Source organism: Capra hircus, chromosome 7, assembly GCF_001704415.2.
Source record: "Capra hircus breed San Clemente chromosome 7, ASM170441v1, whole genome shotgun sequence".
NCBI lineage: Eukaryota > Metazoa > Chordata > Mammalia > Artiodactyla > Bovidae > Capra > Capra hircus.
In genome coordinates this window covers 38858559-39002737 of record NC_030814.1, presented here as the reverse complement: position 1 = coordinate 39002737, position 144179 = coordinate 38858559, and the positions used below count along the sequence as shown (strand labels likewise).

The 144179-nt window shown below is 41.2% G+C and overlaps 2 protein-coding genes across 5 annotated transcripts; one reads left to right on the top strand and one right to left on the bottom strand.

The window, feature by feature from the left end:
• TTC1 (tetratricopeptide repeat domain 1) lies at positions 27167-76672 on the top strand. 2 transcript variants are annotated; one of them, XM_005683240.3, is made up of 8 exons: positions 27167-27247; positions 28294-28656; positions 56622-56682; positions 57719-57831; positions 60788-60824; positions 65234-65382; positions 67660-67714; positions 74945-76672. In XM_005683240.3, exons 2-8 carry the CDS (start codon positions 28324-28326, stop codon positions 75076-75078), a joined length of 882 nt encoding a protein of 293 aa, XP_005683297.1. In that variant the 5' UTR covers positions 27167-27247; positions 28294-28323; the 3' UTR covers positions 75079-76672. The 2 variants fall into 2 exon arrangements, with proteins under 2 accessions (XP_005683297.1, XP_017905583.1); XM_018050094.1 differs by having other exon boundaries at positions 27173-27247; positions 28291-28656.
• On the bottom strand, positions 73681-113719 carry PWWP2A (PWWP domain containing 2A). 3 transcript variants are annotated; one of them, XM_018050092.1, is made up of 5 exons: positions 113050-113719; positions 95581-96545; positions 86172-86291; positions 81032-83763; positions 73681-74107 (listed from the first exon to the last, which is right to left on the bottom strand). In XM_018050092.1, exons 1-4 carry the CDS (start codon positions 113643-113645, stop codon positions 83750-83752), a joined length of 1695 nt encoding a protein of 564 aa, XP_017905581.1. In that variant the 5' UTR covers positions 113646-113719; the 3' UTR covers positions 73681-74107; positions 81032-83749. The 3 variants fall into 3 exon arrangements, with proteins under 3 accessions (XP_017905581.1, XP_017905582.1, XP_017905580.1); XM_018050093.1 differs by lacking the exon at positions 86172-86291; XM_018050091.1 differs by lacking the exons at positions 73681-74107; positions 81032-83763; positions 86172-86291 and having other exon boundaries at positions 93856-96545.

Sequence of the window (144179 nt, the reverse complement as noted above, 5' to 3'; positions counted from 1 at the left end):
CTGCCAACTATGATTCCGCTTTTGTTCTCTCCTCAAAGCACAATCCTCAGAGACAAGCTATTTGTGGAGACAACTTCATTGGGATTAGTAAGATAAAGAGCATTGGCCCTTGCTGATGGCCTCATTCAGAAAAGCAGCAGCTTCCAGAACAGCTCAGGAGCAGATGAAAGTGTAAAAACCTGGTGACTGTTCTCACGTGTAGTGCCAGCTGCTACTGCTGGAAGCACATTTGAGTCTCTGCCAAACACCACCTGAAAGCCGGCAACCACTCACACCTGTACTTCACTCCCCCACTTGTTCTTTCATTTATCCTACAAGCGATTGTTGAGCACCTACACAAAGCCAGGAGCCAGCGAAACAAAAGCAAATAAAACACAAGGTTTGTCTTGTGAACATTTCAGTCTGGAAGAGGAGATTGGACATTCCCTGAAGACACAGGAATTTTGGAAGGACCCAGTGTTGTTGCCATTGGAGGCCAGTAGATAAAGGGCTCTGGGAGTTCCAGGGAGAAAGGATTCGATTTAAAGCTTTAACCTTCGATGTGATGGTGTTAGGAGGTGGAGCCTTCGGGAGGTAATTAGGTTTAGTTGAGGTCAGGAGGGTAGGGCCTCCATGATGGGCTGGGTGCTCTTATAAGAGGAACCAACACCAGAGCATCCTGTCTCCGTCATGAGAGGATGCGGTGAGAGGGAAGTCACTTGCAAGTCAGGAACAGGGTCCTCACCAAGGACTAGGTCTGCTCGTGCCTTATCTCAGACTTCTAGTCTCCAGAACTGTGAGAAAGAAATGTCTGTTGTTTAAGCCACCCCGTCGGTAGAGTTTGTTTGGCAGCCCAAGCTGATGGATACAGGAGGCTGTAAGACACAACAAATGAGAACCTGGATGAAGAGGCATGTCAAAGAGGTGAGAGGTGACAGGGTGGGTGTCTTTAAAGGACTGGCCAGGGTGGGTGTCTTTAAAGGACTGGCCCAAGCAGTTCCATGTCCATAGTGTTCCCAGAGCAGTTTTCCTAAGACAGGTTTAGCAAGTACAGGAATCCCCGCCTGACAGACTGGGAAGCTGAACCTCTAAAAGTTGTTTCCCGGGGTCACATGGCTGATAAAGGGGAGAGTCAGAACAAGACTAAACACTGCCTGGCCCCAGCCTAGAATTCGTCCTCTCCTACCAGGTCTGTCTGTGTGATAGATGTGTTTCAAGCCTAGGTTCCAATCAGAACATAGCTTGGAAAGTGGCAGTATAGCCTGGTCATTAGGCTGAGTTCAAACCCTAGCTCTGCAACTGACAAGCTGTGCGGTCCTAGTGAAGTGATTTAACCTCTCTGAGCTTTAGTTCCCACACTAGTAAAACCTCCATGACAGAATCGTCTTCACACAGTTGCTATGAGGAAGAAATATTTCCAGTGCATGGAACTGAGAAGTGTTGGGCTTACAGAAAGTGTTCAACTAGTGTTAGTGATTAGCTCAGTGTGGGGACACAAGGAAAACCAAGGGTCTCAGAACTGGCCAACAGGAAAGTGAAAACCTTCTGTCTGAACCAGGGTTAATGGGTGCTAGAGGGTTCTCTTCTTGCTGCTCCACTCCAGCATGTGGAATCAGTCTCCCGACCAGGGATCAGACCCAAGACCCCTGCATTGGAAGTGCACAGTCTTAACCCCTGAACCACCAGGGAAGTCCCAGAAGGTTCTCTTCTGAAGCTACTTATGTCCACACTCCAACTCTCCTGGGAGAAATCCTATTTGGGGAGATCTGACAATCAAGGTAAACCAGGAGAAAACAAATAGTGCATTCAGATCCTCTGAGCAGGGACAGATGCTACTAGGGCCTGGCGAGCAAAGCTCAGTGGCAGAACTAGGTTCAGGAGCTGGATTTCCAAGGAGTCTTCTAGGCTACGGGCTCTCAAGCTTTTTGACTACAACCCACAGAATGGAACACTGCACACTGCAACCCAGTACACGTAGATAATCGATATATAGATATACACATACCAGGGTTTCTTGAGGGGTTGAGTTGGATAATTTATTCCTAAGGGAGTGGGGAGAGGGCTCTCTTGTGAATTGTAGGATACTTAGCAGCATCCCTGGCCTCTACCTGCTCAATGTTGGAAGCATTTCCTGTCTCGCCATAGTTGTGACAATCAAAACTGTCTCCAGACATTTCCAAAGGTCTCCTTAGGAGACAAAATCGTCCACGGCTGAAAACCATTGAGGCATACAGATATAAGGAACAAGAGTTTCATAAAGTTTATACTTGCTTACAGAATGTACTCTATTTCTCATTTTGTATTATTAATTAGATGGTCACTTAAAATAGTGCTAACTGTGGCCCACTAACTCAATTTCACAGTGCAAGAACCGTAGTTTAAGGAATGCTGTTCCAGGTGAGGGTTTCTACTTATCTCAGACCAGAAACTCAGCTGTAACTGTTTTCCAATGTCGCCTGTCCTTCCTGGCGAAGAACCTTTGCTAAGAATTGGGAAGATGTTTGGGTTGGGAAAGTTTTATATCATCTTAGGACCCCTGTAAAATGGGGGTCAAATGCCTACCTCAAAGGGTTGGGTGGATGGTAGTGAGATAATCCCTAGAATAATCGCTGCTGCTGCTAGGTCGCTTCAGTTGTGTCCGACTCTGTGTGACCCCATAGATGGCAGCCCACCAGGCTCCCCCATCCTTGGGATTCTCCAGGCAGGAACACTGGAGTGGGTTGCCATTTCCTTCTCCAATGCATGAAAGTGAAAAGGGAAAGTGAAGTCGTTCAGTCGAGTCCGACTCTTCAAGACCCCATGGACTGCAGCCTACCAGGCCCCTCCCATGGGATTTTCCAGGCAAGAGTAGTGGAGTGGGTTGCCATTGCCTTCTCCGAAGAGAACTAGTCCCACAGATGTAATACAGACCCACCTCTGGCCTCTTCAGGCTGATTTGTTATATGGAAGTAAAGCCCGATAATCTGCATTTTTTCACAAGTGATTCCACTGGTGGGTAGACCACATCTGGAGAAGCACATCACCCTGTCAGGAAAAGGATCAGGTTTTACTCCCCTTCCACATACACCAGAGTCTGCTGTTTTCCAGGACTGAGTTGGCCATCTGCCTTAAGCCTAGGTGGCTTCAGAGAAACGAATTTTCTCCTCTGATCCTTCTGTCCCAAGTTGTTGACCTCCCACCTCTGCTTCCAGCGAGTAAGAAGCCAAGCCGGGGCGTGGGGGTGCGGGGTGGGGGGGGGAGGGGAGAAGAGGAGAGGGGGTGAAAGGAGGCGGGGAAAGGACGGTGTTGTAACAAGCTTGGGGAGCCAGTTCCCAGAAATCACACAGCAGTTGTTACCATGTCTTTCAAGTCACACCAAGAGGTTTCAATTTCCTTCTCTAGCAGGCTCATAAATAAGTGGCGTAAGATTTCTGTTTTCTGCTGCCTCCAGGAGTTGGGATCGCTGTCCAGGGGCGGGGGGCTCAGTGCGCCGAGGTGAGCTGGGCTCTCCTGCGGGGCTGGCGCCGCCGCGTCTCCAGCTGCGCACAGCAGAGATGAAGCCTCCCGGGACCGCTCCTCGCCTCCCAGAGTCGAGCTTCCTTCCTGTGTACGTGCAGAGACTGGGAAACAGTACTTTAGACACTGCAGTGACCGACACCGCTCCAGGGCTCCTTCTCCGGAGCAGGTGCTGGGAGCGGGACAAGCTCCGCGGTGAGGCGGACCCGGGCGCCACCTGTCGTCCAGCGCGCCTAAGCGAGAGGAGTGTGAAGGCATGAAATTGCTTTGCAATTCCGTGACCTCCCCAACTGACAAGTCAAAGAGAGGGAAAGGGCACCAAACACTGAGTGAATTTACTGAACTTCCTCCCTGTACCAGACAGGTAAGTCTACATCTGAGTCTGTCTCTTTTGGAGAACTCTGGGAGTAGTGAGGAAAATCAAACTAAGATTGCATTTTTCTACCTGGGTATACAGATGTGCCAGGGGCTTCACAGAAATGTGGGATCGAAGTGGGGCCTCTCCTGAAGCACCAATTTTGTGGGGTGAGATATGTATTAAAACATTTTAAATATAAAACTAAAATCTGAAACCGAGGGATTTGAAAGAAACTTTCCTCTCCCTATCCTCAGTCGTGCCCAGCTCTTTGAGACCCCATGGACTGCAGTCTGCCAGGCCCCTCTGTCCATGGGATTCTCCAAACAAAAACACTGGAGTGGGTTGTCACTTCCTCCTCCAGGAGATCTTCCCCACCCAGGGATGGAACCCATGTCACTTGCATCTCCTGCATTGGCAGACAGATTCTTTACCACTGAGATACCGGGGAAGCCTTACAATTGTGCTCCCCAGACATTCCAGGTTCTGCTTTCACTCTCTCCTGCGGGTAGAGAGATTTTGGTGGTTAAGAAACAGGTGCTGTTGAAGAAGCAGTGGAAGGTGCAGTTAGATAGGCCTGGACTCCATGGAGGCCTCCAGGCAGGAGGTGAGGCCCAGGTGTCCAGGAAAATGCTGAGGTGGGGGAGCTGCAGCCCACCTGAAGGATTTGGAAAGGGACTAGAGAGAGAGATAGCAAGAACAAGACCTAGCTGGTGGCCACTGTGTCAGTGGGAAAAGTGGGCTATTTGGCTGGGGTTCTGGGGGTTTCTGAAAGCCCAGCAGGAAACATTTTTTAAATTGATAATCTAGTGAGAGTGTGAATACAAGGCAACCTCATGTAGTACTAAGGGGGTGGTCTTAGCTAAGATGTTTTGGAAGGCAGTTTGGCAATATCGGTAACATTTTAAGGGAACGTTCCTTCAACAGAGCACTTGTAGGCTTGTGACCCGCAGAGAGACTCTTACAAGGCCACAGGGATGTACAAGGATCTTTACTGCAGCTTTGTCAGGGGAAGGGAAAAAATGGAAACTATGTAACTATCCATCCAGAGAAAAATGCTTAAATAGATTATGCACAGCCCAGCTACTAAATGCAGTGTGATGGTTAGAAGGAATGTAGTCACTGGCTGTATACTGACACAGAAAATCACTAAAATGAGGTGGACACTATGGAAAGGGCAGGTTACCTAACCATACATATAGTTTCACTCCATTTATGTATGTTTTAAAGCTATATATTTGTGTGTGTGACTCTCAACAGGAAATGGGGATGACAGTATGTACTAGAGAGAAAAAAGAACAGAGAAAGGTTTTTCTTTTTATTTCATATATTCCCTGTTTGGCTTTTTTGTATACAGGACATATATATACACACACATTCCTAAAGTGCTCTAAGGTGTTTTGTGTGTGTTTTTTTTTAAATTGCAGTCAAATAACACATCACATAGGGCTTCCATGGTGGCTTAACTGGTAAAGAATCCATCTGCAATGCAGGAGACCAGGATTCGATCCCTGGGTTGGGAAGATTCCCTGGAGAATGGCATGGTTACCTACTCCACCTCTCCAGCATTCTTGCCTGGAGAATTCCATGGACTGTATAGTCCACAGGGTTGCAAAGAGTCAGACACAACTGAGTGACTTTCACTTCACTCACACATAAGATTTACTGTCATACCCATTTTTAAATGTGTAATTCAATGGAGTTAAATATATTCATATTATTGTATACCAATCTCCAGAATCATCTTGCAAAACTGAAGCTCTTATCCACCCTCCACCTCCCTGCCCTGCCCCTGTCAACCACCATTCTGTTTTCTGAGTTTGACCAGTCTAGACACCTCACATACAGTATTTGTCTTTTTGCAACTGGCTTATCTAACCCAACATAATGTTCACCTATGTTGTAACATATGTCAGTTCTTTTCTTTTTAGGGATAAATAATATTCCATTGTATGTATATACCACAGTTTGTTTATCCATTTATTCTCTAATGGACATGTAGGTTGCTTCCATCTTTTGGCTTTTGTGAATAATGCTGCTATGAACATGGGTGTATGTATACCTCTTCAAGACTCAGATTTCAATTCTTTTAGATATTTATCCAAAAATGGAATTGCTGAATTATCTGACAATTCTAATTTTTTGAGGAACTAACATATTGTTTTCCATAGCAACTGCACCATTTGACATCCATACTAACAGTGCCCAAGTATTCCAGTTTCTCCAAATCTTCATCAATAGTTGTTACTTTGTTTTTTTTTTAATAGTAACCATCTAAATTTGTATGAGATGGTATCTCATTGTGGTTTTTTAAGATTTTTTTTTAATGGACCATTTTTAAAGTCTTTATTGAGTTTGTTACAATATTGCTTCTGTATTTTGTGTTCTGGTTTTTTTGGCTGGGAGGCTTGTAGGATCTTAGCTCCCCCAACAGGGATTGAACCTGCACCCTCTGCGTTGGAAGGCAAAGTCTTAATCACTGGACCTCCAGGGAAGACCCTCTCGCTGTGGTTTTGGTTTGCATTTTCCTAATGGTTAGTGATGTTGAGCATCTTTTACATGCTTGTTGGAAGTCCTTTGCCCATTTTTAAATTAAATTATTTCTTTTTTATGGTTGAATTTCAAGTATTTAAGTCAGTTTTATTGGGTATAATTTATATAAAATAAAACTCTTAGAGATAAACTAGGAGTTTGTGATTAACATGCACACCACTATGCATAAAATAGATAACAGGAACCTACTGTATACCACAGGGAACTATATTCAGTGTCTTCTAATAACCTGTAATGCCACGGAATCTGGAAAATATATAGTTTACTCACTTTGCTGTACACCTGAATCTAATACAACATGTAAATTAATTATACTTCAGTTTTTCTTAGTTTAAAAATCTTTTTAGACTTACTCTTTCTTGAAGTGTATGGTTTGATAAATTTTGACAACTGTATGCATTTGTGTGACCAATACTGAAATCAAGATCTAGGTTTCAACACCCCCAAATTTCACTCATGCCTGTATGTAGCCGCTCTCCTCCCACTTTCAGTCCTAGAAACCACTGATCTTCCCTACAGTTCTCCCCAATGTCATAGATAAGAAATCCTCCCTATAGGAACTAAATATGGGAAAAGTGAAAGTCACTCAGTCATGTCTGACTCTTTGCAACCTCATGGACTATACAGTCCATGGAATTCTCCAGGTCAGAATCTGGAGTGGGTAGCCTTTCCCTTCTCCAGGGGAGCTTCCCAACTCAGGGATCTAACCCAGGTCTCCTTCATTGCAGGTGGATTCTTTACCAGCTGAGCCACAGGGAAGCCTGACTCTTATTCCCCTCATCAGACTCTGTGTTTCTCACAGTGGAATCTTATGAGCTACTTGGAGTTTTTTCTAGTGTCTGAAAACGAAGCCTATATAGCATTTTTATCTGGCATTTTTTAACTTCATCCCCTGGAAAACTCTGTAAAAGCAAAGGCAAGACTGATAACTTCTTATATGTCTCCTTTGTGATGGCTGAAAATACCCTGTCAACACACAGCAGACTGACCTCTGCTGGGGAGACCTCTTCAGCACAGCCAGCAGCTGAGGATCTTTGTGTGTGAACATATGGATGTTTGTCTTTCTTTGGGGTAAATAGCTAAGAGTGGAATTGCTGTGTTGTATGGTAACTTTATTAAAACTGCCGTACTGTTTTCCAAAATTACTGTACCATTTGCATTCCTGTCAACAATGTGTGAGATCTCTAGACGCTCCATATCCTCACTAACACCTGGTAATGCTAGTCTTCTCAAATTTAGTCATTCTAGCAGAGAAGGCAATGGAGACCACTCTAGTACTCTTGCCTGGAAAATCCCATGGCCGGAGGAGCCTAGTAGGTTGCAGTCCATGAGGTCACTAAGAGTCAGACAGGACTGAGCAACTCTACTTTCACTTTTCACTTTCACGCACTGGAGAAGGAAATGGCAACCCACTCCAGTGTTCTTGCCTGGAGAATCCCAGGGACAGAGGAGCCTGGTGGGCTGCCGTCTATGGGGTCGCACAGAGTCGGACACGACTGAAGCGACTTAGCAGCAGCAGTAGCAGCAGTAGGTATATAGCTTCTATTGTGGCTTTAATTTGCATCTCCCTAATGACTAATGATATTGAACATCTTTTTACGTGCTTATTCTTATATGTGTTTCCCTAATGACTAATGATACTGAACATCTTTTTATGTGCTTACATCTTTGATCATTTGTGTAAATTGTCTGCTCATTTTTGTTTTTTTAAATCTTATTGACTTTTAAGAGTTCTTTATATATCTTAAGCACAATTCTTTGAATGTATATATGCTTTGCAAATATTTTCTCCCAGTTTGTCTCATCTTTTCATTTCCTGAACAGTGTTCGTGCTTTTATTGTCCTATAAGTGTTTTTTGAATTTAAGAATCAAGCAAACCTAGCAGACAGCCCTGCATGCTTGAAGAGGTTTTGAGGAAGGGAAAACTTGCTCTTAGAGCAAAGGAATGCAGAGAAAGGAAAATTCATCCTCCTTCGTTGGGAGGACTGAATGGAAAAGGGGAAAGACAGTTGGCCCAAGTTCAAGGAGTGTCCAAGGCCTCATTGCTAACTGTTCTGTAGAGTGAAGGTGGAGCTCTCCAACAGGACCAAATAATGGCAGGAATAAATATGTAACTGCAAACAGGCAAAAGTGTTAAAAAGGCGAAATGCACAGTGCTCTAAGAGCTGAGGACAAGCCCCCTGGCCTGGTGGGGGGTGGCTTTCCTGAGAGAATGAAGCCTGAGCTAAGCTTTGAGGGTGTGGGAAGGGAGCATTCCAGGCAGAGGGAGCTCTCCATGCTCTGGCAAGAGGATGCTTTCTGAAAAGGCCTGGGTGGAACGGTGCCGGTTGAAAAGCAGACAAGGACCAGGCCAAAGTCTGGAGGACTTGGGATGTTTTTTGTCTTCATCCTAAGAGATTGGGATCAAAAATCAGATGATGTGATCAGATGTGCATTTTGGAAAGATTAATTTGGCTGCTGAGTGGAGAATTAATCAGAAAAGAAATGGAGAGTTAGTGTTCAATCAAAGTTAGTTAGTCCATCTCTCTAAAATGGCTACAATTTAACAAACAAACAAAAACCTCAGAAAATAACCTGATGACAATGATACAGAGAAATTGGAACCTTTGTACATTGCTGATTGAAATGCAAAATGGTATAACCTATGTGGAAAATAGATAGGCAGTTCCTCAGTGACTTAAACATAGAATGACCATTTAACCTGACAATTCCACTCTTAGGTATATACCCCAAAGAACTGAAGACAAGGACTCAAACACAACTTTGTATATGAATGTTCATAGCAGCATAGAGCAAAAGGAGGAAGTAACCCAAATGTACATCAGCTGATGAATAGATAAACAAAATGTGGTAAAACTATAAATGGAAAATTGAAAGTAAAGTGAAAGTAAAGTCGCTCAGTCTCGTCCAACTCTTTGTGACCCCGCGGACTGTAGCCTACCAACGTTCCTCCATCTATGGGATTTTCCAGGCAAGAATACTGGAGTGGGTTGCCATTTCCTTCTCCAGGAGATCTTCCCAACCCAGGGATTGAAGGCAGGTCTCCTGCATTGTAGGCAGATGCTTTACTGTCTGAGCCAACAGGGAAGTCCCTGGTGGAATATAAATGGAATATTACTTAGCCATAAAAAATAATGAAAAGTACTAATACGTGCTACAACATGAATGAACCTTAAAAACATCATTCTAGCTGTAAGAAACCAGATACAAAAGGCCAGATATTGCGTGATTCCATTTATATAAAATTGTAGTGTGAGCAAATCCATAGGAACAGAGATCACATTAGTGGTTGGTAGGGCTAGGAGAAGGGGAGAGGAGGAATGACTGATAATGGGTCCAGGGAGGCCTTTGGGGATGATGCAGGTGTTGTGGAACTAGATAGCAGTGATAGTTGCACAACACTGTGAATATACCACATGTTGCTAAAGGGAATTTCATGTGTATTTGACTACAATAAAAAATTTAGTTTGTCCTCATCTCCCTTTATCTATGCAAGAAGGAAATTTATTTCATTATGACCTTCTGATCCGTTTTTAAGAAATATTTATGGAGAAGGCGATGGCACCCCACTCCAGTACTCTTGCCTGGAAAATCCCATGGGAGGGGCCTTGTAGGCTGCAGTCCATGGGGTCGCTAAGAGTCAGACACGACTGAGGGACTTCACTTTCACTTTTCACTTTCATGCACTGGAGAAGGAAATGGCAACCCACTCCAGTGTTCTTGCCTGGAGAATCCCAGGGACGGGGGAGCCTGGTGGGCTGCCATCTATGGGGTCTCACAGAGTCGGACACGACTGAAGCAACTTAGTAGCAGCAGCAGCTGGGTCTTAGTTGTTGCACTCTGGATCTTTGGTCTTTGTTGTGGCATATGGGGTCTTTAGTTGCAGCATGTGGGATCTAGTTCCCTGATCAGGGATCAAACCTGGTCCCTGCTTGCACCACCAGGGAAGTCCCTGATCTTAACTTTTTAAGATCCCGTTACTGCTCAGCTAGTGTACTTTGCACACTGCCTACCTATAGGATGACTTAAGTAGAACACTGAATAGGCAATAATATTAGACCGTAAAATGAGAAAGTACTCTCTTTTCAGTTTCTTTTAGTCCTTCTGAGTATATCATATTGAAAGTCTGACTTTGATGCTAGTAAAGCCCAAATACCCCTCTCTGTTTCTCTCTCCCTCCCTCCCTCTCTTGTTTAAGTAAAGTAGTAGCACACCTCAGGCCCAGGGCTTTAGGCAGGCAGCCTCAGAGCTCAACTTTAATCATATTGTTTCGTTTTCATTGTATTTACTTCTGCTGAAAGCTTCTCTTTAGAGCAAGCAGCACTAGTATTTCAACTATGCAGATGACATAAAATTTTTCCTTTTAAAATAGATTTTTTAAGTGGTGAAGTTATTTTTTGTTCAGTCAGACATTATTTTTACATATACATATTTTATTATTTTTATTATCTTAAATATACAGAAATAATAGAGGACCCCAGAAGTAGCAAAAATTATGTGGTGACCGTACTAATGACTGAAGTTTGGGAAATAAGACACTGTTCAAATACTGTTACTTTTCAGGAACTGGAGCCCATCAAACCTGTGGAAATTACAGGCTGCGGACCAAGTTCTGGCTAAGGCTCAACTTGTAGCAGCCCACCCCCACCCTGTCACTGTGTCACTCTAAGGGAGTAAGTGGAGTGAGCCAGGGAGGCCTGCGGCTTGGAAATTAAAAGTTGAGGAGGCATAATCTGGCTTTTCACCCAAGGCCCTTGGAGCTGACCTCGAGGGTAACTGGGGACTCAGCCATGACTCTGTCATAGAAGTCCTCAACAGGGGAAGGGATGGATGAGTGGTGACAAGAATCAACCAACTTGATGTATTTCAAAACTATTTTAATTTTTTTTTTCTTTTTGCTGTGCTACAGCATGAGAGATCCTAGTTCCCCAACTAGGAATGGAACCATGCCCCTGTAGTGGAGGCTCCGAGTCCTAAGAAGTCCCCAAGAATCAGTCAGTCTTGTCAGTCTCACTACTTCCCAAACCCCAACTCATCCTCCTGCAGTGAGAGGATCTTCTAGAAACGGGTCTTCATGAGCTATGTTCACAGTGCTGGTTATAGCTATCCTCCCACGAGCATGCTACTAGCAGAGTGCACTGCTCCCTAAGTAGCCTCGACAAGCACTCAGACTTCTTTTCATCATTCATCCATTCAAGGAGCCGCTCAGAGCAATGATTACTAAGAAGCCCCCAAATGAGCACTATTTCTAAATCTAAGATCCAAAAGCCTATTCATTTTAAGGTATAATAAAAGCAGCTCTCTGCATTTTAGTTCTTAGAAAAATCTTTCTAGATAAGAAAAAACTTTCTGAGGTGTTTCCAGTGTCCTTCAAACTGATGCCTTGGGAGCCCCAGGACTTTAGTGTAGACAACTGGATTAAATAGCATACCAGTTCTGTAGCTTCCGGCAGGGATGGGGAGTGGGGCGGGATCTATAAAAAATGCTAAAACTTCACTGGTGTAAATAAGTAGAAAAGTTAATTGGTCTCATTCCTGCTCTAAAAGACAGTTCTTGATGTGGACTTTTGTTGTTTTTTTTAACCCACTCTTGCCTTACACAGGCCTAACTTTGTGCAATACACGTGTTTGGTCAGAGTCAACAAAACATTAGTAATCACAGCAAAGAGAGTATTTTTAAAGTTCTACTTCTGCCTGTGCCTGGGAACATTCTCATACAAATGTTTCTTCTCCCTTTAAAAACAATTAAGGAAAAAAGAAAAGATGTTCAAATAGTGACTGTATTTTGGCACAAAATGTGTCACAAATCAACATATAACTTTGTATAACTCCCCAGCAGACCCTAGCCAAAAGAAAGCCCTCCCCAGCTGAACTCAGCTCCTAGGGTAGAATAGTCCTGTTTACAAACATGGAAGAGATGGGCAGTAGGAACGTGGTTCTAGTTTAGGGGCAAGATTGGAAGGTCAGGCATGGAAGGGATCCTTGTTGGAGCCCGGAACTTCTCATATGTATCATCGGCACATGGCCTCATGAGCAGCTCTGTCCTTGGGCTTTCCTAGACACAGGAGGGAGAGACCCGAGTTCTACACTCTGATCCAGAAGAGAACAGTTACTTTGGGTAAGAGATTTCCACCTAGAAAATAGGTCCCAATCTCAGGGTGTCCCTTGTCCCGAAGTCAGGAGCAAGAGGAGTGGAAGGTAGACAGTTGATGTTGCTTCTTGCTTTTCCTTTATGCCTACATGACAGAATAAGCAGTTTTCTTCCTAAGTGCCTGGTGGTAAAAAGTGATAAATTTCTTTGAACCATGTAGATGGGATAGAACTAAAGCATGCCAAAAATATTTGAAGTTAGCCTCACCATAGCTGAAACTTTGATACTAAATAATGCATAGTGTGGACCTGTTTATGAGGACTGGGTAATTTGTTAAATAGTCTTCATTTTGCTGCCCGTTACACATATAGAGCCCCAACCAGCCCTGAGTGCAGAGAAGTGCTCCATGGCTAAGGAAGCCTACTTGGAAGGCATTAGCATCCCAAGTGGTCCCCAGTCCATCACTGCTGGGGCAAGTGATGTCTAAGGAAAGAAAGGACCGAATGGGGAAATAGCACCATCCTGTTGTCAAGACCCATAGGCAAGAGTGCCATCCATAGGACCCCAGCTTGGGTGGTAAAGGTCCAGCAGAGTGGAGCAGGGTGGAAGGGGCATTTGGGGTCTGAAGGTTCTTCACAACACCCTCCAACCTCTCCACTCACTTCTCATCCCACAGTCTTCCTGTGAAGTCAGCATTGTTGGTTGGAAATAACATCTCCAGGGCTTATGCAAGAAATCTGAGGAATAAATGAGAAGTTGCTTTCATTCCCTGAGTTTGGATAAACCTCCTAATTGCTTCCATGTCTGTGGTTGTTAGCCACTAATTATTAGGTGTTTTGCCTCTGTCAGCATTTTCACAAACTATTCCTTTCTGTGAGACATGATAAGCACTTAATCAAGGTTGAGTTAGAGGCATGTGTACCAGAGGGAGGGGGAGAGGGGTTTGAGGGGGTGGGAGGGTGGATAGGAATGGTGAGGCTGTCTATGTGGTTGTGAGGCTGTGTATGTGGTTTTGCAGCTGTGAGCCAATATGGAAGAAAGAGCACTGAACCGCAAGACACTAAAATGAACCGTAAGGCACTGAAACAATAATAGTAACAGCAGCTGCCTTTTTCCAAAAAAAAAGTTGAAATGTAGTTGATTTATAATGATCTACAATGTTGTGTTAATTTCTGCTGTACAACAGAGTGATTTAGTTATATATATGTACATATTCTTTTTTATATTCATCTCTATTATGGTTTATCATAGGATATTGAACATAGTTCTCTGTGGTATACAGTGGGACCTCGTCTTTTATCCCTTCTATATAATAGTTTGCCTCTGCTAACACCAGCCTCCTACTCCATCCCTCCCCCAGCCTCCTCCCCGCTTGGCAAGCGTTAAGTCTGTTCTCGATGTCTGTGAGTCTGTTTCTCTATAAGCTCATTTATGTCATATTTTAGATTCCACATATGTGATAGCATATGGTATTGGTCTTTCTGTTTCTGACTGACTTAGTATGATGACTCTGGGTCCGTCTGTGTTGCTGCAAGTGGCACTGTTTGGTTCTTTTTTATTTTTTGTTGTTCTTTTTTATGGTTGAGTAGTAGTCCATTGTATATATGAACCACCTCTTCATCCATCCATCTGTTGTTTCCATGTCTTGGTTAGTGTGAATAGTGCTGCTAGGAATATAGGGGTGCATGTATCTTTTTGGATTAGAGTTTTGTCTGGATATATGCCCAGGAGTGGGATTGCTGGATTATATGGTAATTTTGTTTTTAGTTTTCTGAGGAACCTCCATACAGTTTTCCATAGTGGCTGCACCCACTTACATTCTCACCAACAGTGTAGGAGGGTTCTCTTTTCTCTACATCTTCTTCAGCATTTGTTATTTGTAGACTTTTTAATGATGGCCATCTGACCAGTGTAAGGTGGTACCTTACCATAGTTTTGATTTGCATTTCTCTGATAATTAGCAACGTTGAGTATCTTTTCATGTGCTCATTGGCCATTTGCAGTTTTTTCTCGAAGAAATGACTAGATCTTCTGCCCATTTTTTTGATTGGGTTGTTCGGTTTATTTTGTTGAGTTGTATGAGCAACAACAACTGCGTTTAACTGTGCACTTCAAATTGAACCAGGCATTGTGTTGAGTCCTCTGTACCCTCTGATCCTCACCAGAAAACCTTGATGTTGATCTTACAGATGCAAAGCTCAGAGAGAGTCAGCCACCAACCAGCAAGAGGTGTGTGTCAGTGAGTGAACTGGCTACACATAACAGAACACAAGTAGCAGTGGCTTGAACAACTCAGATGTTTTTCCTCATGTGAGAAGTTGGGGAATAGTTAACCCAGGGCTTGTGTGGTTGCTCCTTACCATTGAGGATGGAGGCCCCGTGTCCCTTCTAGCATTTGCCTGTTTTGTCCTTCTAATGTGGACACCAAGTCTCTCTTCTGGACAGGAAAAGGAAAGGGACAAGAACAAAAGGCACATACTGCTGACTCTGTCCTCCTTTTATTTAAGGAAATTTCTGGAAAGTTTTATCTCTATGTGCTTCTACTGTATCACCTGGCCTTTTTTTTTTTTGCAAGATGGCTATTGTGTGCCTGATACTGTGCCAGACATTCACATGTATTGTATTTATTCTTCATAACAGCCCTGTATGAGAGCTCTTTACAACCCCTGGGCTCTGGTTTTATCCTTGCTATTATATAGCTGAGCAATCCAAAGTAATCACTTTCTGTCTCTGACCCCCAGTTTTCTCATCTGTTTTATGAAGGACCAGACTAGAGAAGGAGTTTTTAAAGTCTCCAGACCCTTACAGGGACCATGGATAAAACCCAGGAAGAAGGGTTGTGAATTTGGATGGGGAAAACCATTTCATTCTTATTTTCTCTAACCTCTAGTTGAAATTTAGCATTTCCTTCTATTATGACTGTAGGCAACAGACTACAATAATAGTAGCAGATTCTGTGACTTTTTTTTACCGAAGGAAATCACAGATATTTTACAGCCTATTATAGTTGTTTCAGATATATTAAGATGTCGTTTATGTTCATCACTACCTAAAATTGTGGGCATTATTAGAGCTGCCATATTTAATATGTTAATTGAGAGGCATACATCTATATAGATCTACTTTACAAATTTTGTTTTTAATATTTTAGTAACTTAAAAAATTGGGGCTTCCCTGGTGGCTCAGTGATAAAGATTCTCCTGCCTATAATGCAGAAGACACAGGATATTCACATTTGATCCCTCGATTGGGAAGATCCCCTGGAGGAGGGCATGGCAACCCACCCTAGTATTCTTGCCTGGGAAATCCCATGGACAGACAAGCCTTGCGGGCTAAGGTCCATAGGGTTGCAGAGAGTCAGACATCACTGAAGTGACTGAGCATGCATATTTCAAAGTAATTTATTTTCTTCATAATCATGTGTATTTTGCTTTATGCCTTTAAAAACTTTTTCTGAGAAGGGGATCCATAGGCTTCACTGGACTGCCAAAGAGCCCATGGAACAAATAAGACAAAGCTCCTGAAATATGAGAACTCTGCCTCTCTGGCTGTAAATGAGACTGTGCCACTAACTATCATGGTCATCGTGAACAACTTCCTTCAGTGCTCTATTTCCTCAGTTTTCTCTTCTGTAAAATGGGAATAATACTAGCCTTATTTAGTTAAGAGCTAAGAGAACCAGAGAAATCTGCATGTGAGTACACACAGATGCAGGGCTTATGCCTGTTCAGCTGTGCAGAGTCAGCTTCTGAAGTGGTAATAAATGAGGGTGATTAAGTTGTTCAACTTTAGACCTATTTCCCAGAGATGCTGATTTTTTCAATCACTTCTAGATGAGTGTCCTGAGATAGTCATATAGATTGGGACTAGGAAAAAACTCAGTAATAAAGGGGAAATTGCACCTTAAATGCACTTGGATAGAACTACTTAAGAACACAGGAGATAAAATGAGATTTTTCCCAATGGATCATATAACTCCAATTATCCTAGGCTCTGAGAAACTAGGAGCCTAGGAGCCATGGAATTTTCCAGGCAAGAGTACTGGAGTAGGTTGCCATTTCCTTCTCCAGGGGATCTTCCCGACCCAGGGACTGAACCCAGTTCTCCCACATTGCAAGCAGACGCTTTTACTGTCTGAGCCCCCAGGGAAGCTGGGCTTCACTGATAGCTCAGTTGGTAAAGAATCCGCCTGGGTTGGGATGATCCCCTGGAGAAGGGAAAGGCAACCCACTCCAGTATTTTGGACTTCCCTGGTGGCTCAGATAGTAAAGCATCTGCCTACAATGCGGGAGACCCGGGTTTGATTCCTGGGTTGGGAAGATACTCTGGAGAAGGAAATGGCAATCTGCTCCAGTACTCTTGCCTGGAAAATCCTACCTGCCAGGCACCTCTGTCCATGAACTCACAAAGAGTCAGACACACTGAGTGACTTCACTTCACTTCTGAAAAACTTCAGTCAATAAACCATGGTTAAAAGAAAAAAATCACAGATCAATCAGTTATTTCCTCTGTAATCTTTAAATACAGGGATAATTAGACAAATGACTAGAAAGTTGAGAAAGTTGGTTTGTTTCTTTCATAGTCTGTGCCTTTAAAATATCTGTGAGTATTTACCAAATATTTATTCATCCAAGAAATCTGCTGAGGTGACTATAATTAATGTTTCAAGTAGCAAAGTAAATATCTACAAATATCTTATTTGTTCAACAATATTTTAGAAATGAGCTCAAATTATGTTTGGGGTGTTAACTTCATGCTTTCATAGTCTTAAACTCAAAGACACGGTGTACTGGGAGGTAGTCAGCTTGGCCAAGAAAGATGGTTCCTAAACAAGGTGATATTTTGATCGGTTTCCCCAAGGACTTTTGGAAATACCCTGGGATGATTTTGTTGAAGAGGATGTCTGGTTTGCACAATGGAAGCTGCCCTTTTTTTTCTGGCTTTGAGAGAATGGAAGTCTGATTCTGCTGTCTTAGCCAGATAGAGAAGAACTCGGCTAAAAGATAGAATTGAGGAAAATTTTTATTCTACTAAAATAGAAAAAGAAAAGCCTACTTCTATATTCAAAAAAAAAAAAAACAGAAAAAACTCTGGTTTTCTTATCTTGATATTAATAAGAGGTCATTCATTCATTCATTTACTTACAAGTGTTCCTTGATTGCCCACCTTTAGCAAGGCACTATGCCAAGCACAACAGATGTGGCCCCTGCCCTCCTAACACTTAAGACTAATGTTGATAACATTAAAAATTTTGAGAGACAGGTTCTGTGCTAAGTATTTTACTTATGTGAATTCATTAACGCTTCCCAGTCACCCTAGAAGGAAAATACTGTTACCCCACGTTACATTACAGGTAAGGAATCACAAGTTTAAGGAGCTTGTTCAGGTTTACAGGGCTAGGCAGGGACTGAGCTGAGATTCAGTCTTGGCCAATCTGATGCCACAATCTGTGCTCTGAAACAGGGGTTGGCAAACTACAGCCCACTGGCCAAGTCCAGCCCAATGTCTGCTTTTGTAAACAAAGTTTAATTGAAACAGACAAGTTCCCATTCATTTACATGATGCCTTTGGCAGCTTCCATGTAACAGTATTAGTCCAGTAGTTGCAGCAGAGACCACATGGCCCATACAGCCTAAAATATTTACCTGTCCCTTTACAGGAAAGAGACGGCTCTAAAACTCCAACTCCTGCTGCTTCCTCTCCCACAGAAATGACAAGAGGTACGTAAAATATTTGAAAATAATTTTTTAACGTACCATGATTCATGAAATGGAACCCTGTGAAGGAGAATCACTGGAGTGGTGGGGCATGAGCTCTTTAAAATGTGAGTCCCCAGAGAGGGGACCTTCAAGCTGAGATCTGAAACCTGGGACAGAGCTTCTCGCTGAAGAAATTGTAGTTTATTTAGCTCCCCCTATATCCACTACATCTGCAAAGGATGACAAAGAAGCCAGTCTCCTTTCTGGAGTTAAAAGATTGCCTCTCCCTTTAAATGGGAGCCTGGGAGGATTCAGTGAGGGGAATGACAGATGAAAATGTTCAGCATGGTACTTGACACCCAGCTGGCACTTCCCAAACAGCCCGTCTTCCTTCTGTCTCCCATCCTTGCCACCAGCTGAACCAAAATTGGTCTGCTGCCTAAACTTGCAAAGGTTTATACATCATGAACACAATGCTTTATGCTTTAAAATGGGCATTGACATTTAATATAGTAAAGTGAGGGTTGGAAGTATGTGTCCTATACTCAGAACAAATTGTTTGGTCCAGTGGATGAGTCCCAAGGGGGAAAAATGTGCTAGCTAAGTCATTCCATTTGTGGTTGGGGCACAGATTCCCTTTCTCGATCCACATGGCCAAGGCTGAGGGCAGAGGTGGGGTTGGGCAAGTGGGTGCAGGATGCTTGCCTTGTCAGTCTTCTGCATGAGTCCCTCCAAGACTGTCAGTCTCCATTTTATATGGTACCTTCATCCATCCATTACCAACATTAAAGGCCTCATCTTTAACTGGGCTCTGGGCCATTTGCTTGACAGTGAAAAACTGCTGAGTTTCCCTGCCAAGTATATATCCATGTATTTTTTATAGATATAAATTGCCTTCAAAGCCACTTCTCCTCTTAACAGTTAAGGTTACTATATCTGCCCACCCGTTTGGTTCTTTAGAAAAACACAGACTTTGTGGTTAGACCTGGCTTTATGTCCTTGTTCTGTTCAACTAGCTGTGTGACCTTGGGGAAAACTTTTAACTTCTCTGATCCTCAGTCTTGTCATTTGTAATAATAATATCTATTACTGTCATCCATTTATACAATATTTGAGTGTTTCATATGTGCCAGGCACTGTGCTGGGCTCTTTGGATTTCACAGCAAACAAGGATCTCAATCCTTGTGGCTCTTATAGTCTAGTAGAGGGAGTTATTATAATCAAGTAAATAAATACTTAAGATTGTTACAGATGTGATCAGTGATATGGAGGAGACAGGGTGATGTAATAGAATGAACTACTTAAGTGATACTGAGGCAAGACCTGTAGAATAAGAATGAGCAAACCATGGGAAGAGCTGTAAATGACATCAGGCAGAGGCAGAGAGGTCTGGAGGCCGGGAAAATGTGTTTTAGGAAGACAGAGTAGTCAGTATCCAAGAGGGGCAGTGGTACAAGACAAGGTCAGAGAGGTGGCTAGGGACCAGCTCACATGGGCCTTATGGGTCATGACAAGGAGTTTTAGGTTTTATTCTAATTAGCCTGAGAAGCCAATGAAAGTGATTGAGATACATATAGGGTTCGCATGTTTAAAAGATCAGTCTGGTTACTGCATATTGAAGGGATTATAGGGGAAAAGAGTAAAAACAGGGAGGCCAAGGTTGTAAGGATTACCTAAAATTACAAAGGTAAAAAAATGAGCATACCTCCTGACACATAGAATTTCTCTATGAATGCTAGTTAGCTGTTTTTCTGAAAAATCGAAGCCTGTCTTATCTAATACAGTAGACAGTGGCTTCATGTGGCTGTTGAGCATTTGAAATGTGACTAGTGCAATCATGCAAATGTATTTTATTTCATATTAATTAAATTTAAAAACTAGTATTTGACTAGTCACTTTGGAAGTACTTTTGAAAAACTTGGATATATGAATCTATTTTTTAGCTATAAATTTTATGAAATCTGAGTACAGATTCAACTATTTTTGATGAAAATTTAATGTCCAAATTGAGATGTTCTATAACAGTAAAATGCACACATGATTTCAAAGATTTAGTATGAAAAAGAAAATGTAAAATTGTTAATAATTTTCATATTGATTACCTGTTCAAATTTAGGACATACGAGGTTAAATTAAATATTATTTAAATAAATTAATTTCACTTATTTTACTGTTTTTAAAGCTTTAAAAAAAATTTAAATTAACATATGTTACTAAGTCCAAGATTACTACTTCTTGCCATATAACAAGCTAATAAATTAAGAGATGAGATGTTGGGACAAGGAATAGAGACTTTATTCAGCAATCCAGCCAACTGAGAAGATGACAGACTAGTGTCCCAAAGAATTATCTTCCCTAAATTAGAATTCAGGCTTCTTTTATGCTAAAAGGAAAGGGGGTGTGGCTCGATGTTGCAAACCTTGGTGCCAGAATCCTTTGTTCCTGCCTTCCCTGTAGGTCTGTTTGGTAACAATGTTCCTGTAAGCCTCCAACAAGACAAATGTCATTCTTTGTTCTATGGTCTTTAGAGGAAAAGTGTTATATCTTTAAAGGTCAGAACCTTGAGAATGGGTTCTCCTGTATATTGCAGTATATACGCAACATTCTTTTACAAAGGTGCAAAGCCAGCATGACTAAGCATGGGCCACAGAGCACATGGGTTAGAGCTAAAGAAATAGATCCAATATGGAGTCAGGTTTGTTCTTGTGTGTTACACATAAGTGTCTCACGTGTATTACTATTGGACATGCTGGTCAAACAGAGACAGAAATCTAGAAATTTAAATGCACAGGATGTTAACTCTTGATTATGTCTCCTATCTAGAAATCTCAACTTGAAGATTAGAACTGGCAAAAAATAAAAAAGCAATAGCATCTTTTGGAAACACTAAGAATACAGGATCTGCATGTTTCAATTATATATTTGATGTGTATCTTAACCTCAGGGAATTCTTTTGGCATCCCTGACTATTCCTGGATATTGGACCTTACTTTAGCAAATTCAAGCACTCCAACTCTGGGAGAAGGAGCCAGGACTTAGAGAACCTGCAGGTGTAAAGCTGAATCCCCAAAGCCAGGCTTAGTAACCTTGTGGTATTATTATATCCACTTTGAGCAAGAGAAGGATCGAGTAAGTCTAGCATAGATTGAAATCTCCAGCTCCAGGGAGCATAGATGCACAGAGCCTCCTAAAGGTTTAGGACAGTGTATTCATAGTAAATCACTGGGAGAAGTAGGAGTGATTTCCATCTCTGCCTGCAGATTCTCCACAAAGCAATTAAATAAATTGCTTTAACTTAAAGTATAGTTAAAGTTTGTACTGGGGTCTGTATGTAGTGCTTTAGGTTTGTCACCCCATTTAAACTTCATGAAACTTTCTGAGGTAGGTGTTAAGGTTTAGTGACTTGTCCAAGATCAGTCATACCACACAGCTGCTAAGAAGCAGAGCAAGGATTCAAACCCAGGCAGCCTGACACCAGAACCTACACTCTTAGTCCCCATACAGGCAGCAATCCTGTTGACATGCTAGTGACCCAAGGGACCACCCTTGAATATAAGACTTCTTGTCTACTTCCATCTCTTCCAGCCATTGCTGAGACTTGCTTACCCCTTGCTAGTCCCTCCTCTGCTCCCAGCCCTGAGCTAGCAGGCCACGACTAAGTGAGCAACTCCTTATGATTGAGAGATGGGTGTGTGCCACTGAGAAATCACCCAGTTGCTCCCTCCAGAAAGAAAAATAAAGAGTAAATGATTATTTTGCTATTCTCCAGATGTATCACTGTACCCACCACAGGGTCTAGTATGCTGCCTAGCATTCATTCACTATTTATTCATTCATGTTCAGCTTTCATTCTTTCAACAAACTTAGGTGATCAGTTCCCTGTCTTGTGAGATGTGAATGAAAACTTCACAAATACTATCACTATTAGTAATATTACTGGTCATCATTAGTAACACTAATAATCAAGTTATATTACTATTAGTAATTGGTCTTAATAGTGGTAATACTGTAACATCTTCATTAATAATATTTGTGGAGCACTTGCCATGCTAAGTACTATTAATATTAATATCACTTAATTAGTTAGCACTTAGTAATTTTTTTTTCTATCTTGAGCACTTAATTTTCTGTGTTTAATTCTCACAACAATGGTGTAAGGAAATTCCAGAAGCCTCAAAATACTACACAACCCATGAGAGCACTGGGTTATTCAGTGTTTCGGCTATAAATTCCTGAAAGAGGGTCATTCACCCACGTGATAGCAGGATGTTCACTGACCCCTTACAACTGTAAACAAAGCAGACATGGTCTCTGCACTGGGAAAATCACAACAGAACCACCCCCTGGATGGAAAACACTTCTTTTCCTTTTACAGAGCAGGGTTGCAGGAACAAAGAGACAAAATCTCTAGTTTCCAGAACTGATTGGTGGGCTTGCATCTCTAAAAATGTTTTGTCTCATGCTCTATACCTCTGCAACACCCAACTCCTCCCTCATTCCCCAAAATGCTCCGAAGGTTTTCCTGACATCCTCCAACCTCTCTTTTTGTCCTTTTTATCCTCTTAATGAATTATTCCTCCTCCAACCAACTAACTCAGATATCTTCTTAGCGAAGATCTACCAAACAGGTCGAACTGCTTGTTTGTTCTTGATATAAAAAGAAAAGAATGGAGTGCTTCTTCCTTTCGGCTCAGTAGTGCCTTCCTTCATCCCCAGTCTCCCAGCCTTCGCCTCTAGCCTGTGAGCTCATGAGGATGGAGGAAGGCAGGGACTGTTTCTTATTAGGTGTCCTGTACCCAGCTATTGTCATAAGGCCTGTCACATATTATTATTGTCTCTAATGTGCATTAAATATTATGTGCCAAGCCTGTGGGTCCTTGTCTTCTAGTTTATATCATTTTCTGCCAAAAAACTGAAGAGGGAGTAACCACTGTTTTGTTGTTGTTCAGTTGCTACGTTGTGTCTGACTCTTTGCGATCCTATGGACTACAACATGCCACGTTTCTCTGTCCTTTACTATCTCCCGGAGATTGTTCAAATTCGTGTCCATTGAGGCAGTGATGTTATCCAACCACCTCATTCTCTGTCACCCCCTTCTCCTTTTCCTTCAATCTTTCCCAGCATCAAGGTCTTTTCCCATGAATTCACTCTTCACATCAGGTGACCAAAGTATTGGAGCTTTAGTTTCAGCATCAGTCCTTCCAATGAATATTCAGGGTTGATTTCCTTTAGGACTGATTGGTTTGATCTCCTTGCAGTCCAAGGGACTCTAAAGAGTCTTCTCCAACACCACAGTTCAAAAGCATCAATTCTTCAGCACTTAGCTTTCTTTATAGACCAACTCTCGCATCCATCATGACTACTGGAAAAACCATAGCTTTGACTAAATGGACCTTTGTTGGCAAAGTAATGTCTCTGCTTTTTAATACTCTGTCTAGGTTTGTCATAGCTTTCCTCCCAAGGAGCAAGTGTTTTTTAATTTTGTGGCTGCAGTCACCAGCCACAGTGATTTGGGAGCCCAAAAAAATAAAATCGGTCTTTACTTCCACTTTTTCCCCATCTATTTGCCATGAAGTGATGAGACTGGATGTCATGATCATAATTTTTTTAATGTTGAGTTTCAAGCCAGCTTTCTTCACTCTCCTCTTTCGCTTCATCAAGAGGCTCTTTAGTTCTTCATTTTCTGCTATTACAGTGGTATCATCTGCATATCTGAGGTTGTTGATATTTCTTCCAGCAATCTTGATTCCACCTTGTGATTCATCCAGTTCAGTTCAGTTGCTCAGTCATGTCTGACTGTGACCCCATGGACTACAGCATGCTGGGCTTCCCTGTCCATCACCAACTCCCGGAGCTTACTCAAACTCATGTCCATCGAGTCAGTAATGCCATCCAACCACCTCATTCTCTATTGTCCCCTTCTCCTCTCACCTTCAATCTTTCCCAGCATCAGGGTCTTTTCTAGTGAGTCCATTCTTTGCATCAGGTGGCCAAAGTACTGGAGTTTCAGCTTCAGTATCAGTCCTTCCAATGAATATTCAGGACTGATTTCCTTTAGAGTAGACTGGTTGAATCTCCTTGCAGTCCAAGGGAGTCTCAAGTCTTCTCCAACACCACAGTTCAAAAGCATCAATTCTTCGGCACTCAGCTTTCTTTATAGTCCAACTCTCACATCCACACATGACTACTGAAAAAACCATAGTTTTGACTAGACAGACCTTTGTTGACAAAGTAGTGCTTTTTAATATGCTGTCTAGGTTGGTCATAGCTTTTCTTTGAAGGAGTAAGCGTCTTTTAATTTAATGACTGCAGTCACCATCTGCAGTGATTTTGGAGCCCCCAAAATAAAATCTGTCACTGTTTCCATTGTTTCCCCATCTATTTGCCATGAAGTGATGGGACCAGATGCTATGATCTTAGTTTTCTGAATGTTGAGTTTTAAGCCAATTTTTCACTCTCCTCTTTCACTTTCATCAAGAGGCTCTTTAGGTCTTTTTCACTTTCTGCCATAAAGGTAGTGTCATGTGCATATCTGAGGTTATTGATATTTCTCCCGGCATTCTTGATTCCAGCTTGTGTTTCATCCAGCCTGGCATTTCTCATGATGTACTCTGCAGAGAAGTTAAATAAGCAGGGTGACAATATACAGCCTTGACGTACTCCATTCCCGATTTGGAACCAGACTGTTGTTCCATGTCCAGTTCTAACTGTTGCTTCTTGACCAGCATACAGATGTCTCAGGAGACAGGTCAGGTGGTCTGTTATTCCCACCTCTTTAAGAATTTTCCATAGTTTGTTATGATCCACACAGTCAGAGGCTTTGGCGTTGTCAATAAAGCAGAAGTAGATGTTTTTCTGGAAGTCTCTTGCTTTTTCTATGACCCAACGGATGCTGGCAATTTGATCTCTGGTTCCTCTACCTTTTCTAAATCCAGCCTTGAACATCTCTAAGTTCATGGTTCACATACTATTGAAGCCTGGCTTGTAGAATTTTGAGCATTATTTTGCTAGTGTGTGAGATGAATGCAATTGTGCAGGAGTTTGAGCATTCTTTGGCGTTGCCTTTCTTTGGGATTGGAATGAAAACTGATCTTTTCCAGTCCTGTGGCCACTACTGAGTTTTCCAAATTTGCTGGCATATTGAGTGCAGCACTTTCACAGCATCATCTTTTAGGATTTGAAATAGCTCAACTGGAATTCCATCACCTCCATTAGCTTTGTTTGTAGTGATGCTTTCTAAGGCCCACTTCACATTCCAGGATGTCTGGCGCTAGGTGAGTGATCACACCATTGTGATTATCTGGGTCATGAAGATCTTTCTTGTATAGTTCTCTTCTGTGTATTCTTGCCACCTCTTCTTAATATCTTCTGCTTCTGTTAGGTCCATACCATTTCTGTCCTTTATTGTTCCCATTTTTGAATGAAATGTTCCCTTGGCTCCATCCCAATTTTTACATATGAGGTACATTTATATATTAAGCTTAGAAGCATTAAGTAATTTGTCCCAATGTCACACAGCTAGTCAAATGGCAGAGCTAGAATTAGGATTCAAATAATCAAATCATCCACCTAGAGCATTTCTCACAGCATATAGCACCTAATAAGCATGTAATCAATAAAGGCTAGCTACTAGAACTATCATCTAAAGTTGGACAGCTAGTAAAAAAACTTGACATTGTAATGTGTCTGTTGAATTTATTTACTTTCTTAGTTTTGCTCTGAAATTTACAGCGTATCACAGCAGAATTTAACAGGACTTCTTAAAGATCATAAGACCTAACCACTTAGCTTTTTGAAGGTCTTACTGTATTTTAAAAAATAAAAGATATAAAAAGGTTTCTAAAATTCTGATGTATTTTTAATATTTACTTTTGGCATATTAAAACTTTTGATTTACACAAAAATATAACTGTATGTATAACCTCATTCAGACACAAATTCAAAAAGCAAATGTTATACCCTTCGTGAAAAAGTCACTTCCAGCTTTCTCTGCAGTAGGGTCTGTGAATTATAGAAAACTAATATTCTGCTGTTATCCTTGGTTATGTATCTGGCTACCTTAAAGGGATTCTGTATTCCTAGTGGGCAATGCTTGGGGTCTAATTAATATTCAGTAAACATCTCTTGAATGAATGTATAGGCCAACAGTTCGCTTTTGGTTCCAGGACTGCTTAACACTCTCAAATATTATTGAGGACCACAAAAAGCTTTTGTTTATGTGGGTTCTACCTATAACTGAAAATACTGTAATATCAGTTTATTAATTCACTTAAAATAACAATATGCCCATTATATGCTAACATAAACAATCTTTCAATAGATAAGTTTTCCAAAACAAAAAAATGTACATATAGTGAAGAGTGGCATTGTCTTACATTTTTGCAAATCTCTAGCTTAATAAAAGACACCTGGATTCTCGTTGCTCCTGCGCTCAATCCATTGCGCTATCACAGGACACATCCTCTGGAAAAATCCATTGTACATTCATGAGAGGAGTATAAAATGAAAAGTGAAAGTGAAGTCGCTCAGTCGTGTCCGACTGTTTGCGACCCCATGGACTGTAGCCCACCAGGTTTCTCCGTCCATGGAATTTTCCAGGCATGAGTACTGGAGTGGGTTGCCATTTAACAACTTATCAACACTGTTTTGATCTAGCTGTAGACCCCTTTCGACAAAAAAAAAAAAAAACACTTTGAGAAACATTAGAGGGAAAACTATTTCTGAACAAGATTCATGCTTTAGGACTCTTCTGTACACAGCACAGCTGGCATCTGAGAGGTCAGAGCTGAGAAGTAAAAGGAACACTATAGAAACAGCCTTTCTCTTTTCCTTTTTTTCTCCAGAGCCCGCGGAGTCTCGCCGTAACCCAAGATGGCAACCATCGCACATTTTCAGTCCGTACAGTGACGTGATAGAGCGACAGTGCCGCACCCTCTCCGTGAGGTTTTACTACATTTCCCAGGATGCTTTGCCAAAGACGACGCTATTGGCCGGCGCCGACGGAAGAGCACCTGACTGAGCGGAAGTAGAGATCTCAGAGGCGAGGAAGGTGAGGACGAGAGGAACCGTGAAACCGTGAGTAGCCACATGGGTCTCTAGTCTTGGCGCTGAGGGACACAGCTAGGGGAGGAACGTTTGGGAAGTGTGAGGGTGGCCCTCCTTAACTCAGGAGCCTCAGACTCCTGTGTTCTTATACTAGGCCTGGGACCGGGGAAAAACAAAACGTTGCTGTGGAGGCAAAGTCTCCGTATTAAAATCGTACTGTTTTAAGTTTTCTTGGTACGAGATAGGGGCGAGTTCGGGTTCTGTCGCAACCCAAGGGTCGGCGTGATTTTACTGCGACCGGAAGAGTGAAGCTGCTGACGGTCTGACTCAGCTTCTACAGTACTAGTTCTCAATTGGCTGCACCTGAAAGTCACCTGGGATGCCGTTTTAAAACTACAGATGCCCTGGCTTCACGCCAGACCAGTAAATCAGAATCTGCGGAGTATACAATCTGGTCAGCAAGACTTGCTAAAGCGTTTTGAGTGTTAACGTTGTGCATCCAGGGTTAAGAACCACGCTTTTCATGGCTAATTCTGACCCCTTAGGGAATCCTGATTAGGGCTACCTGAGCCAAGGCCTCCCTTCCACTGTAACCTGCGTGGGCAGTATCACATGCAAGTGGGTGAAGTTGATGATTGCTCTGTTGACACGGATTATATTTTGAACTCTACCAGAAACTTGTTTTTGAGCTTCCTGCGGTGGTGCTGGAAGTTATTTACGACCTAGTTATTCAATCTGAAGAAAAATAAGAAACGCATCGTTTTTCTTGCCATTGTTTTCGCTTCTGCCAATTTTTTGCAACCCTGAAAAACTAGGAGCAGTAGAAGATGAAAGAATCACGTTAAAAGCGGTGTGTCCTATTGGCTTGTAAGAAATTCTGAAAAGGGTAGCAGTTAGAATTACATTTGGCATTATTTGTGGGCTTATGAAAGCCTTTATATATGAATATATAATTGAATCAATGAAAAGAAGTTCGGATGTGATTTGAATTTTGATGCAGAAGTTTGTTGAAATGTGATAGTTAGGATTGGATAGGCAGGTAGATAGCATTACCTAACCTATTTTCTCTTTAGCAGTTTCAGCTTCACCTCCCTCACTGATTCAGCATGGGGGAAAAGTCGGAGGACTGTAGGGTTCCAGAGGATCTGTTGACTGGTTTGAAAGTTACAGATCCCCAGGAAGCAGAGTGTGTTAACCCTCCAGTATCCAGTGGCAAAGAGCATCATTCCCAGAGCGAACTGCTCAAGGATGTCGACGCCCAGCCCCAGGAAGACCAGGGGGAGGAGGAGTGCTTTCATGACGCCAGTGCCTCATTTGAGTCGGAGGAGCCGCGAGCGGAGAAGATTGAGAACAAACCTGAGGATGATATGAATTCCTCTGAACTAGATGAAGAATATCTAATGGAACTGGAGAAGAACATGCCAGATGAAGAGAAAAAGGTAAATATTCTATTTGGTGTGCATGATTTGCCACGTAAACTTTTTTAAAGTGCTAAATTTGATTGATACTACTGTCATAGATTGCATCATTTGTGGTAAAGAGTGACTGGCCCGTCTGTGTCCTTATTGCTTTAGTAATGATGGATCTGAGATAAATCAGTGACGTGGTGGGGCTGCATTGAGTGTGTCTGCTTAGCAAAGAAGTTTCCACTTTTTTCTGTGAACTTTGGGTTCTTATGTTCATCTTGTGTAATTATTTCTTATATATATGCCTTTTAGCTTTTTTAAATGGCCTTATTGATGGTTGGCTGCTGAAATTCCTGTCGTGCATATTTGTTGGTCAGACTTTAGAATTTGGTATGCTGCCTGTTTGTTAATCCTTCGTTAGCAGAAAATGACTGCCTGAATATCTTGGTGTTGATTCGCTTACAGAGGGCAGTGACTGGGACCTGTGTCATTTACATTTTATTTTGTTCTTGAGGAACAGAATTGTGTGTGATAGTAGCTCATTTGTTACGCACCAGTAATATGCCAGCCACTAAGCTTAAAATGTTGCTTGTGTTTTCATTTAATCTTTACAACATGCCTACAACTACCTCCAGCAGAAACTGTTAGTATCTCCATAAGATAGCAGCTTAGGATAGTACAGTAACTTGCCTGAAATCACATATTAAGCAGTAGAACTGTTTCTCAAACCCAGATCTTTTTGATTCCAAAAGTAAAATATAATGCAGAATTTAATAACAAAAACAACTGTCTTTTGCAAAGCAGATGCACTAATAAAATGTATACTGTCCTGCTACTCTGCCCCTGGGCTAGTGACTGAGCAAGCATTTATTTTGGGAGACAGAGGCTTGGTGTCTTCTATATATTCTTTCTTCTGATCTCATAAGCAAGGTGGCTTAAAGAGTTACTGTAACATCTGAGTTTGTCTGCAGAGAATATAAGTGAGATTTGTAGCTTATGCCTCTGAAGCACTCACTCACTGAACAGGTTATGATGCATTGGTGACGGGCTGAGATGGTAAACATGCAGTGTAATAATGGAAGGGGGGATGTAGCAGGAAGTGAGAAGCATCTTAGGCACTTTTCATTATCAGATCTTCTGGTTTTAACATGCATGTTTTAGCTTTTGTGCTAATGTGTGCCACTAGAGGAGAACGATAAAGGGCAAAAATGAGCCAAGGTCATAAACTGCCTTCAGCAGAAACGGCTCAGAAAATTATATCAAGTACTATTCAATAACATTAGAGAAATGATTTTCCAGAAAGTGTTTGGCTCAATTTTCGTAACACTGGTGTAGATATGAAATGACTATGTTAAAATATCAGCAATGCTGTTCTGATACCTTAACGTAGTTTGCCCTGCTATAGTGAATTTTCTCCAGTGCCATTGGTTTGGCAGTTGCGTGATTTGTTACATACTATACTTCCCATTCTCATTAAAGCAAAACATTTTTTGTCTCCTGGCCAGAAAATTTTAAGTTCTATAAATATTAGAAATAATTATTTTTATTGCTTATAAATCAAATATTCTAAATAGCAGAATACTTTTTAAACTTTTTTCCTTTTAAAAATTAAGATATAATTTACATGTTGTAAAACTTTAAGTTATAATGTATACTACTCACACTGAGTTTTGACAACTGTGTATACCTGTGTAACTCACATCAGTTGTAGTATTAGCTTTCTTTTATGCTGCTTTGATAAATATCTTTGTGAAATTAGTATTAGGAAATCAGCTAAACAGATGAAGAAATGTCTCTTTGTTGCACATAAGGTTTAGTTTTATAGGTCATTGGGAAAAGGATATGTTTAAGCTTGATTCTTTTAAAGTAGACACAGTTCAGATAATTCAACAACAAAAATAAACACAAAGGGCCACATGGGAAGACTTTCAGTCTCAGTAATAATTTTTAAATGCAAATTAAAACATACGTCATTTCTCAGATCCAAGCATTGTTTGGATGTTGACAAGAAAAGGAAGTAGGAACTGATGTACTAACAGTGAGAGTTTGAATTGCTACATCATTTCTATGGTGTACAGATAGCAAATTTTTATATGAGCATTTCTTTAGATCAGGGCTACCATGGAACCTTCTGCAGTGATGGGAATGTTCTATATCTCCATTGTCCAATATGGTAGCCACTGGCTACTACATTTTAACAGTCATCTGGCCATAAAGCAGTTAAAATGTGGCTAGTGCAGCTGACAAAATGAATTTGAAAACTATTTTTAAAATTTTAGTTAATTTAAATGGTCGCACATGGCTGGTGAGTCCCATAAAGACACGTTGCAGGATCATTCATAATTTCAGAAAACTAGGACTAATGTTGAACAGAGGGTATTACTTTAAACAGTTTTGGCATATTTATGTGTGGTGTACAACGTAGTCATTAAAAAGAGATAAATCTTATATTGACATGGATTAATGCCTGAATGTTAAATGAATTAAGCAGGTGTTATAATATGATTTATAATAAATATGTATTTGGTGTTTATCCCGTTCCTGACACAGAGTTCCTAAGACCTCTGACATTTCCTAAGTGAAAAGAGATGAAGGTTTGTTATTCATAGCAAGGCTCTTTCAACCACATCTGAGTTAATGAGATTACTTTGGGAAAACCCCTAAGGATGAGGTCTGGTTGTCAGTTTGGGGCTCTCAGCTCCACCCCACCTCTGGGGAGGGAAGAGATGCTGAAGGTTGAATTAATCACTAATGATCAGTGATTAATCAATCATGCTTACTTAATGAAAGCTCCATAAAACCCCTACAGGTTGGGGTTCAGAGAGCTTCAGAGTTGGTGAGCACCTATAGATGCTGAGAGGATTCACATCCATAGAGCCTGGAAGCTCAGTGCCCCTTCACACAAACCTTGCCTTACGCATCTCTTCCAGAGTTATATCCTGTAAAATAAAGTGATAATCTAATAAGTGAACTCTTTTTCTGAGTTCTCTGAGCCCCTCTAGCAAATTAGTTGAACCTGAGGAGGTTGTCGTGGAAGCTGTCCCTTTATAGCCAGTGGGTCAAAAGCAGAGCTGGCAGCAACAGCGTGGATGGACCTGAGTGAAAAAAGCAGAGAAAGACAAATACTGTATAATACCACTTGTGTGCGGAGTCTAAAAGATAAAGCAACTGGTGACTATAGCAAAAAAGAAACAGACTTGCAGATAAAGGAAACAAACCAGTGGTTACCAGTAGGGAGAGGGAAGAACGGAGGGGCAGTATAGGGGTAGAGAAGTAAGAGGCACAAACTCCTGTGTATAAAATAAACTATGGGGATATGGCTAATATTTTGTAATAATTAGAAGTGGAATATAACCTTTACGATCATGGATCACTGTGGTGTACACCTTTATGTATAACATATAATATTGTGCATCAACTATAGTTTAAAATATATATATATACATACAAACAGGACCCCCCCAAAAAAAAAAAACAAAAACAGCCCTGACAACCTGGACTTGCAGTTGGCATCTGAAATGTGGATGGAGCCAGTCTTGTGGAACTCAGCCTGTAAGCTTTGGGGTCTGGCACTGTCTCCAAGTAGATAGTGACATAATTGAGTTAAAGTGTAGGACCCTGGCTGGTATCCACTGTAGAGCTGGAGTTGCTTGGTGAGGGAGAAACTTCTACACATGTTCTACATGAGCATTGAGAGTAGAAGAGACATGCAGATGTTTTCTTTATCAGAGGTTAGAGAACAGTCCGGAGAAGGCAATGGCACCCCACTCCAGTACTCTTGCCTGGAAAATCCCATGGACAGAGGAGCCTGGTGGACTGCAGTCCATGGGGTCCCGACTGAGCGACTTCACTTTCACCTTTCACTTTCACGCATTGGAGAAGGAAATGGCAACCCACTCCAGTGTTCTCGCCTGGAGAATCCCAGGGATGGCAGAACCTGGTGGGCTGCCGTCTATGGGGTCGCAGAGTCGGACACGACTGAAGCGACTTAGCAGCAGCAGCATAGAACAGTCAGTGATTCCATTTAAGTTAAAAACCTGTGTGAAATTAGTTTATACATAAAAATATGTTTATACAGGAATGCTTGGAAGGGTATACACCAAATTATAAAAAGTGAGTAGCTCTGAAGGATGTCATTATTGGAAAATTTTCATTTATCTTTAATACAAATTTATAATGTTTGCAGGATTTTTTTTATGGTAAGCATATGTTACATTTATGACCAACATCAAAAAAAAGTAACTCCAATTTGAATATATAAATAAATAAATTTTCTATTCTTTATAACCAGGGCAGACTTTTTACTAAAATAAGTACATAAAGCTCACCTTTGGGGATTTGGGAAAGATTTACTATCATAGGATCTGTGTGTTGCCAAACGTATCAGGTATCAATAGCTGAAGTCTGTTATTCAAGCTGACTTGACTTGCCCTATGGCTGAGGAGAAGATCCCGGCTCAAGTGAGTGCGAGTTCCCAGCAGAACTCGTAGATTAGGAGTAATGGAGAAGGGAGGCAGTTGAGGTTTGGTTAAAACCGGCAGAATCTCTACAAGAAAGCTGTGTCTGTCTGTCTGTCTGTCTGTCTGTCTGTCTGTCTGTCTGTCTGTCTGTCTGTTTCAGCAGCTATCTTGAGTATTTGTGAAAACTTAAATGTAGACATGACTACCCAGAGGGATGGGATTTTTAACTCACATTTGAGATGTACTAGATTTGCAAAGCAAATGAATGATTTTTAAAGGCTTGATTGAGGTGGGCTTACCTGGTAGCAGATGAAAATTATTACTATAATAATATTATGATACAAAGATGCTTATAGTTTGGGAAACTATGGAATATATTTCTTTGTGGTAGTATTGATGTAAGAGAATCATTTTTGTGGGCTGCTTATCAAAGTGGAGTTCTCTGGGTGTTCTTATGCACACACTAAAATTCAAAGACCACGGTCTTGGAACCTTGCACACTGTCTTCCTTCATTAAGTAGCTGAGTAAGTAAGGTTTTCTCTCTCCCGTGAGGGCCAGTAATTGGTCTTACAGATATCAGAGATTTTATCATTCATTTATTCAAGAAATATTTGCATTTCTTCCACATGCCACGCATTGTTTGAGACATTCAGGAATACAGTGGTGAATAAAACACTCATCTCTCATATTCTAGTTGGGAGGTATGGGTGGAGGTGAGGGGAGTGATGAAAAATGCATGGGGCCTGGAGGGGTGGGCGGGACTACTTTATTTTTTTTAATTGGAATATAATTGTTTTACAATATCGTATTCGTTTCTGCAATACAACAACATGAATCAGCCATGTGTATATATGCATCCCCTTTCTCTAGACCCTCCCTCCCACCCCCACCCCACCTCTCTAGTCGTCACAGAGCACCAAGCTGAGCTCCCTGTGCCATGCAGCAGCTTCCCGCTAGCCGTCTGTCTGATACATGGTGATGCACGCATGTCCGTGCTGCTCTCCCCGTTCGGCCCACCCTCTCCTTTCCCCTCTGTGTCCGTAAGTCCGTTCTGTATGTCTGCATCTCTGTTCCTGCCCTGCAGGTAGGTTCATCTGCACCATTTTTATAGATTGCATATATGTGTGTTAATATATGGTGTTTCTCTCTCTCTAATGTACTTCACTCTCTGTTACAGATGCTAGGTCCATCCACATCACTACAGCTGACTCATTTTCACTCCTTTTTATAGCTGAGTAATATTCCATTTTGTACCTGTACCACGTCTTTTTTATACATTCATCTGTCGGTGAACATCTATCTAGGTTGCTTCATGTAGGCAGGACTACTTTAAATTGGTTGGTCAGGGAAGACCTCTCTGGGGACGTGCCATTTTAGGAAAGACTGCGGGGGAAAAGGAGTCAAGTGTGTGATGATCTGATGGGAAAATATTCCATATAAAGGGAGCACTTAGTGTGAAGGTTGTACGGTAGCTGTAACTTGATATATTTTTGGCATGGGCTTCCCTGGTGCCTCAGATGATAAGGAATCTGCCTGCAATGCGGGAGACCTGGGTTCTGTCCCTGGGTCAGGAAAATCCCCTGGAGAAAGGAATGGCCACCCCCTCTAGTATTCTTGCTTGGGGAATCTCATGAACAGAGGAGCCTGGCGGGCTACAGTTTATGAGCGTGCAAGGAGTGCAAGGCCCGGGAGCTGGAGCAAAGTGATTAAGCAAGAGAATGGGGTGATGAAGTAAGAGAGAGTCTGATGATGGAACACCTTGAGAGCCGTGAGTAGGGAATTTGAATTTTTTTTCCGAGTACACAGATGGAAAACGGGAAATTTTAAGCCAGAGAAAAGATGAAAGTTATTAACCTTTTATTGAGAGTATTCTGTTGGTCATGGGGACAGGGATGAGGCAGAACACTTAGACCAGTTAGGGCCTAATCTGTAGCCTGTGAAAGATGATGGTAGCTTGAACTGTGAACTGAGTGCAGATAAGTGAGTACTTCAGGATACATTTTGGAGGAGGAGTTGATGAGACATACTGGCTTCCTTTGGGAGGGCTGGACAGAGGAATAAGCACGATTCCTTGGCTTTGGCTACTGGGTAGCTGGTGATGCCCATTAGAAATAGGCAGATGGTGGAGGGCTTTTTGAGTTTGTCAGGTCTCTGGTGGCTTCATTTTTGTGTGCAAATGAAAAAGGTTTTTAATTTTAAGCCGGAGTGCAGATTGCATCCTTTTAATGGATTTGCTCCCTGTTGCCAGTTGTTTGCGCATCGAATTCATTTACAAAAAGTCTGTTGCTTGGTGAGCATGGACTCAGAGCATGTTGTTTCTGCGATTTTAAAACATTTTCCTTAGGTTCTGTAACTATAAAGGATTGTCTTTTCCTTTAGGGCTGTTTAATCTTTAACCAGGAATAGTTACTGGTTTAGTGCTGAAGTTCTTTATCAGTCTTTCCCCCGTCACTCCCATATTTCTTAAATCACACATTACTTTATCCTTTTGATTTCCATGTATCTGCTGCCTCGTTGCATAATTTTTTTAAAAATATGATTTGTTTTATTTGTTTGTCTGTGGGTGGTCTTAGTTTCTGCATGTCGGATCTAGTTCTCTGACTTGGGATTGAACTCAGGCCCCCTGTATCGGGAGCCCCGAGTCTTATCCATTGGACCACCAGGGAACTCCCCGTTGCATTGTTTTCATAATCTTATCAGTGTTGTTGTAATCCTGGGCATGGTTACCAGAAACCGTTCTCTTGGTTGCTTCCAGAAAGCTTTCAGTAACTCAGTGCCCTGCATATTCTGTTAACCTCATGAGAAAACCCCTTCTGATTTGTTCTTTCCCTTTTATCTCATTTCTAATGTGCATTCTTTTGAACTAAGGTTGCCATATTTATTAATTTCATAGCGTTTGCCATTATTAAGTTTAATGAATGCTACTGACAAGTGATTAAATCCTAGAATTTAAGAACTGGAAAGGGACCTTAGATTTCTGATCCTGATTTTAAAACAGGGGAAGTAAGGGTCATTTACTCTAAAACTTTTGGAAGTTATTTGCTGATGAAAGAGTTAAAATGGAGTTCGGTGTTTCTTTTGTTTACTAAGGAAGATCTCATTGTGTAGATCATTGGTTCTCAAACTGAATTGTGTCTGAGAATCACAGGAAATTTACTTACCATGCAAAGCCCTGAGAAGTGTCTGCTACCACAAAATTGTGAGGTAGCAGCCAGGAATCTCCTTTGTTAACAATTGAAGTAAGCTGATTAACAGCATTGTGTTCATTTCAGGTGTGCAGCATAGTGATTCAGTTGTTCAGTTCAGTCGCTCAGTCGTGTCCGACTCTTTGCGACCCCATGAACCGCAGTGCCAAACCTCCCTGTCCATCACCAACTCCCAGAGTCCACCCAAACCCATGTCCATTGAGTCTGATGCCATCCAACCATCTTATCCTCTGTTGTCCCCTTCTCCTCCTGCCCCCAATCTTTCCCAGCATCAGGTCTTTTCAAATGAGTCAGCTCTTCGCATCAGATGGCCAAAGCATTGGAGTTTCAGCTTCAGCATCAGTCCTTCCAATGAATATTCAGGACTGATTTCCTTTAGGATGGACTAGTTGGATCTCCTTGTAGTCCAAGGGACTATCAAGAGTCTTCTCCAACACCACAGTTCAAAAGCATCAGTTCGATTCAGTTGTACTTTTTCTCAATTATGTTTCTTAATAGGTTATTACAAGATATTGAATGTAGTTCCCTGTGCTATACAATAAATCCTTGTGGCTTATTTTCCGTGTCATTTTGGTTCAGGTAGAACTGTGACTGCACTTTGGGAGACAGAGAGCTCGATGGATGGAGATGACTAAGCTTCCAAAACAAGAAGTATTGACTAATCAGTATACTGACTCCATCTAACATCAGAAGAGCTTGCTAATAGGATATATATATATATATATATATATATATATATATATATATTTTTTTTTTTTTTACCCTGATCTTGTGCTCAGGGTTCTAAAAGATTAAAAGAGCTGGACAGAATTTAAGCAGTACCAAAATAAGAAAATTTATTTCTGTTGAATTGAGTTTTGGGAGATGGGATTTTCTGAGTTAAGAAACAGGAAACTGTTTCCAAGATCAGTTGTCTTTCCTCAGAAGGACAAGGCTTAGTGAGAGGTTCTAACTACAGCTTCAATCTAGAGATTCTCCCTCCAAGCTCCTAGTAGACTAATAAAAGTGACTTGTGGAAAGAGCAAATGTGTGAAGCAAATGTCTTATTTCAAAGAAAACAAAACTGAAGCTTCTGTTTCCTTCTTAATGATAAGCCATTCCCTTCGGGATAATTTGTAGGTCAGTGGATTAGCACTTTCAGTGTAGGGTTTCCTCTTCCCATCTAAATAGGGCTGAGGCAGAAAGTTTTGTTGTCTGTGCTTCTACTTTCCAGCCCTTCAGCAAGTATGTAACTTTTTTTATCCCTCTTTTTCAGCCAGATAAGATTGATCTTTGCTTACTGTGCTTTAAAAGTTAGTACTTTCTTATTTTGTAGCAATTACTTTACAAAGCTGCAGGGGGAAGCAGAGAGCTGCTGATAGATTTACAATGTGGAAATTAATCTGCGGATAGTGAACCTCTTGTTTTTCTCCCTGTTGTCTATAAACACATATTCACTACAGAATTATTTAATTAAGAGAAGTTTTTTTTAATGTACTTAATGCAAGTTTTTATCATTTAATAATGATAGATGGGATATACACTTGTAAGTTCCAAGTCAAGCTTATTGTATTTATGTTTTGTTCACTGACCTGAAGTATAGGAAATATCCCTAGCCAGCCACTGCATCGAGAGAGTCTCTGGTGGAGAAGTGGTTGTTTTGTGATTAAGGGAACGGTTGAACACCTTCTGATATTTTTTCCAGGTTACACCAGTATCTAAAATTGTGTCAGTTGAAATTCTGTAGGATTCTGAGTTACAGAAAGCCATTCCCTATACTGAGCTTAAAGAGGAAGTCACCTGTTTTTTCCCAGTAGTTATAGATTTTTACATTTAGATCTGCAGTCCAGTTGGAGTTTATTCTTGTGTGTGGTGTGACATAGAAATCCAAATTTTTCACTTTCCAAATAACTACCAACTTGTCCCAGGACTGTTTCAAAATGTCCATCTTTGCCTCGAAGATCTCGTTATATTTTAGTGTCAACTGAGTTTGTTTCCTTTCCCAAATGCTTACCTTCTTCCTGTTTGTCAGATTATCACATAAATTTAGGTTATAGTGGCATTAGAACCTCATTTAGACTCAGATTGGATTACCAGAGATTTGAGTAGTAATAAAATAAAATAACTGGAGAATTATTTTAAAAGTATAAAAGCGTGCTGTGGAGATGGCTTTCTGCAGTATAATATTTCAGTTCTTTCATAAAGGACTGTGCCCCATGTCATGTGAAATTATTTTACCCTATGACCCAAGAAAATAATTTCCTAGAAAACAGAATAAAAGATCCCATGTATCTGTATGTTTGTAAGGGCAAAGAATAAGGGAGACCTGAGTTCAGTCCCTGGGTTGGGAAGATTCCCTGGAGAAGGGAAATGCTACCCACTCCAGTATTCTGGCCTGGAGAATTCCATGGACTGTGTAGTCTGCGGGGTCGCAAAGAGTTGGACATGACTGAGTGACTTTCACTTTCAAAGAACAAGTACTTGCAGATTGAATTCATCCATCTTCAAGGAATCCATTTTGCCAGCTTACTGGAAAATGAACTTGGATTACCTGTAGAAGAAAAACCCAAGACCAGTGGTACAAGTCCCTGATTCACAGTGAGGTAGAGGTTTATTTTTAACACAGGTCTCAGAATCTTTATAGATCAGGTCTCTGTGACTTGATGACATGTTCTGAAGTAGTATCATCTTCCTTTCAGGTGCCCTAATTCTTGGTAGCAAGGGAATTTAAAGTCACTTTTTCTTTAGGACAGTGAAACATGTATGCTCTGTGCTTATTACCTTTCTGCAGCAGCTTCTGTGTCTGGCTCAGTTATTTCTTCCTGCAAACAATTTTTTATTTTCATACAGTGAAAGACAATATACTCTTGTAGTTAAAAGCATGAAGAGTTAGACAGATCTGTTCTAGTTCCATCATTTAACTTGGTATGCTGCTACTGCTAAGTCACTTCAGTCGTGTCCGACTCTGTGCGACCCCATAGACGGCAGCCCACCAGGCTCCCCCGTCCCTGGGATTCTCCAGGCAAGAACACTGGAGTGGGTTGCCATTTCCTTCTCCGATGCATGAAAGTAAAAAGTCAAAGTGAAGTCGCTCAGTCGTGTCCGACCCTCAGCGACCCCATGGACTACAGCCTACCAGTCTCCTCCATCCATGGGATTTTCCAGGCAGGAGTACTGGAGTGGGGTGCCATTGCCTTCTCCAATAATACTACCTTTCTCACAAAGTTGTTGTAAGGATTAAATGACTAGCACATGAAAACAATCAGGAAGTGTTAGTTGTTAGCTAAGTTGTAGCTAAAATTCAATGTGAGTGTAGACTGCAAAATACTTAGGGGTCTAGAGCAACCTCTAAGATCTCTTGAGTCCTTTTTGGACACGTTTCTCACAAGGTGGCAAGCATAAGTGAATATTTCAAATTTTTAGAATTATGTTAACCTGAGTTAATAATACATAAATTATTCTTCAAGTTAATTTATGAAGAACAGATTGAGTGTTTGCTGGGGGATGTGTGACTGGGGTGAGAAAGAAGGTATTACAAATTTGGAAGGGACACCTGGGAAGCTTCTGAGGTTCTGGCCGTTTGTCCCCTTTATGTATTTTATAACTCTACTTTTAGGTGCATATCCATTTTTATAGCTATTATATTTTCCTAACGACTCTCTTATTATCATGACATGTTCCTTCTTTGTCTCTAGCAATATTTCTTGTTTTTAAAACTATTTAGTCTGATACTTCTGTAGGCACTACTATAGACAATATTTTCATCCTCCCAAAATTTATATCTTAGAAGCTTACTCCCAATGTGATGGAATTAAGAAATGGAGCCTTGGGGAAATGATTAGGTCGTGAGAGTGGAGTACTCATGAATGAGATTTGTGCCCTAATAAGAGATCTAAGAGCCCTTGACCATTCTGCCACATGAGGCTATAGTGAGAAGACCCTTAGGATCCAGAGAGCAGGCACTCACCAGATATTGAATCTGCCAGCCCCTTAATCTTAGACTTCCAGCCTTCAGAATGCTTGTTGGTTATAAGCCACCCAGTCTTTGATACTTATGTGATAGCAGCCCAAACTAAGACATCCACTCTATTTTATGGTTACTGATTCATATATTTTTGATATCCTTAAACTTTCACCCTGTTTGCATGTTTGAATCTGAAGTGTGTCTTAGAGACAGCATGTGATTGGATCTTCTTAATTTCAGTGTGACAGTCTCTGCCATTTCATTAGTGTTTAGTCCATTCACATTATGCTTATTGACATGGTTAAATTTATATCAGACATTTTGTCTTCTATACATCTCATGTCTTTTTTATTCCTTTTTCTTTTACTGTAGTCTTTTGTGTTAATTTTTTTACTGTACCATTTTAATATTTCTGATTTCTTAGCCGTCTGTTTCTTAGCTATATTTTCTTGAAAGTGAAAGTTGCTCAGTCATGTCCAACTCTTTGCAACTCCATACAGTCCATGGAAATGTGCAGGCCAGAATACTGGAGTGGGTAGCCTTTCCCTCCTCCAGGGGATCCTCCCAACCCAGGGATCGAACCCAGGTCTCCCACATCGCAGGCAGTTCTTTACCAGCTGAGCCACAAGGGAAGCCCTAAAGAGAAAATAACGTGTTTATAGAGCATTTGGTGTATTTCCCATTTATAATGCCCTTCTTCAGGAACTTTTACTGTCCGGTGTCATCTTTCTGTCCAAAGGACTTCCTTTAGTATGTCTTGTAAGGCAGGTATGATAGCAGCAAACTCTGTCTTTATCTGTGAATGTCCTTATTTAGCCTTTGTTTTGAGGTATGGTTTTCTTAAATATTTAATTCTTGATTGACAGTCTTTTTTCTTTTACCATTTTGAATGTGTCATTGTACTGCCTCTGCCCTTCATTGTTGCTGGTGAGAAATCAGATGTTGACAGTTTTGTTGTTTCCCTATACTTAATAAGTTGTTTTTATCTTGTTGCTTTCAGATTTTGTCTTTGAGCAGATTTGACTCTGGTGTCTCTAAGAGATGGATCTATGTACTTGGGGTTCACTGAGCTTCTCAGATCTTTAGATTAACTCTTTTCGTCACAGTTTTGAGATTTTTAGTCACTTTTTCAAATACCTGTTCTCTCCTCATTTCTGGAACTCTAATCACATGTATTGTGACAGGTCCATTTTTTTTTTCCATCTTTTTTTTCCCAGCCTTAGTTCTTCAGATTGGATGTCTATTGTTCTAACTTCAAGTTTACTTAATCCTTATGCTAATGCAGGTCTGCTGAGCCCATCTGTGAATATTTTATTTCAGTTATTGACTCTTCCATCTTTGTTTTCATTTTGTTTCTCTTTGTAAATAATGTCTGTCCTTTTTCATGGTTCTGTTTTTTTAAATCATTGTCATCATGCTCATTTAAGTTTTTAAACATACTCCTTTTAGTTTTTTTCAACAAATTATATATAAATGTTTTTATTTTTTATCATCTTAAAATTTTAAAAATTTATATTGGAGTGCAGTTGATTTATAATTTGGTTAGTGCGTATATACAGCAAAGTGAATCAGTTACGTGTGTGTGTGTGCGTGTGTGTATCTCCATTCATTTTCAAATTATTTTCTCATATATGTCACCACAGAATATTGAGTAGAGTTCCCTGTGCTGTAGTCAGTCTTTATTAGTTATCTATTTTGTATTTAGTAGTGTGTGTATGTTATTCCTAATCTCCCAATTTATCACTTGCCTGTGTTTTTCCTTTGGTAACCATAGTTTGATTTTGAGATTGGTAGGTCTATTCTATTTTGTAAGTAGGTTCATTTGTATCATTTTTTTTTATTAGATTTCACATATCAGTGATTTCATATGATATTTGTCTGACTTAACTTCACTTAATATAATCTTTTGATGATGGCCATTCTGACCAGTGTGAAGTGATATCTCATTGTAGTTTTGATTTGCATTTCTCTAGTAATTAGTGATGTTGAGCATCTTTTCATGTGCTCTTTGGCTATCTGTATATCTTCTTTAGAAAAAAGTCTGTTTATATATTTCACCCGTTTTTGATTGGGTTGTTTGGGGTTTGTGTGTGTGTGGTTTTTTTTTTTTTTTTTTGAATTGCATGAATTGTTTGTATGTTTTGGAGATTAACCCCTTGTCAATTGCATTGATTAAAAATATTCTCATTCTCTGAGTTGTCTTTTCATTTTGTTTATGATTTCCTTTGCTGTGGAAAACTTAGTTTAATTAGGTCTCATTTGTTTATTTTTGTTTTTATTTTCGTTACTGTAGGAAGTGGATCAAAAAAGATACTGCTATGACTTATGTTGAGCCTATGTTTTCCTCTAAGAGTTTCATAGTTTCCAGCCTTAGTTTTAGTCTTTAATCCTTTTCATTTTTGTCTATGGTGTTAGGGAGGGTTCTAATTTCCACTTTTTTGCATATAGCTGTCCAGTTTTCCTAGCACACTTATTGAAGAGACCATGTTTCCTGCATTGTATAGTCTTGCCTCCTTTATCACAGATTAGTTGAAAATAGGTGCGTGGGTTTATCTCTAGGTTTTCTGTCCTGTTGCCCTGATCTTTATTTCTGTTTTTGTGCCCATACTACATTGTTTTGATGACTGTAGTTTTGTAATGTATTCTGCAGTCGGGGAGCCTGATTCCTCTAACTCCCATTTTTCTTTCTCATTATTGCTTTGGCTATTCAGGGTCATTTGTGTTTCCATACAAATTCCTAAAATTTTTGTTCTAATTCTGTGAAAAATGTCATCAGTAATTTGATAGGGATTGCATTGAATCTGTAGATTGCTTTGGATAGTATAGTCATTTTGACAGTATTGACTCTTCCAATCCAACAACACTATATATTTTTCCATCTATGGCATCTTTGATTTCTTTCATCAGCATCTTGTAGTTTTCTGAGTACAGGTCTTTTTGCCTCCTCAGGTAGGTTTATTACTAGGTATTTTATTCTTGATGTGATGGTAAATGGGATTGTTTCCTTAATTCTCTTTCTGATCTTTTGTTGTTTATAGAAATGCAACAGATTTCTGTATATTAATTTTGTATCCTGTGACTTTACCAGATTCCTTGAGGAGCTCTAATAGTTTTCTGATGGCATCTTTAGGATTTGCTGTGGATAGTATCATGTCATGTACAAACAATGACAATTTTACTTCTTATCCAATTTGAATTTCTTTTATTTCCTTTTCTTCTCTGATTGCCATGGCTAGGACATCCAAAACTCTGTTGCATAGAAATGGAAAGAGTAGACGTGCTTGTCCCTGATCTTAGAAGGCATGGCGTGTGTGTGCTATCCTGTCTAACTCTTTGCCCTCCCATGGGCTGTCCCTGTCATACTCCTCTCTCCGTGGGATTTTCCAGGCAAGAAATAAGAGTGGTTTGCCATTTCCTTCTCCAGGGGCTCTTCATGACCCAGAGATCAAACCTGCATCTCCTGCATTGACAGGCAGATTTTTTACCACTTGTGCCATCTGAATGATCTAAATTTTTCACCATTGAGAGTGATGTTAGCTGTGGGTTTGTCATATATGGCCTTCATTTTGCTGAGATGGGTTCTCTCTGTACCTGCTTTCTGGAGATTTTGTTTTTTTTTTAATGATAAATGAGTTTTTGAATTTTGTCAAATTCTCTTTCTGCGTCTATTGAGATGACCATGTGGTTTTTCTTCTTCAGTTTGTTAATGTGGTGTGTCACACTGATTGATTAGCATATGTTGAAGAACCCTTGCATCCCTGGGGTAAATCCCATTTGATCATGGTGTATGATCCTTCTAATGTATTGTTGGATTTGTTTGCTAATGTTTTGTTAAGGATTTTTGCATCTGTGTTCATCAGTGATATTGGCCAGTAATTTTCTCCTTTTTGTGGTGCCTTGTCTGGATTTGGTATTAGAATAATGGTGGACTCCTAGAATGAGCTTAGGGGTGTTCCTTCCTCTGCAGTTTTTTGGAAACATTTCAGAAGGATAGGTGTTAACTCTTCTCTCAATGTTTGATAGAATTTGCCTGTCAACATTTGTTGCAAGTGTTTTGATCACAGTTTCAATATCAATACTTATGATTGATATGGTCATATTTTCTGTTTGTTGTTCAGTCTTGGAAGATTGTACCTTTCTAAGAATTTATGATCTTTTGTATTTCATTGATGTCTATTGTAACTTCTTTGTCATCTCTAACTTTATTGTTTTGAGCCTTCTGCCTTTTTGTATTGGTAAGTCTAGCTGAAGATTTATCAATTACAGCTTTTCAGAGAACCAGCTTTTATTTTTGTTGATAATTTTCCTTTGTTTTCTTCATCTCTATTTCATTTGCCTGCTCTGATCTTTATATCTTTCCTTCTACTAACTTTGGATTTTGTTTGTTCTTCTTTCTTTAGGCGTAAAGCTATGTTTGATATTTTTTGTGTTTCCTAAGGTAAGATTGCATTGCCATAAACTTCCCTCTTAGAACTGCTTTTGCTGCATATCATAGGTTTTGGGTCGTCATGCTTTCGTTATAATTTGTGTGTAGGTATTTTTTTATTTCCTCTCTGATTTCTTCAGTGAGCTACTGGTAGTTCAGTGTCAAATTGTTTAGTGGCCACATGTTTGATTTTTTTTCTTTACAGTTTTTTTTTTCTGTAATTTATTTTTAATCTCATAGTGTTGTGGTCAGAAAAGATGCTTGATATGACTTCAGTTTTCTTAAATTTACTGAAGCTTAATTTCTGGCCCAAGACGTGACATATCCTGGAGAATGTCCCATGTGCACTTGAGAAGAAAGTATATTCTGCTTTTGGATGAGTTTTTCTATGAATATCAATTGTCTATCTCGCTTAATGTGTCATTTAAGGCCTGTGTTTCCTTATTGATTTTCTGTCCGGATGATCTGTCCATTAGTGTTAGTGGGATGTTAAAGTCCCCCACTATTACTGTCAGTTTCCCCTTTTATGACTGTTAGCATTTGCCTTACATATTGAGGTGCATCTAGGTTCAGTGTATATATATTTATAGTTGTTACATCATCTTCTTGGATCGACCCCTTGATCATTACATAGTGTCCTTCCTTGTCTCTTGTAACAGTCTTTTTTAAAAAAGCCTGTTTTATCTGATGTGAGTATTGCTACTTCAGCTTTCTTTTGGTTCTATTTGCACAGAATACATTTTTCCATCCCCTCACTTTCAGTCTGTATGTGTCCCTGGATCTGAAGTGGGTCTCTTAGAGGCAGCCTGTGCACACGTCTCATTTTTGTATATACTCAGGTGTTGTAAATCTTTTCGTTGGAGCATTTAATCTATTTACATTTACGGTAATTATCTATCTGAATTCTTAACTACCATTTTGTGGATCATTTTCAACTTGATTTTGTTAGGTCTTTTTTTCCCCCTTCCCCTTTTGTTCTTTTGTGACTTGAGGATTATCTTTATTTAGTGTTGTGTTTCCTTTTTTGTGTGTGTTGTAGTTTTTTGGTTTGTAGTTCCCCTGAGGTTATGATATAGCAGTCTATATCAGATCAGTTCAGTTCAGTTGCTCAGTCATATCTGACTCTTTGCAACCCCGTGGACTGCAGCACCCAGGCCTCCCTGTCCATCACCAGCTCCCGGAGTTTACTTAGACTCACGTCCATTGAGTTGGTGATGCCGTCCAACCATCTCATCCTGTCGTACCCTTCTCCTCCCGCCTTCAGTCTTCCCCAGCATCAGTCTTTTCAGATGAGTCAGTTTTTCGTATCAGGTGGCCAAAGTATTGAAGTTTCAACTTCAGCGTCAGTCCTTCCACTGAATATTCAGGACTGATTTCCTTTAGGATGGACTGGTTGGGTTTCCTTGCAGTCCAAGGGACTTTCAAGTGTCTTCTCCAACACCACAGTTCAAATGCATCAATTCTTCAGCACTTAGCTTTCTTTAAATCCATTCTTTAGCTCTCACATCCATGCATGACTACTGGAAAAACCATAGCTTTGACTAAATGGACCTTTGTTGGCAAAGTAATGTCTCTGCTTTTTAATATACTATCTAGGTTGGTCATAACTTTCCTTCCAAGGAGTAAGTGTCTTTTAATTTCATGGCTGCAGTCACCATCGGCAGTGATTTTGGAGCCCCCAAAAATAAAGTCTATCACTGTTTCCACTGTTTCCCTGTCTATTTGCCATGAAGTGATGGGACCAGATGCCATGATCTTAGTTTTCTAAATGTTGAGTTTTAAACCAACTATACAGGGTTGTTTTTAAGTTACTGGACTTTTATTTTCAAATGCATTTCCCACTTCCTGCAATAGTAGTCTCATTTCACAGTTACTGGGTTTAATATCTTATTGGTATGGATGAGTTTTTACATTTACTGTTTATTTGCCTTTATTGGTGAGCTTTCCCACTTGTGATTGTCTTGTTTGTAGTTATGGTCTTTTTCTTTTTCCTTCCTTTCTCCCCTCACCTCCCCCCAACCCCTGCCTAGAAAAGTTCCTTTTTATCATTTGTTGTAAAGCCAGTTTGGTGATGCTAAATTCTCTTAGCCTCTGCTTGTCTGTAAAGCTTTTGATTTCTCTGTCAAATATGAATGAGAGCCTTGCTGAGTAGCATATTCTTGGTTGTAGATTTTTCCCTTTCATCACTTTTAATACGTCATGCCATTCTTGTCAGCAGAGTTTCTGCTGAAAAATCAGCTGATAACTATGGGGATTCCCTTGTATGTTAAAGTTATTTGTTACTGTTAATGTTTTTCTTTGTGTCTAATTTTTGTTAGTTTGATTAATATGTGTCTTGACGTGTTCTTGGGTTCATCCTGTATAGTAATACCTGTGCTTCCGTGACTTGAGTGTTTCCTTTCTCGTATTAGGGAAGTTTGCAGCTGTAATCTCTTCAAATATTTTTCTCAGGCCTTTCTCTTCTCCTTCTGGGACCCCTAAAATGTGAATGTTGGCACATTCAGTGTTCTCCCAGAGATCTCTGAGATTGTCCTCATTTCTTTTTTCTTTGTTCTGTTCTGTGGTGATGATTTCCACCACTCTTCCAGGTCACTCGTTCTGCCTCAGTTTTTCTGCCATTGATTCCTTCTAATTTAGTTTTCATTTCAGTTACTATACTGTTCATCTCCATTTGTATTTTAAATCTTACAACTCTTTGTTAACAATTTCTCGTATCTTCTTGGTCTGTTCCTCCATTCTTTTTCCGAGATTTCATATCGTCTTTACTATCATTACTCTGAATTCCTTTTCAGGTGGACTGCCTGTCTCTTCATTTAGTTGTTCTTGTGGGATTTTATCTTGCTCCTCTGTCTGAAACATACTTCTCTTGCCATGTCATCTTCTGTAGCTTTCTGTGTTAGTGGTCTCTTTTCCACAGGGAGCAGGAGAGTAGTTCCTGCCACTCCTAGTGACTACCCCTTGGTGGGTCTCGTCCGTCTGGTGGGTAGGGCCGTATCAAGGGGTATGTTTTGAGGTGGCTGTGAACTCAGTACAGGTTTAGGCAGACTGATGTTGTGGTGACCAGGGCTTGCACTGGATACTGAGTGGGACCTCCCCTTTGCTCTGTGCTTGTCAGTGCCCTGTCAGGGGCGGGATCTGTTCCCTTGCTATTGGAGTAGGAGCCCCCAGAGGTGTTTCTGAGGTGCGATTCTGAGCTGTGGTGCAGGATAGGTGGGACTGGAGCACTCCCACGGGAGCGCTCCCTGAGGGCCTCCTTGGAGCTGCTCACCTGTGCGTGTGCCCTGTCGTGTCACCTCTCACCGATGTGCGGGCTCACGGGTTACACCGTTGTCGGCACTGCTCTCAGCCCTGTCGTAACCCTGGGTAGGCCTGTGGTTGGCCCTGGTGTCTCTCAGGCGTTATTTTCACCAGGCCACCAGCACAGATTCACTGAAGGTGGGTCTCAGCACTGCAGTAACCATGCCCCTGGACCTGCTGTGGTAGCTATGGAAGCAGCTCAGCCTCCGGCCTGGCCCAGCCCCCGTGTGTATCTGCCCACAAAGCCCGCAGCTCCAAAGCTGGACCCATCTCAGCTTTGAGAGCACTCATTGTTTATTGGGCTGTTCTGTAGGTGCTGAATTTACAGAATCAGCAGCATGGATGTAAATCCACAGTTCGCACAGCCGTGAGCAGAGATATCATCTCTTCTCTCTCAGTCACATGGCTCCTGGGACTCAGCTGGGGGGTCAGCCCCTTTCTGCATGTGGGCTCCCTAGCTGGTTTCTTCTCCTGAGGCTGCCCCAGGGCACAACGCATGAAAACCCGAGTTTGTGAGTCTGCCCACATGTGATGGGCAAGCCACCCCTCCTAGTGCCCGTGGTGACAGGGGCCAGTGTGAGGGGGAGAGGCTACAGTGGCGGCCGTGCCCATCATGCGCCGCTCAACCACGGAGCTTCATTTCTATGGAGGCCCAGGCTTCTTCCACAGGCATTCCCGGTGCCTGGTTGTGGACTTCCTCACTCCCATCCCTACAGGCTTTCTTCATAGCAACAGCAGTCCTCTACCCGGGTCTGTTCTCCAAACCCCACGTTCCAGCCCCCAGCCCCCATCCACACTAGCAGACCCACACTTTAGGCTGGGGTGCGCGGAGCTGTGGCACGCACCATCCAGGTAGGTCTCACTCTGTCCTGCCTGCCACTGACCAGTTGCTGCACTCTGCCCCAAGCCCCCAGAGCTCCTTTTCTGACCCTGCTGATCTCCCTGCTGGTGAAGGGGCTTCCCCAGGTGCAGGACTTTTTCTTTTCCTTCAGCTCCTCACCCCTCCCCAGGAGTACAGGTCCTGTCCTGCTTGCTCTCTTCTTTCTCTCTTTCTTCTGTCCTGCCCCTCCTGTGGGGATTTTGTTTGTCCTTTCAGGTGTCCAAGGTCCTCTGCTGGCTTTCTGCAGGTACTCTGTGAGAATTGTTCCATTTGTAGTAGTATTCTTGATGCATTTGTGGGGAGAGATGAACGCCGTGTTCTCCTACTCTGCCATCTTGATTCCTCCCTTCTATAGCTGCTTTTTGTGGGTTAGATCTAGTATCCCTGTATAATCGTATTTCTGTCAACTGCTGCTTTTTCCTGATTGTGGTCAAACTTTCTCTTTGCCTGTCTTACATTTTTTGTTGTTGTTGATGAATCTGGGTATTTTAAGTAATACTGATGCAACTGTAAAGTCTGACCCTCCCCTGTGCCCCAATTATTTTTGTTGCTATTTTGCCTGTCTGCTTATATGTGTAGTAATTTATCTGGACTTACCTGGGCTTAGCTGTGTGATTCATTTCCTCTGGGATGTGTGACCACTGATGGCTCTGTTTAGTTGGTTTTTGTTTTTGTTCTTGTTTTCTTTGTTGTTGTTGTTGTTGTTGTTGTTTTAATTTTAATTCTGGCTTTCTTGAGGTTGTGTCTGTTTCCACACAGTGTAGCGGCCATCCAGTACTGGTTAGAGATTATACTCAAACATATCAAACCAGTATGGCTTCCACTTACTATCAGTGGATCTATATGTGAATTTAGAAGTATATTCCAAGTTGAGATAGTTTTCAGGTCTACGCCTCTTGTGTTTCCTTAGTATGTGTGCACAGGCTTCTGATAAAACAAGGATGCGTGAATAGTTTCATCCTTCTCAAGCGTGCACACCAACTCCAGTCAGCCAGGATATGTGAAACGCTTGTCAAGTGTCTCCATGACTCTCTCTCTTTTTATCTTCCCAATACATTTGTCTGTCCCATGGCTCTTTTACGTTTGTCTTTGCCCAACCAGGACTGCAACCACAGATCAGTAGAACCCCTGGCTTTCCGCATTTGCTTGGCTCTCAGATTACAGCACCACGAGGCATGGATTATTTAACCTTCTTTAAATCAAGTCAGTCCTCCAGCAGTAAAACTGCTGGTTATTCATAGCCTACCTTGTGGTGTGAAAATTACCACACCGAATGATGGGAGGAAGAAAGGGAGCAGTCCCTAGGAAGTATGCCAGGGATTTTCATGGTGATTTCCTGAAGTTCAATAGTTTTTCATAAATAAGCATTATTCACATTGTCGTAAGCCTGTAATCCATTTCCAGGACACTGAAATGGTTGTGTTTGATCTTTTTGTCCAGTTTTGTAGTTGCTCTTAGGGGGTTTGGAAACCTCATTTGGCCACATCAGAAGTCTCACTTGGTATTGTTTTGAACTGTGTAAGTATTTTACACTTTCAAATGTTAAAACTAAATCAGAAAGGATAAGGAAAGTTAACCCTTAAAATGGATTATAAACAGAAACAAATTGCTGTAGCTATCAAATTGGTTACATGTTAGCATAACTATTTCAAGTTAATTACATAGAGAAGGTAATTCCAATAAATTTGGCTGTATATCCTTAGTAGAATATGTTCTAAAGTTGGAAAAAAAATGAGATCTTGAACTTTATGTAGTAGATTATAAGTAGTGATAGTCACATAGTATTTGAAACTTTTGTTTATTGTTGGATAGAGCAAAATGAGTTAAGTATTTTGCTGTTACTGGGATTTCTGTTTTATTTCTTTATTTACTCCTGGGATTTCTGTTTTATTTAAGATGTATTTTCATGAGTCTCTTCACTGAGAGGACCTAAAATCAATGACTCCCTGATAACAACACCTAGATCTTGGTTTTGAAAAAATGACTGATTCCAGGTACAGGGAAGGCAGAGTACAAACTATTGCACTTGGACTATAATGTATGCCTGCAGCAAAGCTTACCCTTAGGGGGATAGATCCAGGCAAAGATTCATGCAGATCCTGAGAGTGGGCTAAGAAGTCTTGGATAAAAAGTCTGGAGTATGGCCTAAAGAGGCCCCACAGGAGGAAGAGTGCAGTCAGAGGAGGAGCTTGACTGGCCTTTTTTGCCCAGGCCTAAGGGATGTGCAATGTTCTTCAACTCATGAAACCATCTAAGCATTTTGTAACCATCTAGACTTTCTGCAGTGCTTTTTAAAAAAATTCTCTTATAATTTTTTAAAAATAACCTGAGGTAGAATTGAATTGCCCAGTTAGAGGTGTTTTGTACAGTTTACATTCAGAGAAAGATCATGTGAGGAAGGAAGTGAAGGTAGTCCTGGGGAAGAGGTCTGGTTTGTGTTAGACTTGGAAAACAGCAAAATTTGGTTTGGGCAGTTGAAAGGAAAATCTGGAAGAAAAACAATGGCATTTCCAAAGTGGGTGCATGAGAAAAGAATGGAATGAAGAAAAAGAGATCCAGCTATGTAGAAGAGAGGACTTGTGTAGTAATGGGAGATAAGACTGAGTAGGTTGGAATAGAAGTTTGTTGCAAAAAATAAAAGATTTCTGAATCTTGAATTTTTTTTTTAACCTGTAAAATAGGTAGATACCTCCATGCCCATCTCTCAGAATTGTCTTGGGAAGCAGATGAGTAGAGCTCTAATGTGTATGACAGCAGATGTAAGCAGTGAAATCTGTACTGGTATACATATAAACTATAAACTATACTGGTTGAATTTATAGTGAACTGAGTAACAGGCTGAAAAGTTGGCAGTTGTAGTGATAACAGTTGAAATAAACTCCCTTCATCAAGGGCGTTGTGTTTTTGAGGTTTTCCGTGGCAGCTCCTGTGATGATTCACAATGCAAAATAACGTGTTTCCCCCTGAGCTTTCAGTAATGGGGAGGTCTACTGAGTTTAGAGTCCTGTAAAATTCCTTTGGTTCCTATTCTTAAGGAAATAAAATTCTAGAACAGATGTTAGCCTATGAGGCCTCCCCAGAATCTGGAGGCATGTGAGAGGGCCCCTAACCACATTAGACCAGAACCTGGAAGATTTGCACCCAGTAATGCTGCAGGATACCAGCCCTACCAGTTCCCTGATGATGCTCTTTGCACTTAGCAAGCTGAGTAAGACTTACATGCTATGGAGTCTGTCCTTGGATTCCATAGCATTCATTACACAGCGTGCGTGCCATCCTTTGATTAAAGAATGTGTTCCGGCGGCAGAATAAATCCTAGTCTTTGTACTAGGATCAAGTTAGTCTCCTGGCACAGCCGGGAGACAGTGCAGCTTTCTTTTCAAAGTGCTATTTTTAGCTGTTGCCAAGGAGATATTCAGCATGATATTGATAATTGCATTAATCCTCAATTTAACACAATCTGTGAAAGCAACAGCTCTTTTCCAGTGTTTATTACTTAATGGGTCACTGAGTTGTGATTTATCAGACCAAAAAAATAAAATGCCTTCCTTAGAATAATTGGCCTCTGTAGTTTGTTCCAGAGCCTCTTGGCCAGTTCAACTTTTAGGCCTAGTTGTAACAACACTGTGAACTTCTCTCAGGCTGCCTGCTCAGGCTGGCCCCTGTCAATAATTCCTTCTGGGTATACTTTGGATCTAGGCTTTTCTCATTGGAATATTAATGTTCTAAATTTACCAAATAATGATTAGACTCTTAAAACACACTTCACAAGAGCCTGATCTGGCAGTCTGAATGACCTATCTGTGTTCATAGAACATTCCTGGTAAGTTGGCATTGGAGAACAGATTATAGATCAGAAAGTAGCTTAAAATTAGAGAGAGTGAAATTGTTAATGTATGGGCATTGAATTCTTAATAACTTGATGAGCCACCCTTCCCTGAAGAATTTTTATTTTTGATAGTACTGTTTTAAAAAATATATATATTACAAACCTGTGATGCATTTATTCATGTGATCCTGTAATTTTCTCTTAACTCATTAACATGCTATCCTGCATTAATATATTTTCTAATGTGAAACCAATTTTTCATTTTACTGTTAGAACTTTATTAGCCAGTGATATATGGTTGTTTGTGTTTGTGTGAATTTAAGATTGATTGAATAAAGTCACTACTATTTACAGGGTTTACATTTTACCCTAATTGAAATTATTTTAGAATTTTTGTGTTTTTTTTTTTTTTCACCCATTTCTCCACATACCCTCCTGCCCCAACCTTTGAGCTTGGTGTTTTTTGTTTCATAATTTGTTTAGATTCTGCTTATAAGAGGGACCGTATGGTGCTTGTCTTTCTCTGATTTATTTCACTTAGCATAATGCCCTGGAGGTCTATCCATGTTGTGGCAGATAGCAAGACGTCATTCCTTTTTTTTTTTTTGTCTTTTTTTTCTAAGATGTCATTCTTTTTATGGCTAAATAATATTCCTTTGTGTGTGTATAACCACAGTTTCTTTATCCATTTGTCCTTTTTCTCTTTTTGAGATATGACTCTTCTGTTTTTGGCTGGGTTGGGTCTTTGCCGTGTGCAGGCTTTCTCTCGTTGTGGTGAGCAGGGGCTGCTCTTTGTTGTGGTGGGCGGGCTTCTTGTTGCAGTGGCGTCCCTTGATGCAGAGCACAGGATCTAGGCACGTAGGCCCGCCCGCTGTAGTTGCAGCACGTGGGCTTAGTTGCTCTGTGGTGTATGGGATCTTCCTGGACCAGGGATTGAACCTGTGTTCCCTGGATTGGCTGGCGGATTCTTAACCACTGGAAAGCCAGGGAATTCCCTATCCATTCGTTCACCAATGGCCGTTTCGGTTGTTCCCATATCTTGGCTATTGTATATAATGTTGCAGTTGAACATGGGGATGCACTATCTTTTTGAGTTAGCGCTTTCATTTTCTTCAGATAAACACCCAAAAGTGGACTTGCTGAATCATATGGTAGTTCTGTTTTAAGTTTTTAAGAAATGTCCATACTGTTTTCCATAGTGGCTTCACAGTCCTACCAGCAGTGCACAAGGGTTTTCTTTTCTCCACATTCTTGCCAACACCGGTTATTTCTTGTCTTTTGATAATAGTTATTCTGACAGGTGTGGAATGATATCTCATTGTAGTTTTGATTTGCATTTCCCTGCTGATTAATGATGTTGAACATCTTTTCCTGTTCACCATGTATGTCGTCTTTGGAAAAATGTCCATTCAGATCTTGACCCACTTTTTAATAAGGTTGGGGAGTTTTTGCTTTTAAGTTATGTGAGTTCTTTATGTATTTTAGATATTACCCCCTTATCAAGTATATGATTTATAACTATTTTTTTCCATTCATTTTGTTGATGGTTTCCTTTACTGTGCAGAAGCTCTTCAGTCTGATGTGGTCCCACTTGGTTATTTTTGCTTTTGGTGTCAGATTCAGAAAATCATCACCAAGACTTACTTCAAGGAGCTTACCACCTCTGTTTTCTTCTAGGAGTATTATGGTTTCAGGTCTTACATTCAAGTCTCTAATCCATTTTGAGTTAACTTTTGTGTGTGGTATAACACAGTGGTTTGTTTTCATTCTTTTGCATGTGGCTGTTCAGTTTTCCCAGCACCACTTACTGAAGAGACTGTCCTTTTCCCATTATATATTAGTGGCTCCTTTATCATAAATTAATTGACCGTATGTGTGTGGGTTTATTCCTGGGCTCTCTATTCTGTTTCCCTGATCAATGTGTCTGTTTTTATGCCAATACCATACCATTTTTATTACTATAGCTTTGTAAGTGTAGGTTGAAATCAGGGAGCGTGATGCCTCCAACTTTGTTTCTCCAGGTCACTTTGTCTATTGGGGATTGAAATAACTTTTAACTGGATTCATTATGGGGTTTTCTTTGCTTCCAGCATAGAATTCCCTTTCTTATGTGGAGGAAATTCCCCTTGTTGAGTGCTGGTCAGTCCCCCTGTTCACTCTGTTCTCTTGACAGCCAAGGCATGTGACTATGCTTGGCTCATTGAATGCTTCTTACCAAAACTTTAAATTAGAACAAAAAAAGGGGAATGGTTAGGGTCTGTTGGCTGTTATTACAGCCCTATCTTGGCGAGACTCTTCTCCTAGAAGACACATCAATATTTTTTAGCTTTTTGACTTCAGAATTGCCTTGAGTCCTGTCTGTTTTATAAGCCCATATTTTAGGCCTCCCCATGATTGTGTGAGCCCCATGGTAGCTTTCCAGTAAACTTAAGCCCTTAAAAAAATTTTTTTTTCTTTTTCGCCCGAGATAGACAGTCCTTTTGCTTGCCTCCAGAAATCCTAACCGGGCTTCCCAAGTGGCTCAGTGGTAAAAAAAAAAAAAAAAAAAAATCTGCCTGCCAGTACAGGGAGATGTGAGTTTGATCCCTGGGTCGGGAAGATTTCCAGGAGGAGAAAGTGGCAACCCACCCCAGTATCCTTGCCTGGGCAATACCATGGACAGAGGAGCCTGGCGGGCTACTGTCCGTGGGTTCGCAAAAGAGTCAGACGTGACTTAGTGACTAAACAACAAAAAATCCTCACCAGTTCAACAGAGGATATTACAGTTCAGGCACCTTCCTCTGGGTGGTAGTAGGTAAATGTGGCCACATTTTTGTATTTTGATTGTCATCACCACTACCCATCTTATTTTTTCCTGTATTCCCTTGGAATAGGCCTTCTTCAGATATGTTATATCCTAAAATGAATTATTATTGTCTGCTGAACATCTGGCCTATAATAGATGTCGTAAAAATTAGATTCTGTTTATACCTATTTCTTAGTTTCTTTATTGAGATTCATCAAGTGTCGATGAAAAAGTCTGCTAATTTTGTGTTCTCCCATTGGAGTTTTTATTGAGTCAGAAACTTCAAGAATGAAGGAAGAGATTTTTGGAGATTCTCTTTTGTTTAAATGCTGTCAAAGGTGGCATGCTAGCTCTGCTTATGCCGGCCAACTTGCCGAGGTGTTCAGGGCTGAGAGCACATAGGGGCTCGGCACGTGTCTTTTTTGCCCCACAGACTAACATTCACTCTACCTTTGAGTCCCATGAGTGCCCTACCATCTGCATGAATTTCTGTTGATAGAAGAGGCTAGGAAAAGAGACTTCTCTGGGTTTCTTCAAATTTCCCTGTGTTAGCCTGCTAACAGCATACCACCTGACCCTGCAAACAAGACTCATCCCCCATAATACACTCTGCCAGCCTCTGTATGCCTGCTTATGACACAGAGTGCAGTTGTAGCTAAATAAGTATGACATTGTTTATTTTACAGAAAAATAATAGCTAATTTTTGAACCCTTATTCACCAGTGTATTTGGAAGCTTTGCATACATATCACGTTAACCCATAAATCTATTAGCTTTAATTTTTATATGAAGAAATTAACACCCAGAAAGATCTGAAACTTGTCCAAGGTCATCTGCAATTAATAAGTAGCAGATCTAGAATTTTAATTTATAAAGGTAAGCATACCAGTGGGTCTATTAGTTTCATTTTTAGTAAGTGGAAATTACTGTTCCATGCAAAAGCCAGAAACAAAGAAAACCTGGGTTTTGTCTTTTTAGTGTCAAGAATTCACTTGATGTTTAGCCAGATGGTCATGTGTTTTTTTTCTGTGTGTTTGAGATTTAGATAAAACTGACCCAGTTCTCAAAAGTCAAGCTGCTGGCTGTTGAATAGCCTAATGTGTAATGAAAGCTGGCCTTTCTGTTCACTTATCATAATACTGTATTTATGTCATTCTCTGATCTTTTTCAGAGAAGGAGAGAAGAGAGCTCTAGACTAAAGGAGGAGGGAAATGAGCAGTTTAAGAAGGGAGGTAAGATGTGTTTTTCAGCGCTGATGCTGGCTGTCTTGACTCCTCATTCTTTTGTAGAGTCTGTGAAGAAACACTGAAGAATGTTTGGAAACAGCTAGCAGATCTGAACTGCTAACAGTACTGAAGAACAAAGCTCTCTGAGTTTTTGTTTTGGGAAACTAATCCAGAATGTTAAAAGGCTGTTTGCCGCATTGCTGTAAAAAGAGGGTCTCAGTTCCTCACTTAGTGACAGTGCTGTGAATACTGGCCCCGTGCGTTACACTTCAGTTGCTCTTTCAAGTTCCTTTTTCTGTAGATGCCTAAACTAGAGAGATGGTCCTAATGCATTTCTTGCATTTGCTTAGGGATAATTGAGGTTCATTTTTACGATTTGGGGGAACTATTTGATCTTATTATCAAATTTGTCACTTCTCAAAGTATGTATGCTTTGGATATCTAGGAGCAGTAACATCTTCCCTTTGTTATTTTTAGGTTAAAAAAAATTTTTTTTTCGTATATCCTGATTTATCAATTGTCACTTCTTCTTTTAAGAGAACTAAAGATTCTTTGAAAGTTTTATCTCTTTATATTTTAGTATTAAATATTTCAAACCTGAGAAAGGAGTGAGTAGGCAATTATCTTTTAGTATCCTAACTATAATTCTGTATGTGGCAATGAATGTATGAGTTTATCACCATTTTCTCTCTAAGGTGTTTAGTCAACTAGTGGTTTTTAACATAGTTTCTTTTAGCTCTATAAAATGTCTCTCCAGACACTTCATGGAAGCATTTTTAGCCTGGTTGACTCCATGAAAGCAGAATATCTTTAATGAAAAATACAGAGAGTTTTTTTCTTCATCCTGGGCTGTTAATTCCAGATTTTAGTCTCTTTCATCTGTCCAGTTTCCTAATCCTGTTTCAAAACTCTTTACTAAATTGATAAGCCAAGTGAAAGGTGAATGTATAGAATGGAAAGCTATACATCCTGAGGTCATTTGGAATACAGTAATATCAGAAATAAAATCATAACAACTTCTTATATTTTCCCTTATCCTCAGATTACATAGAAGCCGAAAGTTCTTATACTCGCGCCCTGCAGACGTGTCCCTCCTGTTTCCAGAAAGACCGATCTGTTCTGTTTTCCAACAGAGCTGCAGCAAGGATGAAACAGGTATGTCTTGGACCCTGTCTTTTTCAGAAGCACATGAATTTGCACTGTTTTTGTAGGATAGCTTCTCCCCGGAAACAAGCATAGGGGCTTTAAAGTTGCTGCCTCTTTTCCTACACCTATATTTTGCTGATTTAAAGGGCATGGGAAGGATAGAAGCATAATTTTGAAAAACTTAAGTCAGATTACTGTTCATATTCCTTATTAAAGTGGCTGAGTGAATACTTTCACAGAAGGAAGCCTGGCACAGTTTCTACCAAACCACGGTAGGCTAATGAATCAAACAGCCAAGTAGTACATGTCCTAACATAGCTCCAGCTGCTTACTCCAGGCCTCTGGAACTTTAGATAAGACTCAAAGGGACAGGAAGCCGTGCTTGAAACTGGACTTCAAGGTGCTTATCCCTGAGATTCTGATTTTCTGTTGAAAGTATGGACATAGGGAGAAGCGTCCAAGAGCTGAGGTGAAAAGTACCCTTAAATGCAAAATGGGTGTCAGGGAAAATTCAGAAGCATTTTTGTATTTCCAAAGGATTGAGAACCTGGTGTTGCAGGGTGAATGTAGAGTAGAGGAGAGTGTCGTGATATTTGTTTGGTATCATGTCGGTATTAAAAGTTAGATTGGTGATTTGTTGATATTCCTGTTTAGACAGCATAGTAAATCTTGCTGGATTGAAATGGTGAGAGCTTGAAAAAACAAACAGTACCACTTGTTAAAGACTACTTATATTCAAAGCACAAGGGTAGAATTTTTTTTACCTTTAAGCAACCACAAAGCAGGCGTAAGATTGGGTGAAGTGGTTTTCTGTTTGTTTTGATCAGGTATCTATGTCATTTTCTTTTTGATGTTGACTGATGAGGGTTTTTAAAGGGGAGAGTGGGGGCTGCGCTTGAATGTTTGGACATTCAAAAAGTTTTATTTTAATCCAGGCTTGTGTGTTTTGTTACTGGATTCAGTGTCCAGGGTGAAGTTTTAATATTTTTAGAGTGATTCATGTGACATAAGAGAGGGAATAATTCTAGAGCATACAGAGTATACAAACAGACATTTTGTATTAGGGGAAATAAAACAATTTTTAGATTTATTTAAAACAACATTCATTAATACATTCTACCATCGATCAGAATTCACAACTAACAGTCTTTCCACTTAGCTGGAAAATTCTGATTTCACTTTTGCCTCTGGGAGACATCAAGCCACATTCATAGACTGGAAATTGTCATTGTGAATTGAGATCGAGGACACCTTCGGTGTCAGAGAAAACGCACCATACCCATTTGGCTCCTGGAATTTGGGATTCTTTGTTCTCATAATTGCCAAAATTAGTGCCATTGCTGGCATTAGGCTAGGATGAGCAACTCGTTCCTGAGTTAGGGAAATGGATGGCCTTGCTAGTCTCTGTCATAACCGAGGGGAGCTCAGAAGAAACTTGCTATGTAACTCTGACCTCTACAAGGGATAAGTTTGCTGGTGGGCTCTTTTTGTTTTATTCTTTCAACTTTCATTCTTAATATTTTTAAGAAGATTCTAAAATTACAGACTTGGAGACTTTTAGGAATGCACTGAAGTGATTTAAGGAGCCTATTCTGAGTTTAAGAAAGTGATAGGTTAAATATTTTAAGAAGAATTTCTGAAAGACAAGTTTGCAGGCTCAGCATCCCTGATGGGGTATGCCTGGCTAAGCTTCATGTTTCACGTCTGGAGGGGGAAAAGGCAAACCTGGAGTTAGGGCAGGTTTTAGCTCTAGGCCTGACTACACAACAGTAAACAAAGTCCCACAAAAAATAGGTTCTAAGAATAGTTACTTGGGGGCACAAAGAATACCACCACATCAGCTGTACACACAAGTTATATAGATTTACTCCTATATCAGAAACTTTAAAAATGACATTGTGTGTCTCAGACTTAACAGTTATCTAAAAGTTAGGGAAATACTGACTTCCAGTTTTCTGTACTACAGGACTTCTTGTTAGAGTTTTTAGTATGTGAATTGCTATTTTGGACATTGGAAGAGATAATGTAGTTAGTGTTTCCCAGACGACTCTGGAACCTGTTTTTGCTTATTGTGGGTAAAGTACACATACTATAAAATTGACCATTTTAACCATTTTTAGATACATTCATAGTATTAGGCAATGATCATCATGTCCGGTTCCAGAAATTTTTTATGACCCTAAGAAAAACCCATTAAGTAGTCACTCCCCATCCTGGAACTGTTTTTGATTGAATCCTGAAACTCAGTTTGGTAGACAGTGTTCTAAAATATTCTACAAAGTATTTGGCATTTGCCATAGTAGCCATTATGGAAGTATTAATAGCAGATGAATATCAGAGCTAGAATCTAGTTCTTTTGAGAATCTGGTTCTCAAGCTAGAATCTAGTTCTTTTGAAATCCTATGTTCTTTTCACTATGCTGTGCTTCTCAATTCAGCAAATTAAATTAGATTTTTGGCCGGTTCTTTTGTATTTTTGTTTGGTTAGTGAATCAATTAAGGTTCATAACTGAGACTACACGAGAAGCCATGCCCTGTCTATATGTGGACCACCTCTGTACTTCCTGGAAAATACCACTTTGGGTGTGATATGTAACAGTTCACCAACGAGGAAGGTTACTCATTCAATTATTCATGTGTCAGTCATTTGTCCTGTTTATTGATCAGAGTTTTCTCACTGTCAACATTCTAATGTAAAATGTCGCAGGCCAATTGCAGCAATCTTTAAATAAAGATACTTCAGGAGGAAGCTCCTTGAATAATTTGTTGCCAGGAGTCTTTCAAGTCAGCTGTCAGCATAGTTTGAATTTTAGCTTGGAAGTGGCATGCATGTTTTGGTGTGATTTCCTTGAAAAGCATGCATCTATCTCTGTAAGCAATTATTAATGATCAGTTTATGTCATTGAGCCTTTGAGCTGTTGAGACAGAATTAGGGTGACACATATTAATGATCTATTTCCTTTTAGGACAAGAAAGAGATGGCCATCAGTGACTGCAGCAAAGGTACAGCTTTTTGGTCTTGTACATGGTGACATACAAGAGCATTACCTCAGCTGTTGTTTAGTTGCTGAGCTGTGACCGACTCTTTTGTGACCCCGTGGACTGTAGCCCACCAGGCTCCTTCGACCATAGGGTTCCCAGGCAAAGAATACTGAAGTGGGTTGCCATTTCATTCTCCAGGGGCTCTTCCTGACCCAGGGATTAAACCTTTGTCTCCTGCTTTGGCAGGTGGATTCTTTACCACTGAGTCACCTGGGAAGCCTGTTACTTCAGCTAGACAGCAAATGCAAAGGCTGTCAGTCAGATGTGTACTTGTACACATGCACCCTTCTGGGGCTGCTAAATGAGAAGCTTCGGGTCTTTCTCAGAGGTGTCCTGCACAGTAGTCATCTTAGTGAAAGCATTTTTTGAATGGACAGTTCAGTCAGTTTATCCTGTATTGGTAAATACGTGGAGAAAATTCAAACCTACCTTGGCCACAGAAACAGTATATACTTCTTGTGTGCTTGCTTTTGAAATTGAAGATCTTAGCTGCTGTTGGGGCTTCTGAATCCATGTGCTTGGATAGCAGTGGTGGTTTATATTAGGGAAATGGTACTCCGTTCAGATGTTGTACTTAATCCAGATCTCCTTGCCATCATTTTTTATCAAGTTCAACACAGTGAATCCAGTCTTTGTCATCTGATGTCTGAGTTCCATAATGATCTTTTCATTCCACCACCTCATAGAGACAGCTCCAGACATAGGGTCATTATTGTTTTTGTTTTTTTTCCAAAAAATTTCCTGACAGGCCAGATGGTTGTCTTGTCTCTATAACCTGCTTGGTGTGGGGAACACACATAATCTTGTTCCTTGCATCTTGCTACTCGCATGAGTTTTTTCAAGCTAATATTGTTTTTTAAATTTGTATTTTCTTCTCCATTTTGGATAATATTTTCTCCTTTGGATAATATTTTCTCTGAGAGAATCAGAGTTTAAAAGAACTTTATTTTAAAAAAAAGAAGAACGTTATATATTATCGAATCCTACTCTCAGACCAAGCATGAATTCCCTCATCTGTTTTATTTCTTGAGATTTTTTAATAACATTAATTAGTCACCTTCTCTTCTTTATACTTGGCAATTCATTAGAGTCTCTGAATGAAACTTAACATATTAGGATCTAGCAAACTTATTCTGATCTATTACTGTCTTGGACTGGAACTAATTCTAAATGTACTGTTTTGTTTGGAAGAAGATATTTAACCTTAATCTCTGTGAGATGTGTGGCTTTGACGAGTTTAAGTTAGGAACAAGCTGCAGTTTTCAGAGTTCTTTCCTTGGTAACCAAATGGTGAGAAAATAGCTTGTAAGCTGATTAGCGGGGAATACACTAGAAAACAGTACATCTCTAGCTGTCGCCCTCAGTCTAGGAGCCAAGAGAATGAGAGGAAGTGGGGGGAAGTGTTTGTTTTCCAGATTCATTTTTGGTTTTGGTTAAACCAAAATACATGTGCTTATACTTAGTTGTTATGACTACATATGGTTTATTGAATCCATGCACAAAATACATTAACAGTAGTATAGTTTATTTGGATTAAGTAGTACAGATTATTTGGATATACAGGACCTTTCATTCCTCTGCCCCCCAAATAAACACATGCTCACTCTGTGTACAAACTTTGGCAAAGGACTTAACTCATTTGGAGCTCTTTACTATGAAATACTATATAAGAACCTGTATGAAAACTGTGGAACAATATTTAATGCCAGTCACCTTTATGCTTTTAGCTTAGCATGTAAATAAAGTTTAAGTTAATTCTCTATATGGATTGAGAAAGCAAGTCACAAGTTAGAGTGGTAAGTTGGTGTTAGAGGTTTTTATAAAGTAGTCATAGGGAGTTCCCTAGTACAGTGGTTGGGACTTAGTGCTTTCACTGCCAGGGCCCGAGTTCAGTCCTTGGTTGGGAAACTAAGATCCTGTCAGCTGTGCGGCCAATAAGAAGAGTAACCCTGGAAGGATTCCATCTCTTCAGTCAGTATTTGCATTGTTACAAGTCATCCACTAGTTGAGAAAAGGGGGCAGTATAGGCATTAAGGTGTCAACTAGGGGGTTCAATTTTTTAAAAAATGATGTAGTAGAGGTCCCTGGAGTATTTTAAGAGAATATGGTGTGCTAGACTAAGGGGAGGTTGACAGTGTGTAAAGTTGAAATCCTGCAGTTCAGGTTCTTTCAGAAAACCTTCTCCTGAACCAATATCCCCTTCCAGCCACTGCACCATTTCTGTCATCTGCTTCATTGAAAGACTGTCTGCACATGAAGTAGCCCATCCATACCATGTAGTTTATATCTTCGGTCCTGCCCTGTAGGAGCCCTGTATCCCGCTGCCAACTTGACATCTCCCTGGGATGTCTGGTCCTGTGGCGTGGCAGATGGAACGTGCCCAGAACAGACTCTGGTGCCTCCCAGTCCCACGCATACATGACTGCATGAAAACAACTTGTAGTTAGTTTTTTTCATACTAGTGAATGGTATCATTATCTATTCACTTGCTGAAACTCTAAAACCTTTGGAGTCATCCCTGAGTTATTCTCTCATTCCACATGGCTTAATTAATTAGCAAGTCCACTGGGCTCTGATTCAGAGACATTTCCTTAATCTGGCCTCTCCTTTCCATCTCCACGTTTAGCAGCTTAGTGAGCAGCCGCTGTCATCTGGACTATTGCATCGACCTCCCGGCTGTCTCACCGCTTCACCCATACCCTTCACACTGTAGCCAAAGTGAGCTTTTAAAACTGTAAATCAGATTATGTCTTAATCTGCTTGAAACTATTCCAGTGGCTTCTTATCACACTTAAAAGGTCTAGTAAATGAACTATATTCCAATAAAAATTATAATAAATAACTAAAATAGACAATCAGCAAGGACCTACTTACTCTGTGGCACAGGAAACTCTACTCTGTATTAACCTAAATGGGCAAAGAATCTGAAAAAGAATAGATGTGTGTGTGTATAACCAAATCACTTTGCTCTACACCTGAAACTAACACAACATTGTGAATCAACTGTATTATTCCAATATAAAAGCTTTTGAAAAAATACAAAATAGAAAAAGTCCAAGCTCCTTCCCTGGCCAGCAAGGCCTCCATGACCTGCTTGTTGGGTATGTTGAGCCTCATCACTTCTGCACCTCTGCCTGTCGCCAAGATGCCAAAGTTATTCTTACTTTTAGATCCTTTACTCTTTTTAGTTCTTTTTCCTACACTGTCTGCCTCCGCTTTTCAAATAGCTGGCTGCCCTCAAATAATCCCTTTTCATATTGTTTCCACTCTTTATAAAGTCACTTATTCCCCTCTTCTCTTGAATTTACATCACCTTGTTTTATTTTTCTCTGTAGCTCTATAGCTCTCTGAAATTATTTGTGTGCCATCTCCTGTTGCCTCCTAGAATAGCTTAAAGCCTCATGAGGACTGGGACCTGGTCTGTTCTGGTTACCACTGTACTCTGGAGAGTCACTACCCTAGTGCATATATTAGGTATAAACAGACAGTTACTGAAAACATGAATGAATTTAAAAATGAGGACATCATTTGAAAAGAAAAAAGTTTTAGAGCCATGATACTGCTTTTTAACAGAAAAAGGAAAAACACAAGAATAGAAGAATGTAGTGTACTTGAACCAAAATATGGGCACCAGATTATTATAAGGCATTTGTTGTTGGATCCAAGAAAGGATATTACACACTAGTGACCTAAGGGTGTTAGAGCAAGAGTTTGAAAGAACAGTGAGGATTTAGCTAAAAATAAAACCTTAGCTGTCATTGTGTGACCTCCGTAGTTGAGGCCTAGAAAACGAGAGAGTAAATGATAGTCTGCCACTGTTCTGCCTCAGTTCTTTAACATGCACCTTCAAATTCCCCTCACTTTTTCCCTGTGCACTAGGTCGAAACCAGGACCTGGGGTATAGACCAGGGTTGGGTAAACTACAGCCACAAGCCAAATGCAGCCTGAATGCCACCTGCTTTTGTACAGCCTGCAAGCTAAGAATGGTTTTTACATTTCTAAATCATTGGAAGTAAAATCAAAAGAGAAGTAATATTTCAGGACACATGAAAATTATGTGAGATTCAGGTTTCAGTACCCATCAATAAAATTTTATTGTGATACCATCAGCCTTATTTGCTGATGCATTGTCTGTGCTTGCTTTCATGCTGCAATAGCAGCGTTCAGTAGTTGTAACAGTCTGTCCCACAAAGCCTGACATCTTTACTACCTGCCCTTTACAGAAAAAGTTTGCTGAACCTAGGTATAACCTTTAACAAATAACTCTTATTACGGAGCCACGGAGAATGATTATTGAGGAAACTTGATGTAACTGAGGGTGTATGGGACCTTTTTCCTCATGGTAACAGTTACTTCTTCCCCTTTTACAGCAATTCAGTTAAACCCCAGCTATATCAGGGCAATACTGAGGAGAGCAGAGTTGTATGAGAAAACTGACAAGCTGGATGAAGCCCTGGAAGACTATAAATCCATATTAGAAAAAGATCCATCAGTACATCAAGCAAGAGAAGCTTGCATGGTAAACTTGATTTTTTTACAAAAATATTTTCTATTCCTTGTGTTACTAGTCATTGAATCTTAAATAATCTTTTGAGACACAACTACATGCCATTTCTAAGCTTTTGAGAAGCTTATTGGAAGGAATATGCAGGAGATAGAGCTTTGAAGTGGTGGCTGCAACGCATTGTGCCCTGTACTATTTAATCTTCATTCTAAAACTGTTGTCTTGTATAAACCTTTGACCTCTAGGGTTAACAAGAACCTTCTTTTGTTGCTGGACTAGGGAAACCTTGTCTGCTTATAGGTGTACAGTTTAGTCGAGAGTGAGCCTTAATATTATAGATAATAAATTTCTGGTTTTCTTTTCCTTACTCAGTCACCAAGGTTCTACTCATTGTCATATGTGCAGAACATTTCTAGTTGAAAATATCCTAATCTTTTTATCCCTCTTAAAATGACTCTAGTTCTTGTCCGTGTCACTAAAAATCCTTTTCCTTCTAAATGTCATATTTTTATGTCAGTAGTAAATTAAAACTAAATAGTACTTGTTTTCCTGTTTGTGCCTTTACCTTTATCATCACTCTCTATCTCCAATGCATAGAGTAATGTGTACTCTTAAGGATTTGCTGCAAAATTGGATGTGTGTCTCACTGCCCCAAAATAATAGGTGTTCAAATAAGTTCGACTCACACCGGCTTTAGCTAACCAGGTTTCTTGATTGCCGGACTTTTCAGAGGGCATTAGAATGGGAGGTCTGTCCTGAACCCAGTATGTAGCAGAGATGGCAGGAGCCACAGAGCTACAGGCGTCTTTTATTTAGCCAGACTTTTTGGTTTTGTTTTTTTAATTGAGGCTAGTTACCAACATTTTAAAATGGAAAGAATTTTTAAATGGATAAACTTTTATCCATTTCAAGTGGATAAAATTAAATGGGTAAAAATCTAAGTCGGGCTCCTTTTGAAAATTGGAAAATGTGGACATGCTGGCTGCTCCTTGAACTCACACATGCTGGCGTGGGGCTGGAGTGCTCTGATTACATGGCTGAGCACACCAGTGCGATTGCCTTACACCCGGTCCATTACTTATTTACGTTTCCTGTCAGTCCCGAGGGCATCTGAGCCCCTACTCCACAGGCTCTCCCATTTAGTTCATTTGTTTTTCCACCAGGCAGACCTGAGAAATGTTGACTCATCTCCCTGCATTCATATCAATATCCTAGGTAGTTTGGGTTTTGTTTTGCTTTGTTTTTATACCCACTTGAGGTGAGTTCCTTCGGTCACAACAGGTCTTTTATTTACCTAGAAATGGAGCAATCGGAGAAAAGTTCATTTGGGTAATTAAAATACATATGTAATTTGAAAGCAGTTTAATCCTTTATCTGACTTTTAACGTATCTGAATGGTGTTAGGATTAACTTAAATTGGACATGAGGAAAGGGAATAGAGTACTTAAAATCTTGGCTAAATTCATGGTGGCCTTTATCCTTGTCAAATTAAGTGTTAAGACAAAGGGAGCCTTTTATTAAAGCTTGTTGTTATAGGTGTAAAGAATTTATTTTATCTTGAATTATTGCAACAGAGTTAATACTGGAATTGCAGAGTGTGTGGGGGCAACTCCAGAGCTAACAGTGCCCAGAGCAGACCTGCGGCTCTCAGCTGGAGGCGGTCTGGTTCCGGGGAACGTTTGGCTACGTGTGGGGCCGCTTTGTCATGGTGGGGAGGGTCCTGTTGGCATCGCTGAAGGCCGTTGGTGCTTTGACCACTGCACTGTGCACAGGGCAGCCCCAATAGCAAACTGCCCCGTCCAGACTCAGTAGTGCCATGTTTGAAAAGCCCTAAGCTGGATGATCATTTCGGAATATCTCATATCAATCTGATGCTTTCTCAACAATTAAGTTACATAAAGAAAGGACCTCAAGTTAAAAAATACAAGTGAGCAGAAAATATATATAAATATCAGCCATTATACCACTGAATATACCACTGTAAACATATGATGTGTATCCTTTCAGATATTCTGTGTGTGTGTATGTGTATTTTTCACCAGATTTTTATCGAGACCCTCCTGAGTCCACTCCAGTGATCCAGGAACTGTGTATAGCATTGAACCAAACAAAACTCCTATCTCTGTAGTGCCCCCAAAGAGAAATATTTGGGATTTTTCTATAGTTAGTGGGATCATATATATGTGCTTTAACCTGATCTCATTTTCACACAAGGTTTGTAAAAATGTTTCTCAAGTTCAAAATAAAGCCAAAAGATTTTCACAACCCTTGTTTTGGTGCTTTTTCCCTCAGAGATTACCTAAGCAAATTGAAGAACGGAATGAAAGACTGAAGGAAGAGATGTTAGGTAAGTCTGCCTCCCTTACCTTCTCTTTACCATAAATAGCTCAGCTGGGGGATGCGGCCATCCGTCCTTTTATTCATCAGAGGAGAACTCAACAGTTGGAAACAGCTTTGAGGCCCTTCTGTGGTTCAGTACCAGCACCTTGGGGCTTGTGAGTTATTACTCAGTTTTGACTCTAAAGGACCAATGTGGTTTAGAGTGGATATCAGCTTTTCAAAAACTAAACTTCCATTTTGTTTTTATTTTTTTGGTAAGTTTTCCTGCCTTCAAAATGCAAACATAATTAACGCCCAACCCTGGGGGTGCCACCAACCTCTCTTTCAGATCATCAGTTTCATAAAAACAGTTGAGTTTGTTCACTGAGGAAACAACTTCAGTTTTTAAGTTCATTAGGATGCAATCAGTACAAGCCAGTACCCTGTGAAAACCAAGGGGATTTTTGTTTTGAAAATAACGTTCAGAGACCCTTTAGTATTTGAGAAGACATGAGAGGGTAAGAATTAGTAGTAAATGGGAAGAGGGGAAAAAACTGTGTGGGTGGAGTCGGGGGAAATGGTTTCATTTGACCCATGTTTTAGTTAGTTCTTACATTGGCCAAACCGTGTTTATGGTTGGGATTAGAGGGCTTGTCGTCCTAAACAGTCTGCTTGACCAAGAGGAGTAAAGGTTCCTGGACAGAGACCTGCCCAGCATAATCTGCTTATAACCTGTGTGATAGTTGTCTGTTCATGACCTCCTGTATGTTTTCCTTATGAAGAATCTATATCATGAATTGCAGTCGCATGGGCCAAAAGGAAAGATCACTTAAAATATATTGAGCCTGGCCATTTATGGCCTTTAGGCATCAGTATCAGAGAATGAGACAAATTTCCCAAAAGATCACTGACAGAGTTGATTGAGGAGAAACTACTGACCTAGTAAATCCAAGTGTGGGCCCTGCTGGGTGGACTCAGACTCCTAGGAGAGCTGCTTCAGACATGGGCAGATCTGTGGAGCCTTCCTCATTTCTTCCAAAATTGGCTTTTTCTCTAATTTACATTTTTAATCAAATTTGACCTCATGTTTGAGCCAAAAAGTTATTTTGAAGGTACTTTTTCTTCAAAGAAGGAAGAAAAGAGTATTCCTCACCTGTTCACAATGATTATTTATTTTAGCAAAAAATAATTCACAATGATTATTTATTTTATTTGCATTTAGCTGAGCTGGATTTTGTGCTGAAAGAGAAGACTTGGTGAGTGACTGTACTGGTCACTTAGGCACTGATCTCTGGGTCCACTGTGTTTAAATCACCATGAAACAATAAATGGATAGATATAAACTGAATCTTACTGCCATTGTCGGTTCCAGACGGAATTAAGTTCCGTCTGTCCTTGTCACTCAGTTCTCATAAGCGGATGTTTCTTGTCTTGTGGTTTTGGCAGTTACTTATGTTGTTCCTTTCATGAACAACTTAGGTCGCTTGGTAAATCATACATCAGTTTGTTGTTACACATCAGTAGTCTGAATGACCAGACTCCTTTATTTTCTTCATGAATATAATGATAGTGAATAAAATACTGCTTCTTGGTATCATCTCCCATAGGAGAGCCTTAAAGGGAGAAGTCACTCTCAGCATTGTATGAGCTTCCTGGTGTGTTCCTTCCTCATTACAGATGAACTAGTTTTGATTCGTGCACTTTGAGATCCTTGGAGGCTGGTCTCCAGATGCGCAGAGCCGCATCACTTACTCAGAAGCCCTGTGCAGGCTTTTTGCAGTGGACTGCATGACTTTTAGTTTGTTCAGTACTCTTGATTTTCTTTTCCTTTTCTCTCTGTAACTTGACTTCCTTTTTGTTGGAAATGTACCCCCCTCCTTTGGAAAAAAATTCTAATTGAAACTATGAGTGGGCAGAACATACTTGCTCCTCACTTCTTAGCCTGTCATTTGTAAATGTCATCCTTAGAACAGGAGTGGCCACTGGTAATAGTGCCACAGTCCTTGCCAGAGAAGATGATTGTGCTGACGTTAGATTAGAGGAAAGGGGTCAGTCACTGGAGTGTTTACTTGTTTGCCCTCTTCTCTTCTCTGGGAAGACAGCCTACCTGTCGTAGCCAGGGAACATAAGGTTTAAAAGGACTGCAGGGTATAGTCAGACTGCAGGGTTTGATGAGGTGGGAAAGATGCTCTGGACAGAGCATCTAGCTTCTGTTCCACCCATTCCAGATGATCTGTCTTCCCACCTCAGCTGAGTGTCTGTCCTGACCTGGAAAACCTAGAGCTGGGCATGAAACTCATTGACTCCCTCAAAGGTCAAGAGCCGTGGGTGAGGTGTTGCCCCAGTGACCCTGCCTTTCTTTCACTAGCTTCCAGCTGCTCGGCACACACGGGGGCCTTGTTCGCCATCCAGTCCAGCTTTCCACTTGTACCGTCCCCTCCTTCCACCTTCTTGGAACATGTTACCAGTCCCCTGAGTCCTGAAGTTACTCAGGTGTTCGCTCCTGTCCACTAGCATCCTAAAGAGTGTGCCATTTGTGAACTAAATTAAGAACACCACCTTGTATGGTCCATGTTAAAAAGTGAGATGTGGAGCTGGAGGTAACTTGTTCATGTCATTGTAAGGGTTCTTTTGACTCTTCCTTTGCATTAGGAGCTTCTGTGCAAGTGATTCAAGTTCCTAGAATCTGGTCGCTCCCTCGCCTGTTACTGTCCCTGAAAGCTGCTGCAGCCATGCTCCTTTCCCACATTTTTCTTCCTGCTGCACTCCCTAGTCCTTAGCTCAGACTGTGCACTTGCCATGCGGTGGGTCTGGCCAGCAGAGAGTCTCAGCCAGCTCACGTTGCTGTTGCCCCTCAGTAGGGAGGGCCAGTTTGGGGTTTCAGTGCCCTCCCTGCCTTTTGCCTCACTTCCTGGTTGCTATTCCCATAGCTCCTCCTCTCGAGAGAATCACTCCTGCTAGTGATTCTTGGTAGGGAACTAACTTCCACTTTCACCCAGGAGCTAATACATAAGCATTTGAATTGGGTGTAAGTTTTATTTTCTGTATTCTGTGCTGTCTCTTAATTTGCCGTTTGCTCAGAGGACATTAGGAGTCAGCTGCGCGGCTTAGTTTCCTGTCTCAGAAGAGGAAATGCAGTGTCAGGATTCACTTGTGTGCAGTCTGGCTCTCCTAATAGAGGATCTATTCCACGAGGCCCAGACTTCACTGATCTTGAGAAGGTGAAAACAAACGGTCTTCCTGCCTCTACTGACAGTAAGCTGACTACTGCACAGTCACTGTCTCCAAAGAGAAGTGATGTATAACAAGTCAGTTGGTTTATTATAATACAGTGTTGCTTGCAGACACAGAAATTTAATATTTATCAGAACTGGATCCAGTGCCAAGCCTTGATCTCTAGTCGTAAGTGTTCTTGTCTGAGCCCAAGCACTGTTGGACTCTTCTCTTTGCCATGGGATCTGGTCTGAGAGATGAGACCCTTACAGTTAAGGACATGTGGACACGTTCAGGCTGAGTGGGTGGTACCAGGTTTGCTACAAGTGGAAAGAAGGGAACCTGATTGATTGCTGCCCAGATAAGGGGCGGGTGAAATCTGGCAGCCAGTGGAGAGTGTGGGAGATGGGCCAGATGGCAGATGGTCCTGTCTGGGGTCTGCAGAAGCTGCTTGAGTCTCTGAGAGTCCAGCCTGACTGAGCAGCAGCAGGAAGTCTGTGAGCATGTGATCGTGTACACAGCTGAAAGCTTGCTCTCGCTGAAGGTGCTTCTCTACCACCATCGTAAACAGGGTGAATTGGGCAGACACCACAACTTGGTTCTACCTTAATGTTGGGCTCTGTTTCCTAATGTCCCCATTGGTCCTACGCTGATTTTAGAGCATCGTCAAATTGAACTGTAGTTGATTTACAAAGGTGGCTCAGCAGAAGAAAAAAAAAACCTGCAGTGCAGAAGAGGCAGGTTCTGTCCCTGGGTTGCGAAGATTCCCTGGAGAAGGAAATGGCAACTCACTCCAGTATTCTTGCCTGGAGAATTCCACGGACAGAAGGGCCTGGCAGGCTATAGTCCATGGGGTCGCAAAGAGTCGGACACGACAACTAAACAAACCGTCAGCACCATTGTGTTAGTTTCAGGTATACAGCGTAGTGATTCGGTATTTTTGCAGATTATACACCATTTGAAGTTTTTACAAGATAATGGGTATAATTCCCAGTGTATCTTTTTGCTTATCTATCGTATATATAGTAGTTTGTGTCTTTTTATTTCCATGTCCCTAATTTCAGAGCTTCTTTACCCGACAGCATAGACATCAGCTGTTTGTTCAGTGAATAAATGGCCTCTTTCTTGTAATGTTGCACTAGCTCTCTGTCAGAACCTTTGGGTTTATTCTTCACTTTGCCGCACAGCATTATTAACACTGAAAGCTGTTCTCCAACTATCAGTGGCCTTGGCCGCACCCTCCCGCCTTCCTTTCAGTCCTATGGACTCGCCGCCCTCCCGTGCCCACCTGTCTCCCATTTTCGCCTGCACTGCCTACTCCCTCTGTCTCAGACCATTGCAGTCCTGCCTGTCCTTGGCGACTGAAATGCAGATTCACATACACCGCTCTGCCGGGTCCCCCCCTTCCTGCCCAAGCTGGAGGGGATCATCTGCTTACTGACTCACAGCATTTTACATCTCGACTCCATGTGCACTGGCTTGTGTGTGTGTGTGCTTTTCCATCAGACCTAACCTTATTTTGGTATAAAGACAAGGTCATGTATCTTTGCATCCCCCACTGCACATACGTACTTGGTACATGTTGGTTAATTCAAGTCAGGTAACCTCAGGTCTTCTCTTACATGGAGACTGTTGAGCCATGTGTCTTTATTATGTGTCTGGTACCTGCCAGGGACTTTATGTGCGTTATCTGTTTGGCAGGCAGGCTTCCCATCTTCTGTTCTGCTGTTCTGGTGGTAATAGTCAAGCTGTTGTGGAATGTTATGAGGGCAGAGATATGAGAATAAAAGGAAAAAGTGATGCCACGTGTATTAGGTTGGGACCTTGGAGAAACAGAAACAAAGATTGGATTAGAAATATGAGGGGTTTATTGGAGGGAGCACCTGCAAGGGGAAGTGAGCAGAAACAGGGAACTGGACGTGACTGGGATCCCGTCAGGTCCCTGAGAGGAGTAGGGACCTGGGTCAGAGAAGTCCTGCCCTGCAGGTTAGTCCCAGGGACGCTTCAGCAAAGCCACTGGGGAGCCAACACCACCTGTCACAGGGGCCCCTGCTCTGTCCTGCAGGGCTGTCACTGACTGAACAGCCGTGGGACCTGCGACCTTGGCGTGGAGGCGCCCTGCATCCAGAGAAGTGTGTGTTCTGGCTGCCACTCAGTGGAATAAGCCAGGCCGAGGTCCCCAGCTCCTTGCGGTACAGGCGCTTCAGCCTGATGGGCAAATCGAGGGCCAGTGCACGGCCCCTGCTCTGCTCTGTCCTCAGTGTGAATACTCGTGCCCTGGCTTCACTGCCATCTCCAAGGTACAGGGGCCTCCTCACCACCTTCAGTACCTGCTCCCATCCTTCTGAGCCTCTGCCCTCCTGAAACGCCTGCCTCACACCCCTGCACGGGCCTGGGGGCTCCTCTGCACTCTCCCCAATCTGTGTCTGCCTGCTAGACTGTGAGCATCTCAGAAGTTACACCAGAGTAACTCGTACTTTTTAGATCCCAGTGCCTCCTGTAGTGGACACCAGGTAATACACGCATTTGCCCTGGAGACTGTTGTTCTGGCCGTGGACATGGCCATGCCGTGATCCCTTCCCCCGGGTGGTGGCCCCAGGCTTGGGACAGGCACCTCCTTACTTCACTCAGTGTCAGAGGAGCCAAGGATTGTGCCAGCAGTGACATTTTATTGGGCTTCTTTAAATGTCTGGTTCCCTCCCTGTCCTCTTTTCTTCAGTCGCAAGACAGACAAACTGCCAGCGTTCTGGCTGACTCGCGCGCTCCTGGGGAGGCCCTCTCTTTCCTGGCTTCCTATTCACACATCCGTCTCCTGCCCCATGCGGGGCCTCTCTGTGCTGCCCCCGGCGCGCAGGGACAAGGCCTGTGCAATGACTCTCCCTCCATCCGCAGCACTGAGCACGTGTGTTCGGATTTGGGAAGCCTGTCTGGAGAGTGGTCAGTCTGGGTTTCTGTGAATATGGTGAGCTTTTCCTGGGGCTAAATCTCAGACTGAGTCCAAAAGTTCTTTCCAAGAGTTCCCAGGAAAGGCCTTGGCATTTAAAGGCATGCATCTTTAAGTTCTTTACCTGGGATTTATTTCAAAGGGGGAGATCTCAGAGCAGCAAAGCTGCCAACAAGGACAGCAAGATGAGAAGGAACCTGTACCTCTGATGAGCAGGGGTTTCTTTCTCTTTTACCCTCCTCCTCCTCTCCACTGGAAGCAGACCTGCAAGAAAAATTAGAACAGTTTAGAAATGATTGAAATGCGTATTTACCCATCCTAGCCAAAATTTTCCAAAACACCCTCGTTTCAGATATTCATCCTGTTGTCCCACAAATCCCAGTCTCCCAAATGTCCTGGAAACTCCTGCTTGTGTATAAGCTCCATGTCCCCTGTACATGGAGAATCAACATAAAAATCCATGGTTATGCTGTGTGTGTGTTCATTTGACTTTATGACATGAACTCACCTTGTGATTGACAAAGAAAGCCCGAAACTCAGGGAGGGAAACTAGGCTGTTGAGGTTGATGGAGCTGTGCAGGAGAGCAAGATCTCCCGTTTCCCCAGAAATGATGAGTTTGGTTTGGAAGCTGAGACTTGACTTGGAAAAGCAGGAGGCTCTTGAGTTTCAACCTCAGGTTCAGTAGAAATCTGCTGAGTGGAATTAGATTCAGCAAGTGGCTCTGCTGTTTCATGGAGAACAGACTCGGAGGCGCCTCGGCCCTCCCTGCCAGGCTTGGCCTTCAGTCCCTGGGGCAGCAGCTCATCACTCAGCCCAGAGAGCCTGTCCCCTAGGGAATCTGGCCAGTGTGGCCAAGAAGTTTTGCTGTCCCAGTGGGGCCCCTTGTGCTCATCTGTGCAAGCGATGGCTCAGGTGGATAGCACTGAAATGACTGCTCTGCTGTTGGTACACTGGGGGCTGAGGGTTTCATAATTTTAAAAGCAGGAGTTTCTTTAACTGCAGAGGAATACTCTATTTTGTAGTCAGATAGGAAGGCAGTTGGAATCTCCTGCTTCTGCCAACTCCCTGTTTTTACTGGACTTTTTGCTTTTACGTTGCAGGTAAACTAAAAGATCTTGGGAACTTGGTTCTCCGGCCTTTTGGACTCTCCACAGAGAATTTCCAGATCAAACAGGATTCCTCTACTGGCTCCTACTCCATCAATTTTGTTCAAAATCCAAATAACAACAGATAACAAAGATAACAATAGCTTTTAAAGCTGGCTTGGAAATTGTATGCTGCTTGGATTAGCAAGGGGAAAGGCCCTGCCAGTGTTTAACTTCTAAAAGCATCTGATCTCAGAGACAGGCTGTCTCGTAGAGCCCAGCGCTCCCTTCTCCCCCTTGTTTTACAATCAGGGTGAAACGCACTTCCTGATACAGTGAGCCTAATTTGATTTCCATTTTACGGTGGTGTCTGTGCTGCTGTTGCCCTGGTTCCGGCCGTCCTTTGTTTTGTCCAGGAGAAAGCCTGCTTATCGAGACTTGCCTCCCTGAGCTCCATAAACACAAACCCAGCTGGGGTCTCCTGGGCTGAGCAAACCTGCCAGGCAGAGACCCCCCGGCCATGCGTGATGGGGTCCCCGCCTGCTGTCCCCTCACCCCGATCACACACACTGCCCTGCGTGGGCTCCAGCATTTCCTGGTTTCCTCTGGTAATAAATGCTTTCTGTGACAGTCTGAGCTGGGTTGTGAATTTTGTCCCCAAAATAACAGCTAGAGCAGAAGGCATCCTGGCTGTAGGAGGCAGTGTTGATTTCGAGGAGTGTTACTGGAGTCCAGTCCTCCCAGAGCCTTAGCTGCTACCTTGAAGACAATCTGGAGGAGCTGAGTGTCCACCATGTACTAAGATTCAGAAACCCCACCTCACAAGCTGTCTCAGGCCTCTCCAGGTTTGTACAGATGCTTATGAAATCAGTGTTTTTGACCAAGTAACCAGTCTTAGTGATTTCAACTTAAAATAACTTTGTTTAGGAATGCTGGTATGTGAATCCCAGAACAAAACCGTATTCTTTTAGATTCCATGAACCCAGAAGTTTCAAAGGTAGTTTTCTAATCCTCAGTGTTGTTAAAAAGCTTTTGATTGTTATGGTTTAAGTGTTAAAAGTGGTGACATTCAGGTTTCATGTTAGAAGTGAAGTACACGTATAATTCTGTAAGTGACATGCAGTAAGCATGCTCCCAGTGTTAAGAACTGTGCTGTTGTTTTGATCAGTTCCTCAGAGCCTCTTAGCGTGTGCTGTTAGGCAGTGGGATGGTCTGCTGTATACACTCTGTGGCTCCCAGGTTTTCTGGCAGGGGCAGCATGAGAGACCTTAGCTCCCCAACCAGGGGTTGAACCCATGCCCCCTGAGGTGGAAGCACCGGACCCCCAGGGAAGCCCTGTCTCCTAGATGGAGATCACATTCTTCATGCAGTTTATAAGGGGGAAGGGGAGAAGGGAAAAGAATGTGGTTCATTTTGCTTTGCTGTCTTTATGATAAATCTGGCCTCTAATTTCTCCCAGAAGGTGTGTGAGAAATCACACACGTAGCACAGAAACCTTGGCTGAAAGTTGCATGGTCCAGCTGGTGGCGGCACGTGCTCCCTGTGCAGCAGTGCCCTACTGGCCAGCACTCCACCGACCTCTTGATCTCAGCACTACTCCACGCTCAGACTATGTAAGGAGGGGACCTCCCTGGCAGTCCTATGGTTAAGACTCCATGCTTCCACTGCAAGAGGCATGGGTTCAGTCCCTGGTCAGAGAACTAAGATCCCACGTGCCACACCATGCTGCCAAAAAAAATAAAGGAAAAAAAAATGCAAAGAGCACTTTATGTGGACTAATCTCTTGATATTTATCAATATTTACATAGACGTTAAAATAGAAATTTTAAAAATATTCCTTTAAAATAAAATTTATTTTTTGTTAGTAAGTTATTTCATAACCACTGTGAAAAGTTTTGACCTCGTAGACACCTGAAAGGGTCCCAGGAACCCTTGGGGCGCCTTGGACCATCTTAAAAGTCGTTTTTTTCAGATTATGGTGGCCTGTATTTACTTCATGATATAAGATGTATGATTTAAAAGTCTGTGATGCTTTTGTCACCCCACAAAAAAGGTATACCAGAATAGATTTCTAAGGTAATCCACGCTGTGACATTTATTTTTATGCCAGTGACATTGCAGTGGATCACAAAAATTTTGGCTCTTCTAGAATTTCCTTGAAGACTCAAACACATTTTTAAAAGTATTACTTATTCCCTATCTGCCTCCATGAATAGACCGTGAGCTTCTGGAAGGTAAGGGCCATATTTATCTTCTTAATAGCACCTACTGCTTTACTAGAAACTTAGTAAACTGGTGTTAAAGGATATTCCGTAAGAAGTGGCCTCAGTGCAAACAATCATTCTATCCAAACGTCTCTAGGTTCTGTGGCCTGCCTTTATTTAGTACCTGTGTTAGTTGGTTGGTTTTGTTTTTGCAGCTTAAAAAGACATTTGTAGAGTCCCTTAAGGCCAGTCAAGCCCATGTTGTGCAGCCACGTAGAATATCCTCAGATGGTGATCATCCACCCTGGCCTGTAAACCTAATGCCTCCCGATTTTTATATTTTCATTTCTGCATCTTGGATATTTACAAGGCTTTGTCTTGAGACTTTCAGAAACCCCCAGCTGGTCCTCTGGTTTTATGCTCCCCTCCATCTTCCAGGTCACCTTATGTTCTCTATTTCTGTGTCCACAGTCTCAGCCACCTCCTGGTTCTCACGTGAGCAGCTTTTTCATACATTGGAGCCTCTGCAGTAGGCTTACCCAGGGCCTGGCTCTGTTACAGTCACACTTGGGTGGTAGTTTTTTTGTGCAGTGTACTGTGGATTCAGTTCATTTTGCGCACACGTCATGGATCCGAAGTATGGTTAAATCCTATTCTTCATATCCAACTCTTTCCTAAGAGCTCCTTTTCTACGTTTCCCTTCCATCACAAGCACTGCAGCTGGGTTTTTTCCCTATCCTTTTGCTCCTTGTCTGACCCACTGCTCAGATACCGTAACTTACCATGCTTACTGGACTAAAGAATGTTATCACGTGCCGAGGTGCTGAGGCAGGGAGTGGCCGAGCCTGCTCGGTTATGACCTGAATGCTGCAGCACTGGGCCTGTGTTTGAGCTGCAGGAAGATGACAAGACCTCACACACTGGACCTCCAGAGCTTCTCAGGTAGAGTCAAAGGTGTGAGTGTTTGTTTAGTCCTACAACACTTTGTGTAGTTGAAGATAGAGAACTGCTTGAGGAAATGTGGCTGGGCCTGGTGATTATTTCTGGTGCTCCTTGATCTCTGTGCTGGTGTCCGAGCCTGTTGCTGAGTTTCTCACAGCTCTCAATCCAGACTGCTTTAGGAAGAGGCACAGGGACTTTATGGAGGCATGTTACTGTCAGGTTGGACTGGCGTGGAATGGGGAGCTGGTGCTTGCTGTTAAATCTAAGCCTGATTAGAAGGTGTATTTGGAAGGTTATCTGTTCCCAAGAGCTAATGAGCAGACCTGCAAATTGCCTTAGAACCGGTTTAGCAAAACTTGGAATGTCAAAGGGGAAGGCTATGATAGGAGGCCAAAGAGGATGGAAAGAAGTTAATAGCTGCTTTAATCTTGAGAAGGATCTTTAAAGCACAGGACCCAATAACCTTCCAAGACTAGAGTGTAAACCTGAGACACCACACCGGACAGGAGCCACCAGCAGCTTAAACTCATTTCCTCCTCAGCTCTGTGTGTGCGCTCCCCGCTGGAAAAGGAGGGCCCTTGGCTGCCAGAGCTCAGTCTCGCTGGGCCTGCAGCCCAGGGTCACTGCCAGCCCACAGTTCTGTCCATGGTGCTCTCTGATCACTTCCGCTTCTGACCCTGCCTTACTTATTAAGGCACTGAAATCTCCCTCTAATCCTGCTATGGGTGTATACTGTGTACCTGATAACACATTCCCACACCCTAGGAAAAATCTCCTGGAAGCAGTTTCAGTGAGATGTTCCTCATCCTTTGCAGCCTACCCCTCTCTGCACTTCAGTAGTAAGCAGCTTAGTCCTTCTAGCATCTGGATTTCCTTTAGAAAAGGAAGCACTGATACGTGAACATTCCACCAGAAGTGGCTGGAAATTCTTTCTTCAGGGAAGCTGCACAGCTAATACAGAGAATGGCAGTTTCCAGTCACTATCTGTTGTCTGGAGAGCAGCCTTGACCTCACACTAGACCGAGTCCATTAGTACTGCTGAGAATGAGAAATGGGTTACTTGCTACCAGCCAGCCCATAGAGCATCAGGGTGACTGCTTAAGAACTTCCAAAGGGCAATCAAGGAAACTAATGAGGTTAGTTTATGAAAATTAGTGAGGATGTCCTTGTATTTTCAAAAATTTCAGTCTTCCTGCGAGTTAGTAATTTAAGGTAAAGATGGGTACATGGGGTTTATTTCTTATACTAGTCTGCCTTTACAGATGTTTGAAATGTTCTAGGATTTTAAAAAATACTCCATTTTCTTCTAATTTCTCAACCCTCTGAGGGCTGCAAGCTAGGAATAAACTCTTGAGAATTTCCATCGGCCAGACTAGAATTAGACTCCCTACAGCTTCCTTTCACATTTCCTCCCGCCTTAGCTAAAGCACAGCAAAGCCTGTCACCCCACTGCCAGGGTAGCCCACAGCTAATAATCCGTGGTTAAGATCGAGTCCCAGCTGCTAGTTCTACTTTGCTTAAACAAAAAAAATACAGCCTACCCAGATGCAACCCCAAGTCAGGCACTGGGGCTCCTCCAAACATGTCATGATGGACAGCTGTGAAGGGAATCAACCCAGATGCTCTTCAGGAAGCCTTTAGTTCCAGCTGTGAGGAGCCAGGTCTGCAGACAGTGGAACCTCCTAGTACCAGGTGGAATTCTGTGCCAGCGGAGGTCCACATCTGATACCCCACCCCATCACAGCAGGCACACTGCCCTCCAAGTCAGAAACCAGCAAGCGTGAACGTCGTCAAGCAAACTAAAGACGAGGAGGCCAGGGTTGTGAAGTGAGGGAACAGTGTGAGATGGGAACATGTTTACATTTCAAAGGATGGAGGCTTTGGAGGACTATCTGGTACTTGGTCTCAAGGACACAGGACTGTTGTGTAGGGATAGTTTGGCTGCCCAGAACAGATAAGCTATCTGCAGCGCTACCTCAGGGAGTTAGCTGGGAAACAAAGTCTTATTTCCAAGAGCCCTGTGACTGACTGGATTCTCAGTCGGCTCCAAGGCCAGGAGGCAGCTTTTGCAGCCGCTCCCTTTCTGTCGGCATGAAAGCAGCTCTGTGGAAGCCCGTCCTATAAGGTTGCTTTGTGTCTCACTGAAGCCCCTGGCCCTGCGTTTCTAGGGCAGGGACACATCAGGTTCCTCTTTACCGCAGGGCACTGCCCATTGCTGAATCCGTTTGCCTCCATTAGATTACAGGTGTGGGCGGTCTGCTTAATATCCACAGGCCACAGGCAGAATTCAGAAAAGGATTATTCCCTGAGTGAACTCTTCTGTAGAGTTCCTGATGTCACCTGTGTTTTGGCCTTGGCTGAATAGGAACTCGAGCTAGTTGAGTGAGACACCTATTTTCCATACCTCATCTTGGCCAGTGTGGCCACTAAGTGATTCTTCTGTCAGTAAGGTAACTGATAGAACTAAGATTAAAATCCATGTCTCTACTGAGTAAAGCAGGTTATTCTGTACTACAGGCAGATTCTTTCCCGACTGAGCCACAAGGGAAGTGCCTGTTCAGACAGAAGCATCATCCGAATATCACCCACTCACTTTGCCTTCTGTATGTGAGGTTGCTTCTAAAACCGTGCTCCACAATGCAATGAAGGGCTAATCCTAGAAGTATTAACTCTTTAGGACAGTGACCTAGCCACTGGTTTAGCCAGCTCTTTCTTCCTCTGGCACAGAATGCCTGAGTTGTATTCTTCCATCCCAAGGTCATCACCCTTTGATATCAAAGCAAAGGCCATGAAACTTCTTTGTGAATAAGCAAAGATTTGGCAGGGTGCTATTCACCAGAGAAAAGTATGCTCAAGAAACACTTACAGTATACTCTCTTCAAAGCACTGAGGGAAGAATCATTACTTGAAAGAGCAGAAATGAGCTGTCACGTATAAAAGCAAGAAAACGGCTTACTTTTATGTGCAGTGACATGCCAGCATTCTCAGGGAGACACTCCAGTGGCTTCCTTCTTACACTCATTTAGGTAAACTGAAATGGGAGAATGTTTGCGGTTAAAGACTCTGTATACACTCTGGAATAACAGGCAGCCTTCTAAAGGATTGCTTTACTTTAAAAAAAAAAAAATTACCTGACTTTAGTTTCTGGATCAGCCTTAAAAAATCTCAGCTGTCTGATAGGTGTCCAGAGGCTAATTTTTCCTAAAAACTGAGTGTTTCTGGTCAAACACTTGACCTCAGATTGGAGGTACTCAGCTTTTAAAGAAGCAACCGTTTATCCATAAGAGTAGAACTACTTGAAATTAAGACAAACCCAACAGTAGATGTTTAGTTACATCCAGCTCTGAATGTAGATTGTTTCTATCAGAAAACAGTAATGTTTGTGCACAAGTTCCTTATTAAGCTGGTTTCCCTTCCTCTATCCTTGGTCATAAAGACATCCCATAAAATCTCCCAGTGATTAAAACTATAGGTTGTTCTCCTAAGGAAGCAGTGCTACTTAAAAACAGCTTCCTAGAGAACAAGTGGTTGAATCTTAACAGTTTAAAAATAATCTTTAAAACCTAACTAAGTAGTAAACAAATAGTTTTTAAATAACTAAATTTTAAAAAAATCAAGACTTTATTGAATATATGTTACACAACATTCTTTAACATTTAGGTCTCAGCATAGTTTAGATGAGAAACAATTGTTGTCATTCAAGTCTACAAAATGAAATAGGCTTGTGAAGATTTGAAATACAGATGAAGGCAGCATGAAGCAAAGCTTAAATATTAAGCAACTAAAGCAATGAAGGTGAAATAGCAAACATGGTATGTCTAGATTTTAAATACCACCAAGTTTCATTTTTTAAAAAATGAAAGTCTGATTTATACCACCACTGAGAACTGTCATAAAAAATAGATACTTAAAACCTGATCTCTCCCAGTTCTTTTTGCCTTTATGTTACTTCCTCATCATTTCCATCACTCTGCAATTAGAAGTTTTGATTATGCAAAATCTGCTATGATCTGGGAGTTACCAGGTTCTTGAAATGAGCCTGAAGTGGTACTGCTGGGTTACGGATCTGAAAGAACAAGAGGGACCCCAGCCTAAGCTCTGGGCCAGAGCAGGGCGCCGCTTGTGTTTAGAGCTCCCTGCTGCTGCAGTTCCTGAGCTGACTCTTTCAGACTTAATCAAATGTACAATAACTTCATAATAAAAAATTTTCAATAAAGACAATCTTAGAATGGAATCAAGACTTTCAGTTACAGCGTGGTTAGGGTTGGCATTAAACTTGCTAGAAGCAAGACTGCCTACCTTTTCTAGAGTTGTAAAACAGATCCTAGCTGGTATAGTAAATGTTCTAAAACTTACCCAGAACTTTGTGTTAATCCTGAGTTTGGGGTTAATAAGTAATTCCAAACACATATAGTAAGATTATGCAAAGTTTGAGCACTGAAGCCAGATGCTCAGTTATCATTTATGTTGCTTCAAATGAATTTCGTATTTTTATTTTTGGCATTTTTTTCCTTTTGTATTAAGTAATCACTATGGATTATCTTTCTGGTTTAAAAAATAAATCAGTATTGCCACTAAAAAACTTCAGGTATATTATTAAAAGTACGGCACCATCAAATATAAAATGCCTTAAAAATGTAGTACTAACAAGTTCATCTGGTTTTCTCAATGTTTTCTCCATTCATTAAAAAAGAAAAAGTAAGATTTTTTATAATGTGTAATTTTCATAGGTAAAACATTATGGTCTCTGTGAATAAGAATTCATACTTTATGCATGAAAACTTCACCATCTTTATGATTCCTGCTGCTTGTCCCCCATTGGACACCTCTGAGGAATTCTTGCACTTAGAAAGAGGGGCTCTCTGTGGAGAGAGGTCAGTATCAAAATTCAGATATTATCACCTTTTGTGAACTTGATAAAATCAGTAAGGACAGGAAGAATAAAGCCTTTCCAGCTCAGCAGGATTAAGAACTAGTTCCTAGAGAGTATGTTTTCACTCCAAGATTGACAGTAGCCTATCCACTTGGAGTCAGAATTTGAAAGTTAAGAATGTAGGTATGAAAATGTGCAGAAAATATTAAATACTGGTGGCAAATAAATACATCTTAATATGTTCTAACAAGCAAATGTATATTTAAGATAATATAGTCCTGCTTTATTAAAGAAAAGATCCAAATTTTCTTGGTGGGGTATAGGGACACTTTACCATCCTTTTAGTAGGATGTTAGATAATCTTTTCTGAGCTGATTAACAGTAAACCTTGGAGAAAGCAGTTTTAATATGAAAAATAATTCAGCATTTCTGTCATCATCCCATGCCTTTTAGGCGTGTCCAAACTGTACTGAGAACTTCACGTTCAAAAGAAGGTACTGTCAGTGATTCTTCACACATAGAATTCAAGAGTTCTTTGCGTATTTCACATCACTTTCCTCCTCATCTCATGCATAATTTATTGCAATAGTTTTTTTTCAATAAAATATTCCCCTAATACCTTTTCTTCAGTTTAATATAGCACAATATGCACGTGCCTCTTTATAGACTGTTGGTTTTAACCACTGCCTGAACATTTACTTCTTAGTGCAGCTTTAAAAATCTGAGTCTCCAATTTCTTTCAGTCCTGATGCTCTGGTGTTCTCTGTCATTGTGGTACAGGTCCATGAAACCAGCAGCCTGCTAATGTCTTTGTGCTGAAATATAGTAAAGAAAAGGAAGAAAATGTAGTTAAGCACAAGTATTATGATAAACATGATGTCCTTGTTTTTTTAAGCCCTATATAGACTGTGGGATCACACCTGATTTTTTACTTAAAATCAACTAAATTTGAGCAGTGTGCATTTTTTTGAGAAAACAACTTACTGCCACTGTAAGCCAGCAGAAGCATTCTTATTCTTTCTAAAGTATATCTGGCCAAATTCCACCACAAAGAAAATGGCTGTCACCGTCACACAGTCGATCTGCACTTGAGTGTATTTTTCAACACTTATTTGTGAATGTTTGCCTAATAAAAGGGGGATTTTGGCTTTGTTCTTTACGCTGCCATTTCATAAGTAACAATATAGAAGTTTGCAAGTCAGCTTTGCCGCTGTGGACCATGAAACACCAGCAGTCTTCCTCTAGCACAGACTACCTACAGGATTAAGAAGCAAATTTATATACAAAACCAGGTAAAAACTGCTGCAGATGACACTGTCTACACACATGTAAGAGCGAAACAGAGAGAGGGGTGGAGGACGCCTCCCAGGGCAGACACACAGCACATCCAAGGCATCAGCAGTACTGCTTTGCAGCCAGAAGACAACTGGCCATTGACCACAGTGTCCTTGTTACACCAGCAGACCAGGTTTCCAGCAGAGCCACTCTGCACTGTACCTCCAACAGAAAGCCCGACTCTGAACAGAATATTTGTATAGGACAAGGCTTATCAAAAATCACTGCTAAGGAGCATGACCAGAAGGCCCAACATTACAACCTCACTTTGATCCCATGAAGTGGTACAATCCCATTGAAACCCTCTGCAGTTGCCCTTCCAACTTGGAAGCCTAAGTACCAGTAAGGGTTTGAGTTCCCAAGAGGTGAACTGTGGAGAGAATTATGATTTTTTTGTCAAATGTATTTTTAAACCAAAGATAGGGTATCTTCAGTGGAATAACAGACAAAGCAAAAAAGGGAAAAAGGAAAACCATCCCCATCCTTTCTGGTATTTGACTTCCAAACATTTCAGAGTAGGTGTAGTTCTCATTTTTTGATAGCACTCTTGATCTTACGTAAACTTCCCAGTGCTGCCATGCTTCATTCACTTACTGGATCAAGGCTTATAAATTTCACAGGGCATTCTATCACATTTCTTCTCCAGCAATAGAAAGTTACTTCTAGCCATAAATACTGCACACATCAAAACAACAGTAGTCCACGCTTACTAAAGCAATGGAATCATTAACATGGTTTTAAAATCTGACATTGAGCTAAGAAAAGTTTTTATTTTCTAAGACTATTACACTAATATAATACTAATAAATTTAGACTTATGGCAATTTGGAAGTAAATATCCCCATTTTATAAACTGAAAGAGAAAAAAAGGTAAAGAGCCAATTCTATATACACTTCTATTTATGACTCTCCCAATATTTGGCTTCAACCTTAGTGAGGCCTATTCAAGTCGGCAGGAAAGCCAAGGATTGAAGCTTACTATTCCTCCTATGGGAGATGAAGAAAACTGAAAATGCTATTTCCTCGAGGGATCACCAGTACCTAAGACTCCTATATAATATTTAGAGTCCAAAATATTCCAGCCACAATCTCTGATCCAAAATGTGCCATTCTGACCTGGTTTGCCAATTTCAGCTCATACACAATGATACAGCCCAGTTACAGCTCTTCACTAGCTTCAAACAGCAGAGTTAAGTGGCATTAATTCAAGGAAGCAAAGAAAAAAAAAAGATACTAAATTCAAAAGCAGCATGACAACAAAAATCCCTAAGCCCTTCCTGCCATACAAAAGCCCCAAAGAAGCTTTTTGTGCAATATCCAAGGAGGTTTTACTAAATGTGAAGAAATAGATTACAGCTGTACTTCAGCATTATCTTTTGCCACCACGTTGAATTCTGACTTGCCTTCTGTAAATGACAATGGTTTTGAGGTTGATTTAATTCACTAAGTGTATGTTCATATAGATATATATTCTTAATATATATATTAAGTAATGACTAAATAGTTAAATATAAAAGAGACAAAAGACTGAGAAAAGACAGCCCACTAGTTGACTTTCTGTGGAGCCAGTCACTACTTGACATAATTCTGCAACTGGACACCCAACTTCTCCCACCCTATGAGGTAACTCCTCTCCATTCATGAAGTGCTCCGGAGGCGGCTCTCCTTTTTTTTTTTTTTTTTTTTAACACAACAAGTAATAGTGACTGAAAGCTATTTTCACTCACAAAAACTATCACCAATATGAAGTACACCCAGCTACCACGGTCAGTGAAAACAAAGGAAAAAGCCAGTGCATTCTTTTATGTCTAGCCTAATCTGCTTAGGGAATGATAAGTGATGACATGATGCCCTCTTCACTTTGTGGCAGGGCTTAGCCCAGACAGACCTGCCCGTTTCACTGTTAACGTCAGTGCTCCCAGTCTGAATCCACAGTGGTCTGTCAGACACTGTAAGGGAGCAGCAGCGCTCGTCACTGTCTGATGTAATAGCTGCCATTTGTTGAGACCTATGGTAGAAAAAACCAAGTTAACAAAAATAGAGCATTTGAGTTCTTTTTCATCCATTTACCAAAAAAAAGATAAAAATAGGCTAAAATTCAGTTGAATTTTCATAATGAGTTTATTCTAGATAGCTTGCTGGCTTCACACAACGGGAAGCACTTGTAGACTTGAGGTGTGTACACACCCGTCTTGGCCAGAAGAGGGCACTCGCCAGCCCAAGTCAGTTGAGCCGCAAAATGCCTTAAGGCTCATGAAAATGTTGCCTGCCAACGCTAACTCATGATTTAATTCAAAAATCTTGTACTAGCCTAACACTACCCTAGTGGTGAAACAGTCCTGATAGTCTCTATTCTACAAGGGCCAAAGCTGTCATCCCAACCTGCATTAATGAGCTCAGAGACTCCGTTTTGAAGAATCACCAAAACTGCCTGAATCCCATTCACTGTAATGCCAGTGGCACCTCTGCGTACCATTCAATAGCTGAACTTACTGTGAGGTCAAACCTGCTTGAAATTGGTTTGACAAGGTAACCTTTCTCTGAGGCTTTCAGAAGAGACCAAACACTAAGCAAAAGGGTTACTGTTAAGCCTTATTTTTTATTAACCTATTTGCTTGTTTCCTTTTTTCTCTCAGTACAGTATAAGAAACAACTCATGTAGCATATCAGTGTGGGCAACTCTGGGATCACTGATCTAGATAATGTCCAGTCCCTATAATACTAAGTTCTAAATCAGAAATAGTAGCTAATCAAAACCTTAAAAAAGGCTTTTCTAATACTGCAAAAGAAGAAACTTTACACACCTGATCTATAAACATGATTACTTACTGAATTTTAACTCAAGAGAACAGATTTCTTAAATGAGGTTCAGTAATGAGGTTATTTACCCTTTTATTTATGGGAAAACAAATATACTATTAGCTATAACCCAACAGTAATCATACAAGTAGAAATATGAATACACAAAGAATTATCTTTTGAACCTCTCCCTCCATGGGTAAAACTTAGGTTTCAACAATCATTCTAAAGAATCTCCTTTTCACTTTTAGGCAAGAGGAGGGCCAAAAAGCTGCATCAAAGAATAATCTTACCCTATGCATTAACCCCACCAGTGCTGTGTAAAATATTAACATGCAAGACCCCAGTCCACAGAGCCTGGCCTGTGAGTCTTTTGTGCTAATGCTGAGTTTTCCCCTCAAAGCTTTTAGGATCTCAAGGTTTTTCTTTAGAATTGACCACACAGGATTCATTAGGAAGAACCAGGAAACCCTGACAGTGAGGTAGTAAATAGGAGAACCTCATAAAAGGTAGGGATTTCACTGGAAATTACTTATTTTTGTCCTTTTTAAGAGAAAAGCTTACATGCAACAATGGCAACTACTCCTTGGGATGCAAGCAAAGACATAAAGGGGCAAACCAGAACAGGGTAAGAATTTTCCTTCTTTAGAGCACATGAAGGAATGAAGTAGAGGAGGTCACACTCTTAGATCCAAGCCCAGAATTAAAAACTAAAGAACTAAGATTACATACATCCTGCTGCCTCTCAATACAGTGTAGCATGATGCAACATGAACCGCCAGGAAAAACATTTTACAATACACATTCTGGTTTTTCAGCCTCAATGCTGTTTTTCTAACCAGTTCTTTTTTAGGGTTTTAGACAAACTGCATAGTTCTTCCCAGCATTCCAGGACTCCCACCAAGATGTGCCACTCCCAGCTGGACTCCCTGCTAAAAACTAAATGGTGAGGGGAAATCACAGGTTGGTAAACAACAGCACCTCAAAAATGAGCCGCAGATAGAAATGACTACCCTCTGGAAAATACAACCACAACACACACAGATCAAGGCCTTGGAATGTGAGGTATTTCCCTGCTAGAAACGGGAAACAATCTACTCAATCACACCAGTGGCACTAAGAAGGAATGTTCAAGCTAATGTCCACTTTTCCACCAATTGGCAGAATATTAAAATAATAAACACTGAGGTTCCAAGAAAATAAGAAAACCAAAAAACGCTAATTTATGCTACTTAAAAGCTGACAAGTATACCTCTGTGGTTCTAATGCCTTTGGAAAGTCTTCATAAGAGGACCTCGGCCCGACTGAGGGGCCAGCTCAGACGCTGCTCATGCCTTTGAAGGCCTTCTGAGATGGTGACTGGTCATTAGTACACAAGTGTCTGAAGCACAATTACTCTTCCTCATTCAAGAGCTGTAATGTTCATGGACTTCTCCTTACTATAACCTCCATGACCTCCAACCCAGTTGCTCGCCACAGGTGACTGTTGAGACTACTCAGATCATGCCACTTTTAGGTATCTGATCATACTATGATTAGTGGGATTTTCAGATTTAAAAAATGGCAACCCACTCCAGTACTCTTGCCTGGAAAACTGCATGGATGGAGGAGCCTGGTGGGCTACAGTCCATGGGGTCGCAAAGAGTCAGTGGCTGAGCGACTTCACTTGAACTTTCAGACAAGAAAATTTAAGTTTTTTTAAAAAGTTTATACTGCATGTATGTTGCAGAAAGATACTGAGGCTACCAGAATGAAATTTCTATGCCACATACTGAAAGTGGTAGTTATGACAGCAAGTATTTATGTTACGTCTTATGGCCAGGCACTTTATTGCATTGAACATTTAAATTCTCACAATTACCTTTTGAACAGGTACTATTTTTCTCCCCATTTCACAGATCATGACACTGAAGTAACCTGCCTAGGATCACACAGCTTGGAAGCGGCAGATCCAAGTCAGGCTCTGCCTAGGAAGTCTAGCTCAAGAGCCTGTACTTTCCACCATGTGCCTGAAAAGTGAAAAAGAAGGATCCTTTGCTCAATTAAAAGACTGATACCAAGTACTATTAGCGCAAAAATGTTAACTCTCTAGTTCACCTGCATCTGGCAAGTTATATTCTCACAAGTATCCATTTTCTATCATTTACACTCAACAGGATGATCCTCTCACATTTCTTAAAAAAGTCTCCCCAGGCAAGTGGGGGTGGAGGGGAGGAACCCTATTATAAAGTACAATAGGTAAAGTGCCTGGGGAATGGGGCGGGGGATGGGCATGTGCTCCTTCCATGCTTTTTCAATAGCTTTTGTGCAGCACATTTATCAAGCTTTTTTGGTAGCTTTTTTAACCTTTGTGCTGCAGACAACTAAGTGAGGGATACTGAGGATTACAAAATTATTTTAAATATTTAAACAACAAAAAGCCCTTACTAAAACTTGATGTGCATTAAAATTACAAGTTTTTTAGTTTACATGAAAAAAATTATAATATAGATGTAATACTTTGGCTATGTAACTAGGGGTACCTAGTTTTACTTCTAGATAGCTACACCAGATAGAAAAAAAATTATAAGGAGGTTTAAATGACGGTTCTGGTAATAAAAGCGCTCTAAGATTTCTAAATCAAAAGGAAATTAACTGTCACATTCTTAAAAGGAAAATTACATACTTAAATAATGGCTGTGTTTTCAACTTTTTTAATGAGATCTTACAAATATCAAAAACTTAAAAGAATAAGCTTAAAGACAAGTAATTTTAGGACTGGCCAGTTTTCAACATTAAAGTTTTATAAAATTGTTTCACAAACCAAAATGTCTAAAACAAAAGGCCCACAAGTTAGTCTACATTATACTACAGCCATCTAATTTATTCAGTGAACAGTGAGAATTTGACTCAAATTCACTGTTTTGATAAATCCCGGTAACTTCTGAGTCTGGTTTCATTTCCTTTACACATCCCCACAACCAGTCTTTAATTTATGCTAGCATGACATAGGATCGTATAAGAAAAAATTCAAGTTTGGCAATTAGTTTTTTCAAAGATTAATTAGATACATTAAAACCTGACTCTATCCAAGATGGATTTTAAGACAGAGTATAAAATTCAGTATTTCCTACCAGAGTGTGATAAACAAGATGATCTTAGAATTCCAAACAGAATTATCTACATATGTCAAGGAATATGTTTTTTCATTAGTAATACTCACATAAAAAGTGGAAAAACGGTACCCATATTATGAAAATATGGTAAAGAGTGTGATGGCATGTAAACAAATTTGGGAAACTAATTAATTCCATTACTAAAATCATTTAAATGATTTTCATATTCACAAAATTGTCATTAGGAAGTGATGGTTTTAACCCAAAACCTACTCTGGTAAATACAGTCATACTAATACTTAAAAATTTTACCAAGAGGTAGTTATAGTTCTTAAAAATGGGCACCACTAGCACAGCGCAGGACTGTAGGTTGGTTAGGAAGGAATGCTGGAAACCAAGCTGCCAGAACAATACCATCCAAACTCAGAAGACTTCTATCCAAAACCAAATTACAGATGGATAATAGTGACGACTATTCAACCACGTGGATGCACTTAGTGCCACAGAACTGGTTAAAATGGTAAACTGGGTTAGGTATATTTAATGAGTTTTTAAATACCAAAAAAATAAAATCCCAGCAAATTACAATGATCTATTAATATAAGAGAAGAAATGAGTTCCACCTACAGTCACAAAAAAAGTAAACAGGAAAAAGGCCCTGTTTGAGTCTATAAAGGTTAAGTCTCTTATTTGAGTAGAGTAAACAAAGAGCTGAGCTGTTTCTCTTCTCATCTCAGCATCAACTCTCCGTGGTAAAAACACCAAGACATCCTGGAAAACTAAAAATACATAGATCATCTATATCCCCAGGACTTTAACTGCTAAAGCTTTAACTGTTAACATTTCTGTTCACTCTTTGTTGAAATAAGGTATACAGTAAACACACAGGCAAAGAGAGTATAAAGAACCTAGTAACTAAGTCAGAATGAGGTAAAAGTAATTGAGACAGCTTAGCTGTTTTATTTCTCCTGACAACTGGCATGGCACCAGCCTCCTGTTCTATTTCTGAATTCCCTCTATCAGGCATTTTAATTGTTTTAATATCAACCATACTTGGTACAGTCCCAAAGAAAAAAGTAAATTTGTCCCAACTTACAAATAGGGGCTTCAGAATTTTCTGGCAAATCCCCTACTGGAGACCACCACTGGATACAAATCAGAACACTGTCCTGACTTTACATATTACCATCTTTTCTAGACATTTACCAGTCTCTCCTCCGCTAGGAGTAGTAACAAATGTGAACCAATGCGGCACAAAGTATAGAGAAATTCACAACTTAAAAAGGAAAATCTTATGTTTTAGATCCAAATTATCGGTTTCTTAAGGTATTCCAGTTCCCAACTCAGGTACTTAAGAATGTATATGTATATAAAGGAATGTAAACGTGTTCTTCAGCATAACCACCGGCTCAAACAGGGGTGCAACTCAGTATTTTCACATTAGATATTCAGACTTAATGTATATATTCACTTAGTTGATGTTAAGTCCCATATTCCTTTGCCTGCAGTCCACCCTCATATCTATATTCCTACTGTCTTTTCTACTCACTACTATAAACTTTACTCAATATCCAAGCAGGGACACTGTTAAGTCCTGCATATGGGCTTCAGACGAGTGAATTCTACTTTCTGTTTCACTGATAACTTAGATCTGGTTCCACATCTATAAAGAGCTCCCTCCAAATTTAAACCAGATCCTTTCTGATTTATAAATTCTAGAAAACTAAGACACACTGTGACGCTTTACATTTCTGAAGATTTCTAGAAATAGACATCTTTAGCCTTCACAGCTTTTACTTTGCTTAGTCTTCTTGGACCACTAGAGACTTGGCCTAAGCCTAGCATTCTCTCTGCTCAGGGGGAAATACCCACTTGGTTGTCTCCATAGAGTTGCTCCCCTGGTGGTTCAGACAGTAAAGAAACCACCTGCAACGCGGGAGACCTGGGTTCAATCCCTGGGTTGGAAAGATCCCCTGAAGGAGGGCATGGCAACCCACTCCAGCACTGTCTGGGAAATCTGATGAACAGAGGAGCCTGGCAGGCTACAGTCCGTGGGGTCACAGAGTCAGACATGACTGAGCGACTATGCACAACACAGAGAGAAGTGTCTCCATTTTTATCGTTAAGACACTTAGGAGAAAAATGACTACAATTAGCCAATTCAATCCTATCTCCATCTACAGTGGACCCGGACCTTTGCTGCTTAAAAACTTCTTTGAATAAAACACTGTTTAGTGTGCAGCTATTAGTGTTTAGAACATACAGTACATCTTAAAGATAACAGAATTTCTTTCAAACTAGTTTCCTTATTGAAAACTCAGATGAAATATACCAGACTGCTGGTTTAACGCTGAGGGCTTACTTGGCATGGTTAGAGGTCATGCACAATTGTGATTATGCTCCCTCTTTTTCCTCAAAGGTATGGACTGTATCAAGTTTTACTTTTATATATTCAACAATCATGATTTTTTTCTTCTTTCCTCATGGCTTCTGAAACAAATTTAGTTTATCCCACAAGGGCACATTTGCCCAAGCACTTGACTACGTTAGCAATATCCAGTCAAAAACATTTGTTAGGATAAAACTCACCTGGATCATTTCATGAAACGTTAGAATGACATAACTTAGGTGACTCTGCCTATGTTTAAAACTTCCTAAACCTTAGATTTGAAACTTTCAGAAAATAACTGAATGAACAAATTCACTAATTGAAACAAATACTCTGAAAACCTTTAAGATACTTCCTTAAAACCCCTCAATCACACTGAACTTCTTTCAGCCTATTATAATCAAAGAATTTTAAAAATACTAGTTATTTCTGTTTGCAGGAAAGAATATGTTTCTATTCAAGTGAAACATCTTTTTAAAATTGTGTGTTTATTATAATCAAAAAGCATTGACTGAGTTCCCCAGAAGAAATTCTACTTGTAGATATCAGTACCTTACCTTAAAGAAGCTGACAGGCTATTGATTTCAGTCTCCATTAAACTCTTTTCATAATTCCATAGGAACTACATTATTTCAAACTGTTTACTTAGGAATCCACAAAAAGTTGCTCTCTTTAAAAGTTCCAAGTTTCCAAAAGTGTCAAATTGACATTATATCATACTTAAAGGTTAAGTTGGATGCATACAATATGAAACCAACTTACAAATATGGGGAAAAACTTGCCTCCAAAAGGCCATCAGATTTTTCACTAAGAATACAAAATCTAAAAATGGAAAATAAGAGATCAAATCTTAGGGACAGATGGACCATGTAGAAAATAGTTAGCTAAGTTACAAGCCCCAAAAGCAATGATACCTGAGGCAGAAGATCAGGCAGAAAAGAGAGTCTTTGTAATTACCCAAATGTAAAACCAAAAAAAAATGAAACGTGATGAAATATTAAAGCTAAATATGAAGTAATTAAAACCCATGTACTTATGAGAAATTGGCTGGAGGATGGGCTCAAATCTAGAAGCTTATCAGACCTCTAAACTATAAGACCTCATTTTAAGACTATATTGATTAGTCCCTCATTTGAATTTTATCTATGCTCAGATTATATATTCCCTGATAGGGCAAACAGGAAAATATAGGTGATTTTTTTTTTCATCTTCTCTATATACTATTACAAAGAATAATTTTCTACCATCCTGAAATTTTTCAAAGCTTTTTGAGAAACACACACAAATAATTTGGATTTAGTCGATTTTATTTACAGCTTGTTTTTTTTGTTTTTTTTTTTTTTACATTTCAAAGCATTACACAATTACAGTTTCTCATTTTCTGACCTGCAAACAGATAACCTTAAACGGAAATATTTTTTTAAAAATTATCAAACTAGGTACATCCAGAATGCAACAATTACATATATGACAATTAATTCACAAAGTGTAATTTACCAGGACATATCCTAAGAATTTAGGAACAGCCAGTCAGTCAGGAGAAATCTGACCAAATTTAGCAATCAACTATTTACATATCCAAAGACAAACCTATCTGAACTCCCAAACCAGAAGTTTGAAAGTTTTTGTTAAGTCCCCACTGGACAAGAGAGAGGGCGCGATGATTCAGACCTAGCCAGCCTTGACAGTCTTAATCCTCAGGACTGGGCTGCTTCCCCAGTCTGCAACTTAACAGCAAGCATCTCAGTTTGTCAGACATCCAAATATCAAACTCCTGTGCCATTATGCACATAGAAAGTACTGATTAATTAAAAAACATAAGTCATTGAATATCCTCACTATTCCCCCCCAGCTCACCAGCCCTTAAGATATGCAACCTGTGTCACATAGTGACAGGCGATATTTTATATATGTATGCATTTATGTACACACACATACATGTACATGTGTGTATATACATATACACATACACACAGTACTAGGTACAAATGGCAATTAACAGTCCCTGCAAAAATTCATTTTCAGTTGAGGCTATGGCTCCTATGCCTTGGGATGGTTTTAGACTTCAAAACTGAAAAATACTGCTAAAATCTCCTTTCCTAAAGACAAAATTTGATTGCTTGTTCAGTTTAAGCTTCTCTGTCTAAAAATGGCTATAAGATTAAGTATAAAAAAGCAGCCAACTGAGTGCAGTTTCTCTCTCAGGTTTAGCCAAGCTGTCTCGTAGAAGTTACCCCTCACTAGACTAGAAACCCTGGGGCGCCTCCCAAAGGTTCTTGCCTACCTTACTGTCCATGTTCACGTTTCAAACTGTGTCAGCAGAGCCCGCACTTCAGGGGTCAGCTGCTTGGCAGCCTTCGCTGCCTCTGTGATAGCCTTGCGATACAGGCCCTTTCTCTTCTTATTAAAGCGTGACTGGAAGTTTTCTAAAAAGGGGGAGAGTTGCGAAAGAGCCAGAAAAGATGTTGTTGGAGACCCAAACCATGAAATACGGGCCTCCTGTCGGACTAAAATGCCGCTATCTTTCCGGCTCACAGTTATGGTAAGAATACGGGCTGGCCACCAGGGGAAGCCATATATCTTGGCCCAGACAATGTCCCCTACACATATGGTCCTGCCATCTGGTGTGACGCACTTAGAGACGTTTTTGGAAAAGACTTTCATTTTCAAGGAATTACTGAGCTTTTTCTCTTCCTTTGAAGAGGAGGAAGTGGAGGTGGAAGGTGCATGCATACAGCCTGGAGGAAAATCAAAACTTTCGGAAGAACTACACTCAGAGTTGGAGGATTTCAAATCATCTGTGCTATCAATGCTACACACTGAAGCACTGGAAGAGTCAGACTTCTTTTGATTTAGGGTCATGTAAACAGAGATACTGCTTTTGCTGCCCTTTCTGCCCAGCGTCTGCGGCTCCTCCTGCTCACCAGGCACAAGCACTTCAGTTGCGTCCTGAACCCCACTGCCGGCCTCTCCAGGGCCTCTGGAGGGACTCTGAGTTTCTGAAGGGGCCTCACCTGCTGAGCGGGTAGAGGTGCAGCGTGACTGGGGCTTGGGTGCCATCTTGCTGCTTCGCATCTTCTCCAGTCCGGTCTTCAGAGAAGAGTCATTCTCTTCATTCCTGTACCTCTGGGGCTTTAAACGAACCCGGGGTGGAAGGGAGCCTGAGCTAGGGTTCTGATATCGACGTGTGAAATGGACTTTTGAATGCGCACTTCTGGATGTAGAGGTTTCACTCTGCTTCTTCTGTGCCTTTTCTTTGGCAATTTTCAGCACTTCCCGAGCTTTTGCATGATCCATGTTTTTATTCTGGAGCACTTTTTTAGTACTTAGCTGAGCTTTTGACGTGTTTGCCTGAGCAGGCACTCTGACTGCTCGGCCTCTGCTGTGGGTGATACTTGGAACCCTGACCACAGCGTTTTTTCTCTGGCTTTCACTGTGGCTTCTCCCGTCCACCTTATGGTCAGTTTTCAGTTTCTTGTTCACAGTAGCTACACTTTCATTTCTCCGTTTTTTATCTTCATATTTAGAAGAGTCACTTGCACCACCACCTTTCCTAATCTCTTTTTTTTCAGCAACAACACTGTTTTTACACTTGTCACACAAAACTTGCCTGGGTCGTAGTTTGATAGCATTCATTATTGAAGTAGGTTCTTCCCTGTACATTTTTCGTTTGGGTCGCTTAATTTTCCGAGGAGGCGGCTGAGGTATTGATTGGTTATATGTGTCCCTGATAAACAAAGGGGGAGGATAAGGTGCTCCTTCATGGAAGAGAGGTGGTGGTTTGGAAGTCCACAGGCTTTCGGCCAAGCTGAGCTCAGGAGGCGGGACAGGAGAAGGGTCATTGGGAACAGCACCATTCACTTCACACTTGACTTCTGTCCCTTCTTGGAATGTATTACTTTGGAGCTGCATGGCTTCGGGTTTATCTTTATATTCCCTTTTGGGAAATACTGTCACAGGGATCCCATGGGGCCCAAACCTTTGAAAGAAATGGAAGGAAAAAAAGAAACCATTAAGTTAGTATCTACAATTCCATTTCTTGAAAGACCACCTACTGTTTATATGACCTTTCTTGAAAGCTATTTCACTTTAAAAAGCTATTTCACTCTAAAAACCTACAGATGGACCTCCCCACAAAAGTCCCAAAGCATACCATTCCATTTTTTTTGTCTCACATTTTGGCATACACTCAACAGGAAATACTCAATAGTTGCTCTAAGCAATGCCATGATAGCTGCTGTTATTTTAAATAGATCTTTTCAGACTTGAATCAGTAAGGAGGTCTGTCAGATAGCTTAATATTTAATGTAATTTGCTGTAACACTCAACTACAGACATGTCCAATAAATGCAACTATAAATGTGTAGTATATGGATCTTCCTCTGGTTATATAATAGCTTTTAAAAGCTTCACAAAGCAAATTTGGCCTTACCTACTCCAAAATATTCAATCAGTAAAATCCTATCTCAACTTTATTGTTTAAACCCTAAAGATTCACAGGTATTTATTTGCTTCTCTACTGTTCTACCCTAGCTCATCCCATTCATCCACCCCGCCCTATCCCCAAGGGGGTGGGGGTGGGGGAAAACAACACAGAAATATTAGAAATTTAGATAACTTCAAAAGCAGAGAGCTATAGAACCATGGCTTTTGAGCTTTTTAAAATCACATCACACAATAAGAAGTATTTTCACACTGCAATCCCATACAGTGTTTATGCATGTATACATAAATGCACACATAGGTAAATGCACACAGCTGAGCAAAAGCATCACTAAATACTCAACCGTATAGTATGTTATACATACTTGTATTTTTTCTACTCTGGTCTATTTTCATTTGTTTTGATGCTAGTCAGATGCATTAAATGGATTTCAGAACTTTACAGATCCAAACCCAGTTTGTGAAGCAATGGTAGAGAACAAAAATCTCTACAATGATCAATTTCTAATAAAACAGGGGTCAAATAACCTTGCTTCTCAGGTGGACTTACTGTGGTTTAATCTGCCTGAGCTAAACATCAAGAACCCTTAAATCTAAACTTGCTATATACTCAGAATCCTGCACATAAAAATAAAATCACACCACCGGTTTCATCAAGTACATGTTAACGTGCTAATTTTAAGCACTAATTGAGTAAAACAGTATTGAACACAATACAGTTCTAATGCCAATCCTCTAAAGCAAAAAGAACTGGCTTCAAATAGTCAGGTGGAACCCCTGACCTTATTAGATGCGAATGTTTTATATAGATCTGTTTTTCTGGAGAATGGGTGAGTCTTGGTTCTCACATTCTCTAAACCATCCTTATGTCCCTGAAAATGTACTGAATTCTTCATTGTAAATAAGATTGAGTTCTTAGGGCTACAGATAACCTAAACTTGGGCAGGGACACAGGAAGAGCCAACACCGGGATATTTGGTTCCAAGGCTTGAGTGGTTTTCTTCCTGAAGTCTTTTGTTAGCTTGACTACCACAAACCAGCAACTTTTAGCAAATATAAGCCACAAAGAAGAGGAAAGCCTTCTTTACCTAAGGTGGGACAAGTTTGGGTCTGTGCTAATCCACAAAGGAAGGACAAATTCCTCACTATGTCAGACTGCAAAATTAACTTTCAACTGTATACTTCAATACAAAAAAAAAAAAATTTTTTTTAAGTAGCTTTCTATTTCAGTATAGCATTTTGTACCCAAGTGTCTGCTTCCTGACTACTTAATTGCAATGTACTCTGATTATCTGCCCTTATACGAAAGTGCTCAACACTTTTTCAAGATGACAGGAAGGCAAAGGTATTTCTGTGTTTTATTCTGGAGCTACATAAAAAACTTAATGAGGTGAGACCACTATTTGTATTAACAGAATTCCCTAATTTGTATAAGCCATCATTTTGTCCCATTATACTTTCACTTATTTCCATAATTGAGAAAAGAACAAATTTCCTTCCTTTCATTAGGGATAACTAAACTGCAATCATCTTAGTTTGTTTTCTTTTTTTAACAACTTTGTATCCTCAGGCAGTCCTAAAGCCCTCTAAATTCAGTTTTTGCTTGTATAAAACAGAATAGCACTATTTCCTACCTTAGAGAATTCAGGGAGGTTAACAGATCAAAAAATGTTAACCATTTTTCAAGTAACTTAATCTTACTTTCAACTAACAGTTTACCTGAGTTTCAGATCCTTTCTATATCTCTTATGTATCATCTGGCCAATTACTTTAAAGCTGTTTATGTCAAATAAGCTGTGAAATCTGGTATGTCCACCTTCATGGAGTTTTTAATAAGAACATTAGTTTCCCCACTAGATCTTCTGCCTTTCCCTCTTATGCATATACAAGTATTACATATTTTTAATAACATAGGGAAGCACTTGATTGTATAATGATAATGGAAATTGCAGGCCAAAAAAGAGAGAAAAAAAAGAAAGAAGCCTAACTGGTAATTGTGGCCAGTGGATTGGCAAATATTTTTTAACTGATAACAAAACTTCCAAAAAGAACCAGAACGATAAATTATTTTAAGAGGAAAAGGGCATCAATGTCCTACTCCATCTTAGTGACCATTTTGGTTATGGTTCCAGGAAGAACACTTAAAACCATGGCTGTTTTCAAAGTGAGTATGGAAAGGCTGGTTGCAAAATCAATTTTGTGAGTCATGTCTGTGATTTAAATTTTTTAAAATGTGTAAATATATGTAACTGCAGTGCATCTGTCTCATGCATGTGTATATATGGGGTCACAGATAAAATATATTTATTACTATGCGCAAGTGTGAAAGCCAATGACTTATGAAACTGTAACCTTAATAAGAATATAAAGTAGCAATAAAACTATGGTCTCCTAAAAACCCTAAAATCTAATTTCTCATATACAGTTGGGGAAATCTACAACACACCACCACTCAACGGTGTTTGAAAAGGGAGATTCTTAAGCCCTGCCCCAAGACTGAATGTGAAGACTCTCCTAGGGTGGAACACAGGATCTAAATTTTTAGCAAGCATATCTGCTTTACCATTTTCTAAGGTGAAGATATTTATGTCCCATGTGAATGCTCACCAAAGGGTGACCTCAGTAGAGGAAGATTTTAATGATCAGTGGAGACAGAGAAAGCAGACTAGTATCCCTTGCATGAGCTTTTTCCAAAAGAACTTTTTACAAATACTTCAAGCCTTGAGTAGAAAGATTCAAACCATCTCTCTTTCCCCTCCCCTTCTCTGTGCAGCATGAGGATATTTATTAACACATTAGCAACAACTCATTCTAACTCCTATCCGTTTCCAATCTTTAGTACCCAAATCTTCTAAAGGAAAATTATTCAGGTATTATAGCTTAATTAAAAATAGCTTTTGGATATAAAGTAGACAGGAGACCTCCCTGCCCTAACTCTGCGGATTCCTGTGAATCTAGTTCAGAATTAGTTTAAAACTAGTGATCATCTTAATAATTTAGGAGTAATGAACATCAAAATTCTGAGGGAAAATACTGGGGCTTAATAGTTATTTTGTCAAAGCAAGAGAAAATCACTATGAAAAAGAATCTTCAGCCAATGCAGATGTGAAACAACTGCTCAGAAAAGAAGTTCAGGCAAGTTAGTTGAGACAGACGCCAGTGTTCCATTTGGACCAAACCTCCCTCCAATCAAGTGTATGAAGGAAAGACAAAGGGAATCCTTTCTCTCTCAGGATTCTTTTCTCTTATAAAAACCTACAGTAGGAAAAAATTATATGCAATTAACCCATTTTTTAAAATACCTAGATGTACTCATTTCAAGCAGATGTTTTCAGAACATCTACCTCCCTCCTTAAATCACCAAGTTTAATCATGAGGGAGGGAAGACTGAAGCAAGCTGATTTTGGTTCACAGTGCATCTCTGCAAGATTGGTGATTAGGTCAAATGAAATTAGTTCAACAGTCAGCTACGTGAGATAGAAAATTTTATAAAAATAAAATACAATGTACATATATGCCTCAAAAAATTAAACACATCCACTTCTGAGTATTTAGCCAATAACTGGAAAAAAAAAAAAAAAGGTTTCTCAAAGAGATATTTGCACACACACATACACAGCAGCATTCACCATAGGCTAAAGATGGAAACAACCCAAATGCCTATTTACAGACAAATGGATAAAGTACAATGCACTATTACTCAGACTTAAAGAAATCCTATCACATGCTACAACATGTATTCTCCTTGAAAACATTATGCTAAGTGAAATAAGCCCAACACAAAAAGACAGTATGATTCCACTTATAGTAGTCAGACTCCCAAGAGTTACTTAATGGGTACAAAGTTTCAGTCTTTTAAGATAAAAAGTTCTGAAGATCTGCTTCACAACAATATGAATGTACTTAACACTGCTGAACTACATACAGTTAAAGAGTATACTTTATGTTTTTACCACAATTAAATTTTTTAAATTGTCTAATGAAGGGGGGCAAGTTTGATGAGAAGCAGTATATTTCCATGGTGATAAATTATTACTGCAGGGGAAATAGTAAGCACAGTGGAGAATAACAGGGCAATACCCTGACCTGAGAGGAGACTCAAACGGACCATCACCAGTGAGGCCACATAACCATCGCCATGGTACCCTGAGCACACAGCACTCCCTGTAGACCCTGAGCCTCCGATGAGTAAGTAACAGACAGCTAAAGGGAGGAACAGTCTCCATTTCATACATTCTACATTATACTGCAACTAAATGCACTACATTTACTCAAGGAAAAGAAGTTTTAAAGGACATTTTTTGGAAAATTGACAAATAAAACCTGAGCTACAAAACAGATAAAGGTTCTCTTATCAACATTTCCTGAATTTGAAAACTATGCTGTGGTTATGCATGAAAATATCTTTAATCTTGGGAAATAAATGCTCAAATATTAAGGGGTAAGAGAGAATGATGTATGCGACCTACTCTCAAACAGTTCAAGAGAAAAACATGTTTATATAATGAATGATAAAGCAAATATGGCAAAATGTTAAAAATCAGTGTAGCTAGATAAAAGAATTTAAGTTCTCTATTTTGATATAATTTCAAAGTTTAAAAATTATTCTAAAAAGTATAATCTTAAATTTAGTTTACACCTCAGTTCCATCAAAACTTTCAAGCAGGGACTTCCCTGGCGGTCTAGTGGTTAAAACTCCATGCATCCACTGCAGGGTACACGGGTTCGATCCCTAGTCGGGGAACTAGGGATGCTGTGGCACAGACAAGACCAGGAGGAAAAAAATTAAAACCTCCAAAGGAAGTATATAAAAAAGAAAATTTGTTCTGCTTAAGCATAAATGCCCATAAATTCACCTCAAGTACCACTAAGCACAAAATCTATTCAAATACAAGTATGCTAATTAGTCAGATAGTATAAAACTAGTTCCCAGCCCTAGGATCAACTGCAGTACATGAGACAGAATGCAAGAGTCCCTGCTAAAAAAAGGTTCTAGACTAGAGGGAAAGAAAGCACTGAGGATCAGTGACTAGGCAATGAGCCTTGCAACAGACTACACCTGGAAGGGCCCATGCAGATTAAGTAAAGAGCAAAACAGGAGTGGCAGAGAGTGGTTGCCTGTTTTTGAATGTTGGTAACCAACTAAAGTTAGTTTTAAAAAAGCAAAAAACTTAAGCCAGCCAAAGAATCTGCTTACCTGAATGTGTTTCTGCAGAAATTTAGAAAATGCTGGCAATAGGAAAGCCATGTTACAAGCCTTAAGGACACTGAAGTCATTAAGGTCCCTGAAAATGGCTACAAAGCATTTTAATGGGAAATACTTAATAAGATGTGCTATTTTTTTTTAACTTCACTGTAACTAGTGCTAACAACTTGGGAGTTCGCAAATTTTAGTGAAATCACATTTGTTTTTTAGAAAAAAAAGCCAACAGGTGATAAGATGCAGCCCAGGAATTACCCGTCAGCAAACTGACACCCCCTTCCATAGGAGACAGTTCAGAGGCTCACAAGACAAGCGATACAATACAGACAATCCATATGGTGGGAAAAGAGGACATGCTGACAAGCGTGTGTATGAGGGAGGGTTAGGTTAAGAGTGTGAGGGAAGAATACTAGTCTCCTAAAAAGACAATGCCAGTGAAGGTTTCTGATTACATAGTGATGGGACCAAAAGTACCAATCACTTGTTAAAAAGTTCTAGTCTGGTCCCACCATTTAATAAGTAAAAAGAACACAAAACATCTTCCTTTCCCTAAGTTTGAAATTTGTCTTCATCAAAAGTGAGCCCCTTTCAATTATGTTTTAGAAGCAAGTAAGAAGCAGGACTAAATTTCCCAAATGACACTGTAACTTTCTCTTCATGACAAAGCCCATAATTCCCTCAAAATCCATCTGCTCCAAGGGGTTCTTGGGAAGAAAAAATTGAGACACTTCCCTCACCATCCATCATGAAAACTCCTAGTTATCTCACTCCTTCATAAAATATAAACGTCATCCTTCCTTATTAAAACGGGAAAGTTATACTTCACCAGTGTTACTTGAAGCTTACAAGACTTTTTCAAGTTCTTTGAAGATGCAGATTATACTGCAGGCCACAATGCATTAGGCTGGGAGGCTATTCAAGCAAACCTATTTAAATGACTCTAATAGCCGCTGCATCTTAGTTCTGCCACTTAATAGCTACTTCATAAAACTATGAATAGTTAACAACTACATAGTACTTACTTTGTGCCAGGCGCTATTCTAAATTATTTACAGCAACTGATTAATCATCACAATTTGTAGCTGATGAAAAACTAAAGCACAGAGTGTAATGACATTCCCAAGATCACATAGCTAGTGAGCAGTACAGCCAAGATACAAATCCAGGCAGTTGCCCCCAAAATCAGAATCTTAACCACAACTACTACTGCTTCCCCTCACTTCATCAAGCTACTTAACCCCTCTCCTCCACCTCTAAGGGAGTGGAGGAGCTAACAGGCCCACATACTGTTTTCTGAACCCCATCGAGGTGGACAGGCCTCAGAGTTTTTCAGCTTTAAAGATAATAAGCACTGATTCATCAAGCATATTACTAGTTCAGGGGCGAAATGAAACAACTTCACGCTAAATGGGATAAATACATATAATATCCTCATATAACTTCAGTCAGGTTAGGCTTTGCCACCAAAAAATTTAACAGAAAATTGGTTTCAGAGCTTTTTCAATGTTGGAATTGAAGTAGCTTGATAGAATTGTCAAGATTAATTAAGACTATACATAATTACTGTATACGAGGCCTGGTGGGCTGCCATCTATGGGGTCGCAGAGAGTCAGACATGACTGAAGCAACTTAGCAGCAGCAGCAGTCATAATATATGTTAATTATTATTATAGTAAAATTAATACATATCTGGGACTTTCCTGGTGGTCTAGTTGTTAAGACTCTGCTTTTAACTGAAGGGGGCATGGGTTTGATCCCAGGTTGGGGAACTAAGATCCCTGGTTGGGAATCTGTGCAGCCTAGCCTAAATAAATAAATCAATATTTAAAAAATAAAATATATTCAATTTTGTTAACCGAGTGAATGGATATTTTTAATTAAAAGCCCCAAGTATTATAAAGGCAATCTGCAGGGACCGTGGGTACCCAAATGGGTGAGGGAGGGAAGATGACTTTAGCAACATAAAAACAAAGCATCCACATATTATGAACAAGAATGCCAGGAAAAATTAATTAGGGGTGGGGAGCATGGACAGGCTGCATAAGTTTTAAAAGAACATCTCTCTAATCCTAAGAATCTACTCCATCTTCTAAAAAGTCTATGCAATTCCCTTTCATAAATATAGTTTTTGGAGGAAAAGAAAAAAGAGGTTAATCGTGAATAATTTAGAGTTTAAGCTCCCACTCATATACCTTCAACTAATCCTCTGAAACAGCGGGGATCTAATGCGTGATGATCTCCAGTGAAGCTGATATAACAACAACAGAATCAAGTGCACAAGAAATGTAATGCACTTGAATCATCCTGCAACCACCCCCCACCCCAGTCCGTGGAAAAACTGTGTTCCATGAAACCAGTCTCTGGTGCCAAAAGGCTGGTAACTGCTGCTCTAAAAACAACTACTTACCTGGATATTCCGGAAATATGGAAACAACTATAGAGAAAACACACTTCAATCTTTTTCAAAGCAAAATGGTCATAACATCTGTATGGTATTCAAATTATTTAACTCCCTAACAGTAAATTCTTCTTTTAAAATAACCATCCGAGAAAATGATAATGACCATGAAGTGGCAAAATATTTCTAAAAGCTGACAAATCTCGACTTCACTTTGGTACAACATCACTTAGAGAAAGACACTTGAAAATGAACACTGGTATAATAAAAGAATCTTCTTAATTATCAACATTAATACTCATTAGAGTTTTCAAACACTTGGAAGGAATTTCCTTGGTCCTGGCTCTAAGATACCCATACATAGTCTTAAGTTCTCTATGTTTCCATTATGATTTCTATGTACTTTTGATATTTCTGTATTATATCCAATAGGATATATCACACAGAGGTCTAAGTTATTTCTCAATGGATGGACTTTTTAAAAAGCAACTAATTCACTTAATTTCACTATTTCTGTTTTACCACAAACAGGTTGTCCAACAACTTACTATAAGTTAGTCTTTAAAGTCTTTTCCAATTCAATCATCCAGCACTTAATCAATGTGATCTTGTGCTCAACAAGCTTCCAATCTGACACTTTGTGATCCTCCCATGAAGTAGACTCCACTGTTGCCAGGACCAGGCCAACCAAGGCAAAACATTTAAGACCTAGGACCATATATGAAGAAGAAGCCCCAGTTTCAAAAATCCCCAAAGAGTTCATTAAATTGAACTAACTGAAAAGCAGTTCACATTTTAAAGTCAAGCAGCTACTTTTGGTGGCGTGAGAACAGAGCGCTCTGTCATTTCTACCTACCAGGGTAACTCCCCAACAAAATTGTAAGCTAAACAGTAATGGGAACAAAATAGTTAAATGTATTAGAATTAGAACAGGGCTGTTTGTAAATCTTAAAGAATTCTATGTCACTCAAAAATGCATCCTCGGGGACTTCCCTGATGGTCCAGTGGTTAAGATTTCACCTTCCAATGCAGGGCAGGGAGGTTCGATCTCTCCTTGGGAAGTTAAGATCCCACATGCTTCTTGGCCAAAACACCCAAAATCTAAAACAGAAGCAATATGGTAACAAATCCAATAAAGACTTTAAAAAAAAAAATGGTTCCTCAGTGCTTTCCTGTTCAAATCACAAAATGTAGTTCTCACAAACCACTGTGACTATCAGCTGTTCATCTTATTCCATGAGCAAAAAGGTGTCTTCAATACACCTGCTAATTCCTACCACTTATAGTTTTAGGCAATTAACTCAATCTCTGAGCCTTGGTGTCTTAATCTGTGAAATGAGGATTAACAGAATTTAACTTCATTGGACTTCCTAGAGTAAAATGAAATAGTATCTACAAAGAACCTGGCACAGTGCCTAGAATGGGAGTGGGAGATACATAGTGACTCTGGTTGATTATAGAAAGTAAAGCCTGGCAACCTCCTTAGATGCTGGGAACAAGCAGAAAAGAGAAGTCAAATATTATAGGAATTATGTGTTTTAAAAAAGGCTAAAAAACCCCCACAATTTTGTTAAGGCCACTTGGTCCAAAGGTAAAGAGACAAAAATTGACTTCTTAAACTCCTAGTGGGCAACCAGACTTAAGGAACAATTTGCAAGTCTAATTACCAGTTCTACACAAAGGATCTGACCTGCCACCCAAGTGGCCCATGTATTGCTTACTTTGTAACTACATTCCAATCAAATTACCCAATAACTTTAAAAACAGGTTTAACAAATTTATGGTCCTACTATCATGGCAAAACTGCCCCTCCCTAAAAGTCAGTTATCTCCAAATATGCTCTAAGAGTCATCTGTATCAGAATCAGCTTGTTAAAAACAAATTGGAGTGAAGCTCAGAAACCTTAAAAGCACATTTGTTTTGAGAAAAACTACCCAAAAGATTTTAGCCAAAACATTCTCTATTAAATCCATCCAGAGTATAATTTAACCTCCACTTTCCTGCATGAGCTGCCACTAAAGTAAGCTCTGTTTCGCTGGTGTGCCTGAACTAATGAGGGAATTAAGACAGAATGGGACCAATAAATATCAAGAAACAAGGATGTACTTCGGAGGCACAATTTAACTACTAAAAATATCTTTCATTTTTAATCAATGTGAAATTAACTCAGCCATAACAGAGAAGATGAACACAAATTCTTTAATGGCCCCCCACAGAAAAGCTGATCTTAGGAAGATTAAACTTAGTTCCATCAAGAGCATTAAGACAGTACACAGTGAAGTATGGTCTTAGTCACACATAAAAGGCTGAAATTTAACCTCATTTTATTGGAGACCCAACTCCAATAAAACATGCCTGGCATAATTTGTGTTTAACACATCTAGTTATCTAGTCTACAAAATTCATTTTCAAAACTATGATATTATAAGATTCTTTACATTCAAACTAGACTTTTAATGTTCAACTAATCACTTCCAAAAAAATCACTGCAGTCCAACCAGCAATGAAGAGCTAACTCTCAATACAATATATATACAAGTACAGCAGTGGCTCTCCTAAAGCTGCCTGGGTCAAAGTGATTGGCACTCATCTCTATGCTGTTTTACTGTGGAAATTCTTTATCAACATGTTTAGATATAAGCAGAATAATCAAAAATATTTTTAAGTGTTTTAAATATACACAACTCAGCACAATCATTCAAGCATACTACTTCAGGGCCTAAATTCTCAACCTGGACACTTAATATAAGCTACTCATACCACTACTCACTGCTTCACCAGAATGGCTGTATATTTTTCCCACCAAAAGTAGGGCTATTGCACCATACGTTTCATGATGTCTGTAAAGAAAAAAAATCATTGTCTTGGTTTATATTTCCTTAAATAAACAAGTAAATCTATAAATTGTCTTAAGAATTTAGTGAAATCTGAAGTTATCTAAAGAAATCACCTCAGTTCTTATTAATGCAACCTGCATACACAAACAAAAGTCAATATTTGTAAAAGATCGTTTCCAAAATACAGCTAGCTATAATCTTTAATAAGTACGTACCACAAAATTAAAATGCACAAGGATTTTTAAGCATAAGCATTTACTTCATGATCCCTTAATTCCTATCAGTTCCCAAAATACGGGATCAGAAAGATTTTTTAGGACTTCAACGTGGCTTTATAACTTTAAAGATGTGAAGAACAGTAACAAACAGTTTAAAGATCCCTCTTATAGAAAGGAACCACAGGTCTCATACATACGTCCCTTCAAAAGACTCAGTGGTAAAGAATCTGCCTGCCAAGCAGGAAACCTGAGTTTGATCCCTGGATCAGGAAGATCTAGAGAAGGAAACAGCAACCCACTCCAGTATTCTTGCCTGGAGAATCCCATGGACAGAGAAGCCTGGTGGGGCAGAGAGTCAGTCACAACTTACAGAAAGACTTATTTTCTTTCAAGTATAGATTGAAAAGCCTGGGAAACTACATGTTTAGAAGCTCCGGCTGAAGGCTTTTGCCCTCAGCAAGTTATCTTGCCTGGTTAAACTTTTCTATGTTTGGAATTACTAAAGTTGGAGGTATGTTTAAGGGAGAGGCCTAGAAGTCTGCAGGCAGGCAAAAGATATCATATTATTTCTACTGACCCAAAACAAGGCCCTTGCGGGCCTGTAGGGGGCTACAGTTGTCCCATCTGTTTACTCCTGAGGGAAAAGAACTATTTTTAAAATGTTATGGAAATGCATCCAAGGGGATGCAATTGGAAGAAACTCACAATGTGGAAAATTCTACCAAAAAGGCTATGGATTAACAAATAAACTGCAAGGGAATAAAAGTAATGGCAGGAGAACTACAGATGGAAACCTTAGGGAACTTAACCAATTGCAATGCATAAACTTTACTTGAATTCTGATTTGAACAAAACTTAGATGTTTTACGGGGCTTCCCTGGTGGCTCAGATGGTTAAGTGTCTGTCTACAATGTGGGAGACCCGGGTTCGATCCCTGAGTCGGGAAGATCCCCTGGAGAAGGAAATGGCAATCCACTCCAGTACAATTACCTGGAAAATCCCATGGACAGAGGAGCCTGGTAGGCTACAGCCCATGGGGTCGCAAAGAGTCGGACACGACTGAGCGACTTTACCTTACCTGGTGGCGCAGAGGTTAAAGCGTCTGCCCGCAATGTGGGAGACCCGGGTTCGATCCCTGGGTCGGGAAGATCCCCTGGAGAAGGGAATGGCAACCCACTCCAGGACTCTTGCCTGGAGAATCCCATGGAGGGAGGAGCCTGGTAGGCTACAGTCCATGGGGCCACAAAGAGTCAGACACGACTGAGCGACTTCACTTCACTTAGATGTCAATTTTGAGACACTGACTGCATATATGATGATGTGAAGGAATTGCTATTGTATTAGATGTGACAACAGTAGTACAGTTAAAATTGTAAAGTCCTTATCTTTTGAGAGATCTGTACCAAAATATTTATGGTAAAATGATATGTTTACGATTTGCTTCAAAATAACCCAGTGGAGGTGTGCATATGATAAAACAAATCTGGCTAACAGTTGACATATGTCAGAGCAAGGAACATCCACTTACCGTAATACCATGGATGTTCATTTACCATAAGAAAATTAAACAAATACTGTACAACCAATGATTATTCTGTCTAAAATAAGCATTGAGACAGTTTAGCAACCTGAAGGAATGTTTACTATATAATAGTATATAATGCTAAATGAAGAAACAAACATACCAGAGTCAAAATTTCAAAAGCATAAGGTTAAGGAAGAAAAGACAATAGGAAAACCAAACTAAATCTGGGAGTTACTTGATTACTTTATCTGCTAGTCATTAGACTACTGTCATTAGACTTTGCTAAAGTAGACAGGGTTAATTTAAACTACCAAAGAGGGCTGAGGATAAAATAGTGGATAGGCCTAGAATAAACTAAATAATGCAAGCCTCAACTTAAAGCCATTCAGTTTCAAATAAATACTCCACTACACAAAATCTGTTTTAACTAGATATTCAAATATCCTCATTTTTAGGGTGACCATGTTTTTTACTTGCCGAAGCAAGCTACTTTGAATAAAGAAAGGAGATCAACAATCAAACCAGGTACAGGAAACCAGGTACCTGTATAGGATGGTACAGGAAAACCAGACCACTTGGTCACCCTATTTAGGTCTATAAACTGAGGTGTAAAGTTTGTTTGCTTATTTGTGTCTAAAGTGAATTGCCTTAAGTCAAAATGAATTAGCCTCATAAAGACTAGAGACTGAATCCCAGACAGGCAAAGAGATTTGCCCAAAGTCAAGGTGTTAACTGGAGAGGCAGATGCTAGAAGTCAGCACCCATGTACCCTGAAACTCTGTCCAGATCAATGTACCATTCAGCACCACTTTCTTTTCTTTAGGTTTTTTTTAATTACATGTGTCCTGCTCCTTTTCCACAAAAAGATTCTCTTCAAAAATGTCTTCTTCAATCAAACAATTCTAAAAATAAAGCAAAAAATAATTCAATGACAGGAAGGTAAAGAATGTCAAACAAATGCTTACAAAAAGCATACTCTTGATCAAGCCACATATATATATATATATATAAAATCCTGTACTCTAGGATCTGACACTTTCTACATGAACAACTCTTCCAACTTTAAAAGACACTTCTGTGCCACACGTCAGAATAAAAAAATTAATAAAAGCATTAGGTGGCCCATTGGAAGACTGAAGAAAAGTACACGTACAATGAGGAGCCTAGTAGCCTCCCCATCTGATCTCTCACTGAAGAGGCAAGAACCAAGGCCTCAGAGCTTACTACGTTCCCAGTATACAGCTATGAAAATGGGGAGTCTCCAGAGCAGGTTCTACGGCTATGAGCTGACTAAAAATACCTGGCTCCAACATACACAACCTCTGTATTATCCCATATAGCTATTAACAGAAGGATAAGCATATATTTCAGAAGCATGCACTTCTTTACTTACTACTTAACAGGAAATTTGCCAGCCCAACTGCCTATCGAATATGAAATTAGAAAATGCACAGGCTTTAGAATCAGATCAACTACATCTGAATCTTTGCAATTTACAAGCTAAATAACTGGCGAAACTGACAGAATTTCCTCCCATCTAAATGAAAAATACCCCCAGAATTAAAGCATGAGGTTCAAAGCCTGTTACTTAACAGGTACTCAAAAAAAAAAACAGGGAAGCTCTTAATTTTTATATTGGAGTACAGTTGATTTGCAGTGTTGTGTTCATTTCAGGTGTACAGCAAAGTGATTTAGTTATACATACACGTCTATTTTTTTTCATATTCTTTTCCCATATAGAGGAAGCTGTTGTTATTTCTACCTAAAGGTTTCACTCAATGGCCAATTAAAATAGGAAACAACTTATTTTTATTTATCTCTTGGTCACGCGGCCTTGTGGATCCTAGTTCCCAGACCAAGGATGGAACCTGGGTCCAGGCAGTGCAAGTGCAGAATCCTATCCACTGAACAGCGAGGGAATTCCTGATACAAACTATTTTTAAAGCAACTGATGACTCTACTCACAGTCTTGATAAAATCTGTAAAGATTTCTCTCCTGGATCATTAGTTAACCCCAAAACTGTGCATGAAAGTATGCAAAGTAAGCATAGATTGCAAAATAATACTGGCAGATCTATTTTTCCATATTATATTATGAAAGGATATTCAACTAATCAATCACTGATCCAATAATTCCTCAAAGAGCTAAATTTTAAAAACTATTTTATTTCCTCACCACTTCCATAATGTGTATGCCTCCCATTAAGTTTCTAGGAGGGTCAGATTGTGTCTCATACATATAGTATTTAGAATAGCTAGGAGGGTGCCTTACATAAATGTGCTCAATAAATATTTGTGGAATGAAAAGTTAATATGGTTCACTTAATGTCTTTTTTAAAAATAATGAACAAATCTTTTCATTTCAAAACATTAAAATGTAAAAGGTTCATAACAAAAGCTACAAAAGAAGCTGCTGTTCATTAGAAGTACTATAGGTTAAATAGAACTGCAATTTCCTATGAAAGAAAATTTTAAAAAACAAAACACCTGGACAATGGGCACTTCAAAACAGGAAAGCACTATGGATTCCATTTCCAGAAACAACTTACCTTTTTGCACCTTCCTTTTGCAGATTTGAAATCCAGATTCTCACACAATCACTGCCCTTCACTTCTGTTTGATTCAATAGCATACACACTACTGACCATACAGTCTCTCTCTTGCTAATAAATAAATACATCAGTAGAAAGCACACTGGTCTTATTCTGCTTTCTGTTTTACGAAAACTAAAGTGCAAAAGTCTTCACCCAAAATTCTTTATAAATAAAAAACTAAAAAAATTTTTCAAGAAGTGTGTGCGATAATGGTAAAGGCTCCCATCTTTTCCCATACTTCTATTACATACTTCTTCCCCAAACGAGGAAAGATTCTTGTGTCTTGATGGGAGGGCAAGCAGTTACAAGTAAAACACTAAAATAAGCCATTTCTAAACAGGTGAGATACCATCAGAGTGTGTGCTGTTGTAGGAAACAGAATGGAGAGCCGTGAATGGGAGTCTCTGCACTTCATATCTGCAAAAGAAGAGAATAAAAAGGTTAACTTAATTCCAGACTCGGAACACAGTATCTTCACCTGTCTAAACCAAAGCCCCAAAACAATGTAAGAAATGAAAATGTGCTAAAGAGGTTTATGGGTGAACTCAACCATTCAAACTGTATCCAGTTTTAGAAGTCAGTATTTGAACACTTTTATACCACATCATCTTGATACTAAAAGTTAAATAACGAAAATCCCATCTCTTTAAGCTTCTCTTAAAATTTATCGTAATTACCCAAATATGCCTCCGTATTGAACAGTTATATAGGGGGAATTAGTTCTAACATTAAGAATAACAATCAAAGGGCTCATTTTGAATAAATGCTCTTCCCTTTATAAGCAGTGACAGTTAACCTTTCCGGAACCCCAATGCACACACCCCTTTCTCCAACCTCATTAAAGATTAATTTCGGGACACAGCAATCTCCCCCACCCTGTACCCCGAACTCTGCGAAAATTCTTCTGCGTTTTGCATTAACCCACCCGACTCAGTGTGGGTGAGCCAGGGTCAGGTGTGAAAGGAGGCTGGGACTGGGGGTGGGGGGAGTGAGACCCGGGAGCCCCTCTAGCACTCGCGCCCCCCACCTGGCGGCACACCTGCCTCCAGGCACCCACCTGGGGCAGGGATCGCCCTTTCGCGGCCCCGCGCGCCTGCCCCACTCGGAGCGCGCGCCACGCGCCGCGCGGTACCCGAGGGCGGCGCAGGCGGCGGGGCGCCTGAGAGGCGGGAGCCGGGTGTAAAGGGGCAGCCTGGGCTCGCTCCCTCCCCGGGGACCAAGAGGGCCGGGGCGTCCCGGGGGGCTGCTGGGGGCGGCCGCGGTACCTTTTGGACAAATCCATGAGGACCCCGGAGAAGAGTTTCTCCCCGAGGCGGAACGACACGACGAGCGCGTCCTCAATGATGTGGTCCAGCGTGACCCGCACCTCCGAGCCGGGGATCAGTTGCGACACCGCGGAGTCCCCGCCCGCCGGCGGCACGAGAGCCGGGGCTGCTGGCTGGGGCAGCGGCGGTTCCTGGCGCTCCTCGGGAGCCGGGGGCTCCTCCGGCGGCGGTACAGGAGAAGGTGGCAAGCTGGGCCCTTCCTGAGGCGCGGCTGCCGCCGGCTCCACTACTCGAGCGGGCAGCTTCTCCTCAGGCTCCAGCTCCAGCCCCGCCGCCTCTGGGCTGCGGGCGAGCTCCCCCGGCGGCGGCGGCGGCGGCGGCGGCGGCGGCGGGAGCGGCGGTTCGTCGGCCTGAGAAGAGGACTGCTGCCCGTCAGCTTCGCCGTCCGGCACAGATGCTTCAGTAGCCGTGACCGGGAGGGGGTCAGTGCCGGCCTCGCTGCCGGGGATGGGCTCCATCTCCGGCTCGGCCTCGCCGGCGCCCCCCTCCCCGGGGGACGCTGCAGTCGCTGCCGCCTCTGCAGCCACGGCCGCCATTTTCTTCCTGGCTTCTCCCTCCTCCAACTCGGGCTGTAGCGGCGGCGGCGGCAGCGCTGTTTGGTTCCCTAGGCCTTCCCCTCCCTCCAGCAAACAGTTTTGTCCCGCCCTTACCCCGATGCTCGTTATTGGCACCGCGCCATTGGTCCTGTCCTACACCCCTCCCGCACTTGTGACACTTCATTGGTCAGGTGGGGACGTCTATCATTCAGTCGGTCCATCCTTCTCATACAGAGTAGGAACTTCTCATTGGCCAGACGAGTTGTCAAATGTCGAATCTTAGAGGAGAATTGGGGGGGCGGGCTCAAAGGGGGCGGGGGAAGTCACAAAAGCTGAGCCTAGTACCTATCGCCTCTTTCTATTGGATGGAAGAGAAAGTAGAGTCTTATGGTTGGCCTACACTCCTGCCTATTATCAACCAGGTTTTCTCGGAGGCGGGATAAAGGAGGGAATCACGTGGCGTGCCTGTTCTTTCAAGGCTACAGAGGGGAGGAGTAACGAGGTAATGAGGGAGGGGAACCGCTTCCCAAGAATCTCTGCGCAGAGGTCCTTAGAATAAATGTTATTTCTAGGAGCGGACCTGCTTGCGGCCGCGTGTGGGCAAGAGAAGCTTCTTTGGGAAGGACAACTAAAGTTTGAAGATAATTCTACAAACACTTTTTGAGCTCCTCCTATGCTAGGCACTGTGCTATTGCTAGGGATAGAAGATGTGAAAGACATTCTCCATAACCTCATGGCAGCCGCTTCAGCTCCCACACAAGGAGTGTCTCCTTGAGTACTCTCCACTTTCTAGGAACAATGCATCTACTTATTTCAAAGTAGGAAAATGCTAATGAAAACAGGAAGAACATCACGCACACTGAATTAAGCTGATGAATGTTTCAGAGACCAGTTTTGAGGCATTGCTGGACTTCCACATGAACAGCAATTTTTCAACCCAAATTCACTGGAAAGTGGTAGCACCTGGTTTCTTGCTTCAGCCTTTATCGTTGCCTCGTGTATGCTACAGGTGCAAAAAGCCTCTCTCTTCAGTGTCCTAATGCCCCTACTTGTCTATTCCCACTTTAAGTTTCTTGATTTGTTTGTTTGGAAGACTCTACTGAACCCATTTCTCTCAAAGTGTACCTCAGAGTGAGCCTTTTCTCCAGAAGAGATCATAGGCACTGAGAATGCCTACAGGAGGAAAGGAAGAAAGTTTACCAAAATTAGGAGTGAAAAAGGGAATCATAAAGACTCATCATAGCCAATACTTACTAAGCATCCCCTATGTGCCAGGCACTAGTACAAGCACTTGGTATAACACCTCATGTAATCCTTAAAATACTCCTATAAGGCAGTTACTGGTAATGTTATTTAGATGCTAAGTTGCATCCAACTCTTTTTCCACCCCATAGACTGTTAAGTGCACCAGGCTCCTCTGTCCATAGGCTTTCCCAGGCAAGAATACCGGAATGGGTTGCCATTTCCTTCAGGGGAGCTTCCCAACCAAGGGATGGCACCACGGCTCCTGCCACATTTCCTGCATTGCAGGCAGATTCTTTACCACAGAACCACCAGGGAAGCCCAACTGTTATTACACCTATTTTATAAATAATGAAATTGAGGCACAAAAAGGGTGCCCAAGGTCATATAGTAAATTGCAGTCAGAATTCCAAGGTTTTGTGTGTTTTTTGGGGGGTGGGGGTGGGGGTAGATATATTAGTAGTTTGGGATTAACAAATACACACTACTATATATAAAATAAACAACAAGGACCTACTGTATAGCACAGAAAACTATAGTCAATAGTTTATAATAACCTATAATGGAAAATAACCTGATAAATAATACATATATATACGAGTGAATCACTTTACTATACACCTAAAACTAATACATTATCAATCAACTATATTTCAATTTAAAAAAAAACTGCAGTTTTACACTGAAAGGATTGAAAATGGGAAAGAAAAATCGCCATAGGCCCTATTTCAAGCCCTGGAGCTCTTAGGAAAGGCAAATAGGAAATCCCAATCAGAGCAGATTCAGCATCTCCAAACTAACAGGAGGAAATAAAGGTACTGATCCACTCTGTACCAGAGATTTCCCCCATAAGCTCTCATTTAAAACCTGTGAGTTAAACCTTCTCCCTGTTCTACAGGTAAGGAAACCGATCCTTAGCCAGGTTACAGGGCTTCTTATCCATCACACAGATGGCTAGCAACAGATCCTAGAGAATGCAGGTCCTTCCAAGAGCATGATTGTTTCACTCATTCATTGAACAAATAATCTGTCCCCTGCAGGCTAGATCTCTTGCAGGAAACAGCCATGGATCCCAACTTACAGAGATTTTACCATGATTGCTTTTCTATATTTCAACATAATCAATTAAACATAACATATAGTTCTATGAAACTTGGAGACCCACACTGAGTTCCTGTATTGCATAATATCCCACAGGGAGAAAAATACAGTTCAGGTCCTAGGATGTGATTACCTCTTGCAGTAATTCACTGCAAGATACTGCAGTAAATCCTTTAAATTAAGGATTTATAGCAGGTAGTGGCATACCAAGTAACCCTTCTAAATCACCATTTTCAGCCTGCAACTCAAGATTTTCTACTGGCTTCCTAGCCTCTTCTGCTTGTCCTTCAAGGCTCTCTCTGTTCCTACTTTATCTTTTGGGGTCTGTTCTCCCTTGCTCTGCAAGATTTCTAATACTGGGGAGATCTTTCATCCATTTATTCAACAAATAAATATTCAAGGCCTACTATATGTCAGTTGGGGACTCCCAAGTGGCTCAGTGGTAAAGAATCCACCTACAATGTAGACCCGGGTTGGTTCCCTGGGTCGGAAAGATCCCCAGGAGAAGGGAATGGCAACCCACTCCAGTATTCTTGCCTGGAAAAATCCCATGGACAGAGGAGCATGGCAGGCTACAGTCTGTGGGGTCACAAAGAGCTGGACATGACTGAGCAACTGAGCACACACACACCATATGTCAGTTACCGGGCTAGTAGTCAAAAGGCATGCAGAAAGAACACGTAAGCCTCCTGGGACTTATTTTTCTACTTAGGGAGCAAGAAAATAAACAATGAATAAATAACATGATTACCAATTGTGAGCAATGCCATACAAGAAATAAACAGGACAAGGTGATAGGGAATAGGTAGGGGAGAGGCAGAGAGTGTCACTTTCAGATAAGGTGATCAGAAAAGACCTCTCTGAGGACAAGACATTTTAACCAATGCAAAGGATTAAGAAGGAGCCAGGGACTTCCCTGGTGATCCAGTGGCTGGGACTCCATACTCTTAATGTAGGGTGCCTGAGTTCAGTTTCTGGTCAGGAAACTAGATCCCATATACCACAACTAAGGCTCAACACAGCTAAGTAAATGAAAGTGAAAGTGAAAGTGAAGTCGTGTACGACTCTTTGCGATTCCATGGATCATAGTCTACCAGGCTTCTCTGCCCATGGGATTCTCCAGGCAAGAATACTAGAGTGGGTTGCCATTTCCTTCTCCAGGGGATCTTCCTGACCCAGGGATCGAATCCAGGTCTCCTGCATTGCAGGCAGATGCTTTATCCTCTGAGCCAGCTAAATAAATAAATATATTTAAAAAGAAGGAGAAGCCAGCTATTGACATTGCTGAAGGAACATTTGGGTCAAAAGGAACAGCAATTGCTCAAGTCCTGTGACAAAAGAGGGCTTGGTTTACTCCAGAGAGATCAGTGTGACTTCCCTGATGGTTCAAATGGTTAAGAGTCTGCCTGCAATGCAGGAGACCACAGTCCAATCCCTGGGTCAGGAAGATCCCCTGGAAAAGGGAATGGCAACCCACTCCAGTATTGTTGCCTGGAGAATCCCATGGAGAGAGGAGCCTGGTGGGCTACAGTCCATGAAGTCACAAGAGTCGACCCTAATGATCAAGAAATCTCTCTCATTCAATGTGGTTGAAGAGGAATAAGCAAGAAGATAAGCTAGGGAGATAAGGCTGGAAAGGGAAATAGAAGTCATATTTTATGTACTTCAAATACAAAACAAAGGATCTGCCCTCAGGGGTTTCCAGATCTACTGGGAATCCAGCTTTTACATGTGCTGCTATATCCTAGTCTCCGCTGCCTTCAGCCTTCTCCTGGCATAGGGTCAGCATAGCGGAGGTATTTGTAGGATGGATGAAATGAAAGTGAAAGTCTCTCAGTCATATCCGACTCTTTGCGACCCCATGGACTATATAGTCCATGGAATTCTCCAGGCCAGAATACTGGAGTGAGTAGCCTTTCCCTTCTCTAGGGGGTCTTCCCAAACCAGGGATTGAACCCAGGTCTCCCACATTGCAGCTGGATTCTTTGCCAGCTGAGCCACAAGGGAAGCCCAAGAGTACTGGAGTGGGTAGCCTATCCCTTCTCCAGTGGCTCTTCCTGACCCAGGAATTGAACCAGGGTTACCTGCATTGCAGGCGGATTCTTTACCAACTGAGCTATGAGGGAAGCCCCTATAGAATGGATAGCCACATGGCATTTGTTGCTGAATTGAGAGAGGTTTTGATGAATGGTTGAAAGGTTGGTCCATTTATGCTGCTAGAACAAAATGCCACAGACAGGGTGACTCATAAACAACAGAAAGTTGTTTCTTATAGGTCTGTAGCCTAGAAATACAAGATCAAGGTGCCAGGACAGTTCAGTGAGGGCCCTCCTTCAGCTTGCATAATTCTTGTTGTATGCTCACTGGCAGAAGGGGGCAAGAGTGCTCTTTTGGGCCTCTTTCATAAAGGCGTTAGTCTCTTTTCATAAGGGCCTTGTTTTAGCGACCTAGTGCTCAGTCACATCTGACTTTTTGCAACCCTCTGGAGTCTAGCCCACCAGACTCCTCTGTCCATGGAATGTTCCAAGCAAAATACTGGAGTGGGTTGCCATTTCCTACTCCAGGGATCTTCCCAACCCAGGGATTGAACCTATATCTCCCGCACTGGCAGGTGGCTTCTTTACCACTGTGCCACCTGGGAAGTCCAGTCTGGTCACCTAATCATCTCCCCAAAGTCCCACCTCCTAATACCATTGCCTAGGTGGTTGAGATTTCAACATGTGCATTTTGGAGGGACACAAACATTCAGACCATAACAGATGAATAGTTGTTTGGTTGGACAAATTGTTGAAAGGATGGGTGGATTGAGAGATGAATGGCAGGGATAAGAAATCCAGCTGACTAACCAAGCGGATTCTCACTGTCTCAAACAGACTTTGATCTGAGTTCTCCAGAGTACTACAATTTGTGTATGTGTTCAGTTGCTCAGTTGTGTCCAACTCTTTGTGAACCCACAGACTGTAGTTTGCCAGGCTCTTCTGTTCATGGGATTCTCCAGGCCAAGAATACTGGTGTGCGTTGCCATACCCTCCTCCAGAGGATCTTCCCTACCCAGGGAAGATAGAGTAAAAACCCAAACACTGGGGTGGTGGTTCATGAAGACAGATAAATATGGCTAATTATGTTTTAGTAGTTTTTGTTTCCTGGGCCTGGTCTCTCGGGAAATCGAATTACAGACAGGCAATAGCATGGGTCCTGGAGACTCAGGACAAAAGGAAGTAACTGTCAGCACATCGTCATGAAGTCACAGTGGCTGAATAAATTGCTCCTCCTGTTCTAGGCCTATTTCTGTCCAAGTAACCAATATTTCTCTTCTACAATCAGATCACCCACTCCCAGGCCAAGACTGTGATGATAACTATGGACAGACATGTCGCTGGGTCTCCATGTGTCTCAGTGGTTCTCAATGTATTAACGGATCTCTGAGAATCTGCTAAAAAGTTGTTTTATGTACTGTGTAATCACATTTATATAAAGTACAAAAGAAAGAAAACAAACTTATGCTGTTACAACTCAAAATAGAGGTTATTCTAAGCAGGAGAAAGGGGACAGTACATCTAGTGACTAAAAGGGAATATGAATGGAGTTTCCTGCGACTCTGGTATTTTTCTGTTTTTCATCTACTCACTAGTTATATGGAATGTTCAACTTATAAAAATTCATCAAGCTGTGCACATATGTGCTTTTTTGTGTATAGATTTGTATTAGTTTTCCTTTACTGCTAGTGTCTTAAACAACATATTTATTTTATCAGTGTCTTGGGTTAGAAATTCAGGCAAGGGTTAGCTGGGTCCTCTATTTAGGGGCTCTCTCAAGGCTATAACCAAGAAGCCAGCAGGGGCTGCAGTGTCATCTGAGAGTGTGACTAGGGAAGGGCCCACTTCTAACCTCACTCTCATGATCCCAGCAGAATTCAGTTCCTCAGTGGCTGCCGGCCAGAGGCTGCCCTCAACTCCTTGCCATGTGTGCCTGTCCAGAGAATAGTTTGTGACTGACAGCTTGCTTCATCAGAGCAAGCAAATGAGAAGAGCCAGGGAGAAATGGTGCAAGGAAGACAGAAGTCACAGTCTCTTATAGCCTAATCTCAGAAGGGGCATCCTGTCGCTTCTGTTGTGTTCTGTTCAAAAGCAAGTTAAGACACTAGAGCCAGCCCAAACACAAGAGGAGAAGATCACACAGGGGCAGGAGTACCAAGAAGGTGAGGATCACTGGGAGCTGATGGACACCTCATTTAAAGGTTTTAAAAGATAAAAAAAAATATTCTAGATGTTTCCCCAAACCTCCCCCCACCCCAACACACTCATCCACAGACTCTGCTGAAGTCTCTTATTCAATGCAGGTGCTTTCCACACCATATTACCTGCCTCTAGTAACAGATCCTCACCTCAGACTGGCAGGTGGAAGGGGCCATCATACTAAAAAAAATAAATCCTGGGATTTCCAGTGGGTAACACTTTGAGCTCCCAGTGCAGGGGGCCCGGGTTCAATCCCTAGTCGGAGAACTAGATCCTACTCAGTGAACTAGATCCTGCATGCCGCAGCTAAAGATCCTGCATGCTACAAGGAAGATTGATCTTGCATGCTGCAACTGAGACCCAGCACAGCCATATAAATAAATGAATATTAAAAAAAAAAAGTAAATCCCAACATTGAAGAAAATCCCTGTAAAAAGAGCCATCATCTATCCAGCTATTTAGTGAGCACCTATTATGTGCCAGGCTGAGACAGCAGCCAGATGAGCCTGGGGGAATCAAGCACATCACAGGTGGGCACCATCCTGAGTCATCTTCCTCCCTGGTCTCAGGTGTTCCTTCACGTGGTCCCTGCCCCTCTCTGTATATGCTCAACAGCTGCCATGTCAACATAGTTCCTTCAAAAGGGACCCTAAGGGTACTGCTTGGGAGGGAGTGGTTCTAGGCTGAATGTCTCAGTTTGTCTGGGACTGAAATATTTCCTGTGACACAGGATGTTCAGTGTTAAAAGTTGAACAGACCTGGAATTTCCTTGGTGGTCAAATGGTTAAGAACTAAAATCCTGCGTGCTGCTGCTGCTGCTAAGTCCCTTCAATCATGTCCAACTCTGTGCGACCCCATAGACGGCAGCCCACCAGGCTCCCCCATCCCTGGGATTCTCCAGGCAAGAACACTGGAATGGGTTGCCATTTCCTTCTCCTATGCATGAAAGTGAAAAGTCAAAGTGAAGTTGCTCAGTTGTGTCCGACTAGTAGCGACCCCATGGACTACAGCCTACCAGGCTCCTCCATTCATGGGATTTTCCAGGCAAGAGTACTGGAGTGGGGTGCCATTGCCTTCTCCGGCATGCTGCATGGCACGGTCAAAAAAAAAAAAACCAAATTAAAAAAAACAAAACAAAACACAAGTCAGTCAGGCCTAGCTAGGCATACCCTAATGGTTGGCCAGACTTCACTCTTCGTATCTTACAGAAATGAACATTGATCTTTGCAACAACTGAGCAAGAAAGGGAGACTCAGAGAGGTCAAAGAAAGCTTCCAAAGCTAGAGACTGGGCCTCACAGTCTCCAAAGAATGCACTCTCGGCAACTTTGATCTTTTTGCTGTTTCTTATGTTTCCTTAGCCATTCCCTGGGACAAGATCCTTGGGTAAATGGCAAATCAGTGTGCATTTTTTTGGTCTAGCCTTCTAGTTTCAAGCTGACAGGTTAAATCTGACCTTTAAAGTAGAAAATCTAAAAAAACAAAAACAAAACCTGACCTTAGATTCTAAACACCTTTGATTGTACCCACCCGCTCATAATAATTCCAAGAACTTTTATTTACTTAACATTCCTCTAGGTTGGGTTCTCCCCTCACGTCAAATGTGGTAGCTATTAGATTATTAGATCTTTGTAAAGTAAGGACTTAATTTTAGAGCTTCCTTAGCACAGTGCTAGGCCAAGTAGTAATGTCTAATATTTATCAAGTACTTACTTTACATCAAGCCTTAAATCAATTAAGCCCTATGAGGTATAATCACATAATTATCACCATTACAGATTAGGAAACTGAAGAATAGAGAGGTTAGGTAAGTTGCCCAAGGTCACACAGCTAGTAAATAAAGGCACGAAAGAGTAACATCTATTTGCTTGTTGATTACGAAGAGCTCCCTGTGCTTTTTCTGAAAAAAACTATCATTTGCTCTGACAGACTTAATCTTTCTGAAAAACAGGTGGAAACCTCAGCTAAAGAGGTTCATATATGACATCCATTCTGAAAAAAACACAAACTCGTTTTGATAGCATTACTTCTGTGTCATCAGTTTCTCTCTGTCTTGCTTTCCTTCTCTCTGTCTCAAATGATAATGATCACCTCTACCTCAAAAAAACAATCATCTCTACCTGGATCAGGGCTGTGAAGCAGCAACTATTCTTATTATCCCTCCCAAAGGTCTGAAGGCCTGGGTGGGAGTGTGGAGGTCATTTGGTTCATCCAATGTAAGCGTTGGGCAAGGCTGAGCACGCATACAATACAAATTCAGAGCTAGAGGCTGCCGGTCAGGCCCTAGTCTTAGCATTCAGTTCATGGCTACTCGTTTCTAAGCAGCTATTTCCGTGCTTACCCCCAGTAATTTCTCTCACTACACAGGTGCTGGGCTTCCCAGGTGGCTCAGTGGTAAAGAATCCACTGGCTGATGCAGGAGATGCCAGTTGGATCCCTGGTCAGGAAAATCCCCTGGAGAAAGAAACGGCAACCCACTCTTGCATTCTTGGCTGGGAAATTCCATGAACAGAGGTGCCTGGTGGGTTACAGTCCATGGAGTCACAAAGAGTTAGAGATGACTTAGCAACTAAACAGCAACAGAGCTGTTACATTTGCGAATACAAACATAATAAAATATTCAGTTCTATGTTGCTTTGGTTCATTTTTATATTAAATTCCAACTTTCTGTTTTATTTGTATTTGTTTTTAAAATAGCAGAGATTCTTCTTAGGAAGGAATGTGCGTACAGCTATACATAGAAAAAAACCCTTGTGACATCAGTCTTGTGCATCATTTGACCTCTCCCACAGAGCGCAGTGCTTCAGCTCAGTGGTAAAGAATCAGCCTGCCAACACAAGAGATGCAGGAGACATGGGTTGGATCCCTGGGTCGGGAAGATCCCCTGGAGGAGGGAACGATAATCCCTTGCAGTACTCTTGCCTGGAGAATCCTATGGACAGAGGAGCTGGAGGGCAGGGGTCAGGGGGTGGAGGGTCCACTCCATGGGGTCTCAAAGAATCTGAACACGACGGAGCACGCAGAGAGCACAGTGCCTGGCGTACAGCAGACCCTCAAAAACATTTGTAGCAACCTCCCTGGCAGTCCAGTGGATAAGACTTCGTGCTTCCCTGCAGGTAGCATGGGTTCAGTGCCTCATCTGGGAACTAAGATCCCACATGCAGGACTGCCAAAAAAAATTGAAAAATTCATAAACAGATGACCAAATGAATAGTTATTACTAGGGAGTAGGATCACTGTTGGAGAAGGCAATGGCACCCCACTCCAGTACTCTTGCCTGGAAAATCCCATGGGCGGAGAAGCCTGGTAGGCTGCAGTCCATGGGGTCGCTAAGAGTCGGACACGACTGAGCGACTGAGCGACTTCACTTTTCACTCTCATGCATTGGAGAAGAAAGTGGCAACCCACTCCAGTGTTCTTGCCTGGAGAATCCCAGGGACGGGGGAGCCTGGTGGGCTGCCATCTATGGGGTCGAACAGAGTCGGACACGACTGAAGCGACTTGGCAGGATCACTGCGGGCTCTCTTTTTCTTTTTGCCCATCTACATGTCCCAGTTATCTTAAGTTTCTCGTTTTTCTACATAGAACATGTATTTCTTACAGAAAATGTTTAAAATCTTTCTTCAGCAAATAAATAAGTGTATAAAATGGAACCTGGGTTGTCTTGTAACAGGAAGATCACAAACATGGGCTGTCTGGGTTGGGTGTGCAGAGCCTCAGACATGACTCAGAGACATGGGATGTGATGGGGAGAAGGCACAAGAGTTCCGATCTGAGAACCCAGAGCCTCCGCCAGCCTGCCCTTTCCATTCTCCTTTGGGTCACAGCACATCATATTTTGCTCTCATATGTTTACTGGGTGAAAACAAGAAGCAAGTCCTCAGAGAGTTTTTCAAGGACTGTGAATGATTCATAAGGAGCTCTTCGACCTTGACTGTTTCTGTGGCTCAGCGTTCATTAGAGGTGGCACAGCTCCCACCCTCCACCTGTCCCTGAACCCTCAGAGGTGACCCCTTTCCGTAAGTATTGGCCCCCATATCCAAATCTGAATTCCTTCCATCCTCAGCCCTCTCCACCCAGGTTTGTGGCTGCTGGGGAAGAAGGGAACAGACAAGCCAATTTAGGTGTCGTCCTCGCTTTGTTCGCTTGACCTTGAGGCGCTTAACGCAGCAGAGCTCCTGGTGTGGGGGGAGCCCAGTGCGGGGAGGCTGGCAGACTTCTGGAATGAAAGGCTAGACCTTGGAGGGCTCTTGGAGCCCACGCTCCTTCTCTTGGCTTTGGTCACCATAGTGACTTCTCTCTGAAGCCTCAACCCTGTGGTTTTTGCTCAATATTCATTCATAACAAGGCCACCTCTGCGTTTTCCACCCACGGGGGAACAGGCGCTGAGTACATTCACAGTTGTGCAGCTGACACACTGGGCCTTTAAACCGGGGAGGGTGGCAGGGCAGTGGTGTGCAGGGAGCCTGAGCCTGAGCCTGGTGGAAGGGAGGCAGTGCTCTGCTGTTCAGAGAGAAGGGTCAGAGCTGGGAAGGGATTGAGACCCCTTCCGGTTCTGTCCCCTCAGTTTACAGAGGAGAAAGGACTCAGCCACAGTTTCTCATCATCAAGGGTGTGCAGGGCCCATATTCTCAACCCAAATTTTCTAACTTCTTGGGCTTTTGTGCCAAGCACTGGGGTCCCACTTCCTGGGACTGTCACTAAAGGTTACCAAATTTATGGTAATCAGATTGTGATGAGCCCCTGGTGAAAGGCCAGAACTAGAGTTCCTGTAGGGAGACAAATCATTTTGATTTCCAGTACAGATTTGCAAGTAAATTAGCTCATTTAATCCTTAAAATTACCCTGCAAAGTGACTGTCATTATTTCCTTTTAAATTGAGAAACCTGAAGCTTCAGAGAGTGGCTGAATCTGTCTACTTGGAGTCAGAGGCGAATTTGAATGCTACTCTGCAATTTACTAATGATAAAGGATGGTACAATAGCTCATTAGTTCAGGCAATGACTTCAAATTCACTGAGATCAAGTCCAGCCATTGTCCTGCTGTGTGACTTTTGACAGTTACTTCACTTCTCTGAGCCTTTATTTCTGCATTTGTACAAACATGATAAAACAACCTACTTTATAAGTCATTGTGAGGAGTTAATGAAGTAATGAATATAAATCATTTAGCTCTATGCCTGACAGTCAGTAAGTGGTTTTTGTTATTCCAAAATTAAAAAGTACTCTCCTGCTAGAACTTCTGGTCACAGACAAAAACAGAAAAGTCTACAATCTTCTTCCAGACTCACCCAGAGCCCAAAACCTTTGCTGTCAGCCAAGGAGGAGAGTACTTGAAAAAAGGACATTCCATAGAGAGGAAGGTGAATTTGGAAGATGCTTTTCATAGCCTGATTTTCAATTTTCAAAAGATTTAGACAAGGGAAGAGAAGGGAAGGATGGAAATCTGTACCTCCCTATAGCCTTGCTGCCAATATTTTCAGAGCTATGCTGCCCAGCAGGGTGGCTGCCAGCTTTGTGTGGTTACTGAAGACATGAAATGTATCTGGTCCAAACTGAGATGTGATATAAATATAAAATACACACTGACACTTAAAGACTTGTGGGAGAAACATTTTATAAAATATCCCATTGTAAACAGCAGGATCCTACTGTATACCACAGAGAACTATATTCAACATCCTACTATAAACCATAATGTAGAAGACTATATTAAAAGATGAATGTGTATATATATATATGTATGTAGAACTGAATAACTTTGCCATATAGCAGTAATTAATATAATACTGCAAATCAACATAAATAAAAATAAATTATTAAAATTCAAAAATAGAGTATCTTCATATATATCTTCTTATATATGTGTGTGTATATATATGTGTGTGTGTGTGTGTTTTTAACCCCCCTGCCATGCCATGTAGCATGCCGCTGCTGCTAGGTCGCTTCAGTCGTGTCTGACTCTGTGCGACCACATAGACGGCTTCCTACCAGGCTCCCCGGTCCCTGGGATTCTCCAGGCAAGAACACTGGAGTGAGTTGCCATTTCCTTCTCCAATGCATGAAAGTGAAAAGTGAAAGCAAAGTCATTCAGTTGTGTCCAACACTTAGCGACCTCATAGACTGCAGCCTACCAGGCTCCTCCGTCCATGGGATTTTCCAGGCAAGAGTGTTGGAGTGGGGTGCCACTGCCTTCCCCGGCCATGTAGCATGCAGGATCTTAATTCCCTGACCAGGGATTGAACTCACAGCCCCTGCAGTGGAAGTGCAAAGCCTTAACCACCGGGCCACCAGGGAAGTCCCTGGAATGATATTTTAAGTAAAATACATTATTAGAGTTAATTTCACCCATTTCTTTTCATATTTTTAATACAGCTACTAGAAAATTTTCAGTTATATATGTGATACATATAGTATTTTTATAAAACTGAGCTGGTATAGAAAATTCTAATTCTAGCTCAGCTAACCTATGTAGAACATCTCCTCACATTTCTCTCCTTTAACTGTCACAACAATATTATCTGAAAGATATTGTCATCTATATTGTACTAGTAGAGGACAAACTTAAGGATACTAACCCTTCATTTTGCCAGATAAAGTCACCAAATCACTATTATTATGTACTATTTCATTTTATAAAGAAAAGAATTCTTTAGTAAGAATAAAATTGAACATTTCAACTATATAAAACAGTATATTAACACCCACAACTGTCTCCCATAAGAAAAAAAAAGCAGGCATTGTTATTATTTTGCAGGCACTAGGATAATATATACTTTATATCATTAATTTCTATAAAACCCATGAGATTGGTACTATTATCCTCATTTAACAGATGAGGAAACTGAGGCTCCGAGAGCCATTTAGCTTATAAATTGGGGTTATAAGAATATAGGTTACAAGGTCCCCAGAGAAAGAGAACCAGGAATGGCTTTCTTGATATAAAAGAGGCCATTTGGCCTAAGCCATTTTGCAATCAGCCTGGCTGCACTGCTTGCCCTTGAACAGGTCTCAGTAATCCTTGATTTTAGAAAACAAAGAAATGCAGGAGCAGGGAAAAGGCAGTCAGACAATAGTTCAGTGGTAAGTCCTAGTTCCTTCCTCAGCTATCAATGCAAAGAAATAGAGGAAAACAACAGAATGGGAAAGACTAGAGATCTCTTCAAGAAAATTAGAGATACCAAGGGAACATTTCATGCAAAGATGGGCTTGATAAAGGACAGAAATGGTATGGACCTAACAGAAGCAGAAGATATTAAGAAGAGGTGGCAAGAATACACAGAAGAACTGTACAAAAAAGATCTTCATGACCAAGATAATCACGATGGTGTGATCACTCACCTAGAGCCAGACATCCTGGAATGTGAAGTCAAGTGGGCCTTAGAAAGCATCACTACGAACAAAGCTAGTGGAGGTGATGGAATTTCAGTTAAGCTATTTCAAATCATGAAAGATGATGCTGTGAAAGTGCTGCACTCACTATGCCAGCAAATTTGGAAAACTCAGCAGTGGCCACAGGACTGGAAAAGGTCAGCTTTCATTCCAATCCCAAAGAAATGCCAAAGAATGCTCAAACTACCGCACAATTGCACTCATCTCACATGCTAGCAAAGTAATGCTCAAAATTCTCCAAGCCAGGCTTCAGCAATATGTGAACCGTGAAATTCCAGATGTTCAAGCTGGTTTTAGAAAAGGCAGAGGAACCAGAGATCAAATTGCCAACATCCGCTGGATCATCTAAAAAGCAAGAGAATTCCAGAAAAACATCTATTTCTGCTTTATTGACTATGCCAAAGCCTTTGACTGTGTGGATCACAATAAACTGTGGAAAATTCTGAAAGAGATGGGAATACCAGACCACTTGACCTGCCTCTTGAGAAACCTATATGCAGGTCAGGAAGCAACAGTTAGAACTGGACATGGAACAACAGACTGGTTCCAAATAGGAAAAGGAGTACATCAAGGCTAGATATTGTCACCCTGCTTATTTAACTTATATGCAGAGGACATCATGAGAAACACTGGGCTGGAAGAAGCACAAGCTGGAATCAACGTTGCCAGGAGAAATATCAATAACCTCAGATATGCAGATGACACCACCCTTATGGCAGAAAGTGAAGAGGAACTAAAAAGCCTCTTGATGAAAGTGAAAGAGGAGAGTGAAAAAGTCAGCTTAAAGCTCAACATTCAGAAAATGAAGATCATGGCATCTGGTCCCATCACTTCATGGGAAATAGATGGGGAAACAGTGGAAACAGTGTCAGACTTTATTTTGGGGGGCTCCAAAATCACTGCAGATGGTGACTGCAGCCATGAAATTAAAAGACGCTTACTCCTTGGAAGAAAAGTTATGACCAACCTAGACAGCATATTCAAAAGCAGAGATATTACTTTGCCAACTAAGGTCTGTCTAGTCAAGGCTATGGTTTTTCCTGTGGTCATGTATGGATGTGAGAGTTGGACTGTGAAGAAGGCTGAGCGCTGAAGAATTGGTGCTTTGGAACTGTGGTGTTGGAGAAGACTCTTGAGAGTCCCTTGGACTGCAAGGAGATCCAACCAGTCCATTCTGAAGGTGATCAGCCCTGGGATTTCTTTGGAAAGAATGGTGCTAAAGCTGAAATTCCAGTACTTTGGCCACCTCATGAGAAGAGTTGACTCATTGGAAAAGACTGTGATGCTGGGAGGGATTGGGGGCAGGAGGAGAAGGGGACGACAGAGGATGAGATGGCTGGATGGCATCACCGACTCGATGGACATGAGTTTGAGTGAACTCTGGGAGATAGTGATGGACAGGGAGGCCTGGCGTGCTGTGATTCATGGGGTCGCAAAGAGTGGGACAAGACTGAGGGACTGAACTGAACTGAAGTCCTAGTTCCTCCTCAGGGGATATACATAATAATTTATCTGTTAAGTTCTGCATGAACAAAGGCCCCACCCTGGTGGGGAATGAAATGATGATGTTGACCCTCCCGATTTCAATTAACTAAAGGGTAGACTGTGACCTTGGCCCCAATTCTATTGTGAATTCTCCTCTGATCAAGCCTGTTCAGGACTTTGCATGTCCACAGGGTCAAAAAAAGTGTCAGACCTGACAGAGCCATTAACACTTTTTTTTTTTTAAGCTTAAACTTTCCCAGTTTTGCTGTTGGGGAGACACTGCTTTGAGAAAGATCCCCAGTGTTCTCCTCACTTGCTGCTAGTAATAATAAATCCTTCCTTCTAACCCCATCTTTGATTCAACACGTATCAAGAGCCAAGAGGCAAACCCATTTTTCAGGTAACAGAATTTGAACATTAAATGACAAAAATAATACATCTTAGAAATGAGTATTCTGTCCTTTACTTAAGTGAAAACAACCCATGGATGGGGAAGTACAGTGCCTCACAAGCAGCAGAGCACTCCTTCTAAGGGATTTTGGGCAAAAGAGTATCAGATGAGGCAATGTGGAAACAGGGTGTGATTGACCAGGAGATTAGGGAGGTCCTGCTCTCTAGGGTAAGGTGAGCCAGCTTTAGCTGAGTTGGAGGACTGTGATTAGTTTCCTAGAGAGTCAGGTGTTTCCAGATAGTGTGGGCTGACTTAGGCTTAGATTTATAACTTGGATCAGACCACTGGCGTGATTAGTCGCTCACCTGGACTCTTTGCAACCTCATGGACTGCAGCCCGCCAGGCTCCTCAGTCCATGGGGATTCTCCAGGCAAGAATACTGGAAAGGGTTGCCAGGCCCTCCTCCAGGAGATCTACCCAACCCAGGGATTGAATCCAGGTCTCCCACATTGCAGGTGAATTCTTTACCATCTGAGCCACCAGGGAAGCCCCAGGCTCCATTTTGTAGGTCCTGATATATGAAGGTGATTTATCAATTCACCACATTTAATCAATACTCTCAGTTGTACTAGAGCATTGATTAAAACTTAAGGCATTAGCTCTGCTCTGCACGGCTGCTTTCTGTGAATGCTGGGATCAGGTTGGATCTCTAACTGGAATTCATAGGCTAGGATAACCAGGGTCTTGGTCCCTGAGTTGGCTATTTTCTTCATCTCATTTTTGACATTCTGAGGCAGGAGATAAATTGGCCCCAGGCTCAGCAGCCAGAGTTTGTCCCCCTGGGGACAGATACTCCCAGATGAGGATCCAGAGAATAGCAAAGACCTGCACAGATAAGAGATAAAAGACCACATACTCCTCATTCTCCAAGTCCAGGAGGCCTTCCCAACTACACATGCACAGAAAGGCTCCTTGAAGATCAAAAGGGAGAGGGCTTCACCTCATAATAAGTGATGTCAAAGTACACATAAGCCTCTTGACTAGAATCCATCTTGGCTAAGAGATGCACAAGTACACATGGGAGGATCCTAAGATATGCCAAACACACTCAGAACTAGGAAAAGCAAGGTGATTGGCCAACGGAAACCCAGAAGAAATACCCTTTAAGAGTGATTCAAATCACCGCAAGGGTGCGACTCTCTCTGAGCCTGCCAGTGTTTCTATCCGTGCTTACATTTTTTTTCCTCCTGATAAACACATTGTTAGTTTCACTACTTTTCGTCTCTATGTGGAAATTCATTTCTACACAGCTGACAAGCCAGGGTCTGGTCCCTGGTGGTCTAGTGGCTAAGACTCAGCACTCTGTCTGCAGTGGCCTGACCTCAGTCTCTGGTCTGGAACTAAAATCCTGCATCAAACCCCCACAGGCTGAGGCCACCTGAGATCAGCTCTAGGCAAATGGAGATCATTTGTCTGGTTCCCAGAGGCTGCGGGCATGCATTTAAAACCTTTGAGAGAACATGGCACACCAGGGGGATTATTAGAATGATTATAAGCAGGATGCCACCCAATATTTGGAGGGTACTTTGAGGCCAAAGTCCGTGCGACGCAAACCAACTCAGATCAGATAGATCAAAGAAAAACCCTGTTGAAGGAGTCACCTTCTTAAGTGAAATGGTTTGCTCAGTGATCTTACACAGCCGAGTCTCAACTTCCCTAAATTATTAATCCAAGTGCAGCAAGTGGTGCTGGCCACAGTACAGATACCTTCTTGCTCATCTAAAAGATAATCAAGGGCTATCTATTATCAAGAACAACTTTGGTCAGAGTCCAGGGATTTTCGTTGGGCAGCTATTGATTTAGCAGTTCAGGCACTCAGACAACTTTAAAGTTTAAACGTCTGCCACTATTTGGCACTCTCCTCACTTTCCTCCTCAAGAAAGGAAGCGCTGATAGCTTGTAAATACTTCTTCCTTTTCTTATCATGTGACATGGAACATAAGTTATGGAAAAGAGATTGTGGGATAACCAAATGGCCATCCTGAATATCCCAGAGCTTGGAGATCTTATTGATATAAAACCTTTTGAGGTAGTCCAGTGGCTAAGACTCTCTGCTACCAATGCAGAGGGCCTAGATCCAATCTCTGGTCAGGGAACTGGATCCCACATGGTGCAACTAAAAATCCTGAGTGCTGCCATGAAGGCTGAAGATCCCATGTGTCACAACTAATACCCTGTGCAAGCAAATAAACATATTTTTAAATATTTATTTTTATTTATTTGGCTGCGCTGGATCTTAGCTGTGGTGCATAGGGTCTTTTTTTAAGTTGTGGTATGTGGGATCTAAAATGGTTAGGAAATGGGCAAATTTAATTCAAATGACCATTTTATCTATTACTGTGGGCAAGAATCCATTCACAGTAACCATCACAGTAATCCAAGTCTATGTCCAAACCACTAATGCCAAAGAAGATGAAGTAGAACGGCTCTATGAAGACCTATGGGACCTTTTAGGACTCACAACAAAAAAAGATGTTCTTTTCACCACTGGGGACTGGAAAGCAAAAGTAGGAGGCCAAGACATACCTGGTGGTGGTGGTGGTTTAGTCACTAAATCATGTCTGACTTTTGCAACCCCATGAACTGCAGCCTGCCAGGCTCCTCTGTCCATGGGATTCTCCAGGCAAGAATCGCACTGGAGTGGGTTGCCATTTCCTTCTCCCGACATATCTGGAGTAACAGGCAAATTTGGCTTTGGAGTACAAAATGAAGCAGGGCAAAGGCTAACAGAGTTTTGCCAAGAGAATGCACTGGTCAGAGCACCCTCTTCCAACAACACAAGAGAGGAATCTACACATGGACATCACCAGACAGTCAAATACTGAAATCAGACTGTTTATATTCTTTTCAGCCAAAGATGGAGAAGCTCTATATAGTCAGCAAAAACAAGACTGGGAGCTGATAACTGTGGCTCAGATCATGAACTCCTTATCGCAAAATTCAGACTTAAATTGAATAAAGTAAGGAAAACCACTAGGCCATTCAGGTATGACCTAAATCAAATCCCTTATGATTATACAGTGTAAGTGACAAACAGATTCAAGGGATTGCACCTGGTAGACAGAGTGCCTGGAAAACTATGGACAGAGGTTCATAATATTGTACAGGAGGTGGTGACCAAAACCATCACCAAGTAAAAGAAATGCAACAAGTCAAAACGGTTGTCTGAGGAGGCCTTACAAATAGCTGAAAAAAAAGAAGAGAAGTGGAAGGCAAAGAAGAAAAGGAAAGATATACCCATCTGAATGCAGAGTTCCAAAGAATAGCAAGGAGAGATAAGAAAGCCTTCCTCAGTGATCAATGCAAAGAAATAGAGGAAAACAATAGAATGGGAAAGACTAGAGATCTCTTTCAAGAAAATTAGAGATACCAAGGGAACATCTCATGCAAAGCAGGGCTCAATAAAGGACAGAAATGGTATGGACTAACAGAAGCAGAAGATATTAAGAAGAGGTGGCAAAAGAACTGTACAAAAAAAGTTTTATTCACTCAGATAACCACGATGGTGTGATTACTCACCTAGAGCCAGACATTCTGGAGTGTGAAGTCACGTGGGCCTTAGGAAGCCTTGTTCATGTTCTATGAACAAAAACCAGCAGAGGTTATGGGATTCCAGCTGACCGATATCAAATCCTAAAAGATGAAGCTGTTAAAGCACTGCACTAAACATGCCAGCAAATTTGGAAAACTCAGCAGTGACCACAGGACTGGAAAAAGTCAGTTTTCATTCCAATCCCAAAGAAAGGCAAGTAGGATTCAGAAAAGGCAGAGGAACCAGAGATCAAATTGCCAACATCCGTTGGGTCATAGAAAAAGCAAGAGAGTTCCAGAAAAACCTCTACTTCTGCGTCACGGAATATGCTAAAGATGTTGACTGTGTGGATCACAACAAACTGAGTTGGGAATACTAGACCACCTTACCTGCCTCCTGAGAAACCTATATGCAGGTAAGGAAGCACCACTTAGAACTAGACATGGAACAGTGGACTGGTTCCAAATTGGGAAAGGAGTAAGTCAAGGCTCTATATTGTCATGCTGCTTAACTTATATGCATGCGAAATGCCAGGCTGGATGACTCACAGCTGGAATCAAGACTGCCAGGAGAAATATCAAAAACCTCAGATAGGCAGATGACACCACCCTAATGGCAGAAAGTGAAGAGGAACTAAAGAGCCTCTTGATGAAAGTGAAAGAGGAGAGTGAAAAAGCTGGCTTAAAATTCAACATTCAAAAAACTAAGATCATGGCATCTGGTCCCATGGCAAACAGATGGGGAAACAATGGAAATAGTGACAGAATTTATTTTCTTGGGCTCCCAAATCACTGCAGATGGTGACTGCAGCCATGAAATTAAAAGATACTTGCTCCATGGAAGAAAAGCTATGATGAAACTAGACAGCATATTAAAAAGCAGAGACATTACTTTGTCCACAAACGTCTGTATAGTCAGTTATGGTTTTTCCGGTAGTCATGTACAGATGTGAGAGTTGGACCATAAGGAAGACTGAGCACTGAACTGATGCTTTTGAGCTGTGGTGTTGGAGAAGATTCTTGAGAGTCCCTTGGATTGCAAGGAGATCCAACCAGTCAATCCTAAAGGGAATCAGTCCAGAATATTCATTGGAAGGACTGATGCTGAAGCTCCAATACTTTGGCCACCTGATGCGAAGAGCCTATTCATTACAAAAGATCCTGATGCTGGGGAAGATTGAGGGCAAGAGGAGAAGGGGGTGACAGAGGATGAGATGGTTGGATAGCATCATCGACTCAACGGACCCGAGTTTGAGTAAACTCTGGGAGATAATGAAGACAGGGAAGCCTGGTGTGCTCCAGTCCATGGAGTGAAAGAGAGTCAGACAGAACTGAGCAACTGAACAACAGCAAATGTGGGATCTAGTTCCGTGACCAGGGACTGAACCCTGGCCCCTTGCATTGGGAGCTCAGAGTCTTAGCCACTGGATCACCAGGGAAGTCCCCTAAATAATTTGTTTTTAATATGATTTCTAGTATTGGTGTCCTTAGTAGGGGAAGTGCGGATGCAGTGTCTATGGCATGAAGACCTTCCCATGCCTTTCTCTGGTATTTCAGGCTCAGATCTTTACGAGTGATTTTAATGATAGCGTGTTTAGAAGGGAGGAGAATGGTGGAGAGAAGAACTTCCACTTATTCCCTCTTTTTAATAGGAGTTGCTTGAAGCTAGAAAACTATCTACCATGCCAAGGGCATGGTGGCTATCAGTAAATGTTAACTGCTTTTTCTTGAGTTATGATGCATGGTCTTCTGGTCAAGGCAAATAATTCTGCCTGTTGTGTTGAATTACCTCCAGGAAAGGTTTGCATTCAATGAACTCATACTGAGTAGTGACCTCATCACCAGCTTGATATTTTCACTGTTTATTTTCAGTATGAGACCCATCCACACAGAGAATTAAATCTGGGTTATGTAGGCCTATGTCCTTTAGGTCTGGATGTGGGGTACCTAATTGGAAAGTGACTGTCTCGCAGCCATGTTCTTCTCCTGCATGTGATAAGGGAAGCCAAGCCAGGCAGTGTTTAAGATGTAGATGGAGACAAAAGCAGAATCTATAAGCAGTGGGTCTACTTGAGAGAAGATGCTGATCTTAGAACAACAGCGTGAGATGTTTGAGATAAGCATCAGTTCAGACCTGTTGAGGCTATTATTAACTGAGTTGCAGCTGTGACTGCCGTAAGCTGATTTGGGTGAGCCCTGGCTCCCACGTTCAGCAGCCTGCTGTCATATTTGGCAGGTCTCGTTCTTCCTCGCCTAAAGCCTGGGACTTCCCCTCATAGTCTAGGGGTTGAGAATCAGCCTTCCAATGCACGGGACATGGCTATGATCCCTGATTGGGCAGCTAAGATCCCACATGCTGGGTGGGACAACTAAGCCCCGGTGCCACAACTAGAGAAGCTTGTGCACAGCAACTACTGAGCCCACGAGCTCTAGAGCCTGTGAGCTGCAAAAAGAAGCTGGAGAGCTGCAAGAAGACCCTGCACAGACAAAAATTTAAAAAAAAAAAATTCCTACAGCTTGATTATTCCTTTCATGGAGGACTCCAAAGACGTGTCACAGCTGGGTAGCCCCCATGCCAGGGATTTTGGAGGGCTGTCTAAAGGTCAGTAGGTGCTTGTTCATGTTTGTCTTCCCCTGAGGATGGTTCTGGTGTGGTTTTGGTGAGTTCATAAAACAGAGAAGCTTTTGAGGAAAAATTAGGAATCCAAAGCCTGCAATATCCTGCCAGGCCTAAAACCTTTTTTTGTTTTATTTTTATAGTAGGCTTGGGAAAGTTTTGTATTCACTGTATGCAGTTTAGAGAAAAGTAAAATCCCCTAGCACTTTAAATCATGTCCTAAATAGTAAATATACTGATTGCAAAACTCGAGTTTTTTTCTTTGAGGACTTGTGACCTTTGTTTGGAAACTGTTAGAGTAAATATATTGAGTCTAATTTAGAGACTTCCTGTGTGGAAGAACATAATAACACATCACCCACATATTGTAAAACTGAGGGGATTGTAGGGTGCTCAGATCTTGCTAGAGGGGTTGGGAAAAATACGTGGAAGCCTCAGTAAATCCCTGAGGCATTGTGGTCCAAGTGTATAGCTGAGTGTTCCATGAAAGGCAAATAAATGTTGATGATGCAGGTCCACAGGGATGCTAAAGAAAGCTGAGCTGAAGGCTACCACTGTGTCCATTTAACAGTTGGTGGGACCTGTGATAATAGCTCTTTGGATCGGGTAGAACTGGAAAATGAGGAATCGCAATTTTATTTATCAACCTTAGGTCTTGGACAAATTGCCATCCTTGCCCACTCAGTGTTTTAGTTGGGAGGATGGGAGTATTACAAGGCCTGGTGCAAGCAACAGTAATCTTTGTAAAATTTAAGATTCAACAATGGGGATGATTCCTTGTGTAGCCTTGGTGCTATTAATGGATATCCAATCAATTTAGACAAAAGTTTGGTAGATTATGTTTTTCTGAGTTTAGCACTCTTGATTTTGCTAAATGTCTGATGATAAAGTTGCCCACAGATTCTGGGGAACTTCAGATAACTCTGGAGTCTCATAGGGTGAAACATCTTCAATACTGTTCATTGCAGATTATGGCGTACATAATAATCGTGATTCGGGTGGGCCAGGGAATTCAAGGGTTATTTCTCCGTTGGGTGTGATCTTTATGTGCCCTTGTAATTTTTTCTTTTTTGGTGGCTCAGCTTGCAGAATCTTAGTTCCCTGACCAGGGACTTATGCTGTGGCCATCCAATGAAAGTGGAGGGCCCTAACCACTGGACTACCAGGGAACTCCCCTTACCCTTGTAACTTATTTTTAAAATATTTATGTATTTGGCTGCATCGGGCCGTCATTGTGACACTCGGGATCTTCCTTGTGTAATATAGGACCTGTTGTTGTGCAGTGCGGGCTCTTGAATGTGGTGTGCAGCCTCCAGAGCTATCAAGCTCAGTAGTTGCCACGCACGGGTTAAGTTGCCTCGTGGCATATAGGATCCTAGCTCTCCAACCAGGGATGAAACCTGCATCTTCTGCATTATTACAAGGTGGGTTCTTAACCACTGGACCACCAGAGAAGTCCCTGAACTTGTAATTGAGATCAAAGATCATAGCCCATTAAATTCTAAAGAGGTTGAGTCACAAAGTAGAAAGGTATGATTGTTGGAGATTGGTCCTACAGTCACCTGGATCTGTTTTGATTCCAAATTGTATCTTATTTGAAATCCCGTTTTATCTTGTTTTCTTACTCTAGAGACAGGCTGTTTTTAAAAGATAAGGCTTGACTTAGGTTTAGATTTGTGACTTGGGCTGGGCCACTGGGGCAGCCTCCATTTCGTGGGTCCTGATGTGTGAATTTCCTTTATGAGAACCCACATCTGGTCAAACAAATCCAGTTCTCCATCAGTTCTACGTCCCAATAATTGTCCCAGAAAGTGACTGCATTTGGCATTTGGTTATAAATTTGATGAGCTATTGTGGCTTTTGTTTTCCTTTTTAGAATCCCATTATAGATTCACATCCTTCCCTTCCCCACCCACCCCAGTCTGTACTTGAATTTGCAGAAAGGTAATTACAGTTGAAGTGACACGTGTACTTAAGAGGAAATCAACACCTCTGCCTTCATCCTGCATGAATATGGAAGAGGAATTTCTATCTAACTAGTCTCCCTCGTTTTCGATTCTGCTGGCAACTGTCAGGAATCTCTGGAGAAGGTTGGGCTGTAGCTGGGCTGCCTGTCTCTGTCTTTCCAAACAGTGCCTGAGGCCCTGGGAGACCACTCCACTTCTGCCCTCTTTCTACCTGACAGGGGATTAGAATCGAGCTTCCCATGCTTGAGTTACAGTTGATTTCTAACTTGTCTACCTCCTGGTTTTCGGCTCTCCAAGCTCAGCTCTCAGGGAGATCACACTTCTGAAAGCTGAGGAGAAACCTGCTGGGCGTGAACCTCCAAATTCAAATCCTGACATTGCAAATTTGCAGGGTGGGTGATTAGGGAGACTGGCATCTTAAAGCCACAAATATAAAGGGAGGCCATAATAATCACATCTTTTAGTCATACTGGACTTGTGATTATAATAACTGTTACTTGCTATATGCTTTGCAAATAAGAAATCATTTTGTTCTCACAGTAACTCTTATTCATCCTACAAATGAGAAAACAGACTAAGGAAAGTGAAGTGTTTTGCCCCTGATCACACAGTTGGTGATAGCTAAGCCAACACTGCAAGCCTGGCTAAACAGACTCAAAAACTTATTTGTTTATATGTATATTTTTTTTGGGGGGGGGGTCACACATCGCAGCAAGTGCAACTTCCCCCACCAGGGACTGAACCTGTGCCCCCTGCAGTGGAAGGGCAGGGTCTTAATCACTGGACCACCAGGAAGTCCCAGACTCCAAAGCTTGGAACTGTAAACTAGCTTCCCCAAGGTCATGTCATGGCTTGTAAGAGATGGAACCAGAATTCCAATTAAAACAAAAATGAGAGACCATGCCCTTTCTCAGAGAACTTGTAAAGATGAAAGAAATGGTGATATCAAATGTGAGTGAAGGTGAGTGAGATGAGCTTTCCTTTAGGCACTCAAGCCTCTGCAATTTGATATTTTCTTTTTGAATAGCAACTTGATAATATAAACAAGGTCCCTTAATTTTTCAATTTGTAGGTGTTTTTTTAAACTTTATATACAAAGGATTTTATCACTATGCACCATGGCTCAGTTGGTAAAGAATCCACCTGCAATGCAGGAGACCTGGGTTGGGAAGATCCCCTAGAGAAGGGAATGGCTACCCACTCTAGGATTCTGGCCTGGAGAATTCCAAGGATTGTATAGTCCATGGGGTCTAAAAAAGTCGGACACGACTGAGTGACTTTCACTTTCACCTTATTAAAGGGAAGAAAAAAGGAACAACCTAAATTTACCAAATTTACCTAACAAGGTTTGGTAAATTAATTATAATATGGCCACTCTGTGGTATATTACACAGCTTTAAAAGTTGTATTCAGATTGCTGCTGTAAAAAATGATATTTGAATTTGGAATGAAGAGTTTACCTTGTTCTTGGGTCTCAGACATGTGAAGAACAGTATACCATTGAGAAATTCTAAGAAAGTTTTGAAAATTCACCACTCAAAAATAAAAGAATATCATCACCATTAAAAAAAACCAAACTTGTATTCATAAAGATTTGCATTAACATGAAAAGTATTTATGATATAAGTCTTTGGATATAAAGTATTGCAATATTATTTAAATGCATAAAAACAACTGGGAATAAATACTCTAAAGTATTAATTAATATTTTACATTTGAATGTTAGAAATAGAAGGCATTGTAATTTTTCTTCTATTTTTCTGCATGATTAAAATTTTCCATAAGGAACAAACTTGACCAAGGAGGTGAGACTTATGCTGAGAACTATAAAACATGAATAAAGGAAATTAAAGATAATTCAAAGAAATGGAAAGATATCCCATGCTCTTGGATTAGAAGATTTACTATTTTTAAAATGGCCATACTACCCAAAGCAATACATAGGTTTAAAGCGATTGCTATCAAATTACACATGACATTTTTCACAGAACTAGGATAAATTATCCTACAATTTATACAATTAAGGGAACCATAAAAGACCTAGAATTGCCAAAGTAATTCTGAGGAAAAAGAACAAAGCAGGAGACATAATCTTCTCGGACTTCAGACAATACTACAAAGCTACAGTAATCAAAACAGTGCAGGACTTCCCGGATGGTCCAGTGACTAAGATTTCATGATCCTAAGGAAGGGGGCCCAGGTTTGGATCCATGCTCAGGGAACTAGATCCCACATACTGCAGCTAAAGATTCTGCACTCCCAAAACTAAAATATCCCACATGCCACAACTATGACCTGTCACAGCCGAACAAATTAAAAATAAACAGCATGGTATTGGCACAAAAACAGACATATAGACCAATGAAACAGAATAGGGAGCCCAGAAATAAACCCACACATCTATGGTCAATTAATCTTTGACAAAGGAGCAAGAATATAAAATGGGGAAAAGAGAGTCTCCTCAGCAAGTGGTGCTGAGAAAGCTGGACAGTTGTATGCAAATCACCATGTGCACACACAAAAAGCTCAAAATGGCCGAAAGACTTAAATATAAGACACCATAAATCTCCTAGAAGAGAACATAGGCAAACCATTCTCTGACATAAATCACACCAATATTTCTTAGGTTAGTCGCCCAAGGCAAGAGAAATAAAAACAAAAATAAACAAATGTTATCCAGTCAAACTTACAAACTTTTGCACAGCAAAGGAAACTATAAGCAAAACTGAAAAGAAAGCAAACTGAAAAAATAGCCTATATAATGGGAGAAATATTTGCAAATCATGCAACTGATAAGGGCTTAATTTATAAAATATACAAACAGCTCACACAACTCAACAATAACAAAAAACAACAGGATCAAAAAATGGGCAGAAGACCTAAATAGACATTTCTCCAAAGAAACAATACATTGGACTATACGGACATGGCACCCCACTCCAGTACTCTTGCCTGGAAAATCCCATGGATGAAGGAGCCTGGTGGGCTGCAGTCCATGGGGTCACTGAGGGTCGGACACGACTGAGCAACTTCACTTTGACTTTTCACTTTCATGCATTGGAGAAGGAAATGGCAACCCACTCCAGTGTTCTTGCCTGGAGGATCCCCGGGATGGGGAAGCCTGGTGGGCTGCCGTCTATGGGGTCGCACAGAGTCGGACACGACTGAAGTGACTTAGCAGCAGCAGCATACCCACATGAAAAGATGCTCAGCATTGCTAATTATTATAGAAATGCAAATCAAAACTACAATAAGGTACCACCTCAAATCGGTCAGAATGGCATCATCCCTAGTGGTCTAGTGGCTAAGACTCTGAGCTCCCAATCAGAGGGCCCCAGTTTGATCCCTGATCAGCAAACTAGAACCCACATGCCACAACTAAGACCTGGAACAGCAAAATAAATATTTTTAAGTATATATATATATATATATATATATATATATATATATATATATATAAATCTACATATAACAGGACTTTCCTGGTGGTCAGGAATCTGACTGCCAATGCAGGGTACATGAGCTCCATCCCTTGTCTGGGAAGATTCCACCTGACAAGGGACAACTAAGCCCATGCTCTGCAACTAGAGAAAGCCCACCTGCAGCAAGAAAGACCCATCACAGCCAAAAATAAATAACTACAACTAACAAATGTGGAAAGGGTGTGAAGAAAATGCTACCTTCCTAAAATGCTGAAGAGAACTAAATTTGTGCAGCCACTATGAAAATGAGTATGGCAGTTCCTCAGAAAACCAAATATGAATGGTATCCAGCAATTTTACCCCTAGGCAGATATCCAGACAAAACTATAATTTGAAAAGATACATGCACCCCTATCTTTACAGCAGCACTGTTCACAATAACCGAGACATGGAAAAAACTGAATGTCCATCAACAGATGAATGGATAAATGCTGCTGCTAAGTCACTTCAGTCGTGTTCGACTCTGTGCGACCCCATAGACGGCAGCCCACCAGGCTTCCCCGTCCCAGGGATCCTCCAGACAAGAACACTGGAGTGGGTTGCCATTTCCTTCTCCAATGCATGAAAGTGAAAAGTCAAAGTGAAGTCGCTCAGTCGTGTCCGACCCTCAGCGACCCCATAGACTGCAGCCTTCCAGGCTCCTCCATCCATGGGATTTTCCAGGCAAGAGTACTGGAGTGGGGTGCCATTGCCAAGTGATATATATTTACAATGAAATACTGCTATTGCTGCTACTGTTTAGTTACTAAGTTGTGATCGACTCTTGCCACCCCATGGACCGTAGCTTACCAGGCTCCTCTGTCCATGGGATTCTCCGGGCAAGAATACTGGAGTGGGTTGCCATTTCCATCTCCAAGGGATCTTCCCAACCCAGGGATTAAACAAACAAAATATCCATGCAGCAACATGGATGCAACCAGAGACTGTCACACTAAGTATTCAGTAAGTCAGAAAGAGAAAAGAAAAATACCATGATATTACTTATATGAGCAATCTAAAATATGACAGATGAACCTATCTATGAAGCAGGAGGGCTTCCCAGGTGGAGCAGTGGTGAAGAATCCCCCTGCCAAGGCAGGAGATGCCGGAGACCTGGGTTCAATCCCTGGGTTGGGAAGATCCCCTGGAGAAGGAAACGGCAACCCACTCCAGTATTCTTGCCTGGAGAATTCCATGGACAGAGGAGCCTGGCCGACTACAGTCCACAAGGTCTGAAAAAATTGGACACAACTGAGCACACACGTAGCCACACCCATTTGAAGCAGAAATAGACCCCCAGACATAGAGAACAGACATGGTTGCCAAGAGGCCGAGGAGGTGACGAGGGGGATAGACTGGCAGTTTGGGGCTAGTAATGCAAACTCTTACATATAGAATGGATGGACAACAAGGTCCTACCATACGGCACAGGGAACTATATTCAATGTCCTGGGATAAACCATAATGAAAAAATATAAAAAAGAAATATATGTATGTGTGTGTATATATATATATGGCTGAATCACTTTGCTGTACAGCAAAAATTAACACCACATTGTAAATCAATTAAACATAAATTTAAAAATTTTTTCCTTAAGAATATTTTCCCCTTAATGGATAAGTATTAGCCACTATAAAGAATATTCAAAAGTGTGTGCTCTGGTCTTTGAAAGCTATTTCAAGAGAAGGAAAATCATAATCAATAACAACATTTTTGGACTGGGTATAAAGCAGCTCAAAATGACTAATCTGAAGAAAGAATGATAATTTATTCAGACTCTGCTCCTCCCCCTTTCCTTGTTTTATTTTCTTTTTACCACTGGTCACTATAAGAAATGATGGTTGCCCCTCCCATACACCTCCTTCACTGCCCCCACCCCTGCACTTAGATAAGTCTCTAGCTGTTGGTAGGCCTCAAAAAATCTTTGCAGAAGGAATGAATTCACTCTTGCCTGACTTTCCCCTAAGGCCAAAGTGCTGTTATCATCACTCCCGGCAGGTGTTCAAAGAAGTGAAATGGAGAAGGGAAGGACAAGAATGTAGTATAAAAAGATCTCTGGGAACTTCCCTGGTGTCCCAGTGGTTAGGACGCCACACTCCCTATGCAGGGGACCTGGGTTGGATCCCTGGGTCAGGGAACAAAATCCCACGTCTGCAACTAAGACCTGGTATAACCAAAATAAAAGAAAAGATCTTTGGGGCTTCTCTGGTGGCTCAGTGGCAAAGAATCTGCTGGCCTGCCAATGCAGAAGATATGGGTTTGATCCCTGATCCAGGAAGACCATGTGCCACAGAGCAACTAAGCCCATGGACCACAACTACTGAATCCTGCGGGCCCTAGAGCCTGTGCTCTCCACAACAAGAACACCACCGCAGTGAGAAGGCTGTGCACCACAAAAAAGACCCATAAAGAAATAAATACTCTTGCCTGGAAAATCCCATGGATGGAGGAGCCTGGTGGGCTGTAGTCCACGGGGTCCCTGAGAGTCGGACACGACTGAGTGACTTCCCTTTCCCTTTTCTCTTTCCTGCATTGGAGAAGGAAGTGGCAACCCACTCCAATATTCTTGCCTGGAGAATCCCAGGGACGAGGGAGTCTGGTGGGCTTCCTTCTGTGGGGTCGCACAGAGTCGGACACGACTGAAGCGACTTAGCAGCAGCAGCAACCCCCCAAAAAGGATCTCTGATCCATCTCATTGGCAGCCTACAATGGGTCAGGATTCCCATAATAAATCATGCCTACTGCCAAACTTGAATATTTCATTGTTGGCCAAAAATGTTAGTAAAAACAACTTCCATATTTGGAATGCTTACCACATGCCAAGGTCTGTGTTAATAAATGTTATGTGTATTAATATCATCTCATCTTTATGACAACCCTATGGGTAGGTATTCTTATCCTCATTGAAGATATTTAGTTTCAGAGAGGTTAAAAGTCACCCAGGTGGCAGGTGGTGGAACCAGCATCCAAAATGAGAGCATTATGGTTCTGTTTTCACTCCTTGCTAAGCATGAGACAATAGAGATTACCAGACCCCACCTAAAGTCACCAAC

Coding starts and splice junctions, on each gene's coding strand:
- TTC1 (XM_005683240.3), top strand. CDS start 28,324: ATGGGGGAAAAGTCGGAGGACTGTAGGGTTCCAGAGGATCTGTTGACT. Junction 60,825..65,233: donor CATCAGTGACTGCAGCAAAG/GTACAGCTTTTT, acceptor CCCCTTTTACAG/CAATTCAGTTAAACCCCAGC. Junction 65,383..67,659: donor AAGCAAGAGAAGCTTGCATG/GTAAACTTGATT, acceptor TTTTTCCCTCAG/AGATTACCTAAGCAAATTGA.
- PWWP2A (XM_018050091.1), bottom strand. CDS start 113,645: ATGGCGGCCGTGGCTGCAGAGGCGGCAGCGACTGCAGCGTCCCCCGGG. Junction 96,546..113,049: donor CTCATGGATTTGTCCAAAAG/GTACCGCGGCCG, acceptor TTTCTTTCAAAG/GTTTGGGCCCCATGGGATCC.